General features: G+C 44.5%; 1 protein-coding gene, 1 non-coding gene and 1 pseudogene across 2 annotated transcripts; 1 reads left to right on the forward strand and 2 right to left on the reverse strand.

Annotated features, from left to right (window-relative positions):
- Positions 1 to 8,827: 8,827 nt before the first annotated feature.
- Positions 8,828 to 9,898, reverse strand: LOC103663855 (annotated as a pseudogene).
- Positions 9,899 to 17,893: 7,995 nt separating this feature from the next.
- Positions 17,894 to 99,806, forward strand: KLHL3 (kelch like family member 3). Its single transcript, XM_040622410.1, has 13 exons — positions 17,894 to 18,000; positions 26,615 to 26,736; positions 35,614 to 35,776; positions 48,873 to 48,982; positions 62,861 to 62,977; positions 66,866 to 67,015; positions 81,757 to 81,874; positions 82,287 to 82,484; positions 84,181 to 84,282; positions 87,322 to 87,450; positions 91,618 to 91,758; positions 93,975 to 94,118; positions 98,425 to 99,806. Exons 1-13 carry the CDS (start codon positions 17,916 to 17,918, stop codon positions 98,451 to 98,453), a joined length of 1,608 nt encoding a protein of 535 aa, XP_040478344.1. The 5' UTR covers positions 17,894 to 17,915; the 3' UTR covers positions 98,454 to 99,806.
- TRNAK-CUU lies at positions 61,454 to 61,526 on the reverse strand. Its single transcript has one exon. It is a non-coding gene; the product is annotated as a tRNA-Lys (tRNA).
- Positions 99,807 to 144,179: the final 44,373 nt, after the last annotated feature.

Here is a 144,179-nt window from a genome sequence, read left to right on the forward strand (position 1 = left end):
AACATATCATTTTAATCATCTGCTTTTGTGCGTCTCTTGATATTTATCTTCCTGTGCTCAGGTAACTTCCTTGCCCCCAGAATTCGAATAGTCGCAAAGTTCAGATGACCGTGGCCTTGCATTTGCATGCTGAACTGAAGGTGAGGAAGGAAGCCAAAGAAGGAGTCTGTTATGGTCTTACATGCTGGTTGTATTTGTTTTTTTTTTTTGTTTGTTTTTAAAGATTTTATTTGTGAGAGAGAGAGAGTAAGAGCACAAGTAGGGTCAGCAGCAGGCAGAGGGAGAAGCAGGCTCTCCGCTGAGCAGGGAGCCTTATGCGGGACTTGATCTCCGGAGTCCTGGGATCATGACCTGAGCTGAAGGCAGACACTTAACCAGCTGAGCCACCTAGATGTCTCTGATGGTTGTATCTGAATGTTCCAGTAGTTGCAAATTTCACTGTAAGATCTGTAGAGATTATCAGGTCTCTGGAACATTCTCTTAACCACAGAAGCCCCTTTCTTGATCCAGTTTGCAAGTCTGGGTGGTCGCCTGGAAGAGGCACACCAGGCAAAGGCAAAGCAAACTATCTAAACTAGAGTTTCAGTGAACTGCGAGTCCCCAAATCTGCACAAGTGGAGAAGGTTCTGTTAGCTCCAAGGTCCTGGACTTGATCTTGGAGCTGAATAGTTTCATTGGTTTGGGAAAAAACATCCTTTTTGTTGTTGTTGTTGTTGTTGATTCTTTTGTTATTTTTTTCCACCCCCCATAAAGCTGAGACACATTGCTCAAGAGTAGTTGGGCATCTAGTTTGTATCCCATAGGGATTTGAGTGTTTTGTCTTCAGTACAGAAGACTTTGAGGTTATGAATGACCTTTGCTAGTCCCCACCGGCTCGCTTAGCCTACACAGATAGCCCTTTTTTTCGTAACAGTGACAGTCCCTTGTCATTCTGTGGGGTTATGGTTTCCCAGAAGCTTTCACTCCTGTGCCATTGTTCTCCATACTACAGCCAGTGTGGTCTTTCTCAAGCACAGATGTGTTCACCTGCTTCCTTTCCCACTTCTCTCTCCTTTTGATGGCTTCTCATTGTCTCAGAAGTTGCTTGGAAATCCAAACGCCTTAGCTTTGCTAATATGATGCTTACAGGCCTGCTCCATCTTGTAGCCTTTGCTTCTGAGACTCTCCTAGTTTTACTGAGCTCCCTTGACTCTTTTCCTTCAGGTCTCTGGGTATCTCCTCTTTCCTCTGCCAGGATGTTCTCTATCTTCCTTTTTACCTGTCTTCGTTTTGCTCTTCCTTGAGATTTCTGCTCTCCCTCAGCTTCTGGGAAGTTTCCCCTCATCCTGCCAGCCCTGGAGTAGTTGCCTGTCCTCTGCACATCTGTACCTCCTGTCCAGTCATCATACTTAAGATAGGATGTTTAGGTTATGTAAGACTGATGAATCACAGACCTGTACTGTTGAAACAAATAATACATTGTATGTTAATTAATTGAATTTAAATTAAAAAATAAATATAAAAAAAGATAGGTTTAGGTGTTTTCTTGGCTTCCTCCTACACTGAGCTCTAAGCTTTGCGAGAGCAGCTGTCTATACCTTGTTTGTTGTTGTGTTTCCCTTAAATTTAAATACAGTGCCTGGCACATGGTAGGCTCCATTAAATGTTTGTTGAATGAACAAATTTCCCTGTGAAGTGAGTGGTATAGCACTTAATCTCCTCCCACGTCCCCACCCCTTTAGCGCATGGTGGGTGGAGGATAAGGACTTTGCACAAAGTCACACAAGTGCTGGTAGAAGCTGACTAGGGACCTGGCTTCCACCAGAGGAATGTGTGTTGCATTGGAAGATCCTGCAGAAGTGGCTGACCCAGGGCATTTCTTTCCCTGCTGGGTGTGTGATGAAGAAAACAAGCTGACAAAGATGCTTCTGGTGGGTGGGCAGTTGCACTGAGTTGTGGCAGCTGGGTGAATGGGTTTACCGACATGTGATCCTCTCTTCACCCTCCCACTCCCTTCCTGTTCACAGCATCAAGCCGAGCTCCCAGCCCCCGGTTCAGGCTGGGGATGATGAGAAGAACCAGAGGACGATCACTGTCAACTCTGCCCACATGGGGAAGGCGTTCAAGGTTATGAATGAACTGCGGAGGTACTTTTCCTCTTTTGCCTGTGCCCTTTGGGAAGAATTTGTTGGGTGAGCGTCATCAAAGACTGAGAGCAGAAGTCAGAACACCACTCACTCTTCCCCACCTACTCTCACTTGGCTTCCCCTTTACGCTGCAGGCAAGATAGAATGGCTTTCAGAAAGCGCCCTCTTTCCTTTCTATTTATTTAACACCTTTCATTTTACTCCTTAATCACAGGGGAATAATTTTTTTTTATGGTTGTAGCAGCTCTGTTCATAAACTTGGTTTCCAACCAAACCAGCTGCTCAAAGACCAATAATAGAATGATCGCAGTACCGTTACGTAGTTGCAGATTAAAGATTGTGGATGCTACACATTTTCTTTTGGCCTCCTCTCATTCCTTGGTCTGAATTTAGCTTGTTACGACAGCACGTAAGTGGAAGAATACCTAGCTTCTTCAGTGCAATTTAACTCTGCAAAGAAAGAAATGAAATGCGAATGGGCTCATGCTCTGTGAGCTCATAGTGGGGGGTGTGCAGGCTATTTATAAAAGGCCGATAAGTACATTTGGTGAGCTTGTTGCTAGGCAGATTCAGGACACTGAACATGTTTCTCTATACAAAGGCTGCACACCCAATCTCCTCCTTACTAGAGAACCCAGAAGCTTCCTTTGCCCACGGCATTATTTACAGCATACTTCACCCTGCTGTGAGCTATAATTGTTATTTTCCTCTTTTCTGTGTCATTTATGAGCTCTCCGAGGGCAGGGGCAACTTTTAAATCATTCTGATCTCTAGCACCTGGTAATTCATGGGAGCCTTAAGGCATTTACCAAAGATGCCCAGAGGCACTGATGAGGCTCTGGGATGGGCATGAGTAAAAAATGTAAAGAGTTCAATGAAAATGATCTTCCTGCACAACAGAATAGGTGTTATGAAGGAGAAATGCATCAGGTGCCTGTCAGGTGACAGATTTGCAATAATTATTTGTTTCTGAAAGGCTACTATGAAAGCAAGTATGTCATACTACAGCTTTGGAGAACACTTTCTAAAGGGGATGATGTTTGAGCTAAATCTTGGAAGACAAGTAAGAGTCAAAGAAATGACAAGTGGTGGGATTAGGGGGAAGTCTTCCAGGCAGAGAAAATAGCGTTAAGTAAAAGGTCATATAACTAAAGATGTGTTTGTTGAGTAGGGGGTTGAACTACTTTTCTTTTTTTTTTTTTTTAAGATTTTATTTATTTATTTGACAGAGAGACAGCCAGCGAGACAGGGAACACAAGCAGGGGGAGTGGGAGAGGAAGAAGCAGGCTCCCAGTAGAGGAGCCTGATGTGGGGCTCGATCCCAGAACTCCAGGATCACGCCCTGAGCCAAAGGCAGATGCTTAACGACTGTGCTACCCAGGCGCCCCTGAACTACTTTTAAACAAAAATTCTATCTGGTTCTGTATTTGTTTCCTCATTTCCCTTTTCTGCAGGGCCCAGTCTTTGGCATTAAAAACCAAGTTAAATTAAATTTGTCTTATGCACTACTGCTCAGTTTTTAGTAGGAGTTCTGCCAGATTTCCTAGAAGCTCTACCTGCAACTGTCTGAGGCAGTGGGCAGTGCTCATGTTCATGCTTATGAGTACAATTCTCTGGTCACTGAAGAATTTGTGTTGTGTTCCATAGGTACTAGTGACATTCCTCATTTAGTTCCTTCAGTATGGCTTGTGTCTTTTGTCTGATGTAAGATTCTGGGTCTCCACATAAACAACCTAAATTTACATTTCAAGGAACTAGAAAAAGAAGAACAAACTAAGCCCAAAGTTATCAGAAGAAAGGAAATATTAAAGATTAGAGCAGAGATGAATGAAATGAGACTGGAAAGACAATAGGAAAAAATCAGTGAAAGTAAGAATTGGTTTTTTGAAAAGATAAGTATAACTTTAGTCAGAATAACCAAGGAAAACAGAGAGAAGACTCAAAATTAGAAATGAAAGAGGAGACATTACAGCGGATACCATGGAAATACAAATGATCATGAGGCCACTATGAACAATTGTATGCCAACAAATTGGATAATCTAGAAGAAATGGTTAATATCCTTGAAATGCACAGCCCACCAAGACTGAATCATTAAGAAAAAGAAGATCTGAACAGACCACTAATGATTAAGAAGATTGAGTCAGTAATCAAAAATCTCCCAGTTAAAAAAAAAAAATCCCATGACCAGATGGTTTCACTGGTGAATTCTACCAAACATTCAAAGAATTAATGCCAGTCCTTCTCAGTTCTTCCAAAAAACTGAAGAGGAGGGAACACTCTCAAACTCATTTTAACAAGGCCAGCATTACCCTGATCCCAAAGCCAGATAAGGACACTACCAGATAAGAAAACTATAGGCCAGTATTCCTGATGGATATTGATGTAAAAATTCTCAACAGAATACTGGGAAACTGAATTCAACAGTACGTTAAAAGGATCATATACTGTGGTCAAGTAGCATGTATCTCTCTGGTACAAGGATGGTTCAACATATGCAAATCAGTAAATGTGATGCATCACATTAATAGAGTGAAGGAAAAAAATCGTATGATCCTCCCAATAGATGCAGAAAGTGTTTGACAAAATTCAGTACCCTTTTATGATGAAAACTCCCAAAAAATTGGATATAGAAGGGGCATACCTTAACATACTAAAGGCCATATGTGACAAATCTGCAGCTGCCATCATACTCAATAGTAAGGGTCGGAAGCTTTTCTTCTGAGGTCAGGAAAAGGCAAGGGTGCTTATTCTCACGGACTGGAAGTCCTACACAGAGCAGTTAGTCAAGAAAAAGGAATGAAGGGGTGCCTGGGTGGTTCAGTCGTTAAGTGTCTGCCTTTGGCTCAGGTCATGATCCCAGTGTTCTGGGATCGAGCCCCACGTCAGGCTCCTCTACTGGGAGCCTGCTTCTTCCTCTCCCACTCCCCCTGCTTGTGTTCCCTCTCTCGCTGACTGTCTCTCTGTCAACTACATAAATAAAATCTTTAAAAAAAAAAAAAGAAAGAAAAAGGAATAAAAGGTCTCATATCAGAAAGGAAGATGTAAGATTGTCTCTGCAGATAACGTGATCCTGTTTATTAAAAACCCTAAAGATGCCACCAAAACACTGTTAGAACTGAGAAACAGATTTGGTAAAGTTGCAGGATACAAAATCAACCTATAAAAATCACTTGCATTTCTCTACATTAACAATGAGCTATCTGAAAAGGAAAGAAAACAATTCCATTGACAGCAGCATCAAAAACAATAACATATTTAGGAATTTAACCAAGGAGGTGAGAGATCTGTACGCTGAAAACTAGTATACATTGTTGAAAGAGTTTGAAGAAGGCAAAAATAAATGGACAATATCCTAGTTTTATGGGTCAGAAGAATTAATATTATCAAAATGTCCATAATACCTGAAGTCATCTATAGATTCCGTGCAACCTCTATCAAAATTAGAATGCCATTTTTTTTTGCAGAAATAGAAAAAAATTCTAAAATTGTATGGAACAAGAAATGATTCTGAATAGCCAAAGCAGTCTTGTAAAGGCAGAGCAAAGCTGGAGATACCACATTTTCTGATTTCAAACTATATCATGAAGTGTAGCAATCAAAACAGTGTGGTACAAACACCGACCAAGGAATAGAACCGAGAGCCCAGAAATAAACCCACACATGTATGTCAACTAATATTTGACAAAGAAGCTAGAATACTTCATGGAGAAAGGTAGTCTCTTCAATCAATGGTTTTAGGAAAACTGGACAGGCACATGAAAAATAATTTAATTAGACCTGTATCTTATTCCACTCACAGAAGTTAGCTTGAAGAGGATTAAAGACTTAAATGTAACACCTAAAACCACACCACTCCTAGAAGAAAGCAGGAAAATCCCATTTTACATATGAAAACATTAGAGAGAGATCGTTTTTAAAAATCACAGATCCACAGAAATTATATTTTCCCAGGGATTTGGGCATCCCTTAGCTCAGTTAATTTGACACATAAAATTAACCATTACACTCTCGTTCTTCCTTTGTTCTTTTCTTTTTTTTTTTAAATGGAGCACAATCTGTGTGTGTTTTGCCAGGAAATCTCTAGTGCAGGTTTAGGCATAGATTTCCCTTTTATTTTTCTTTTAATTTAAAAAATTTCCATTTTTCTTTTTTCTTTTTTTTGAAAATGAATATATTATAGAACATTTAGAAAGTATGGATGAGCAAACAGTCATCTATAATTTTAATACCCAGTGGTTACCATTGTTAACACTTGGGAGAATATTTTTCTTTAAAACATGTCTCAACCAGGTTTTTTCTCTTAACACTATATTCAACAAGTTTTTCTATGTCACTAACTCTTCTACAATGTTATTTTAAGTGGATGAATGATTTTCTATATTTTTGGTTAATTTTTCAAAAACAGTTCCTTGTTGTTAGCTGTCTAGGTATTCCAAACCCTCATGTGAATAGTACCTGCAGGAATTGTGTTGGGTGCAATATAGCATAGTGGTCACAAGTATGGACCCCGGAGGCAGGCAGCCTGGTTTCAAATCTTGGCTTCAGGAGTCCAGTTCTGTGACCCTGTACAAGGTAATGAATGTCCCTGGCCTCACTTTTGTCACCCATAAAAATGAAGCTAATAATAGTTCCAGGGTTGCTGGCTTGTTAAGAAGATTAGTAAGTCAAGTGCTTAGAACAGTGATAGCACATATATTACTGTTGTTAAATACTGGTACACGTTCACAGTTATTTCTATAGAATTAATTCCTTAGAAGTAGAATTGCTGATTTCAACAGCATGTAGCCTAGTGATAGTAATACCTATTCCTTAGATATTGTCATGAAGCCCTGGCATGCAGTGAATGTTCTGTAACTGTTAGCTATTATTATAATGACGATGATGTCCTAAGCGCTGTGCTCATTTGCAGGAATATGGCAGTAGGTTAGAGAGTGAAAGTTTTGTTTTCAATGAGGCTTGCGTTCTTGTGGTGTTTAAAGATTTTATCAAATTCTGTATTTTATGGCTTTAAATTCTTTTTTTTATAATAATATATTTTTTAAATTATATTACGTTAGTCACCTTACGTACATCCCTGGTTTTTGATGTAAAGTTCAATGATTCATTAGTTGGGTGTAACACCCAGTGCACCATGCAATACGTACCCTCCTTACTACCCATCATTTCTAAGGTATTAAAGATATGGCTAATTTTTTAAAAAAAGATTTTATTTATTTATTTGACAGAGATAGAGACAGCCAGAGAGAGAGGGAACACAAGCAGGGGGAGTGGGAGAGGAAGAAGCAGGCTCATAGCAGAGGAGCCTGATGTGGGGCTCGATCCCAGAACGCTAGGATCACGCCCTGAGCCGAAGGCAGACGCTTAACCTCTGTGCCACCCAGGCGCCCCGATATGGCTAACTTTTAAAACTAGAGTGGAATGGGTGGGTGAGAGAGAGGAAGGGAGCCTGAGAAGACACTTTGTTGATCTGGGTGTGTTTAATGTGAATTGGAGGGAGGCGTACTTTGTTTGGATGAAGGCCTGGTAAAGCATCTTGCCATCTAGGGACTAAGCTAATGAAATGTTAAATGATATTCCAGGGACCTGGGGTTATTTCTTGCACTGTTTTCACATCTTCCTCCCTCGATTTTAAGCTATTTTAGTTCACGCACACATGTTCTATGCGATTTATGAATCACACAATTCACGAGTTTCCTATTCTTTTTACTTCCATGGTAGAGAATGGGCTGTTGGCATGGTAACCACCTAGTCTTCCTCTTCCTTTTGCATTTTATCTCTCTGCTCTCGTCAGACCAATAGCTGCTTCTGGGCAGCAGAGTCCTAATGGCTTTTTGGTTCCTGATTTATCATCCAGCCAGCAAGTGGGGATATGGTTCTTTTTGGAATAGCACCCTGGTTCACTCCTGAAAAGGAGAGACAGCCTCTTCTATCCCATTTTGACAGTTTTAACCATCACAAACAGTTCTCTGCCCTCATCCTTTTTTTTTTTTTTAAAGATGATCTGTCACTATGCCTGTATTATTAGTAATGAATCATCTTAGCACATTGCTTTCTGTTTTTCTTTTTTTTGGTAATGGCTTTATTAAGATGTAATTCATATGCCATACAATATGACCCATGTAAAGTGTCAATTTAATGGCTTTTAGTATATTCACAGAGTTGTGCAACTCACAGTTGATTTTAGAAGATTTTCATCATCCCCTCCCCAAAAATCTTGTATATTTTAGCAGTAATCCCTCTATTCCCCCACCATTAATCTACTTTCTGTCTTTACAGATTTGCTTATTTTGGAATTATGTAATATGTCTCTTGTGACTTCTTTCTCTCGTTTTCTTTTGGTGGTTCTCAAAATTCTGTGACAGATTTTTGGTCAGATTGTTTCCATTAAAAAAATACTGATTTTAAAAACTAATAGCTGATTTTTTTCTTATGTTCAGTCAGTCAGCATATAGTACATCAGTTTTTGTTGTACTGTTCAACACTTCATTAGTTGCGTATAACTTAAAGCTGACACACACACACACATACACACACAATAAATGGTCCACAAAACATTCTCCTTTCCTACTGAAGGTTTTACGATGCATTGTTATCATTAACCAGTCTTTTACTATTAAAAGGCCAATTGACACAAATGGTTCTGAGACCTTTCTTCCACCACTGATTAAGACTGACCTCGTGGGTCTTGGGGATAATATTCATTTAGGCTTCTGAGCTTTCTGGGCAGATGTCGTGACCTTGCCAGCTCCAGCTGCCTTCTTGTCCACTGCTTTGATGACACCCGCAGCAAGATGGTCCGGAGGAGGAGAGTCAGAGAAGCTCTCAACACACATAGGCTTGCCAGGAACCATATCAATGATGGCAGCATCACCAGCTTTCAAGTACTTGGGATCATCTTCCAGCTTTTTATCTAGAACAGTGATCTATTCCTTCAGCTCAGCAAACTTGTAAGCAATGTGAGCTGTGTGACAATCCCACACAGATATATATCCAGCACTGATCTGGCCTGGATGGTTCAGGATAATCACCTGAGCTGTGAAGCCAACTGCTTCCATTGGTGGGTCATTTTTGCTGTCACCAGCCACATTGCCATGATGAACATCTTTGATAGGTATGTTCTTGACGTTGAAGCCCACGTTGTTCCCAGGAAGAGCCTCACTCAAAGCTTTATGCTGCTTTTCAACAGACTTTACTTCATTTGTAACATTGACTGGAGCAAAGGTGACCATCACGCCAGGTTTAAGAACACCAGTCTCCACTCGGCCTACAGGAACAGTACCAATACCATCAGTTTTGTAGATGTCCTGAAGAGGCAGATGCAAGGGCTTGTCAGTTGGATGAGTTGGTGGCAGAATGCATTCCAGAACTTCAAGCAGTGTGGTTCCACTGACATTCCCATCTTTACTGGTGACTTTTCATCTCTTGAACCAAGGCATGTTAGCTCTTGGCTCCAGCATGCTGTCACCATTCCAACCAGAATTGGCACAAATGCTACTACTGTGTCAGGATTGTAGCCAATTTCTTAATGTAGGTGCTTCATTAACGATTTCCTTGTATCTTTTCTGGCTGTAGGGTGGCTCAGTGGAATCCATTTTGTTAACACCAACAATTAGTTCTTTTACACCCAGTGTGTAAGCCAGAAGAAGGGCATGCTCACGGGTCTGCCCATTCTTGGAGAAAACCGCTTCAAATTCACCAACAGTAGCAGCAGCAATTAGGGCAGCAATCAGCCTGAATTATGCCTCTAATCATGTTTTTCATAGTCTCTGTCCTGGGGCATCAGTGATGGTCACGTAACACTTGCTGGTCTTGAATTTCCACAGGAAGATACCAGTGGTGATACCACGTGTTCATGTTCAGCTTTCAGTTTATCCAAGAGCCAGGCATACTTGAAGGAGCCCTTTCCTATCTCAGCAGCCTTCTCTCAAATTTTTTGATAGTTGTTTTGTCCGTCCCACCACATTTGTATATCAGATGACCGACCAGTAGTGGTAGATTTGCCTGACTGCGTGTCCAATGATGATGATGTTGATAGGAGTCTTTTCCTTTCCCAATTTGATTTAGGGTTAGTGGTGGTTTTCATGACACCTGGGTTCTGGTGGCAGACCCATTGTGAAAAATCTCTATGACTTCTTTCTCAGGATAATGTTTTCCAGGCTCATCCACGTTGTAGCATGTCTCAGTATTTCATTTCTTTTTATTGTATGGGTATACCACATCTGAGGCCAGCCACCTGGCTGTAATGAATAATGCTCTATGAACATTCATGTACACATTTTTGTGTGGATGCATGTTTTCATTTCGTTTGGGTATATAGCTTTTGGTGGCGGGGTCATATGATAACTACATGTTTAACTTTTGGAGGAACTGCCAGGCTGTTTTCCAAAACACCGCACCACTTTATGTTTCTACCAGCAGTGTATGAAGGTTTCAATTTCTTTATATCCTTGTCAACACTTGTTATTTTTTGTGCTTTTGATTATAGCCATCCTAGTGTCTGAGGCGATATCTCATTGTGGTTTTGATTTGTATTTTTCTCTGCTCATTAATGATGTTGAGCATCTTTTCATATGCTCATTGGCCATTTCTATTTCTTATTTGGAGAAATGCCTAATTAGATCCTTTGCCCATTTTTCAATTGGGTTATATGTCCATTTTTGAATTAAAAGGGTTCAAGTTCTTTAGACTTTCCAGATACAAGCCTCTTAGCCGATATATGATATGCAAAGCTTTTTCTTTCATTGTTTGGGTTGTCTTTTCACTTTTTTGATATCCTGATGGAGTCTGTGGAAGCACAAAAGTTGTAAATTTTGATGTCTAATTTATCTGTTTTTTTCTTTTGTTGTTTGTGTTTTTGGTGTCCTGTGTAACAAACCATTGCCCGATCAGAAGTCATGAAGCTATTCCCCTATAAGTTTTCTTCTAAGAGTTTTATAGTTTAAGCTCTCATATTTAGGTCTTTGATGTATTCTGAGTTAATATTTGTATATCATGTGAAGTAGGGGTCCTTTATTTTTTGTATATGGATACCCAGTTGTCCCAGCACCATTTGTTGAAAAGACTATTTTTTCCCTGAATTGAATAGTCTTGACACTCTTGTCAAAAATCCACTGACTGGGGGCACCTGGGTGGCTCAGTCAGTTAAGTGTCTGCCTTTGGCTTGGATCATGATGTTAGGGTCCTGTGATCGAGTCCTGCATTGGACTCCCTGCTCAGTGGGGAGTCTGCTTCTCCCTCTCCCTCTCCCTCTCCCCCTGCTTATGCTCTTGCTCTGTCTCTCTTGCTCAAAAATAAATTAAAAATCTGAAAAAATAATCCACCGACTGTTTTGTGCAGCAAAGGAAATCATCAACAAATGAAAAGGCACCCTACTGAGTGGGAGAAGATACTTACAAATGATATATCTGACAAGAGGTTTATATCCAAAAGATATAAAGAACTTCTAAAACTCAGCACTAGAAGAATGGGACGCCTGGCTGGCTCAGTCAGTAAAGTGTCTGCCTTCGGCCCAGGTCATGATCCCAGCGTTCTGGGACCGGGTCCTGCATCAGACTCCTTGCTCAAGGAGGGGCCTGCTTCTCCCGCCGCCTGCTCTGCCTGCTTTGCTTACTCTGCCCACCGCTCCCCCTGCTTATGCTCTCTCTCTCTGACAAATAAAGTAATAAAATCTTAAAATTAAAAAAAAAACCCAGAAGAACAAATGATCTGATTAAAAAGGGGCAGGTGATCTGAATATATATTTTTGCAAGGCCAACAGACACATGAAAAGATGTGTCACTAATCTTCAGGAAGTGCAAATCAAAACCAGAATGAGATACCACCTTATACCAGGCAGAATGGCTCGTATCAAAAAGACAAGAAATAACAAATGTTGGTGAGGATGTGGAGAAAAGGAACCCTTGTGCACTGATGGTGGATATAGAAATTGGTGCAGCCACTGTGGAAAGCAGTGTGGAGGTTCCCCAAAGCATTAAAAATTAGAAATACCATTTAATCCAGTAATTCCACTACTGGGTACTTACCTATAGAAAATGAAAACACTAATTTGAAAAGATACATGCACCCCTGTGTTTATTCCAACATTATTTACAATAGCCAAGATATGGAAACAACCTAAGTGTCCACTGATAGATGAACAGATGAAGAAGATGTGGTGTGTGCGTGCATTCTGTTGTGTGTATGTATATAGAATGGAATATACTCAGCCATAAGAAAGAGATGCCATTTATGACAACATGGATAAAACTAGAAGGCATTAAGCTGAGTGAAATAAGTCAGACAGAGCAAGCCAAATGCCATATAACTTCACTTATATGTGGAATCTAAAAAAAAAAAAAATGAATGAAAAAAAAAACCCTCAAAAAACAGACACAGGCTTGCAAATACAGGGAATAAAATGGTGGTTGCCGGAGTAGAGGAGACTGGGGAAATGGATGAAATAGGTAAATGGAATTAAGAGGTACAAACTTCCATTTCTAAAGTAAATAAGTCATGGAGATGAAAGGTTCAGCATAGGGAATAAAGTGAGTAATACTATAGTAATGTGGTAATGGTGATAGGTGGTCGCTACAGCTATCATGGCGAGCATTGTGTAATGTGTAGAATTGTTGAATCCCTATGTTGTATTCCTGAAACTAATACAACATTGTGTCAATTATATGTCAATAATAAGCATTTAAGAAATAAATGATAAATTTGTTTTTAAATGAATTGACTGTAAATATGAGGGTTTATCTCTGGATTCTCAATTCTATTCTATTGATCTATATATCTATTGTTATTACTATGCTGTTTTTAACTTTGTAGTAGGTTTTGAAATTGGGAAGCATGAGTCCTTCACCATCTTGATTTGGCCATTCTAGGTCCCTTGCATTTCCACATAAATTTTAGGTTCAGCTTGCCAGTTTCTGCAAAGAAGCCAGCTGGGAGTTTGATAGAAATTGTGATGAATCTGTAGAACAATCAAAAAATGGGCAGAAGATGTGAACAGACACTTTTCCAATGAAGACATACAAATGGCTAAAAGACGCATGAAGAAATGTTCAATATCATTAGCCATCAGGGAAATTCAAATCAAAACCACATTGAGATACCTCCTTATGCCAGTTGGAATGGCAAAAATTGACAAGGCAGGAAATAACAAATGTTGGAGAGGATGTGGAGAAAGGGGATCCCTCCTACATTGTTGGTGGGAATGCAAGTTGGTACACCCACTCTGGAAAACAGCGTGGAGGTCCCTTAAAAAGTTAAAAATTGAGCTACCCTATGATCCAGCCATTGCACTACTGGGTATTTACCCCAAAGATACAGACGTAGTGAAGAGAAGGGCCATATGCACCCCAATGTTCATAGCAGCTCTGTCCAAAATAGCCAAATTATGGAAGGAGCCGAGATGCCCTTCAACAGATGACTGGATTAAGAAGATGTGGTCCATATATACAATGGAATATTACTCGGCCATCAAAAAGAATGATTTCACAACTTTTGCAGCAACATGGACGGGACTGGAGGAGATAATGCTAAGCGAAATAAGTCAAGCAGAGAAAGACAATTATCATATGTTTTCACTCATTTATGGAACATAAGAAGTAGGAAGATCGGTAGGAGAAGAAAGGGAAGAAGGAAGGGGGGGTAAACAGAAGGGGGAATGAACCACGAGAGACTATGGACTCTGGGAAACAAACTGAGGGCTTTAGAGGGGAGGGGCGTGGGGGAATGGGATAGTCCAGTGATGGGTATTAAGGAGGGCACGTATTGCATGGTGCACTGGGTGTTATACGCAACTAATGAATCATCGAACTTTACATCGGAAACCGGGGATGTACTGTATGGTGACTAACATAATATAATAAAAAAACATTAAAATAAATAAAATAAAATAAAAGAGTATAATATCAATATACAAAATCAACTGTATTTCTATACACATATAATGAACAAAAACATTATATTTAGAAAAATTCCACTTACAATAGCATCAAAAAGAATAAATACTTAAGAATAAACTTAACAAAAGAAGTGCAAAACCTATTCTCTAAAACTATTAAACACAGTTGAAAGAAATTAAAGAAGAGGGCAACCCTCTCAGGTCCCCTCCCTCTTCGGGAGCTTTGTACTATTGCTCAATAAACTTTGCTTTGCTGCCCACCAAAAAAAAAAAAGAAAAAAGAAAAAAGAAATTAAAGAAGATCTAGACCTCCAGTGTTAATGGATTGAAAGACTTAATATTATTAAGATGGCAATACTCCCCCAAATTGTTCTTTTTTTAAATTTTGTTTTTTTTCTTTAATAATAATTTTTTATTATGTTATGTTAGTCACCATACAGTACATCCCTAGTTTTTGATGTAAAGTTCCATGATTCATTAGTTGCGTATAACACCCAGTGCACCATGCAATACGTGCCCTCCTTACTACCCATCACCGGTCTATCCCATTCCCCCACCCCCCTCCCCTCTGAAGCCCTCAGTTTGTTTCTCAGAGTCCATAGTCTCTCATGCTTCATTCCCCCTTCTGATTACCCCCCTTTCTTTATCCCTTGATATTATACTCTTAAACTCATGTATTTGTTTTAATTTTTTTTAGTGGGTTTCTTGTAGGATTTTCTATATATGAGATCATGTCATCTATGAATAGAGATAGTTTTATTTCTTCCTTTTCAATTTGCATGTTTTTCATTTTCATGTTCTACTTCATTTTCTTGTTTACTTGCCCTGGCCAGCCACCCTGATCTCTAACTTAACAGCAGTATTTGGTATAGTTGATTATTCCTTGCTTTTTTTGTAGCCCTCTCTTCACTTGACTTAATGGACACCATACTTTTTTGGTTTTCCTCCTCTCACTCGTTACTTTCTTATTTCTTTAGCTGGTTCTTTCTCTTCCCTCTGAACTTCACTTAACCAGCTCCCACCTTTGAAATTAAGACTCATGTATTCACTTCCCTACATGATAAACCCTACTTAGGGGTTTAATATGCAGCTTAAATTTAACCTTAACAGGGTTAACTTAACTGCTAATCTTAAATGAAGTATTTTGTGGAAAAAAAAGAAAGAAATGTTAACATTTACTGAATGTTTACTATTAGCACTATTCATTATCTTGTTTACAACACATCTGAATTCTGATTCCTAGAGGACATGAACTCTGGTCACTTGGACTCCAGGGCCTGAGCTTCTTCCTAACAGCTATCACAAAGTGTATAGCCCTACTTTTCTCTTCTTGAGATTGTTCTTTGGAGTAGTGTGTGACAGCTCAGAAAAAAAAAATCCTATAGGACTTCTGATAAACGGCATTAGAAATGCTTCTGAGCCATGCAGTGCTTTAGAGCTGCTGCTTCTCTTTTCCATACAGAGTGGATACACTCCAGGGTGCAGACAGCCTTTACCATTTCCAGGGAGAGCCTACACTGAGTTCCTGGCGAGTCTGTCTTGGTCACTTTCCTAGGTTACAGTTTTTCTAGCCTTGAGATCCACTTCCAGTCCATCAGAACTGTTCTTGTTCATTTGCTTAACTGGATTCTCCGTCTTTATTCCTCATTCCTTCTTGTGTCTTTCCCATTTGTTCATGAACTATCACCTCCTCTGGGTTTGTGCAAGACATCCCACTCTGACATTTCCCTTTTCAGCACCTGGCTCAGCTTTTGCTCAGCATTTCTGACCCATCTGTTCTACTTTTCCTTATTAAAATACTGATTACAAGAACAACAACAACAACAACAACAAAGTTGTACTTTTTTTGGTCAGTCCATTTTTTTTTTTAATTGAAGTATAGTTGACAAGTTACTTGTACTTTTAAATAGTAGTGATAAGAGAACTCCATTGTCTCTCTAAAACCTTTAATGAAAGTGAAGTGAAAATGTTGGGAATACATTTCTACAATAAATTTTGGTCAGATTAAAAAGTAGCCTATTCTCAGTTGGCATTTGCAATCTTATTTGGTCCCCACAGTGGATGTCCCACTAAGAAAGATGAGAATACTGTGGTGAGATTGTCCATGTTCTCATAGCCGGTTAGGGGCAGAGCCAGTTCTCTTCCCAGTTGAGCTGGTTTATTCTGCTAAAATTTGTATGTGGGGTCTGCTGTCCACTGTAGGGTGAGGTCACATCCCCAGGGTTTGCCTCTTGCTGCTCAGAGGTCTCCCCCTTCCCAGAAGCCCCCTCATGGGGACTTTGTTCTATTCACCTTTCCCTATTGGGGCTAACTTATCTCCTGTTTTTTTCCCTTTCCAAGCATCAGCCAATCACGAGTCATTATGGTAGTATATCCAGAGTCAGAACTAGAGTCAAGACTCAGTCTTCTGTGGCTTTGGGCCACCTCTCTGAACTTCATAGATCATCTGGCATTTACAGCTCCAGTCTTTTCAGGCTTTGTGATTCCATTTCTCTGATAAGCAATCTTGGACTAATGTCTGAATAGTTGGCAAAGGCTTAATATGCGACACCAGGGATGACAAATATGTAGCTTCTCTTCCATCAGTTGATCCTGGCAGACTCATTATAATCATCTCATCGCTCTCACCTGGAATCCAGTCATGTCTCAAGACTTCTCAGTCCAGTATAGCACTAAGTAACCACTGCCACTGGATCGCAGTTGACATGTGTTTGTCCTGTCTTCTCTCCCACCTCTAGTGCTTCAGTCTGAAGGAGGGATTAGTGGTGAGGGGGTTACCATAGATGTCAGGAACATGGGTTCTGGGGTTTAGCTACCTGCATTCAAATCTTGTTTCCACTACTCCATTTTTGTATGACTTTGAGAAAGTTACTTAACTTCTCTGGGCCACAGTTTCCTTTTTTGTAATATGAAACATAATAATAACCCTAGCTCATGGGGTTTTAGAGAGGAATAAATGAAATATCAGGTACAAAAAAGTGCTTAGAACAGTGCCTAGCACATAGAACTTAATAAATGTTAAGTATTGGAAGGCTGGTGGAGGAAAAATTCTTGGGTTGAAATGGTCTTGTGGCACATTTTTAATCCTTCAAAGTAGTCTAATATTCATTCTGTCTATGAGTGTGGTTTGATCCCCTTTCAAAGTTTATTCATTTATTCATTTATTTAGTAAAAATTTAGGGCTTTTTATATGGTAGGCTTGTAGCCAGGTGTTTAGGATATAATAGGAAACAAGTCCCTTTCAGAGTGTATAGTGTAGTGGGGATGACAAGTAAAAAAGATAGTTACAGTATCCTTAATAATTGCAAAGACTGGAATTTACACAGGGTCTTCAGCAGTGGCCTTCTTGGTGGTAATGTTAAATCTGGGCGGGAAGATTAATACTTGGGGCCTCCAGACCTGGCTGGCCTCTTACTAGTATTTCATAGGTATTGGATCCCTTGGGGGATTGTTAATACTTGTTCTCACTGGTGGCACACCTCAGTGGCACGCTCATGCTCCTTGGCATTCAGCCAGTCACCCAACGCATAGCCCCAGACTTTCCCCATTGCTCTCTGAGCTGCTGTCCCCCCGTTTCAGTCAGAGCTGATGGAGTTGAGGAGCAGAGATGTGAAGACAAATGGAGGAAACCTGAATTGGCAGCTACAGGGTACTTGGATCTCTCTGTGTGCCTTAGGAAAGCATGAATGCCAGGCTTAGCAGGGACTTGGAAAAGTCGAAGAGTTCATCCCCCTGCCTAACTCAGTACGGCAAATGTCTCTGACAGCCTTGTGTGCTGGCAACATGGAATCTGGGTGGAAACAAGAAATATCCTTGTATGGCTGGGGGTGGGCGTTGGTGCTGTGACCCATGCTGTCCCCTCACTGGTGTTTTACAGTAAACAGCTGTTGTGTGATGTGATGATTGTGGCGGAAGATGTCGAGATAGAAGCCCACCGTGTGGTCCTGGCAGCCTGCAGCCCCTACTTCTGTGCGATGTTCACAGGTACGATGAGGGGCAAAAAATAACCCATAGTTATGGGGCCGCGGCCCCGTTGAGGGATTATTTCGGGTGGTGGCATGAGGGGAAGGCGGGAAGAGAATGCTGTGACACTCACCGTGACGCGCTTCTGTGTGCCAGAGACTATGTTTTGCACCACAGAGTACTGGGTGCAACCAGCCTAGTATGTAGCCCCTTGCCCACTAGGAGGAAAGAAGAGGTGGAATCAGAGGTTATTAGTTCTCAGACTTCACATGCATCATAATCGTGTAGAGGAGCTTTTAGACATTTAGGCTCTTGGGCTCATCCCCAGGCCTCTGGTCTTTCATTTTGCAGGTGGGAAACACTGAGGCTAAGAAAAAGGAAGGGACTTGCCCCAGGTCACACAGTAAATGAGTGGAACTTGGTTTCTTGATACCTGGCCCCATGCTGGACTAGCTTGTCCTTCCCTAGCCATTCCTACCAGGCAAGGTCTGCGAACCCCCTTGAGCCTTTACAGGGAGTGTGGAAGAGATTTGGGAGAAGTGATGGTGGGGCTTGGAGGGGAGAATAAGACAGGAATTTTCACCATCCGGCATTCAGTTTCAGCACCTTTGCCAGCATTCTAGAGAGTCCCTGCTTCCTGTACATGCCAAATAGCCCTGTCCAACTAGTTCACGTGTGAGATTGAATTCCTTGAAACCCGTGGGCAGAGCTTCCTGTTTGTAGTACCTCACAGCACCTCCCCTGCTCTATAAACCAGTGCTGACCGAAGGCCAGCTGGGTGGGCGAGCCCCTCGAACTGGGTCAGGTGTCCCTTCCCCACTTTTGCCAAGTACCCAGTGCTGCTTTTGAGTGTGGTCACCATCCCTCTGTGTTCTTGTCTGTTTCCTGGGGTCTGCTGTGCCCGTGCTCTGGCGTCTGGTGTATTGGCTGCTTCTCATCCTGCAGTTAACTTTTTTTTTAATTTTATTTTTTTAAAAGATTTTATTTATTTATTTGTCAGAGAGAGAGCGCACAAGCAGGGGGAGCGGCAGGCAGAGGAAGAAACAGGCTCCCTGTGGAGCAAGGAGCCCGATGTGGGACTCCATCCCAGGACCCTGGGATCATGACCTGAGCTGAAGGCAGATGCTTAACCAACTGAGCCACCCAGGCTCCCCTCATCCTGCAGTTTACAGCTCAGGTGTCTCCTTTGAGAGGCCTCCTCTGATGACCCTCTCCATAGTTCCCCACTACATATTTTTTCATAACATTTATCCCTGTCTGAAAATCCTGTTGTTGGCTGTCGATGTGTTCTTTATCTTTCTCTCCTCGCTAGACTGTAAGCTCCGTGAAGACAGAGGTGTTGTTTACTACCACATCCTAAGCACCTGGTACACAGGAGTCAGATGTTTTTCAAATGAATGAATGCAGTGTCTTCACCATGGTGAGCTTTGGGCATTTGAGGACCACGTCTTGTCAGTTGAATCCTCAGAGCCAACCACAGGGCGTGGTGTTTAGGAGACAGTAAATAAATGAAGTTTGAAAGAATAAATGTGGGCTTGCTAAGAATGGGTGAGTGCAAGCACCCAATTTTTGCTGAATATGCTCTTACTCTTTTCCTAATATATAGTACGTGGCCTCTCCTAGGCAAGAGTGGTTCTAGTTGGGGGTGACTTAGCCTTGTGTTTTGAGAGTTCCTCACCTGCGGCTCTCTGTTGGCTCATCGTGTAAAGGAGCTGGTCGCAACTTGGAGCTGTGCCTCCACCAAGCAGACCAAGACAGTCTTACCTCACTGTGAGCCTTGGGCTGGGAATTAGTAGCCTGGAAAATCTGGCTTAGAAAACCAGCTAATTTTACGACCTGGAAGTTCTGAGCTGCATTCTCTTTGGCATAATTTCATACTCTAGTAGTGAGGTTTTTATTTCTTTGTTCCCCTCTCTCCTTCATCCATCTCTCTGTCTTTAAAATAATTTGTTTTGTTTGCAATAGTTATTTAAGCTGCACCTTCAGTTAGTACCTCGGTCAGTCCTTCTTCTCTTGCCTGTGTGGTTTGGAAGGTCCAGTGTTGAGAGAGGAAATCTGTTTGGAATTGTAGTATTGGCTCCACTTGTGGCTAATGAACTTGCCTCTGGGGTAGTGGAAGTGCCTAACCAAACAAGGTAATTCTATTAACAGAAAAGATGCTTCTGAAGCAGATCTTGGATTCTATTTATTGAAGAGAGGAAAAAAATCAGTAAGAAAACAGTCTAATGTGAAGCCCAGCTCAAATCTTCCGTTGGATCTGGTTAGTGTCCATCCTTCCAGCCTTCCATATATCCAGCCAGCCAGCCAGCGAGCGAGCCACCTGCCTGTCTCTCCACCCACCCATCCATCTACCCATCTAAATACTACTCACAGATGTTCATTGCAGGAAAAAAATGAGAAAAATGTGGACAAGCCAAAAAACAAAAATAAAAAATTACATGTAATACAACATGTAGATAAAATTATAGTTTATATCCTTTCAGACTTTATAATTGTAAATATATACAGATACAAAATAATTTTTAAAAAAATATTTTATTTATTTGAGAGCAAGAGAGAGCGAGAGAAAGAGCATGAGCAGGGGGAGAGGGAGAAGCAGGCCCCCCACCGAGCAGGGAGCCCGATGCGGGACTCGATCCCAGGACCCTGGGTTTACGACCTGAGCTGAAGGCAGACGCTTAACCACCTAAGCCACCCAGGCACCCCCAAAATAAAATTTTAATATAAATTCATTTTGTATATACATAGGTGATGTAATATGTATACTTAAAAAAAATAGCTGTTCATCGCCCTGGAATGTTCTCCCTCCTGCGTCTTTGCCTGTCTAACTCCTATTCATCTTTCATTACCGCTGAAGCAGCGTTTCCTCAGGTCGGCTTTCCCATGATCCCCTTGGATTAGGTTAAATTCTTTTGATATTTACTCTTATGATACTTTATGCTTGTACTTAGTATTATTGCTTGTCTCATTACTTCCTCAGTATCTGATAGCTCTTGTCAGTCAGTTAAGAACTGTACCTGTCTTCACCGCTGTCTCCCCACTGCCTGGCATGATCTCCCATGTAGTAGGTGCTCAGTGAAAAGTTGCATAATTAAACCAGCAGTATATGGTCAATATATTTTCACATCAGTGAAACCATATCTACATCATCATTTTAATGGCTTCATAAGATTCCATCGTATATATCCTAATTGAAAATCCATTTCCTCTTTGGTTAGAAAATACAATTCTTTTTTTTTTTAAAGATTTTATTTAGAAAATACAATTCTTTTTAATATTTTGCTATTATAAATGATACTAGGATGCATATCTTTGCCTCTTAATCTTATTTTTTTTTAAAGATTTTATTTATTTATTTGACAGAGAGAGAGACAGCCAGCGAGAGAGGGAACACAAGCAGGGGGAGTGGGAGAGGAAGAAGCAGGCTCCCAGCTGAGGAGCCTGATGTGGGGCTTGATCCCAGAATGCCGGGATCACGCCCTGAGCCGAAGGCAGACGCTTAACCGCTGTGCCACCCAGGCGCCCCGCCTCTTAATCTTATTTACCTTTTGATTGTTTCCTTAGCATAGATCCCTAGAATAAGGGTGTGCACATTTTGAAGACTTGCGAGACACATGACAGAAATCCACAGTTCTTGGAACAGTTGTGCCAGCTTATACTTCCATCATCAATATATGAGACTTGTGTATTTTTTGAGGCCCCTTAGTTTGCTTAAACCTTGATAAACAGGTACAAACAAAAAGTTACATTGTAAAATTTTGTTCTGATGATCAGGTTCAGCTTCAAAATCCATAAACTTAGTCATGAAAAGGCCCAGCTGACTCTCGTTACGTCCATTTCTATCAGCATGTTTAAGGCCAAAATGAAAAGGAAATACTCGTGACATTCTTCTGACTTGAGTGGTGTGATTACGATCTTTTTACTCAGGCTTAACGTGTTTTTATTTTTTTGTCCTCTGAGTTCGTGTTGCCCAAGTGTCCCAGATATCAACCCTGTTCCTTGACCATATCCTGCCCAGAGTAACTTGGAATAAATGTGAAACAGGTCTGAGTGCTCTCAGGATCGTGTCAAGAGGCAACCAGCTTGTGAGAAGATCTGGGATGGGCCGTCACTCAAACAGTCCACCACTCCTTTAGCGCAGTCATTAGAGAGGCCAGCAATGCTGCGTTCTGCCCATCTTTGTCCTGTGAATTAGATTCCCCTGCTTCCTCCTTGGGTAGCACCTCCATCCCCAGGGAAGCTGATTTTACCCCAATAGCTGAGTCAGTTTTTGTCTTCTTTATCGTCATGCCCTTCACTATGGGTTCTGTATACTAGAATATTTGTACTCCATATGGGTCCCTACATGTCATCCAAGTACATTAAAACAACACCATCTTATGGTGTTAAAGGAACCAAGTTTTAAAGAATAGGTGGGCTCAGGGTATGAACCCCTGTCATCACTTGACCTGAGAGAAGTATGGGATTGCTTGCTGTCCTGGGCTTTCTGTGGGTTTTGGAGATGTCTAGGTACAAGGTCCTAAGGTATAGCCTGAGGATTTAAAGACATTTGAAGACCTAGTCCTTAGGTCCAGGCTACCATCGTCTCTCACCTAATTTCCTCCAGCAGCCTTTGAAACTGGTCAACCTGTCTCCTATTTTGTTCCCTCACCCCTAGCCCATTTTCTACACTATAGCTATCACATCCAAAATATCAATCTGATGTGTCCCTTAGCCTCTTAAAATCTGTCAGGGGCTTTCCATTGCTCTCAGGATGAAGTCTGAACTCCTTGACATGGCGCACAAGGCCTTCCAGTGGTCTAGACCCTGCTTATATCTCCAGCCTCGTCTCCCCGTTTCTGCCTTTGCATGCTGTACTTCTGCCAGACTCAACTTCTTAGGGGCCCAGAACAGGTCACGTTCTTTCTTACCTCTTTTTGCCTGGCATATATATTCTTCCCTCATACTCACCTCTTTTCTGAATAACTATGACTCCTTCTCCAGATCTCATTTTTGATCAGTGGTTCTTAACCATTATGAATCAATCTGTTGAAAACAATGGACTCTGCCCTCCAAAAAGCAAATATGGGCTCTGTGTGCTCATCATTTTGCATACAGTTCAAGGTACAGGAATCTCCACTTCAGAATCCTTTAAGCTGAGCCCTCTTTTCTAGTATTTAACATACTTTGTAATTGTTGATTTACTTGTCTCTCTCTCCACTGGACTGAGCTGTGTGAAGGTAGGGCCATCGCTTATTCGTCGTGGTGTCCTCTGGCCTAGCACAGTGCTTGGCACACAGGGACTATTTGATACATGTTCGTTGAATGAATGAATGAGTGGGTAAATGAATGAATGAACGAACAAATAACTGCCTTTGATTGGATCATGTTCTTTTTGGAGGAACAGCACATGCAAGGTACAGATGACAAGCAGACGTGGAAGGGGCTAAAAAGATGTGCAACTAACAGACATTTTCTGAAAGTTCAAGTCTGAGGTGTCTGGGCTGGGCCTCTTGGGAAAAACAGAGGAGGAGGACTCTTGGGTTGACCTTGAAGATGGAAGGACTTATAGGTTTCATGCTTTGTTTTCTAGAGTAGCAGAAGTAAGGAAAGGAGCAAGAATGGTGAAGCCTTTGTTGGTTTCCACCCCTCAGGAATTACTGGAGTCCATGGAATTGTGAGATATCAAGAGAAAGCCCCTTTCTTCCTTCTTTTTTTCCCCTTCTCTCCAACAAGTATTTTTTAAGTGCTTGCTATATACCAAGCACTTTGTTAGGTGTTGAGGATATTTTGGCAAATAAGCTTGACAAGATCTCATCCCTCTTGGTTCTTGCTTGTCTAGGTCTTATATACTAAGTTGTCCTCAGAATTTGGACCAAAGCCTTGTTTGGAAATACTTTTATCAAGGTCATTAGTTAGGGTGAGGTTTAAGTTACACAGGGATTTATGAGAAATGAAATGTAGTCTATAGTTAGGCCAAGGTGCAAATCCCAGCCCTGTCTCCCTCTAGCTATATGCAGATACCTTTTGAAATGCCAGTTCTTTAATTTGTGAAATGGAAATAATATCTATCTCCTGGAGTTGTTATAAGGATCGAATGAGATAATGTGTGTAAACCCTTAGCCGAGGTCCTGGCACACGTAGTAGCTATTATTGCTACCATTTTCAGAGTCTGTTTAAGCTGAAGCCTTAGTTTGTTGCAGTAATATCTGTTGGTCTGTAAGAAATACTCAAGATTGTATTTGACAAGTCTGTGTGACTTATACAGGTTTCCAGTTTCCTATAAGGGAACTTTCTTAAAACATAGATTTGGTTTTTGAGGCCATGGTTTTTCTTTCACATGTTCTTTCCCACTTACGTATTGAAGTTTTAAGTATTTAAGATAGAAAATTAGAAACTTCAAAGTCATGTTAAAGAAGCAGGAAGGAAATCTTCCAAAGTTCCACCATCTAGAAAACTGTGTATTAATGTTTGCTCTACATTTGACTAATAAGAGTGATCTTTCATCCCCCAGAAAAATAAAACTTTTGCCTATATCTACCAGTATTTTCACATAATTTCAGGAGTTTCCACTTGTTTACCCCACAGTTACAAGATTGACTGACTAATATGACTTCCAAGTACAGATTCCACAGAAAGAAAACAATCAAGCTGGGCTCTGTTTCCATACCCACATAAGGGCTTCTGAATCTCTTGGTTCTTGTGTTCAGGTGGTTCTTTTTTCAGTCTTTTTTCTAAGGCCCAAGTTCCAACAAAAGAATTGACTGTCTGTAATTATTGTTTGCATTATGATTATCAACTACACTCTTATTGATGAACTTCTTAATAGCTATTTAGAGAGATGAGTAAAACTTCTGATTTCCTTGGGTGTGTGTCTTTATTTATGTGTCTTGGAGTACTCAAGAGGGAGATTGTGAGAGCCTGTCTAATGGGTGCAGTAGAAACCCACTATCCTTTCCCCCACTATCCTTTCCCGTTTCCTCTTAGCATCTTTGTGCTGCCTCAGGGCCCTTTGTACTGAGGCCTTTTCGCTGGCTTTCGCCAGCAATCAGAGAGAAGACAGAACAGAGTGGAGGGTTTGTGGTCTACCTGATCTGGCAGTGGAGGGAGTGGGCAGGATTCGGAGTAGGTTTTCCTCCCTTTCCTCCCTGTTCCAGACTCATTCAAATCTCTAACTGTGTTAGGATGGGAATTGTGGATTGGTGGAAGAATAATGTGCAGCCCGTGCAGCTTGGAGGTGGGCGTCTGCAGCCCACACGCTGTACTGTACTTTATTTTCTTGGCTCCATTGCACAAATTCCACAGAGAGAAAACAACTACCCAGGCTCTGTTTTCGTATTCACACAAGGGCTTCTGAATCCCTGTTTCTTGCAGTCAAGTTGCCCTTTATTTCAGTTTACGAAGACACATGTCTTGGCTGTCTCTTCCTTCTGAAATCAGCAGCGTTTATTGAATGAGCCTGGCTATCGATAAACCCATGTGCTGTCTAGAGAGTGCAGGCTGCGCTAAGGGGCCTCAGGAGTGCAGATGTGGTGCCACTGCTGCCCTAGTTCACAGGCTCTGTCCTTCCTCTGTTGGATTATTATCAGGGCCTCCCAACTGCTTTCCCTGCCTCTGACCCAGCTTCCACCAGGCAACCAAAATTTCATTCAGAAATACCCATCTGTTGATGTCATTCTCCTGTTTATAACCTTTCAGTGGTGCTACACTTAGAATGAAAGTCCAATCTCATTTGCATGGCTTACAGGGCTCTGCAAGGTCTGGCCCCTGGCTACCTCTCTAGCTTCCTCTCGCTATCACCCCAGACCAGCCTCTCACTGTTCCTTAAATTTATCCTTTTGGCACTTTCTTCCCTTTACACCTAAGGTTCCTGCCTCCAGCTCATGCTTCCTCATCTTTGCTGCCTGTGGAAATACCCAGCTTCAATGTGACCTCCTGCTAGGATGGCTTCCCAGGGTTGGCTGCTCCATCTTCTGCATTCTTGGGATTTAGTATAGAGTAGTGAGTATGAGTGTGGGCTCTAGGTCCTACTCCCTGGTTTCAGTCCCAGCCTGGCCCCTTCCTAGATGTGTGACTGTGGGCAAAATGAATACCCATCCTCCTGTGCCTCAGTTTCTTCATCTGTAAAATGGGGGATAATATTAATGAAACTCATGAATGGTTGTGAAGATTGAAAGAAGCACCACTTCAAGTGCTTAGCATAGTGCTTAGTCACAGCCCTCAGTAAGTGTTACTTTGTACTGTTGTTGTTATACTGGTACTTTGTATATATCTAGTAAACGTATCATCTCATATATTTTTAGATATCAGCCCTGCTAGACCATGTGCTTCTTGAGGACAGGTGCATCTCTTCTTTACTTTTCCTGGCCCTGTGTATATAAGCTTACAGGAAATGGTGGTTGAATGAGTTACTGCACACAGATGTGGTTCAAAATGGAAATGGGCAACAGGTAGAGTGGGGAATGCTTCAGACTGGTTTGCAGATGATTACAGACCCAAAGTTGGTGTGACCCAGATGTTGGCTGTTTCATACTCCTCCGTGCCTGAATCCCTTCTGCTCCCTGCTGGTGCTTTTATGTTGCTAAGACAGGGCAACTTGCTCTGTGAAAGTTAAGCACCAAGTTTATGTCCCTTTTGGTTTTGTTTTGGACTGCAGGTGACATGTCTGAGAGTAAAGCCAAGAAGATAGAAATCAAGGACGTGGATGGGAGGACGCTGAATAAGCTGATTGACTACATCTATACGGCGGAAATTGAGGTGACCGAAGAGAACGTCCAGGTAAACTCAGCCGCAGCTCACAGCTCATCACGCGCTCACGGGCACCGTTTTACAGCACCGTTTCACTGAACCCTCGTAACAACTCATTTGGTAGCTGGAGAGGAAACTAAAGCTCCAAAGAGGTTAGGTACCTTGCCCCACATCACATAGCATGTGGGTGGGTGAACGACCCTCAAAGTCATGCCTGTCTGACTGTGGCACCCATGCCCTTACTGCTAAGTCATGATACCTCTGAATGAGCTTGGGCCCCGAGCACATAGTCTTTATCTCATGTTGGTTCAAACTCTGGGTGAAGGAAGAACTAAAAGCCTGGGTGACCCCAGTTCTCCTCCGTCATCATCTCATCTCAGGGATTTTCAATACAGATTGTGAAGCTGTTAAACATTTTTCCTGTTTCAACATTAGTCAACCGAGTTTCTCTGAGCGCTCAGGCTTAGAGGTGGAGGTGCCAAGCACCAGGTCTGAGCCTCAGCAGGGCTGTGCGGCTGTGAAGTGTGTGCCTTTTGCCGCCCCGCCCTCATCCTCGGCCATCTGGAGCCTTGAAAAGAGGAGCCAGTGAAGACACTGCTTCACCCAAAGGTGTGCGTCTTTATTGTGGGGACGCGATGCAGCAGTGACATGCTTCAGTAGGGGAGATGTTTGAGGGTGTACCCACTCTGGAGGCCTCCAAAGCCCGGGGCTAAACCCAGACACAGGGGACATACTATTTCTTGTCTTTAAGGCCTTACTATTTCAGTAAAGTGCTGGAAGTTGCAGGTCATAGGAAGGATTTTTCTTTTTTCATTTAAAAGCACAGTTCCACCTTATTTATTGTAAGGCGGTACCAGGAGATACCTCTGGAGAGGTATCTCCAGTGACCAAAATATCTGTTTCGCTTATCCAGAACATCACCTCCTTTACCAGGATCAAGGTATTTGGGAGGCTAAGTTGGTAATCATTTATTCTTTCAATTCAACCCAAATGTTCGAGTGCTGGTTATATGCCAGGCACTTTTTTGGGCACAGTGATTGTGACAGGAACAGTGGCAACTCCATTGCCTGCTGTCATGCGGTTTGTGGTCCAGGGGTGAAGACAGATGCTCATCAAATCAGCACACAAGTGATGTCTGTGCACAGATTGTGATGAGTCATTTGAAGGAAGGGAACATGATATACAATATCGGGGACTCATTCTGGATGGATGAGGGGATCTGGAAAGGGCTCTTTTGGGAGATAGGATTTAAGCTGTGGCCTGCACGTGAGTGGGAGTTAGTTTGGTGTGGTGCAGGGTACTGGTGAGGGTGAAGGGTACATGGTGCAGGCAGATTGGGGGTGCGAGGCGCCCTGCATTCGGTCCTGAGGAGCCTGCCTCTCGATAGAGTCTGCCTTTGTCTCTGGACAGACTCTTGGATTGGACAGTGATCTAATCTAATAATCCTCTGCCCTTTTAAAAATTGAGTTCTGTTTTATACACAGTAAAACACATAGCCATCCCATTTTGTTTCTGGTCTTTTTCATCCAGAATGGAGTGGGCATCCGAACGCTCACATCCAAGTCTAGGAGCAGAATTGAAACAGCAGAATGACTTTGGGCAGTGACAGTGAGTGCAGAATGAGTTGTAGAGCATGTGCTGAAAAACATATTAAATGGGTGATGGTTATATCATCATCACATTCATGTCCACTTGGATACTTTAAAAAGTGATGTAAATATTGAGATTTACAAGATGCAAAAAAGTACATCTTTTGCAACTCTATGAAAAATGCTAGATGTCAACCTAAAAATGTGCAGAGGGTAAATAATTTTTAAAAATCTTGCATTAGGGGCTAATCAACTTAATAAAAGATTTATTTATTTTAGAGAGGGTGGGGAGAAGGGCAAAGGGAAAGAGAATCTCAAGCAGACTCTGTGCTGAGTGCAGAGCCCGATGTGGGGCTCCATCTCACGACCCTGAGATCATGACCTGAACCAAAACCAAGAGTCGGGTGCTCAACCAACTGCACCACCCAGGCGCCCCTAATCAATAACTATTAATCCTATAGTGTGGTAGGCAGAGTAATGACCCCCCTCCAAAAGTTCATGTCCTAATTTCTGGAACCTGTGAGTATGTTAGGCTAACTGTCAAAGAGCAATTAACCTTGCAGATGGGATTGATGCTGCTGATCATCAGCAGAGTGTGTGATGGGGAGATTACCTCGGATTATCCAGAGGGGGCCCGTGTAGTCACAGGGGCTTTCTAAAGTGGAAGGGGGAGGGGGATAAGGAGAACCAGGGAGATATGACCCGAGAGAGGCTCAACCTGATGTTTCCATCTTTGAAGACAGGGGAGCCATGAACCAAGGAATGTGGGTGGCCTCTAGAAGCAGGAAAGGCAAGGAAACATATTCTCCCTTAGAGCCTTCAGAAGGAATGCAGCCCTGTTGACACCTTAATTTCAGTCCAGGGAGACCCATTTGGAACTTATGACTTCCAGAAGTGTCAGAAAATGAATTTGTGTTGTTTTAAGCCACTAAAACAAAACCAACCCCCCCCCAAAACCCCACAACACTGTAGGTGAGGTTGTAGATTGTATGATTGGAACCAGCTTTTTCTTCCCTTTTTATCATGTGTTTGCCAAGTAGTTCCTCCCCCCTCCCCCGTAAAGTACAAAATGTTTACAAACTTGGATAATTAGAAGATGTTCCACTCTGGATCCTTATCACCTGGCTGGGTGCTTATCTTTGCAGCTTTGGTCTCACCCAGTGGTAGTATGTACAGCACCGTGTTCTTAAGGCAGGTAGCAGCGGATAGACTCACCAGAGGAGCCTGTCAAACCTGGCTTCACCGTTGCCTCTTGTAGAACTACTTTGTAGGGGGAGGGCAGGGGGCCAGAGTGAGGATGGGCAGGTTCAGAGGAAGAAGTTCTATGGAAGCAGTGATGAGGCAGGAGTTGAGGACGGATGGAGGCCTGGCTGATGCCTTAGCCTCACCCCTGAGGCCCATAGTGCTCGTACTCAGACCCTCCCCCCATAGGGTGTCAGTTTTCCCAGCTGTAAAGTGGGGGCGGGGGACTCAGTGAGCTCTGGCCAGCGGAGACACGTACTGTGTCAGCCTCTGATCTGTGTTCTCTCCCTTCTACTGGAGCCTCTCTGACACCCCCACCAGCCGCTCGCCTCAAGGATCAGTCATAGTAGTACCCATTCTATTGGGTGGTCATGAGTCAGACTGTCTGCCTTCAAATCCTGGCTCCACCATTTTCTAGCTGTGAGACACTAAGCAAGTTACTTAACCTTTCTGTGCCTCAGTGTTTTCAGCTGTAATGTGGGCATAATACTAGCACTTAATCTCAGAGGGTTGGTGTGATGATTACATGAATTAATATAGGTAAAGCCTTAGAACATTGCTCCCCTGTGCCGGCAGAGGTATGGGCAGTGTGAGCACAGAGACCCTGTCACTAAGGAGCACATGGTCTGAGGGTGGAGACAGATGGCTCAGCACCTGGATCCTCACCGCTGTGGTGGGGTCAGGGTGGGGGTACCCAGGACACAGAAGGGCCATTGCTGCCTTGATGGGGATGGTCAGGGGGGCAGCCTCACTGAGGAGGTCTTGTGTGGGCCCCGTCTTGAAGGAAGACCAGGAGGTCACGCTTTCCTCCTTTGTTCGCATGTCTGTGAGCCCATTGATGTAGGAGCCCCTTGAGGGGCCAGCTGTGTTCATGTGTGTGTGTGGGGGGGCACATGCGGGGGCTCCACTGTGGGGCACCAGGCGCAACTGTCAGCAAACTGGGCATTACTTAGCATCAGTGAGATACACTATTTGTTTACCTGGTTCCTCCTCACTTTAAAATGTGGTTTGGTCAGACTGACCTGGGGGAAACGAAACTTAAAAGGGTGAGACGAGAAAGTTGGGATCAGGTTGTGGCTGCTGCTTCATGCTGCGTGCGATGTTACCTGCTGAGGCAGCTGCTCACGACCTCTGAAGACACGCTCTGTCGGGGATTTGGCACACCGAGGAGGTGAGCAGGGAGGCACCGGGGCTCCCCTGAAAGCCTGAGAAACAACAGTCAGAGGTTTGGGGCTGGGTTAAATGGCTCGCAGAGCTCCACCCTTCATTCCTTCCAAGCCACCTGTACCCCGGAGAGACTGCATCGCCTTTCCGTGGTGGAGGTAACTGCCGTCAGAGCTGACGCTTAGTAGTACTGGTTGTAAGCCAAGCGCGCGTTGATCACTTCATGTGCGTTATTTCACTTCATTTCATCACCACCAAATGAGTGGTGTCTTCTAATATGGGCCGCCTTTTACAGTTGAGGAAGCTAATGCTCCGAGTGGTCAAACAGGTAGTAGCATTGGAGTTTGAACCCTGCTCTCTCCGCCTCACTGGCTCTGTTGACGTGGTGAATTTGAGTGTCTTGTTAAATGAAGAATCAGAATCTTGACTCAAGCTCATAATAATAATAAAAACTAATTTAACTGAGCCCTCCCTGTGCACCAGGTGCTTTGTTCACTGCTTTAGATGTGTTATCTCATTTGATTCTTGCAACAAACCTCGAAGGTAGTACCATTATGGTCTTTATTTTATTGTCGAGACAGCAGGGCACAGAGAGGTTAAGTAATTTGCCTTTAGTCACATGGCCAGTAAGTGGAGAAGTTAGAATTCTAAGGGACACTTTTTATCACAGCAGTGCTAGTTTGCTAGCTCTCCTGCTCTTCTGCTTACTGCTCTTCCTCTCCCTCCTTTCTTCCTTCCCTCCTTCTCTTTCTCTTCTTCCCTCCCCAACTTCCCTGTTCCCTCCTCCACTTTTCTTTCTTTCTTTTTTTTTCAACAAAGTTTTATTTAACAATGTTTCTGTGCCAGGCTTCATGCCTGGTGTTGGCAGAGACAGACCTACTGTGTGGGGCCTTAGGCCTGTCACCTGGCCCTCTGGTTGGTGGTCTCCCTCCCTCTAGGCATGGCCCTGCCTCCCTGAAATTCCAGGAGTCGGTACCTTCTGAGGCAGGGCATTTCCTTTTGTTTTTGTTAGAGGAAACAAACTCAGTGACGGGATATCCTCTGCTGTGTTTTCATGTTATCCGAGGGAGAGAAAAAAACAAAACGGGGCCTGCTCCTGGAAAATGGAGGGGAGGCCATTTGCAAGCTGGTGGGAAACCTGTAAACTCTCTGCTGAGGGTCATAGTAGAGCCTGTTTTCCCAGAACTAAAACGCTGGGGTGGTAAGAGGCAAGCTGAAGGCTGCTGGACCTCGAGTCTTCTTGCATCCCCGGGGTGGTTCCAGCCAGCAGCTCCTCCCGTGTTGGCCCCCTCCTTCCAGGGGCCAAGCACTAGTGCCCTAGTGATTCCGCCAAGCTGAGGACCTGAGCGTGGCCTCTTGTTCACAGCCCGTTACTGCTGCCCCTCGAGGGAGTGGATTGCACGCAAGAGAAGAGAAGAGGAAATCCTCCAAAAGCCCTTGTTGATGTGGGAGAGGGAAGCGAGCACAGCCACCTTATGGATGTTTTGCTCTCTTTTCTTTCACAGCCTCTGGGGATTTGTGTCTGTTCGCATCGTGTGCAGCCCCAGAACCCCAGCAGATGGAGCCTCAGTTTATCCCTGAGATGCAGAGTTGGAGCAGTGATAAATCTTCCAGCCTCCAAATCTTGCCCTCAGTTTTCTGACTTGCTTTACTTTTCTTCACGCCTTCCTGTAGGAAGCAAGTAGTGGGAAGAAAAGGCCTTTTGAGTCATAGCTAATCACAGTGTAAGATCAAAGAGAGGAAAGAAGCAATGAGAGAAACCACAAGCCCCCGTTCACTTGAGGAAGTCATCTTGGGAATGCTTTTGGCCAGGAGTGGACCGAAACAGGATGGGGGCGGTGGTGTGGCAAGGTGGAAAACCTTGTAATTTTTGCCTGCTAAGTGTGTTGTGTGAACAGTGGGGAAAAGCTATGTGGGTAGCTCTATCCAGGGAAGCTTTAAAAACTGAAAGTATAACTTGTGGAATATGTTCGGGAAGTATTTATGATTTAATTTCTTTGGCTGAGTGTCACGAGCTTGAGAATTTAAGCACCAAACCGTGCCGCTGTCTTTGTGGGGAAAAAGGGCAAAGGGGAAGGGGCCGTGTGTCCCTGGCTTGGCTGGGAATGCAATCTGGGGGCAGACTGGACTCTCAGAAATCCTCCTCTGTGGGGCTCAAAGGGCTGCTGTCCCCTTCCTGCCTCTTCTCAGCCTGACGCTTTTGGGGCTCGTCCCACCACAGAGTAGTGTGTGCTGGACAGCATTTGGTTATTCCTGTCCACCAGGGATTCTTAGGGTAACTGCTTAGAAGTTCCTGATCCCTAGGGTGATCAACCGCCCCAGTTTGCCCGGAACTGAGGGGTCTCCTGGGACAGAGAACTTTCAGTGCTGAAACTGGCCAAGTTTCCGCAGACCAGGGTGACTGGTCAACCTGTGACCCTAACTGTAGAGTTTGTAGCTAGCGTTGGTCAAGAGGGTACCATAGAGGTCATTTGCGGATTTGAAACACAGCTTTCCTTTCCTGCTGTGTATTCAGCAAGAATGGTTAATGGTTATCTACTTAACTAGCAGGCTGAGACTAATCTGGTCCTAGAATCTGTTTGGCTAGGCTGAGCAAGCTCACAGGTTAATTGAGGTTCCCAGATTATGGCTGCTTAGTGGGGTTGGAGCTCAGGTGCTCAGATTTGGAACTACCTTATGGTCTAAAACTCCCCAAGAGTGAGTACTTTTATCTTTCTCCTTCTCTGGAATGAACCAGTGGCTCAAAAAATACTAAGGACATGTTAATTTACTGTTGGGGACATAGGAGAGTGGACGAGAGAAGGGAGAGGAGCATGCTTTAACTTCCTGGAACTCAGCTGTGTGAGGGAGGAGGAAGTTAAGCTCATAGGAAGGAAAAGCCTGCCTCATGAAGAGTAGGTGCTTAGCTTGGGAGTAGGACCACGGGTGGTGGAGGCGCTTGGTGGTTTCTGCAGGTGGGCAGGGATGAAGAAGGGTCACCAGCTGCTCACGTTTTAGCACTGCAAGTTCTGTGTCCTCGGTCCTAAGAAAATGGGCAGTGAAGCAGGGTTTTTGGCCTTACTGCACGGAGGTGTTCAGATATGTTTTGGGAGAACGTCAGGGTCTAGAATTTAAATCGCTTTAAAAAAAAAAAAAAGAAAGACTTTTGTCGTGCCCTGAATCAAGAAAACAAATGCATCTGTAGCCCATGTCTTCCCGGGTAAGCCCTTGTGGATGAGAACAGCTGGAGTCTAGCTGGCCCAGACACTCCCTCTGAGAGCCAGGGGAGCAGCTGAGAGCAAAGGCCTGGGATGTGAGGGTTGTTTTTATGGTAAAATGGATGCTGGGGGCCCCAGACTAAGCAGCCTCAAATGAAACTATAATGCTCTGTGATTTCTTTTTTTAATTTCTTTTTGGAAAGTCACTCTCAGACTCTCTACCCTTTCCCTAGGGCAGGGGTGGTGGGGAGCAGAGCTGGGGTCTAGTAGGACTATGCCATTTCTTCTGGATTTTTGACCCGGGGGCAGGCTCTGGCAGCTGTGGGAAGGTCCTCGGGAAACTAGAGTGGGGTTGGCGGTCTGAGCACCCTCTTTGGCCTGCTCAAGCCAGTCTTCCCTGGCTTTTAGGAAAAACACCTGAACAGAAACTATTTCTGTTTTCCAAGCTACAGTGTAAATACGCATGTGTTCTGTGACCTTTTAAAAGGAAACTTCTCTCCTTTCTCTGAGAATGTACCCGGAGATGTTCTTTACCATTTATCTGTTGGATGGGAGAATACAGTGTGATCGCCTGAGTCTTGAGGGATTTGAGGGTCACTCTTTTTTTTTCCAGTAGATTATAAACTCCGTAAGAGCCAGGGTCTGGCTTACTGCACTTACCACTAAACCCCAGAGCCTAGACCAATACCTGGCATACAGATGCTTAGTAATTAAGTGGTGAAGGCAGTAGTGAACAATTTACTCAGCAACTGAGTGAAAATGGTACGCTAAAGGCTGTAGGGAAGTGTTTTCTCAAACGTGGCTGTAGTTTGAAAACACCTGGGGAGCTTTAGAAACGTCTCACTGTCCAGGCCACACCTCATACCTATGAAGTTAAAATCTTTGGGGCCGAGACCCAGGCATCAGTGTTTTAAAAATTCTCCAGGTGATTCAATGTGTAGCCAGGTAAGAGAGCCAATCTACCTTGGTCAGCTTGGGCTGCCATAACAGAAGACCACAGAATGGGTGGCGTAAACAACAGACATTTGTTTTTCTCCTGGTTTTGAAGATTTGAAGTCCAGGATCAAAGTTCTAGTTGATTTGGTTGCTGGTGAGACTCTTCCTGGCTTTCAGAAGGTTGCTCTCTCCCTATGTCCTTACATTAGAGAGACAGAGAGAGAGAGAGAGAGCATGCTCTGGTGTCTCTCTTCACGTAGGGGCCCCATCTTTATGACCTCATTTATCACCTCTTCATAGATCCTATCTCCAGATACAGTCATATTGGGGTTAGAGTTTCAACAGACACATTTGGGGGAGGAGGGCACAAACATTCAGTCCATAAGGGGCTTGTTACTCAAGGTTTGGTTCTTGGGCCAGCAGCTGCAAGCATCACCTGGCTGTTTGTTAGAAATGTAGGCTCCCAGGCCCCGCCCTAGACCTCTTGAATCAGAGTTTCAGTAAGATCCCCAGAGATTTCGTATGTACATGAGTGATTGGGAGGCACTGCTGTGGATGTAGGGATACAGAGACTGTGCTGGTGCTTAGGGCTGTGAAGGGGACAGTCATGGGAAATAAGGCTCTGCTGCCCCGAAGGAAGTTTGGACTTAGTTGGACAAGCAGGGGAGGGCCATGCAAGGACCTTGAGTGTGGGAGTGCTGTGATTGGAACAGTGTGTCAGGATGATGAGGGCCTGTTGGAGGGGATCTGGTGTCTCAGCATGTCGCCTTCTCCTGCAGGTGCTGCTCCCAGCGGCCAGCTTGCTGCAGCTCATGGACGTTCGGCAGAACTGCTGTGACTTCCTGCAATCTCAGTTGCATCCCACCAATTGCTTGGGCATCCGAGCATTTGCAGATGTGCACACCTGCACCGACCTTCTGCAGCAGGCCAACGCTTACGCAGGTAACGGGGAGCCAGGGTGCCGCCCCCTCCAGAGCTCGTGGATTTAATCCCCTGGTCTGCGGTAGACTCCTCAGGTGTGGTGAGAAGCGCACTCTCCTGTGAAGCAGTAGTAATTTAGTCAGGGCGTCATTACGTGCAAAGAGAGAAGACAGAAGAGTTGCGTTCATTGCCAAGTGAAATAGGATTAGTTGCCAGACGGATGGTACAGACAGTCATTTTCACAGGAGAAGAGGAAGGGTTTCTGAGAAGACTTTGTGGAGGGAGAAGTCATTTGAGTGAGGTCTTGAAATAAATCTTTGTTGTTGTTGTTTAAGAAAATTTCTTTTTTGATCCAAGTGTTCTATGGGTTTGATTTTAGCAGTCAAATAGTACTGCGTGTCCTGTAATGGTAAGACAGAGGCCCCTGCTCTGCCTTTCCACAGCAGGTCTTAGGCGGTCCACTCACCTCCAGTTCTGAAAGAATTAAAGTACATCTTCTGATTCCACGGAAAGCTGCCTCATCTAGTCTTTACCTCCATTTATCTCAACAAAATGTTTGTATCACTATTTTGGGTTTATTAGTTTGAGATCTGTTGGCTTTACACGGAAGTACAAGGTTGAGCTTTCATGGACTTTCCCTTATGGATACACACTCTTCCCCATTTTATTCTCCTAATACCATTTCTACGGCCGAGCTGAGTTATAGATTATAGTTAGGTTTTTTTTAAATCAGAAGTTGTTTTTTTTTTTTAAATCAGAAAGGCAGTTAATAATTGCCTTATCCAGGCCAGGATTTTATTCAACTTGTACTCTCACAGATCTTAGAAAATATCTAAAGAGTGCTGGTTAAATTAAAGACAGCAGGGTCGGTACTAGGCATAGCCTGTGAGGTCACACTGTGCTCCTTCCTTGGGGAGTATATTGATTCAACAATGGCTTGAATGCCTACTGTTAGGCACTTTTTAGGTGGCAGAGAAATCATAGAAAAGTAAACATTTGAAGTCTCTCATGAAAAAGAAATTGCCCTTTTCTTTTTTATAGTGAGCCTTCCTACCACTAATTCTTGTAAGGCAGATTTTTGTAAGAACTGTTCATCAGATACTGTGCCGATTCCAGTTTGTTTCTCTGCTAAAGCTTGTCATCCTCTTATTTTTTTTTTAATTTAAATTCAATTAGCCAACATATAGTACATCATTAGTTTTTGGTGTAGTGTTCAGTGATTCATTAATTGCGTATAACACCCAGTGCTCATCACAACACGTGCCCTCCTTAAGGGCACGTATTGCATGGTGCACTGGGTGTTATACGCAACTAATGAATCATCGAGCCTTACATCGGAAACCGGGGATGTACTGTATGGTGACTAACATAATATAATAAAAAATCATTAAAAAAACAAAACAAAACAAAAACACGTGCCCTCCTTAATACCCATCACCCAGTTACCCCACCCCCCTACCCACCTCCCTTTCCACAATCCTCAGTTTGTTTCCCGGAGTCAAGTCTCTCATGGTTTGGCTCCCTCTCATTTCTTCCCATTCATTTTCCCCTCCTTTCCCCTATGGTCCTTTGCACTATTCCTTATCTTCCACATATGAGTGAAACCAATGATAATGGTCTTTCTCTGCTTGACTTATTTCACTTAGCATAATCCCCTCCAGTTCCATCCATGTCAGTGCAAATTGTGGGTATTCATCTTTTCTGATGGCTGAGTAATATTCCATTGTATATATGAACCACATCTTTATCCATTTGTCTGTTGAAGGACGTCTCAGCTCCTTCCACAGTTTGGCTATTGTGGACATTGGTGCTATGAACATTGGGGGGCATGTGCCCCTTCTTTTCACTATGTCTGTATCTTTGGGGTAAATACCCAGTAGAGCAATTGCTGGGTTGTAAGGTATCTCTATTTTTAACTTCCTGAGGAACCTCCATCCTGTTTTCCAGAATGGCTGTACCAGCTTGCATTCCCACCAGCAGTGTAAGAGGGTTCCCCTTTCTCCACATCCTCACCAACATTTGTTGTTTCCTGTCTTGTCAATTTTAGCCATTCTAACTGGTGTAATGTGGTATCGCATTATGGTTTTGATTTGTATTTCCCTGATGTCATCCTCTTGTTTTAATGAGGTTTGGGGAGGGAGTATAGAGATGGACATGAATGTTCAGTCCACCATATTTAGCAGGAAAGAGATTTTCACTTTTTTTTTTAAGATTTTATTTATTTATTTATTTTAGAGAGATTGAGCACAAGCAGGGGGAGGAGCAGAGGGAGAAGGGGAGGGAGAGAATCTCCAGCAGACTCCACACAGGATGCAGAGCCTGATGGAGGTCTTGATCCCACAACCCTGAGATTGGACCTGAGCCGAAACCAAGAGTCTGATGCTTAACCAGCTGAGCCACCCAGGCACCCCAGAAATCTTCATTGATACTTATTTTGACTTGACGACAGAGAAAGATCATGAGTGGCCCAGGTAGTGGGCCTAGTTATTTTAAACAATAGATTCAGGCATGGCCCCCTCCTTCCCTTGCAGTAAAGCACTTCATTCTTCCCACTGCCCATACAAACACCGTCGATCTTCTGTTCTGTGTCTCCTGTCCAGCCCATGTCTGGAAATGAGCCAAAGGCCTGCTGGTTGTCCACCTGCCACCTCCCTGTGCTGTGTTAGCCCTTTAGTCCACAAGGCACTGAGCATGTGCTCTATTTCTTAGAATCCTTGTATTCCTTTATCAACCCCCAGACCCCAGAAGCCCACATAGACTCTCATTTCTCTCTGAAGTCTGTTTTGGATCCGAATGGGGCCAGTTGTTAAGATGATGATTTTTGTGAAGGACATTCCCCAGTTGGCCCAAATCTGAATTCTGATGACTCTGAACCTCGACTCTTTTGTTTCTCTGCTGCCCCTCTGTGCCTCCCTTTTCATTCCTATCCCACATTTTCTTTCTACTTTTTTCTCAAGGAGCCCTTCCTCTCCCTGGACAGGGCTCCCCAGCCCAGCCTTTGAAGAGGTCACTTTCCTGAGGGACGTGCTCAGGCTTTGCTTCAGCAGGAGCCAAGAGCTTGGCCAAGGCCCAGGTCAGCTTGTGAACATCTGCTGGTGTGGGGGTAAAGGGAGAGTACTTAGATGCCAGGAATTCTCTCTCTTCCCTGTCCCGCCCCCAGCCTTCTCCTTCTGCATAGCATGTGCATGCTTGTAGGGTTTTGTGTTTTGTAGTTGGCTGATGCAATTTTCTGAGATTTGGGCTTTGTCCTGAAACCCCAACTTTGACAAGGCTCCCCGCTTCTTCTGGCCTGGCTTTCCCACACTTTCACAATCTGTGTTTTCTCCCTTTGGCCCTTTCACTGTCTGATGGTGACAGACACCAGTGCGAGAATGGGGAGGATGCAGTTGGAACGCACTGTGGGCTTGGTACTCCCTGGTCCTGATGCTGTCATGGGGATTGGGTGCTGTCAGTGTTGTGGGTGGGTGTGCACACAGGTGTGTATGCAGATATCCTGATAAATTATTTTTAGTTGGCATTTACTGAGCTGTCACTATGGGTCACCCACTGTGCTAAGCATTTTATGCACATCATCTCATTTAATGCATGCAGCAGCTAAGGAAACTAAGGCACAGAGAAGTGAAGTAATTGGTTGGGGTCACACAGCTGGTAGAGAAAGAGGCAGGGTTCAAACCCAGATAGTGTTGACTCCAGAGCCAGTGTTTATAACTACTACATTCTTTGGCTTCCAGGTTCCATTTGGACATAGGTGGCCCTGTGGATTGGTAACCAATGAGTGTTGGTACCTAGGGTTGACATTTTTCATTGGAAGTGTGAGCCTGGAAGAGCATACCATGTAGTCACCAAATCCCAGCAGCCAGACTATGTAGACAGATGACCAGCTTCTCTGCTAGACTTGGTGTGTTTAGTCATCTTGGGTGGGGAAGTGAGATGTAGATGTCTTCTCTTCCCTCTTGGCAGGCTGCCCTCTCATTGCACATCTGAGTCCTCCTACTTTCCCTGGCATGGTTAGCGTGACTTCAGACTGAGAGTCTCCTCCCTGTGGTGTAGGCCTTCTTTGGAGCCCGTGACCATCTCCTGCTCATAGCTTTCTTTGTAGCTCTCAGCCATGCACAGCGGAGAAGTCATGGTAATGCAGAGGTTGGTAAGACCTTGATGGAAAGATTTTAGGAGAAGCGGTGTGAAGGTGAGATTGTGAAGTGTTTAGAGAAGGATATATAAAATGATTATCCATACTTACTCCCTCATACCTACCCACTGATGTGAGTCTGCTTTGGTTGTTTTGGTCTTATACCTCCTGACTTTGGATGGAACCTGACATTCTCTGCCATCACTGCCTCTGGAGACAGAGCTGATGTCTTGTCTCAGTCCCATTATAAATGTAGGGATGTGGGCATTGACGAGGGTCACATACAAGGGTCAGGCAGTGTCAGCCCTTGTGGTCACAGGCTTCCCTGCCCCATGCCTTGCATTAGTAAGTGTTTTAAACCAAGAAACTACAAGGAGAGCTTCCACTTCAGAACTAGGGATCAGACCAGGCAACACTTGGAGCTGAGTGACCCTAGACCTTTTTTTCTTCTCTGTGATGGGGGTAGTACATCCATCATGCTGTGTTTCCAGGATGGCTTGGGAGATGGGAGGGCGGGGAGGAGAGCTGCTTGCAGAAGTAGGTGTCCCCAGGGGCTGTGTTTCAGAGCCTCCCTGCTGGTCTCGTGATCCGCAGTAAGAGGGCCTCCCATCTGGGTCCTGGTGGACAGATGAGGCTCCTCAGGACACCACTGCTGCTGCTACTTAAGGGAAGAGGACCATTTCCAGAGCTTCTCATTTGGGTTTCTCTTTATTCAGATGCGCAGGCAGGTATGTCCTGCTTCCCACACCCTCTCTGGTCTCCGGCTAGCTGGCCTCTGCCTGCGCTTTTCCACGATCCACAGCTCTACCTCTGAATTCTATTCTTTTTTCCTTCTCTAACACAAACTTTCTTTTGCTCTTGTTAATTGCTTTTGTTACTGCTGTCTTAATATTAAAATCACCCTTGATGATTACAGAAAAAGCAGACAAGAAGAAAGAGCAGGAAAAGCACCACAGTCCTACTCAGAGGAAACCAGCATCTTAATATAGAGCCGTGCCCATCCTTACCGTGGCATGTGTATGTTTTCCGGCTTAAACAACAATCTTTACATGGGGCGCCTGGGTGGCTCTATCGGTTAAGCATCTAATTCTTGATTTTGGCTCGGGTCATGATCTCTCGGTTCTGGGATAGAGCCCTGTGTTGGACTCCGTGCTCATGGGAGGTCTGCTTGAGATTCTCTCCCTTTTCCTCCTTCCCCCTTCCCCCTGCTCTCTTTTTCTCTCACTCAATTAATAAATAAATAAATCTTTAAAAAAAATCTTGCAGTATATTCTGAACACCCTTCTATGTTAGCAGATATGTTGCTGTACCATTATTATTGAAACAAATTTATTCAATAAAATTCAATGTATACTCATAATAAAAAAATTCAAACAGTACACAAAGTTATAAAATGCAAAGTTAATCTTCTCCCAGGCCTTCACTCTGAAGGGGACTGGGGGACTATCTTGGTTAGCCCTCTCGAATGAAAAAAAAAAAAAAAAAATATATATATATATATATATGTTTCATATATATATATAATGCTTTTTAACATACCTATATATATATATATTTCATATATATATATATAATGCTTTTTAACATACCTAAATAGAAGCATTCTGTATTTATTGTACTTTTTCTTAACTTAATAAAAAATCTTGGCATTCTTTCCAGACCCTTGCGCATGGCCATATCTTACTCTTTTTCTCTGCTGCATCAGACGGATGAACTATATAGTTGACTTAACCAGTCCTCAATTGATAGACGTTAATGTTACCAATTTTTTCCTTTATAGAAAATGCTTGAGTGAGAATTGTTATACATGAGTACATATTTTGGACACACTTGCCAGTAGGTAAGCAGAAGTACGATTGTACCTGTAGGGTACCAGCTTAGTGGCATAAAGCAGCTCAAAGAGAGTGTGCTTTAAAAAAAATGATAGATATTGCCAAATTGCTCTCCAAAAAATGAAACGGTATTTTTAAGGTGAGCTCTTGCCTTCTGCTAAGTCATCAGCCCTCTGGTGAAGGCGCTGAGGCAGACACAGTACAGCTCTGGGAGGACTGGAACACCGCCTCTCTCCACCCTGCTGCCTGTTTGCTTTCCTGTTTGGAACGGCCCCATCTCTTCCTGCTGTGGCAGTCCCCTTTGCTTCCTCTGGGTCCAGTTTCCCCCTCCAGGTTATGCCCACAGATTTTTTGCTGTGATATTTTATTCTCGGGTGGGGGAGGGTGGTCCCATGTTTAGAAGCTGACTGCTTAGACCCTTGCCCCCAGCTGACAGGTTGCTAGCAGCTGGGAAAGGGACCCCGGCCTTTTATGCAGCCTGTTTCTTATACCTCATTATTGTTTCCAGGACCGCTTAATCTTTAACCTCATCGGCCAGGGCCCCAGTTTATGGGGACTCTGTTGCTTGATAATTGGGCAGCCCTGTACTGGGCTATCAGCAGAGCTGATTGGGAGGGATGTTAATGGGACCCCATTAATGAAATGGCAATTAAAATTCTTTGGCCATGTTGTTTACATCAGTCTGCCAAAGCTGAGCTGAAACCCTTCAGCCATGGGATGGAAAAGCCATCGGATTTCACGTGTTCGTGGAGAGAAATAGCCTTCTTTTGACTGAGTCACTTGAGATCGTGGAATGAAGTGATTAAATTAAAGGCAACAAAAAACATTGACAAATCATTTAAAAAAACATGAGCCTCTGACTCAGTGAGGGTTGGCTTGTGAAATTGCTTCCTCCGACTTGGCATCATGAAATGACGATGACGGGTAATGATGATTGTAGGAGTTTTTTACCCTTTCTGAGCACTTGCTAGGTGCCAGGCATGGTGCTACACATTCCGTAGGTATTACTTCATTTTGGCCACATGACTATGAGAGGTAGTTACTATTTCTCCAATTTATAGATAAATAAACAGAAACGCCAGAAAGCTTTAGTAACTTGCCCAAGACCCCGCAGTTTGTGCGTGGCAGTGCAAGCATTCCCGGGGAGGCTGTGATATCAGAGCACAGGCTAGGACAGCTTCTCTATCCTCGGCGCTGGCCTCACTCCTGCCTCCCCCTGATTGACTGCTTCTACGCCAAAGATGTAGCTAGTTTTTGGAGAACAAGTTTCTTTTAGGAAACTTCCCTTATTCTTCTATTCTCTGGGTAACAGGGAGCTCTAGTGTCGAAGCAATAACACTGTGAACTGTGCAGTTTTGACGTAGCTCCTTGGTGTGTGTGTGCGTGAATGTGTGTTAGAAAAGGGGAGTTAAGTCACCTGGGAAAGAGAGCGCATACCCCACCATGCCCAGGGAAGGGAGAGATAGTAATATTTAGTCTGAGGCTGGTGGTCATGACGCTTGTGGGAAATGGTCAAGGTAAGAGCTCTGTTGCTTTCTGTGAGACTTTTCCCTGGAGCAGGGAAACAGTGGGCCCTGAAAGCCAAATCCTGACTCAGGAAAGCGTACTCTGCCCTCCAAAATAGGGCAGTAGGGGACAAAGAGATTTAAAGCAGTTCTGTTTTATTGTTTTACCTTACTAAAATGTTTTGATCCCGTTTGTGTGTCCACCTGTGTCAACCTGTCTTTCCTTGGTGGGCGGCTGGGGCTGGGGGTGGGGGCGGTGACCCGTGGTTCAAGTCAGAACTACTCATTCCTATTCCCTGGGGCTGTTGGCTCTGGAATCATGGGGCTCATTTCATCTGTGCGGGTCAGAGAAGTCATAGATGGGTTTAGTTCCATTTGTTCTGGGCTTGTAGTTCAGATGAACTTGATTAAAGGTCTAGTTTATTTCATCCATCAAGAGGGAGGAATGGGTTTGGGATTAACTGGGAGGTTGCCCAAGCCCTAGGCACTCCTGAAGAACAGGCAGGAAAGTGCAGGACATGCAGATGTGTGGACACTGGGAATTTAGCTTCGAGCAAGACAGACTCAAACAAGGTAGACCCTGCCGTCATGGGGTTCACAGCTCCAGTATGAAAGAAAGACCTCACATGATCAAACAGCCTGATTAGGGTGATAATAATTTTTATTTTCTGTTTTGGGTTCTTTGGAAACATAGCAATATCCCTTCCTCTAGCCTGGTGGGCAGGGGAATTAGGGAAGAATCTCAAATCAGGGGTTAGGTCTAAGATTTGAACCCCGGACTGATGCCAAAGTGTTTAGAACACTATTCTTCTAAGGTTTTGTTTTGTTTTTAAAGAAAGGTTTTTAGATTCATACCTTCTTTGTCTCTCTGCGATAATAACCCAAAGAGGAATTCTTAGGCTGCTCTGACACCTGTATTGAATTTTGCTACAATGGCCCACTTAGGACTAATGACTGTCATCGTGGGGACTAAGAAAGCTTGTTGTCATCATACAGTCTTGGTTTCAAAACCTGGCTCTACCGCTTGACTGATGTGTGATCCTAACCACGTGGCTGAATAAGTTGCCGAGCTTCCATTTCTTGGTTTGTGCAGTGGGGATATTGACGCTTCAATAGGACTGCGGGGAGAAGTAAGTGCCTAGCACAACGTTATCTACTATTAGGAAATGCCCTCAGCTTTGTCCAGGCCTGCCTCCTTGAAAAGATGCAGCTGTGCCCCCAGAGCAGGCCTGTTCTCATCCTTTCAGCTTTGGGAAGATGTGTGTGTGTGTTGCTTGGTGGGGAAAGGACGTCAGGTTATCTGGTGGTAATCCCCACCCCCAAAATTTCTCATCCAAATGGACAGGAACAGACATACAAAACTTAGAACTTAAACAGTGTTTGTTACTTATGGTAAAGGCTGGTTAATTAGGACTCTTAACCTAGTCTTCAGTGACTTTCCCCTGCCCCTGTTCCCTCTCCTCTTTAAAGAAAAAGAAGCAAAAAGACTAGAAGAGTTAGAGTTTATTATTGGAGAGCTCCCCTTCAAGGGGCGAGCTCATGGTTAGCAGATACTCTGCTCCTTGCACACCCCATCTGTCCCCCCCCCCCCAAGAACTAGCCTGCCTGCAGCTCCATTGTATCTCCTGGAGCCTGGCACAGTTTTTCAGTAAACATGTTTTCGATGAGTGAAGATAGAGCCTAGGCTCTAGCTAGACTGGGCCATTGTTTTTTCTAGACATGCTCTGCATTTTTCTGCGTCCATGCTGTCATTGATACCTGGAGTGCCTCTCCCAGTCGTGGCCCTGTGGACTTGGGGTTGGAGTTATTGGTGCCTTGTCTTACTCCTCTTCTAAGTCAGTAGGCTCCTTGTAGGCATCAGCTCCGCTTTCTTCTTTTTTTTTAAGATTTTTATTTATTTATTCGACAGAGATAGAGACAGCCAGCGAGAGAGGGAACACAAGCAGGGGGAGTGGGAGAGGAAGAAGCAGGCTCATAGTGGAGGAGCCTGATGTGGGGCTCGATCCCAGAACGCCGGGATCACGCCCTGAACCGAAGGCAGACGCTTAACCGCTGTGCCCCCAGGCGCCCCCGCTTTCTTTATTTTTGAAGAAACACTGCATCTGGCACATTATACATTAATGGTTATTGAACATTTGCAGTGATCTCAGTAAATGTGAGTTACTTCTGTTTGCTTCTTTAATGCCCATACACCTTTATGAAACAGGTTTGATTAGCCGCATTTAACAGATGAGAAAACTGTAGCTTTAAGAAGTTGAATATCATTATCACTAGAAAGTATGTTGAACCTGGTGGAATTCAAGTGGGTCTCTAAGGCCTTGGGGTTCCACAGCCTTACCCACAGGACCTGCAGTCCCAAGGGATGTCTCAGATGCAGTGGAAAAGCTTCTCTGTTGGAGGGCCATGCTGCCCACAGAACTGGACTTTGCGAGGCAGGAACATGGGCTGATGTAATTGTCATCCTTCATTTCTAAAGAGTTTCTTAAAAGATCTCAAAATGGCCTCATCAGTATACATATTACTGTCTCTGAGCTTCAAAACAACCTTGAGACCTGGGTCAGCTATTACAGTCCCACTTTATGGAAGATGAAGCCAAAGGCTGGAAAGAAGTGACTTTAAGAGGTAGAGTTAGGACTCAAACCCAGGCCTTCTCAGTCTTAGCCAAGGCTCCTGACTGCATTCTCCTTTAATGCAGCAAAGCAAACAAAGAATCCACAAACAAACAAGTGTTAGAGCTAGAAGATTCTCAGGGAGGTATCTTCTGGGAGCAGAGGTGTTGCTTTCTGGGAAGTGGCTGGGGAGAGGGCTGACTTGAATATAAAGTCTGCTGGAGAACTTGTGTCTCCTAGGAAATCAGGTTGGCCAGAGCATCCTGTTCCTGCTTGTCTATCTTGTTGAGTGTTGCTAGCAGAAAGGAGGCTCTGGGGGCTCAACCCTGTCTCCTCACACAGAAGGGAAGGAGTTTCCCTCTTTGCTCCCTTTCTGTGTTTCCCCGCTCGTGCCCTGCAAATCTCCTGGGTCCCAAGGTGCCAGTCCTGGGTGGGAAGCTGCTGCCTCTCCCTACCAGCTGCCCCCTCCTCACCAGCTGCAGCTTCCTGGGAAGATTTCTGGAGGGATTTCAGTGGGAGGTCCCAGATGGGCAGAGCGGCACCCCACTTCAGAAAGAAGGGACCTAGATTCAAATCCTGTAGTGCCCCAGAGGCTGAGAGATGGGGAGGTGTGGGGACTGTTTCCTGCCTTGACTAATCTTTGAGAATTTCTGGTTTGTTCACCAAGCTACCTAGAATACACACATCGCTGCATTTCATCTTCCTTCGCAAAATCCAAGCCCATTTACTTGTGGCTTTATGAGCGTTGAGGAAGTACTTTTCACAACCTGGATTTTAACTTCTTGCAGGCTCTTGTTCTCTTCATTCTTTTCCCTCCTCCAAATGTTAGGTTTTTGGTCAGCCAAAGAAAAGACAGGGAGGCTCCACGTGGCTGTGAGCCACGGGGATGTTGGTGCCGATTTGCCTGAGACTCCTGCTGAGCTCAGCTTGGCAGGTCCACAGAGTCTTGATGTCCTGCATTTTGTTTTGGTGTGATGACTCCACACCAAAATTTTCTCTCCACCATTTCTTGGTGTTGCCAACAGATGGAGGTCTCTGGTCCAAAGACTTCTTGAACAGAAAGGGCATGTACGGAGAATCCTGTTCTTTCCCCGGCTTCCAGACCAAGAATGCATTCCCATCACCCAATGGAGATTGTTCACTTGCTTTTATTTAAAAATTTTTAGGAATGGATGCTTTAAAAATAATATTATCCACTCTTAAATATTCCCTTAATTAGGGAAATCTTTTGAATGTCTAACCGAAAATCTAAGCTTTACCCAAAGGCGTTTTCCTGTTCACATATGGAGAAGCAACACCAGCTTTTTACTTTATGGCATTTGCTTCCCATTGTAAAGGATCTGCCTTTTAAATTTGTTTTTGTTATGTCCAAACATTCCTGAGCTTTGTGATGGACAAGGCTTAATTGTGGGCTCTGCGATATCAGTGGGCTGCTGGGGAGCAGGTGGGGAGCCCTTTCCGTCCAGTGAAAGACGGACAAGATTATTTATAGCCGGATCTCTGAGAGTACAATACTGACATTTGGAGGCTCTGGGTGAAGGGTATATGGGAATTCTTTGGGTCCAAAATTATTTCAAGGTAAAGTTTAAAATGAGTTTTATAAGAAATAATTGAGTCTTCTTTGTTTGGCTTTTAAGAAGCCAGTGAACGTGAGAGCAGATCCGAGCATGCTCTGATTTCCCTTTTCATTGTGCAGCTGCGGCAGACCCCGTATATCTGCAGCTTCCCGGGCACAGAGGGACTCTGACTCTCACCCGAGGGGCTGGCCAGACCATGTGGGGGTAGCCCTCACTGGGAACTGGGAGGTGTCGCCTCTAGAATTATCCAAGAAGCTGCAAGGCCAGAGAGGGGCCACCAAAGAAAGAAGAGGGGAGGCCTGGAGTCTGGAGGGCCAGGAGTATAGATGCTTCTGCATGCAGTGGGGCAGAACCATGAGAAGGCTGAGAAGGGAGCCCTTTCTGGGGCACAAGACAAAGGACCCTGTGAGCTCCAGAATCCGCTGCACCAGGAGTTGTCAGCTCTTGGCCACTTTACCTTGGCATAGCTTGTGCAAATACTTTCACACTTCCTTTCCTATCACAGCATGGGAGTGAAACAAGATGAGCTGTTGTATCCCCATTATACAGAGGGTTAGTGAGGCCTAGGGAGGTGATGCCATTGGCTCAGGAACACATCTTGCAAATGGCAAAGCCAGATTGAGTCTGGTTTCCTTCGTTCTGAAGTGTATACTCCTTCCCTGACATTTCACTGTCTCTGTAATAACAGGATGGTGGTCTGGGCAAATGTTGGGGTAGGAATTGTACTTGGCATTTCCCTTGCATGGACATCCGGCCTGTGTGTTTTGTCTGTCTAGATGTGCCCAAATTCCCCTCCATCTTAATGGTTCCCACTGGCCTGCCTGTCATGGACTGTTGCTAGCGGTGGTGGGGCCCGCTGTGTTGCCTCTGTGCGTGGACAGATGCTTAGTTGGGCCTCCTTGTGAATTAAGAGACCGTGGTAGGCTTGACTTTGGACACAAAAGGATGGTGCCTTCTGCCAGCCTTGAAATGTTGACTTCTTACCAGAACCCCCAGAGACTTCCAGCCACACAGCAGTTCTGACCCACTTTTGTTTGGCTGAGCTGCAGGGGGCACCGTCTGCAAATCTGCCAGCTTGCGCCTTGAGGGGAAATGAGCTCAATTAAGTAGGCAGGTCCCAGTGAGGCTTTTCTGCAACGCCATTAATAATCGCATGGAGCATGGAAAAAATATAACCTCACATCTCTCTGCCCCATTTTCATCTGTGTCGATGTTTAGGATGGAGGATCACACAGAGGGGTGCCTTTGCTGCCAGATGAAGAGGCTAGTTTCCCTTCAGCCAGGATGTGCTGTCTTTCTTTCTGCCTGTCTGTCCCTTTTCCTCATGCCCACCCCCAAAGTGCCCATGACTCCCCTGTGAATTTCACAGATTGCCAGGGCCATGGAAGGGCAGGAGTGTGTTGTAACTTTGTTTTCTGAACTTCTGCTTTTTCTTTTTCTTTTCTTTTTTTTTTTTTTGGAACAGAGCAGCACTTTCCAGAGGTGATGCTGGGGGAAGAATTTCTTAGCCTAAGTCTGGACCAGGTGTGCAGCTTGATATCCAGTGACAAGCTGACTGTTTCTTCAGAGGAGAAGGTATGGCACGGCCCCTTGGTGAAACAGGATCCTCGTGTATGAGGCGGTCATGGGAGGGACAGTGAGACCTTTTCTCTTTTTCAGTGGAAAAAAAAGGAGCTTATTTTTTGTCCCTTTAAATAATTAGAAAAGGGCCTTTTGGCCCTTGATCATTACATTTGCTGTCCAGACCCTTTGAGGAAGTAATAACGCTGGTGATGATGATGGTGACAAAACTGCCCCCATTAACTGGACATTTACAGTTTGCCAAGCACTCTGCAGTTCTCTTTAGTTCCCTCAGCCTTCACCACAGCCCTGTGAAGCAGGCATTGCCCTTGTCCCCACAATACAGATGAAGAAAGCTAACTTGGAAGAGTTCATTAGCTTGTCTGCAGTTACTCAGCTAGTCACTGCAGAGTTGTGGTCTTCCTGTCGCCTGGTCTTAGCCACTGTCTCACATGGCGTCTTGGGAACATCACTGGGCATTTAAGCCAGAGCTGACCTTTGGGGCAACATCTGTTCTAATAGGGGTTGGAACTTTTACTCTTGAGAAAACTGAGGCCCAGAGAAGGGATAGGATCTGTTGAAGGTCTCGTAGTGAGTGACCATGGCAAAACTAGAACCTCGGTCTCTAGACACCTAGTGCCCTATCTCACCGACCACACATCACTTCCTTGGTGCTGCAGGCTTGATTTCTGCCCACTGCTTTAGCTGACCCATGGAGGCTGATATGTTCTGCCTCTAGGTCTTTCTTCTCACTGATTCTCCACTTGGATTATTCCCCCCTTCCAACATCACCTGGTTGAATTCCAAACCATTTCCCATTTCACTTCTCCCAGGAAGAACTCCTTTACTCCAGGAGATGTAGTCTCCTATACTGAAAGTAACATACGCTTTGATGTTGGCCAGTAGGGTCCAAATCTTCTCTCTAGTATTTACAAATTAGTTGGTGAGCTTGGGTGAGCTAGTTTGCTTCTTCGTCTGTTTCCTCATGTATAAAGTGAGAATAGTAATAAGAAGTACTCCAACGGGGTGGTGTTGGGGATTGAATGGGATAAGGAGTGTCAAATGCCTGGTGTCATACCTGGTACTTGGTAGGTGCTCATTTGGTGGTAGCTGAGTCTATTATTGACCATTCGTCTCAAATTTATTCCTTTCTTCTCTGTGTTCCAGGATAACACTCACCTTGTTTTGCTTTTTACTGCAGTTCTGAGCCCATCTTACCTCGTCCCCTTGACTGTGAGTTCCCTGATGGTAGCAACCACATCTTACTCTTCTCTGCATCCTCAGAGATGCTCAATACATGTTTCTTGGCTTGTCTTAGTCCACTCATTGTGTCCAAGCTTGAGGCCCTTTTCTGAGAAAATATTTAAGGAAAGCCCTTAAAAGGGATCTTACCTTGGAGATGAGTGTCCAAAGCCACATATCCAGAGAATAGGGTGGAAGCACAAGCCCCCGCCTCTCGTCCTGCAAAAGTTTGATCAAGAAGGAAAGCAGTTGTGGATTGGAATCATCAGCTGCCCCAAGACCTCAGAGGAATTTTTTCAAGGTGACTAGCACAACTAGCTGGCCGGTCCCTTAGGCTCAGAGGCTTCTACTTCCATTAACTGATGTGAGATATCACCTGCAGAGTAAAGAATGCCTCTGGCCAGGCCAGGCCCCTTCCGGTCCCAGCCCCAGCAGCCAAGACTCCCTCACTTCTTGCCAAGCCTATGTAATGTCTTCTCTGGATCATGCTACTAAGTGGGCACAGTTTGAAAGAAGGAACTAGTTGATTGACCGTGTGGTTGTTGGTGCACTTGGCCAGTTTGGGGCCTGCTTGAGCGTGTTCTCAGGTGTAGTCTGAGAAAATGTCAACAGCCATATAAGCAGCAGGATTGGGATCACCCAGGAAGACCTGTTTCCATGCTCCAATTGATGCTTACTGGCTCTGTGATTTTCAGAAGTCACTGGTCTCTTTGAATCTTGATTTTCCTACATATAAAGTGGGACTACTATGAGTATCTCCCTTATGGAGTTAGGGGGATCACAGATACTGGGTGTAAAAAATCAAAGATAGTGTTCAGCAGATGCTAATAAATGGCGGCTGTCATTGTAATTACCACAGTCCTCTGTTTTGAGGCACCATTGACAATGGTAATGGTATCAGGTTTGCCACTGATAAAGGTCAAATAAGCCATGGAGTTAATTGCATCTTTCCAGAAGCAAAGAAGCATGACATTAAATTTACATGCCTAGAACATCGTCTATAGTGGCTTTCATTCATTCAAAAGCTTACATAGGAGTTGCTTGCTCTGTGTAATTAGAGTATAAAGTAGAGGTATTTTTTTAAAAAAGATTTTATTTGTTTGAGAGAGAGAGAGTACAAGCGGGATGGGGGGGAAGGCAGAGGGAGAAGCAGACTCCCCACTGAGCAGGGAGCCCGATGCGGGACTAGATCCCGGGACCCTGGGATCATGACCTGAGCCGAAAGCAGATGCTTAACCAACTGAGCCACCCAGGCACCCCAAGAGTAGAGGTATTTTTAACGTCAGTGAAGTTGTATATTATCTTTGGTTCTCAGAAATTATTTGTAACTTCAGAGTTATGTGATGCTTTTCATGAAGTAGATTACTGATGATCTTGATCCCTTTGGTAACTTTAAGATTGACAGTATAGTTTTTTTTTTTAAGTTTTTATTTTTTTATTTTTATTTTATTTTATTTTATTTTTTAAAGATTTTATTTATTTATTTGACAGAGATAGAGACAGCCAGCGAGAGGGAGCACAAGCAGGGGGAGTGGGAGAGGAAGAAGCAGGCTCATAGCGAAGGAGCCTGATATGGGGCTCGATCCCATAACGCCGGGATCACGCCCTGAGCCGAAGGCAGATGCTTAACCGCTGTGCCACCCACGCGCCCCTAAGTTTTTATTTTTAAGTGATCTCTGTACCCATGCTTGAACTCACAACCCTGAGGTCAAGAGTAACATGCTCTACCGCCTGAGCCAGCCAGGCGCCCCTAAGGTTGACAGTATAATTTTGAGGCTTATCAAAGAACAGTGGGGTTTGGCCTGTGCTTTCTGTTTCTAGTTTTATTTCCCCTTAATTGATTACATATTGCTAGAAGTTAAATAGCTGGAAGCTTTTGACAATTACATGTTTGTTGTTTGAATGCTAGCTCTTGAGGCTTTGAAAATTCTGTAATGTGTTCCAGGAGATTTTGTGATTTCTACTTCCTTTAGTTACATTTCATAATAGGTAATCTCTTGCATAAATCTCTTTTCTTTCACTATTGCATGGTAGTGAACTTAATGGAGTATATTTGAAGTAATATAAGGGATCTTAATTTAAGCTAAAATTCAGCTGCATTTGATGTTAATATCTGCTGGGGCACATCTGCATGGCTCAGTCGGTTAAGCGTCCAATTCCTGATCTCTGCTTGGGTCTCGATCTCAGACCCTGTTCAAATCCCGCCTTAGGCTCCATACTGGGTTTGCAGCCTACATTAAAAACAAAACAAAACAAAACAAAAAATAAAGGAAAAAACCCTCCAAAAAAACATTTGCAGAAAACTGAACTGCACTGGTAATCAAATAACCTGTATTGAGCTAAATCCATCTTTGAACAGCAAATCAGCTATATTATGATTTACTTCTTTGCCTACAGCCCACAGATTTCTTTCCACATAAATTAAAAAATGCAGCCAGATTTCAGATATTAAAATGTGAAAAAACTATGCATCTTAGAATAGTGGAAAAGTGGTATTTAAAAATGAGGATTATACGTGGCTGTGACTAGGCCCAGGAAGTTTGTATGTTGGGAGTTTGAAGAAGTAGAGGTTCTATGGTTGGGGTGGCTGAGTTCCAATCCTGCCTCCACTGCTTTAGCAGGCTGAGTAACTTTGAGCAAGTTATTTGTCTCCCACCAGAATGGATGCATCATATACAGTCAAGGATTTTCTCCGTCTTATGGTCACTGTCAGAGTGGAATTGGTATCAGGTTCACGGTAGACACATAAACAAAAACAATTTGTTAAATGAATGTGTAAGAGAACTTCTACATCTCTCAGTCTTCTCATCTGTAAAAGGGGGGGGCAATGATAGTAGAGTATATAATAGAGTTGTTCTGAGGATGCAATCAGATTACACATGACAAGTTCTTAGCCCACAGGATACTGCTGCTATTATTACTGCCACTGTCCCCCTCCTCCTCCTCCTGCTCACTGTTGACTGGGGGCATTTCTCAAGGGGGAGCTCTTCCCAGAGCTTGTGTTAGTCTGGGTGGTTGTGTGACCTGGGACTTGGTGCCTAGCAGGGACAGAGAGGGAAGTAGCCTCTTGCTCCCCAACCTTCCCAGCCCCCTTGGCCCCGTCTGGGCTTCTGCCAGGGCTCAGATACTGTTCTTCCTCCAACATCACTTGCTGTTACCCAAGTCTCTGTTCTCCACTAGCCTCAAGTTCCTTGAGGGCTATGAGGGTGCCTTAGCCATCTTTGTGTCCCATGCAGTGCATGCCTGACACAGAGCCCCCGGCCGGCTCTGTGGAGCCGCTAAGCAGATATGTCCTGAGGAGTGAAGGGGCCGGGGCCAGACGCCGGCCCGAGCCAGCTGAGGTTATGGGAATAATTTTCACATTTTTCCAGAGAATAAGGACAAATGTGGGAACTAGAGGTCAGAGGAGGCATGGATCCCTGCCATTTTCTCTCCTGTTTTTCCTTTATGTAGTTTTGGTTTTAAAATTCCTGTTATTTGAGGGAAGACAAAAAGACCTGGTAGGAGTTACAAAAATCACAAGTTCTTTGGGTGGGACCCCTCCCCGCTGCTGCCCCCCACCCTCTCCCCTACCCCAGGACAGAGCAAAGGCACACCGGAGTAAGCCCTTTACAGTCACCTGTTTCTTCCACAGGGAGGTGTCTGGGCTCACAGCTCAGCCTGTGAGCAGATAGGCTGTTTACTGTATTTGCCTTTGAGACCCAGAGTTCGTCCCTCACTGTGGACAGATTCTGGGACCCAGGGGTGGGCAGGGTAGACAACCCTCCAGGGCAGACGTACTCTAAGGAGAAGGGTGATGATTCTCAAGTTCTAGTGCAGGTTTGCCACCGAATTGCTGGTTCTGAACCTGAATCTTCACTTTCTTAGCTGGTATATATGTCTCTACTTCTCAGGAATTCTCTGCCTTCCTATGAAACACCACTGATGTTTTCAGAGTGAGTACTAGTGGGGTAATGGCCCACAATTTAGATACAGGTCAGGAAGATATTGGTTACATCTCTTAAAAAAATCTGTGTCATGTGTGTATTTTAATGAGAACTACCGCTTAGTTTATCTCTGCGAGATCACCTGTTTAATGTGCTGTTGTCTCCTAAACCTATAATCAGAAGCCAAATTCTGGTATCTTCTGAAAACGATCAGGCCCTTGTCTCCAGGATTATTGGTGTTGCATGGCCTCCCGTCTAAGCTCCTATCCTCTCCAGCCAGCAGTGGGTCGAGGATGCCGGCTGGAGCCCCTTGCCCAGGAGGTTAGACTTGAGTGCTTGCTGCCCAGGTATTATATCCAGTGATCGAGCAGGTGCATCCCGCTGCCTCGCCAGAGCTGTTGGAAGCCCCACCTTCCTGTGAGGTCAGTAGTTAGAGTTGCCAGCTTCTCAGCTTGCAAACAACCATCTGGCCTGGTCCCTGGTCACAGCGTTACTCCTTTTACTGTTCTCCTTTGGAAAGTGCAATTCAGTAAGCACCTATGAGCCAAACACCACCAAAAATCGACCTTGACTGCCCACTCTTCCCCGGGTGTATTTCACTCATCTTTTTTTTTTTTTTTCAAAGGGACATTTGTATTGAAGTAAGTTCACAGGGACGTGAACAAAGTGAAATACGCACTGGACTAGCACACAGATCCAGTAATAGAACCCCGGAAGGCCCTTCCCGGCACTGCCTCCCACCCCGAGAAGCATAATTACCATTCTGACTTCTCATGGGTCAATTTCGCCAGTTTTTGAACTTTGTGTAAATGTAATGCTGGTGTGTGTATGCTTTGCACGTGACTTCTTTGGCCCAGCATGCTGTTCAGCGCATCATTTCTACTTCTTGCACAAACTGCCAAGTCAGAGACTATTGTTCCCATTTTGCAGAGGAGGAAACCAAGGCATGTTGGCAGTAGGTAGCTTTATGATTTCAAGCTGACTTTGCCTGCCAGGCCTCTGCTCTCTATGAACGCATGCCCACCCTGGTGGGGAGATGGAGGTGAGTGGCACTTAGGACATTTTTAGAACTTGCAGTCTGGGTACAAAACATGTATCATGTGGCAGAGAGAAGTAGTTGCCTATAGTCAAAGTTCAAGGAAAGCGCCCTGGGGTGTTTTATTCCAAATTGTTAGGTGGGGAAGACCTCCCAAAGAGGGAATATTTGAGCTAAAATTTGGAGAATAAGAATGGGATTTTGGAAAGCCATTCAGGCCAAAGGGATTGTAGCAATACAGATGTGGAAGTTTGGGATACCTTATTCTACTTGGGGGAATGGTAACCGATGTGATGAGAGTCCAGGATCTTTGGGGGGGTTCATGGGAGATGAGGGTGAAAATGGAATAGGTTAGGGGGTGAGGCCTTTCTTCTCTAGGTCAGTATTTACCCCACTGTGTGCTGTAAAACTGCAATGTTTGTGCGATGGTCTCAGGTCCGACACATTTAGGAGACAGTGGCAAACACAGGAACCAGGTTAAGAAACTGAAGGACTTATCAGAGCTTTTACATATTAATGAGCTTTATGAATCTCTGAAGGAGATTTGGGGGTGTGTATGATGTGTTCTCCGGGCTCATTCAGTCCCAGAACCTCCTTTACTAGAGAATGTCTCCTGCCCCTAGTATTCTGAGGACTGCATTATGTGAAATAGTCTTGAGGCCGATTTTCTTTGGTTGTCCCAAATATTCTATGATTTAACTGTTGATTTTCCTTTTTTGCAGTTTTTTTCATTAGTATTATATAATTTTTGATTATGAGACCATCTCCAGAGGATGTTTTGTCCATGGGAGTCTGGGTTGCCCTGGCCTGTGGAAGTGCCCTTCAAGGGCAGGTTTACTGATTTAGAGACTGATTCTGTATTCCTTTTTGTTTGGAGTATCCCCTGTATTATCTGGATAAGGTCACTTCAGACCCCATATCTATACGTGGTGTGAGCCTAGGGCTCTGATTTCTTGAAGATACACGGTTTTTAACTTCCCAGCCTCCAGGAGATGGTGAGCTCCCTTCCCCCTTCCCAGAGCAGATGGATAGAGTTCATTTAGTCCCAGTACATGGGACCGCAGGTGGGCAACACTGTCCACGGAGAGCCTGTGGCATTCTGCCTGATAAGACACCACTTCGGAACCATTCAAGTCCATATCTGAATTGTATGGGCCTGTGACCCATTTTGGCCTCAGCTTCCATTCAGCTGCCAGACTTATATTCCTTTTTTAAAACACTCAGGCACTTCTCTCTTTCTTTTGACTATGGCTCAAAGCTTTATTTGTTGGTAATAGTCACTTTTACGTGTTTGGAGCTGTAGGGGAAGATTCCTTCCAACTCAGCTCCGTCCACCATCTTGACTGCAAGGCATTCTCCATCCCTGTGTCACGCTCCATTCATTTGTAGGATTGGTGCCATGAAATAGTCTTTCAGCTTGCAGGCATGCCTCTCAAAGCACTGTGCTCCAGTCCTCCTTCTTTGCAGAATCAGACTGCATGTCTTTATCTTGGCTATAGGCAGTAGTGGAAAGCTGAACAATTTCCAGGCAAGGCAATATCCCTGTTGTAGTTTTGTCATCATTTTTGTTGTTTAGATGAGGTCACATACTTGGCACTATGCTATCATAGGAAGAGAACCATACACCCAATCATTCCTCCTCTGACTAACTTATTCATTCTCTCAGTAAATATTTATTGAGTGCTTTCTATGTGGCAGATAGTGTGTTATTCACACGAGAGACATTGGTGAACAGATCAGTATAAGATCCCTGCCTTTGTGGAACTTAAAATCATATGAGACAGATAGATTTTATAAAAATATGTACAGAAATAAATGTATAGCTACAAACTATGAAATGTGCTATGGACGAAGTGTGGATTGAAATCCAGGGGTTCTCATTGCTGCCCCATTACCAATTAGCTGGGTAATGTTTGGGCAGACCGCTTCCCCACCGTCTGCCTCGATTTTCTCTTAGATGAGTGACTCTTGCTGTTCCCGGGGCCCTTGTGGGTCTGAGATGGACGGAAGACAAGAAGGAGCTGTTAAGTGCCCTATAAAACCTTAAGATGATGGGACTGTCAGAAAGATGAGTGCAGCTGAGTGGGTTTTCTAGAGTCTGAGGAGCCTTCAGACCAGGAAATCTCCCAGCCAGTGTTAATGCTGGTAAATGTTTAACAATGGGCTCTGCAAAAAAAATTCTGAAAGCCCTGTTTGTTTGCTGATTCATTTGCTAATTTCCACGGTGTAAATATTTCCACCAAGGCTGATTTCAAACTACCAGTGTAATGTCGCTAAACACCAAGATGGGAAGAAACATGGATGATGAGCTCCAGCTCCAGCATACCACTGCTCCGGACGGTCCCTGGTGTGGTGTGGGACAGCGAGGTGGGGGTCTGGTTCACAGAAGTCCTGTTAAGCTTCAGTTGAAGAAACAGCAGAAATCTGACAGAATCATTCCTGTGTCTAGTAGCGCAGTCTTTTTTTTTTTTTCAATTTTTAAAAAGTAAGCAGGGAGCCCGATTAGGACTCGATCCCAGGACGCTGGGATCTTGACCTGAGCTGAAGGCAAGCACATAACCAATGAGTGACCCAGGCACCCTAGTAGTGCTGTCTTCTTGATTGAAAATCATGGCAGTGAATTCAGCAAATGCTATTGGCTCAGTCCCTGGGAAACAAAAGAGTATCGGGGAGGGGGATGTCCTAAGAGCACATGGCGGGTATACTTACGATTATGGGTTTAGGAATGTAGTTCCCCAACTCAGTGTTCTGTGCAGGTTTTCTAACTAATTGTGCTGCTGAGATGCAATGTTGCACAATGTTAGAACTCTGGAGTTAGAGGTGAGTTCACATCCCAGATCCACTACTTCTTGGCAGTGTGACCTTGGACACTAACCTCTCTGAGGCTGTTTCCTCATCTGTAAAATGTGAACACTGATACCTACTTCACAGGATTTGGGGTGCATTAAAGGAGATCATGCTTGTAAAATGCGCAGCACGGTGTCTCTTGTTATTAAAATTAACCTTTCTCAAATCTTGAGTAACAAATTAAGTCCATGGGCAGAAACCTAGTTTTTTCCCCTGATTTTGTCAAAATTGGCTGCTTTTCCTCCATGCTCTGCTTTGCTGTGAATCACCCTCAACTGGACCTTTTTCCCTTGCCAACTCACCGCCCTGCCTATTTTTAACTTAAGTCCCCCTTCTTGATTTCCAGAACACATTTTGAAAGCAGGTGTCAGTGCCCCAGTGCTCGGCACTCTCCTCGCTGGGTGCAGGTACAGTGTGGCGTGGCTGCCTGCCGCACTGGAGGGGTAGTAGGGGTAGGGGGTCAGCTTCATCTGGTGTTCTGGCCAAGGCTTGTGCTTACATTGGAAGTGTGGGGAGCCAGAAACTATGAAATTCGATTTTCTCCATCCTTTCTCTGCCTAGCGACCTCGTAGCACTCAAGAGATTGGTTTTGGAATATGAAGCAGTGAGGAAATGATGCTCTTTCTTTGTTGAAAAGTAAAACGCTAAGCCTGCCTTGTGGCAGCTGCTTTCATTGTGGGATCCATAAAAAGTGTTTTCATCTGAGTAGACATCACCCTGTCCTGTGATCAGAGCCCCAGGGTTTCTGCTTAGATTTCATAGACCCGGAGTTGATAACCTTTTCCTCTAAAGCACCAGATAGTAAATATTTTAGGCTTTGTGGCCATAGAGTCTCTGTTCAGCTGCGCTGTTAGAATGTGAAAGCAGCCACAGACAGTATGGCTGTGTTCCAGTAAAATTTTATTTATGAAAACAGGTGGCAGGCTGAATGTGGCCTGTGGGCTGTAGTCGGCAGCCGCTGCTGTAGGCCTGTGACAGGCAGCTGAGATCAGTGGGTAAGAGCATGAGTGCTGACGTTGGGTCTGGGTGGACTCTAGCCATGCTGCTCTGTGGCTCTGGGTTTGGGCGAGTCACTTACTGCGGGTTCAGAGGATCTGCTCCCTGGGTTCTCATGGGAGTCCAGGCCGCCAGCGTCCACGAAGAGCATGGCACAGGGCTTGGCACATGGTAAATACTGGCCCCTGCTGCTGTTACCCGTTGCCCCCTGGTGTTGGTCAGTCCCTTAACAGGAGGCGGTCTTGAGAACAGTTTTAGGCACATTAAAGGCTAGAGCTAGTTGAAAGTTTATTGGCTTGTTTATTTTCTAAGCATGGAGCCTCGATGAAAAAAACGCGTGGCCTTCTCTAGCTGCTGAGAAGGTCACCGTCGTTGCCGAGCACTGTGGTTTTCACAGCTGAGTAGGTAAATAGTGCAACTGAGCGGAACCAGTCAGACAAGTCAAGCCAAAAATAAAGATAAGGTTAAATATCGACTTTATTAGACTCAGCTTGCTTTTTAGCTTTTTATAACGAAGACGAAGCTGGTTGATGGGGAAGGGCATGATCAGGAAGTCTCACCTCCTCAAGGACTTGTGGTTCATTCTTCAGCAGAGATTTGTCCCCAGACCGCCTGCTCTGTGCCCGGCATTGTGCTTAGGCGGCTTGCAAGAGCCCCCAGTCTAGTAAAGCAGGCAGAAGAAAGTTGCATAACCACATTGCAAGGCAGAACAGGACTGTGGCTGCCCACCACCTAATCCAGCACGGTCAGACTTCTCCAGCTTCTTTTGGTTTCTGCCCTGAGTCCAGTCCCAGACAGTTTCCACTGCCTCCATACATGCTTCTTCTGAACTCATGTGTCCATTCATTTATTAAAAGAATATTCGAGTCTGTATTATCTGCCATTAAATAAAACAAGGTCCTTGTTCTTATGGATCTGAAAGGCTGGCTGAAGCAACACACAGTGATTCACTGTTATGAGGGATAAAGCTCTATATGAGTGCATAATTTAAAAACAATAAACTGGACAAGGAGGATTTCCATGGTATGTGTATGTTTATGTTTGTGCACATAGAGGTTATTTTTTACAGAACTGAGAGCAAACTGTCCAGAGATAGTGCTCCTTTCTTTCTATTCCATTCCACTCTTTTCTCTTCCCTTTCTGATTGATTCTTTGCCTATTTTGAGTACACCCAGCCTGACTTAAGTTTATATTTAGGAAATAGGGCTGGAGCATCATTAACATATCAATACACACCAAACTATTATTAGGGTTAGAAAAATTAGAGATTTTTTCCACCCCTGAGAGTTAGTTTTCATTCCAGCTTTACACCACATAAATTTTGTTGTCATATTTTCCTTTTTTCTTACAATTTCTTTTCCCTCTGCTTTTCATTTTGAAAAATTTCCAATGTATATTAAAGTTTGAAAGCATGCACATTCATATACTCTTAACCTAGATTCACCAGTTAACATTTTGCTTCATTTGCCTTACTTCTCTCTCCACATATTTCAACTTCTCTTTGCTGAACCATTTGACAATAAATTGGAGACATGGTAACATTTCATCCCTAGTGTTGGAGTATGCACCTCCTAAGAACAAAGAAATTATCTTTTTTGAGCCAAAAAGCCATTATCATACTAAAGAAATTTAACACTAATACAATGATGTTAGCTAATACATAGCATTCAAATTTCCTAACGGTCTCAAAACAGTCCTTTATGGCTGTTTCTTTTAAATCCATGATCCAGTCAAGGATCATGCATTGCATTTAGTTCTCATGTCTCTAAATCCTCTTAATCTAGAACTATCTCTCTGCCTTTTTTTTTTTTTTTTGTCTTTCATAATATTAATGGTTTTGAAGAATTCAGGCCAGCTGTCTTGTAGAACTGCAGAATGTTCCAAACGTGGAGTTGTCTGTTTCCTTACTGTAAGATTCAGGTTAAACATTTTAGGAAGAAACTACTTTAGGGGATGCTGTGTCCTTCCCATTAAGTCACAATCAGGAAGATGTTTGTCCTGTTATTGGTGGTGCTAATTTAGGTCATTGTTCAAGGTGGTATCTATCAGATTTCCCCATTTGAGGCTGCCGCCGCCCCTGCCACCATGTAATTAGTAAGTCGTCTACGAGGTGATACTTGGAAAACTGTATCCTGTTCCCCGACAATTTTTCATGCAGTGATTTGAGCATCCACTGATGAATTTTGCTGAATCAGTTATTACATTGGTGGTTGCAAAATATTTGTTTCTGTTATTCCTTCTACCTTTTATAGCTGGCATTTCTCTGTGAAGAAGAGCCCTTCCCACATTTTTGAAAGTATCCTTATGGATTCGTGGATTCTTTTTAGTTCATTGTGTTATGATCCATTACTATGTTTTCTTTCATTCTGAGAATGTTTTATTTATTTATTTATTTATTTATTTATTTATTTATTTATTTATTTATTTAAGTAGGCTCCATGTCCAGTGTGGGGCTTGAACTCACAACCTTGAGATCAAGAGTCTCATGCTCTGCCAACTGAGCCAGCCAGGCGCCCCTCTGAGAATGTTTTTTACTGAGTTATAACTGAGGCGCCGTGAAATGTACAGATGCTACATGTACAGCCTAATTAGTTTTCACAAGTGCATATGTACTTGTAACTCCCACCTTGTCAAGATACAGAACATATCCATTCCCCCCAGAACTTTCCTTTGTCACCTTGCCAGTCATTCCCCCATCCCGCTTCCCCAAGAAGCCTGAATCTAATTTCTTCGTTATTCTCTTTGATGTTTTGTCCCAGACGTTGGCAACGAAAGCCCCGTTTATTGGTTCTGTGTCCGTTTGACGTGTCCATCTTAATCTTCGAGCACTTTCTTCGTTTCTGGCACAAGAAGTTGTTTTATTCTTTTTACCAGCTGAAAATGTCCCATAGTATGTATAGTAGTTAAATAATTTTTCCATTAGTGAGATTTAGGTTGTTTCCCTTTTTATTTTGTTAGAAAAATGACCTAGCAAACATCCTGGAAAAACATATTCTTTTGTGAGCACCACCTTTGTATTTTTGTAGGCTAGATCCTAGAAGTGGTACTTCTAGGTCAAAGAGTATGCACATTGAAATATTTGATTGGTATTGCCAAAGTCTTCCGTCCCCTCTTAAAAGCTGTGTTAATTAAATTTCTAGAAATAGTGCCCGTTTCCCTGCAGCCTTATCAACATTGAATTTTATCCGTCTGTGTATATATGGTGGCGGTGAGTGTGGTTTTGGACATTTTCTTGAGCACGGTGAGCATCCAAACCAGAGAGCCTCCTTTTTGTTTCTGAGCCCGATTTCCCTTTGTGAAGAAATGAAATCTCTCCTCAAGGGAGAGGTTAAACCAAGGAGAACTTTTTGACAGAGAAATTCTCTGTCATTTGCTGACACACTATTTTACAGCCAGCTTTTGGGCAGGTGATATCCTGATTGTCTTGATTCTGCATTAACCGCACCTGGGAGGTGAACGAGGAGAGGGGTGTGTGTGAGGGGCGTGGTGGCCTTGCCCCCAAGGCTCTGGTCTTCCTGCACAGTCTTTATAAAATTTGGTTGAGAGTTCCTGCTTTCTATTTCTATCTTTAAGTAACCTTGAGACCTGATCTTTATTTTGCAGTGAACCTTGGTGCTGCTGCGTTTGGGGTAGCAGGTTTATTATGACCCGTGGGTGTGATATCACTCTGACGTCAGCTAGCAGACAAAATCTTTCCATTTTTCTTTTATTATAAATATTGAACCTTAAGTTAACCACCTTCGTGGATGATTTGGACGTTGGACATTTTTTTTTTTTTTCAGATTGAGGAAATTGTTTAGAAGCTCTTCTCTCTGCCACAGTTACCTGTGTTGATTTTCTTGATAGGTATTTGAAGCTGTGATTTCATGGATCAATTACGAGAAAGAAACCCGTTTAGAGCACATGGCAAAACTGATGGAACATGTCCGACTCCCTCTCTTACCGAGGGATTACCTGGTCCAGGTGAGTGCTGTGTGAAGAACCAAGGGCTTTCCTGCTCCCGCAGGCCTGTCGGAATAGCAGCGAGCAGCCCTGGTTGTATGGGGTGGTTGAGGAATTTTATGGGTCTTTTTAAGTGTGAAGCATGGTTATGTAAGGGTCTTTTTTTTTTTTTTTTAACATTTTTATTATAGAAGTATAGTTGACATACAATGTTCTGGTAGATGGTAGTGTGAGGTTTTAAGAGTGTAGATTTGAGAATAAAACACTTAGAGTTTAGTTCATGCTCCGCTGCTTGTTAGCTTTGAGTTTTTATTTGACCTCTTCAAGCCTTAGTTTCTTCTTTGACAGAAAGGATATTATAGTAGAGCCCCACAGGATTGCTATGAGGACCGAAGGAGTTGTAAATATGCAAGTCAGGTGTTTAGAATGGAGCTGGGGATAAGAAATGTTCCCTGGAAGTTAGCTGCTTTTATTGTAGGGAACCTAAGCAAGGAAGGTCATTCCTATATTGCTATGTTCTCTTTACCTTCATGTGAGGCAACTTGGAGCCCAATTCAGAACTGTAAAAACCAGCTTCTCACAGGTGCCTGGGATCCTTATTGCCTGTACTTCCTCTGAGGAAGGAAAGAAAATTAAGAATTATGGGGTACCCCTGTGGTGCCACATATTTAATCCTTATTACAACCCTGTGAGGCAAAGATAACCCTCTTTTTACAAGTCTGGGCCTTGAGGTTTATGGAGGCTGAGGATTATTTGGCAGTAGAAGGCAGGGTCATGATTCAAATCCAAGTCTGATGACCTGAAGCACCTTTCACTAAGCAAGTTGTCACCTTTAATCCTCTCTGTTCTGTTGATCCATTTGCTTTAGATACTCTTGTAAGTGGGCAGAGGGTAAAACTTAAATATATGCACAAAACTAAACACCAAGGTAGTAGGCCAACCCTCATCTGATTCCAAGAAGTTTCTGGAAGGAATGGAAGTTGTGAAGCAAGGATAAGAGAGAAGGTTTAGCAAGCCAGTGGCCTAGCTCTGTCACTTCCCAGCCATCTCACACTGGGCAAGCGCTCAACCTTTCTCAACCTCAGTCTTCTCATCTGGTAAAAAGACTATCTGCCTTTATAGGATTGTTTGGGGATAGAATTATTACAGAATTGTTTGGGGATACAGAAATTATTACAGAATTGTTTGGGGATAGAGTATTACAGATAATCCACATAAAAGCTGCAACACTGTGAGTGAATGCTAGCTGATATTACTACTGACTTGATCATGGATGCTACTGGGAGTAGCGGGACAATATTGTATCCTCACAAACACTTGTAAAATCATCAGCTTGTGACCCTGTTGACCATAGGTCTAATGGATCAGTGAGATGTTCTCTGAATTTCTGAACCTCAGTCCTATTCTCAGGTACCGAGGCATACACTTGCGAGCCCTTCTGTGTGTCTTGCGTTTTACAGTTTGGATGGTACCACTGCCCCCTGGTGGCAGCATATCCTTCCTGTAGGAAAGGTTCCCTAAGCAGTGGGACTGAACTGGCCTGAGCTCCCAGTGGCGGAATCAAACCTCCTTCTGTCCTGTGGGAAACTGACCAAAGGTAGATGTGGACGTCTGGCCTCCAGCACAGCATCACTTCCACAGGAAGGGTGATCTGTGGGCCTGGGTTCCAGGGAAAACTAAAGAGACCTTAGAAACCCTTGGTCATGACCTCAATCAGCTGTCCACAACTGAAACTACTAGAAAATAGTTCTTAGGTTATTATGGCAAAGTAGGGTTTAGATCTGGAGAAGAAGCGGGGTCAGAGGCAATGGGCATGAGCACTGTTGTGTGGGATCCCCCTGACCCACCTTTTCAAAGGACTCTTTTCAGAACACCCCTGGAAGAGGATGTTTCATTAACACTAATTCGACCTTGAAACTTCAGACTAGTATAACCTGCTGCCATGTGGCCGATCTTGGTGGGTGAGGACACAGGGAAAGCCCTGAGCAGGCCCGCATGAATGCTGATTTCCGGGGAAGGTGTTTTTATTTGTTTTTTAACCACTAACATTTATTAGGCTTTATTAAATATTTTGAAATGTTGTAGAAGTGTGTAATATGCTATATCTTTAAAATTTTTAAAATTGTGATTATATATATAAATATATATAACATAAACTTCATCATTTTGACCATTTTTAAGTGTGCAGTTCAATGTACTAATTGTATTCATGATGCTGCACAACCATCTCTATATCCATTCTTAAAACTTTCTTGTCACCCCAAATTGAAACTCTGTATGGTGAAGCAATAACTCTCTGGAGGAACTTTTCATTCAAGTTGAATTTATTCTTTGGGAGAGGTAGCTGTTTATGCATTTCACCTTCCATCCAGGCTTTTGAAGATATCTTCTCTTGGGGCACCTGGGTGGCTCAGTCAGTTGAGTGTCTGACTCTTGGTTTCAGCTCAGGTCATGATCTCAGGGTTGTGAGATCGAGCCCTGTGTCAGGCTCTGCCCTCAGGGCAGAGTCTGCTTGTCCCTCTCCCTCTCCCTCTGCTCTTCCCCTTGTTTGTGCTTTCTTTCTCTCTCTCCATCTCTCTCAAATAAATAAAATCTTTTTTTTAAAAAAAAAGATACTCTCTCACCCTTTTTAGTTTTTTTAACTGACCCTAAAAGCTTACAATTTGTCCCAACCTGGGTCAGTCCCTCAGTGAGGGTGGGGTGAGTGGGGAAACCTTCCCCTAAAATGGAGTGTTCCTGGGGATCACCTCTGGGGAAGGAGGTGCTCAGTGATGACAGAGGCCCTGTCATGCCAATCCTTTTCCTGCCAGCTCCAGTGCTGCCCGGCGGGTGATGGCCTGGCCACATTTCCATTCCTAGCTACAGGTGAGGCTCAGTCAGGCCTTGTGCATGACCAGCTTGAGGGCTGAGGTGGGGAGGCCCTTCTCCTTCTCTGACTGGACTTAAGTGTCTCAGAGTCAGAACCCTTGTCTTTTTCACCTTTTTCTTCCCAGAGTGTAGCACTGGGCTGCCCAACCATGAGACATTCGATCTTTGTTAGCTGTTGAATGAAATGGATCTCTCCTGCTAGCTCCTAAACACTCCAGCAAAGAAAATGTGAGGTGGCCTCTGAAGACCACACTACCCCTTACAGATATGCCACGGGGCAGTCTGACGTAGGCCGAAGGACAGAGATTTGAGAGTCAGAGCACCGGCATGGTTTCCTCCTTGTTCTTGCTCATGAGATATTTCGGCGATTACTTGCTGAGCATCTGCTTAGGTCCACAGCTCTGCAGTATGTGAAGAAGCCATAGTCCCAGCTTAGATAGGGTCCGAGATGAAGTCAGTAGGTGGGACTTTTGTGCAGGACATTCTTTCTGCTCTGATATCGCCGCTCTGTTATAGAGCACCTTACTGGTCAGTTTTGTCCCCGAGGCTTTCACTGTAAGAAAATGGATATGAATTCTTCTTGACTGTCACCTTTTTTGACTCCATGCCTCCAAAGTTTGGCTGATGGATCCTGCTCTCTTCCTCTTTCCCTCCCTCTCTTCTCAAATGTCTGACCATTTGCCCTAAACATTGTAAGGCACTCAAACCAGGAGGAATGTGGGATGAAGCCTTCAAGACAGCTAATTGTCTTTGTTTTGCACAATTCCATTTAAGCCTACAAACTAACATAACAGACACAGCCAGTGAGGTTATATCTCTGTCTGTTTGATGCCAAAACTTAACCACTTACTCCACTGGTGTTCTTGAAATGCAGGAGGTAGGCACTCAGTTGTAAGTCTGTGGTCTTTCTTTTGGAGTCTGAGATGATGTGGTGGGGGTTTAAAAGAATGTGGGAATACAAGGATGACTCAGCCTGGGGAGGCAGATTGGGAAATGCAGCTAAGCTCTGCTCCTGGATTACCTGTGGGTTGTTACCTCCAGACGGTTGAAGAAGAAGCTTTGATAAAGAATAACAACACCTGTAAGGACTTCCTCATCGAGGCCATGAAATACCATCTGCTCCCTCTGGATCAGAGGCTCTTGATTAAGAACCCGAGGACCAAGCCCAGGACTCCAGTCAGCCTGCCCAAGGTAAGCCCCAGCCCAGTCAGTGCCGGCAGCCGGGACTGTGTTCTGGGCAAGTGGCCTTCCACTCCTGCCTCCCAAGTCTTTCCTCACCCATGGCTGCCCTGCTTCTTGGTTGCATTTATGACCTAGGAGATGGAGTCTGCTGGTGCCTTTTGAATCTGCTGGTACCTCTCTCTTCCAGGGTCTTCCTTTCCTAAGAATTTCCAGGTAACCTCCAGAGTCACCAGGGAGTTTTGAGAATAACTCAGAACTCTTCTCTCTCTCTCCTCCTTTTTTGGTCTGGGTTCTATTTCTTTTGGAAGCAGAGGAATGGCTGGGTGGCCCTTGACTTAGTGATGGTCCTACCAGTCCTCTTTCTAGGCCATTATTTGAATCAGAATAGTTCTAGTCTGGTTCTTTCTCTCACTGCAGAGCTCTACAGAACAATTAGGGCCTCCAGATGTGTACTGGCTGCTTGGTTCCTTGCAAGGTCCTTCCCCTGTCTGGTTCTCCTGTCTTTCATCTGCAGAATGAAAGCTCTGGCACTAGCTGGTCTCTATAGTCCTTCCCAGTTTGGCATTCCAGTAGGCTCTCTAGGAGCCTAACATACTGACATCTCAGGAAGGGTCCCAGTCACCCCAGGAGGAAAGGTGAGCAGATTGGAGTGAGTTGGGTTGACTCATTGACTGCACAGCAGGCAGCACCAGGGAAATAGTTAGTTAGGCCTTTGCTTTGTCCTCCCCCTCCTCCTCCCCCTCCCCCTCCTCTTCCTCTTCTTCCTTCTCTTTGTGGCTGGCTGCCATACTCCTTGCCTGCCGCTTCCAGGAAGGTTTTCAAAGTGCTAGAGGAGCATGTTGTCCGAGACCAGATGTTTGGATTCCCTGAGGTCTGTGGTTTCTCTCTGCTCTGTGCCTCTGGGTCATGGAGAATTTAGTGAGTGCAATGTGAACAAAGGTTATACATACCCCAGATAAGAATACAGGCCGCTGACATTTCCTGAGTGCTGCTTCTGTGTCACACAGTAAGCTGAGGTCTCACACGTACGTCTCTCTTTCGTAATCCTGTCAACAGCCCTGTATGGGGGATCAGGGATCCTAGCTCTACACAGAGGAGACTGGAGGTCAGAGACATGAAGTGACTTGCCCAAGGACAACACAGCCAATGTTGCAGAACCAGGGTTTGAACTGTGTCTCTCCCCCCTCCAAACCTGTTCTGTGAACCCACACCATCCTGCACCTGGCTTCATCTTTGTAAACCTGAGCCTGTATACCCACCTGTCTGCTTCCCGTTGCCTCGTGCAGGTTGGGAGGGGCAGCCGCAGGGCAAGGGCCTGGGTCCGGCTGGCCGTGCGCCTTGCTGTGTGCTGACACTCAGGTTTTACTTTATTGAAGTATTGCATTGAAACTACTCCATATTTTTCAAAATGAAAATAACTTCACTTCAATTATAGAAATATATGCTCATTGTAGACTATTAAAAGGTACTGCATTTTTGACATACAGTGAAAATCACCCGAAACTCCTCCACCCAGGGGCAATCACTGCTGCTCCCTTGGTGAATTTTCTTCCAGACATATCTCTGTGCCCCTATTCATAAATAGACAAAAATGTACCCTTTTAGATAAGTGGAATCTTGCTCCACAAATTGAAATCATTTTTTATCTCTTACTCAACAGACTGCTTTCATCGTTATCAGGATGGGTGAAATCAGCATTTAAATTATAATAGGTACATGATATTTAATTATATTTATTTAACTGTCCTCTGTGGATGGGCCTTCTAATAATCTCCCTTTTTTATATTATAAACATTTCTGTGTCAAATATCCTTTGAAAGATGGCATCTTGTTTGAGTTTGCATTTCTTTCGTTGTGGGTGAGACTGATCTTGGTTTCCTATGATTATGGCCTCTGTATTTCTTTTTTGGGAATTTTCTATAATGTCCTTTGACTATTTTTCTATTGGACTGTATGTTTTTTATTAATGGTTTTTAAGGGCTCTTTTTATTTTAAAGGGGTTAAGCCTTTGTATGTATTTCCAATATTTTTTTTCTTAGTTTGCATTTTGCCTCTAAACGTATTTATAACATTTTTTTGAATCCCCCAAAACAATTATAAGTAGTCAAATTAATCTGTCTTTTGCTTTAGAGCTTAGCTTTTACATTCTGCTTAGAAATGTTTTCTCTGCTCCGAGATTTAAAAAAAAAAAAAGAAAAAAGACTCCCGTGTTTTCTACAAGTACTTTAATGATTTCTGTTTTACATTCAAATCTTTGATGCACTTAGAATTTATTTTAGTGTAGGGAGTGAGGATAACAATCTAGCTTTATTTGTATGACACATGATGAGCCAGTTGCCCCAAAATTATTTTATTGTATAATCTCCATTCCACTCCCCCTCCATTAATCTGAATACCACGTTTATTAGGACCTCAATTTCCACAAGCTTGAATATTGAGGTCTGGAGAATGCTGATTCTGAGGTGTGGTGCTGTTCTCTGTGGAGGAGGCTTCTCCCATGCCAGGTTCTCAGCTGGCATTGATGCACGTCTTTGTGACTTTCTTCTTTGGGAAAGGAGGTGCTTCTCTTACATCGGGTTACTGACATCTTCTCCTGGGGAGTGTGTTCTGGGGCTAAGGAAATGGTGCAGAGCTGGTCCAGTTTCTCTGTGTGGAGACCATACCCAGCGACCTTTCCTTTTCTAGATTTCACATCTAGCTTTTACGACATATACCTGTAAGAAGACAGTTTTAAAAATCAAAGCCAGGTTTGTGCCTGAGTCCCCACTCCACCTGCGGAGACCACCCCTCCCTTTCCAGATGATGAATCTGTGGTTGAAAAAACATCCACCCTTCTTTCAGGAGGCCAGAGTTGTCCCTCTGTCATCTCTACTCCTTAGGAACCACTCTTTCCAGAATGAAAATGTTTAGTTTCTTGGACACATAGACTTCTGCAGGCAACCGGGACCAAGACTTCTTGTGAATGAATCTTTTGAAGGGATTTTACAAAAAGACATCAGTGCTCTTTGCCTCATTGTGCCCCTCACTTTAATCCTTGAATGATTTAGGGTTATCTTGTCCAACCTGCTTCTCAGACTCTACTCTGTCACCATTGTTGGGGCACTTAAATTAGTGAGGGGTCCCCACTGTGCGTGTGAGGAGTGGGGTATGCTGAGGAAAACTACCACTTTGAGGATTATCAGGTGGCACATTATCTCATTAAATCATCACAATATTAGGGCATTACTATTCATATCCCTACTTTACTAAGCTTACTCAGAGAGGTTAAGTAACTTACCCAGTTACACAGCTAGTAAGTTCAAAGTTGGGGTTTAAGCCAAGGTCTGTGATTTTTCTCTGAGACCAGATTGCCTTAGGGACAGGTTTTCAGGTTTTGATGGCAGATGAAAAAAATCCTTTTCTTTTCTTTATTATTTTTTTAATATCAAGATTTCCTTTAATTGAACCCTATAACACCCCATTCATCTCCTGAACAGATGCATTTCCAATACATTTACTACTTTTTATTTTAGAATTAAGACTTTATGTTTTTAGAGCAGTTTTAGGTTCACACCAAAATTGAGGGTCAGGTAGAGAGATTTCCCATATACCTTCTGTCCCCATACATGCATAGTTTTCCCCATTATCAACATCCCAGAATATTTTCTTTTAAATTCAGTTTTATTGAGGTATAATTTATACACAATAAAATTCAATCTTTTTAGGGAAAACAATTTGATGAATTTTGGCAAATGTATACAGTTGTTTAATTACTGTCCTAATCAAAATACAGAATATTTTAAGTCCTCCAAAAAGTTCCCTGTGCTGCTCTATAGTCAAGCCCCTTCTTCTACCCCTAGGCCTTGGCAACTACTGATCTGATTTCTGTCCTTACAGCTTTGTCTTTTCTAGAATGTTATATAAATGAAATCATGCCAAATGTAGCCTTTTGAGCTTGCCTTCTTTCTTTTAGCATAATGCTTTTGAGATTCATCCATGTTGTTGCATGTATAAAGAGTTCATTCCTTTAATTGCTGAGTAATATTCCATTGTATGGACGTACCATAATTTGTTTATCATTCATCTGTTGATGGACATTTGGGTATCCATTTTTGGCTATTAAGATAAAGCTGTTTGAACATTCACTTACAGATCCCTGTGTGGACTTATATTTTAATTTCTCTTGGGTAAATAGGATTGCTGGGTTGTATGGTAAGTATATGTTTAACTTTATAAGAAATTGCTAAACTGTTTTTCAAGACAGCTGTACCATTATGTATTCCCATCAGCAGCGTATGAGAGTTCCAGTTAATCCACAGCCTTACTACTACTTGTATTATGTATTTTTAAAAATTTTCACCACCGCAGTAGGGATGTGGTGATATCTCGCTATGGTTTTAATTTACAGTTCTCTAATGACTAATGATGTTGAGCATCTTTTCATATGCTTATTTGCCATCTCTATATCTTCTCTGATGAAGTCTGTTCAAAATTTTTTTCCTTTAAAAAAACTGGGTTATTTTATTCTTACTGATTTCTAAGAGTCCTTTGTATGTTGTGGATGTAGGTCTGTTATCAAAATTGTATTTTACAAATATTTTCTCCCAACCTGTATCTTGTCTTTTTATTTTCTTGAAAGTATCTTTGGGAGAACAGAAGTTTTAAATTTTGTCAATTTTTTCTGTTATGATTTATGTATTTTGTGTTTTATAAAAAAAAATCTTTGCATAATCTAAGGTCACAAAGATTTTTTCCTATGCGTTTTTTTCCCCTAGAAACCTTTAAGTTTTAGGTTTTAAGTTTTAGGTTTTACATTTGGATCTATGATCCATTTTGTGATTTCTTTTTAATATGGTGTGTGAAGTAAGGGTCAAGGTTCATTTACTTAATTTTTAACTGTCCAGTTTTTCCACAGCATTTCCTAGAAAGATTCTCCTTTCTCCATCGAATAGGTTTGGTACCTTTGTTGTAAATAATTGACTACATATGTGTTGGTCTATATCTGGATACTATTCTGTTCCTCTTATCTATTTGCGTATCTTTACACCAATACCATGTTGCTTTGATCACTAGCTTTATAGTAAGTCTTGAAATCAGGTAGTATGCGTCCTCCAGTTTTGTTCTTCAGAGTTGTTTTGCCTTTTCTAGGTACTTTGCATGTTCATTTATCTCTTAGAATCAGCTTGCCTATTTCTGCAAAAAAGCCTTTGATAGGGATTGTGTTAAATTTTTAGGATCAATTAGGGGGAATTCACATATTAACAATACACTAGTCCCCTCTTATCCTTCGAGGGTACCCTTATCCTCTTATCCAAGACCCCCCATGGGTGGCTGAAACTGTGGATAGTACTGAACTCTATATATTCCATTTTCTTCCTATACATAAATACTTCAGATAAGATTTAACTTATAAATTGGCACAGTAAGAGATTAATAGCAATAATTAGTGATAAAATAGAACAATTATAACAATACACTGTAATAAAAGTGATGTATATATGTGGTTTCTTTCTCTCAAAATATCTTATTGTACTGACTCACCCTTTTTCTTGTGATGATGAGAGATGATAAAATGCCTACGAGATGAGATGAAGTGAGGTGACTGACGTAGGCTACTATTGACCTTCTGACCTTACGTCTGAAGGAGGATCATCTGCTTCTGGATCAAGGTTGTTCATGGGTAACTGAAACTGTACGAAACAAAGCTGTGAATAAGTGGGTGGGGGGTTGGGTTCTGCTGTTCTAATCTTCTGATCACAATCACGGTGTGTATCTCCATTTATTTTTGTCGTCTTTAATTTCTCTTAGCCACATTTTACAGTTCTCAGTGTATGGAGCTTACGGATCCTTTGTTAGATTTATTCCAGGTATTTCATAGTTTTTGACACTCTTATGTTTTCTTTTAAGGTCTTGTTTCTAATAGTTTATTGCTACTATGTAGAAGTACAATGATGAGAAAGACATTTAAGGGGAGGTCGGGTTGGTGATGGCTTCATTGGTTTCTGCAAAGCAGGGGCAGTAGTTCCAGAAGGTGACTATATGCCCTGGACTGACACCTCAGGGAGGTATTCAGGGTTCTCGTCTAGAGGGTTACCTCCTGCACTAAACTATAGGTTCCATGATGGCAGATGTTACTCATCTCCGTCCTTGGTACATAGCCTGGAGTCTGGCACAGGGTGGGCAATAGTAAAAGTTTTCATGAATGAGAGATATGTGTGTGTGTGTGTATCTTAAAATGTATGTGTGTGTGTGTGTATATATATATATATATATATATATACACATATATTTTTTTAGATTTTAGAATTTTTTTAAGATTTTATTTTTAAGATTTAAGATTTTTTAAGATTTTTTAAAAGATTTTATTTTAAAGTAATCTCTACACCCAATGTGGGGCTCAGACTTGCAACCCTGAGATTAAGAGTTGCATGCTCTACCAACTGAGCCAGCCAGGAGCCCTGAAAGAGATATATTTTTATTTATTTTTATTTTTATTGTAAGATTTTATTTACTTATTTGAGAGAGGGGGAAGGAGAGAGAGAGAGAATGAGCAGGGGAGGGGCAGAGGGAAAGGGAAAGAATCTCAAGCAGACTCCCCACTGAGCACAGAGCCCAACACGGGACTCGATCCCATGACCCTGAGATCATGACCTGAGCCAAAACCAAGAGTTAGATGCTTAACCAACTCAGCCACCCATGTGCCTCAAGAGATATATTTTTAAAGAAGAAATAACCTCATAGAGATTTAGTACCGACCATTTCTTTCACCCCTAGTTGTTTTCTAATCCTGTCTGTATTCATACATGTTTTTGCATGGATGTAGGGAGGATTTATGCCCTACTTTGTATTCTCCTTTGATCACTAATGTAGATTGATCCTAGGACATTCAGCTCATCCTACAGGTCCAATATCGAATGAATCCGGTTGTTATTCCTGGGGAGTTAGATAGGTGGTGAAGCATTTAGATGAAAAAAATAGTACCCTCAGTAAAGTAATAAACCATCATGCATGCATTAACTCATTAATTTATTAATCCACTCATTCACCATACTTCCATTGGGAAGTCACCGATTGCCAGGCACTAGGCTTGGTGCTAGAGCCACAGAACCTCATGTGAACTGGCCCCTTCCCCACAGTGCTCCAGACTCAGGCGAAGGAAGACAGACAATTACAGTGGACCATGTATGTGCCACAATGGAGGTACAGGGAGGACACTCTGGGAGCGTGGAGAGGGGAGAGGGCTTGGAGAAAGCTTTCTGCAGGAGCTGACGCCCGAGCTATCTCCAAGGCCAAAGCGATGTTGTCTATGAGAGTGAACTTCGAGAAACTGGTTTCCATGACTGCAGGAAGGAGGGCTAGCTCACCACCTCAGATGGCCACTTAGAGTAAGTTGTCCTTGGTGCTGTGTTCCTTTGCTGGGTTACTGTCCTTATCACCCACAGATAGTTTTAGGATCATTTAAATACGACTTCCTTGTATTTTTAGACCAAGTACTTTATATACATAATTTTATCCTCATAGCAACTCTGTAAGTTCTAATGTTGGAAGAAACTCCATGTTGGAGATTGAATGGGATGGAATGATGTGCCCAGGGCTCCACAGCTAAGTGGCAGCATGAAGACTCGGATACAGGTCTGGCCAACTCAAAGGCTGTACTTTTTGACCACTACACAATCCTAACTCCACAAGGATGATAACAGCAGATAATAATGATAACCCCTCAAATGTGAGCTCTCAGAATGTGCCAATCCCTGGGCTAAGTGATATACATTTATTATCTCATAGGATTTACGTAATTATAATTGTCCCCATTCTACACATGTGGAAATTGAATCTTGGGTTCTCTCACCTACTCATTATGTATTTCCGCATTACAAATTACCCAAACCTTGGTGACTTAACACAGTAAATGTTTATTATCTCACAGTTCCCTTGGACAGGAGTTCTGGATTGGCTCCGCTGGGACTGGCTCTGCTCATCCTGACTCAGGGCCCCTTATAAAGTAGTTGAGCTCTTGGTTAGGACTGCAGTCATCTTGTTTGGGGTTGTGGGCTGGGGGAGATCTGATTCTAAGCTCACCATTGGGGTTGCTTATAGCCCTCAGTTCCTTACCCTCTCGGCCTCTCCATAAGCTGCCTGAGTGTCCTCACAACATGGAAGCTGGTTTCCCTCAGGGTGAGAGATTCTACAGGAGGGCAGTGAGAGCATGCCCAAGGCAGAAGCTGTAGTCTTTTTATAACCTGTTCTCCAAGTGATGGGACATTTTATCTGCTGTATTTTGTCTGCTGGGTGCAAGTCTGTAAGTCCAGCCCACACTCAAGGGAAGGGGGAATAAGTTCCATGTCCTGAGTGGAGGAGTGTCAGTTAATTTGTTACGTATCTTTAAAACGTAAGTAAGTAGTAAGTAGCTGAGCTGAGATTCAAACTCAGGAGGACCGACTCCAGACCTTGTAGTTTGAGCTGTTCTATTATATTGCCTCCGTATTTCACAAAAGCGTATTTGCTGGGTACTGTGTGGAAAGAAACTCGGTTCCTGCCCTCTGGGGACTTTAAAGAAGTCCTCTGAGAAAGTAAGGTAGAAATACACAAGTGGATGGGGTGCCTGGGTGGCTTCGTTGATTAAGCGTCCAACTTTTGATATCAGCTCAGGTCTTGATCTCAAGGTCATGAGTTCAAGCCACATGAGTTCAAGCTCCATGCTGGGTGTGGAGCCTACTTAAAAAAAAAAAAAACACCAAACTCTCTCTCTATATATCCATATATATATATATGTGTGTGTGTGTGTGTGTGTATATATATATAGTATATATATATATAGTGTATATATATATATATATATATATATATAGTGTATATATATACATATATATATGTAGCCAAATAAGTAGAGGAAGAGAAGTAAAGAGATAATTGGACTAGTTGAAGGTTCACAGCCACAGGAATTGCAAGGCAGGCTAGTAGTTTGGGCTTTCATGAATTCAATCCAGATAGGCTTTCTGACAGAGCACACTTTGAGAAACACAGCAGTGGAGAGAGATTTGCCCTGTCTTCAGCAGTTCTCAGCAGCAAACCTGTTTGCCAGCCAAACCCCCTCCCCGAAAGAAATAGGACTCTGCCTGGAGATAGCTGTGGAGGCTAATGAGAGTATTTTTTCTGAGCCATATATGCACAGATCATACTGACATATTCAAGCCGGAACAGCTAATAGCATCATCTGAGCTCCCACACATCCACCACCCAGCACTTCCCTGAGCCTGGGTTGCCATGGACAACCAGAGGCTGTCTCCCAGTCTCTCAAAACACTCCTACGTTACCCTGTTCCACAGATGGCTGCAGAGAAATGAGATCCCAGCAAGATGCAAATGAACCTTTGGAAATGTACTGAGCCTGGCACTTTTCACTGTCATTTCAGTTCAAGTGACATCTCTATTCAACTCTTTAAGAATGACACTGAAAAGCCATTTGGGCCAGAAGTAGGCAGCTTCCCCCCGAGTTGGGCCGTCCTGCTTTCAATAGATGGCATTGGAAACAAGGCTACCAGCAGCGTGGGTAGGATGACTTCTCAGCTGGGCCAGGCCCCTGGGTGGGGCCTCTTCCATCATGATCGTTCAGATGGACCCAGGCCACGCCTAGAAAACACCCTGGAGTCCTGAAAAAGCCCATCATCACCCTGGAATTAGTGGTGCTCACTCTGCTGGTTATAGATCATAAGTGTCCTTTTCTACCATTTATGGGGAGTCTGTTTTTTAACAACTGCTTAAAACAATAGTGATGATGCTGGTGTCGATTGAATAGTAGAAGCTAACATTTAGCGTGTATGATGCACCGAGCTCTGGGCTATGTGCTTTGTATCCTTTAAGGCTCCTGACACCCATGATAGAAACATCCTATTATCCTGATAATACAGGTAATGGAAGTGAGTTTGGCAAGGTTAAATGTCTGGCCCATGGTCATACAGCTGTTTAGTGACTCGGCTGATACCTGAGCCCAGACGTGTCTGACTCCAAAGTCCATATATTCCCACTCCTTTTCCCTTCCCCGGGTCTCGCTGTCACATTGCTGGTTCTCCACCTCCCCCTGTCTCTGCACTTGGGCTGTCGGCTCTTGCCTCGAGCACCTGTTGCTCAGGAACCTGCTGGGACAAGTCTTCTGCCTCGACCTCGACATGCTCCTTCGGATGAATTGGTGTTAGCCCTGCGGCCCCACGCACCAGGGTAAGAGAGACTCTCGCTTCCTGCCCTGGCCCGAGGGACCGACTGGCTGGGCCTGCCTTCTGCCCAGCTCACCGGTCATGGAAGAGAGTTTGGACACACACTCCACTCTTGCCTGATGAAAAAAGTTTACAGAGCCCAGGTCATTCCTCTCACCATAGTGGAGAGTCTAATGACTTAGAGGTTAGGGTCATGACTGACAGGTGAGCCAGAAAGCTCTGCTATGTTCCCCTACTGCACCTGTCCCTGGCTAGTCTTGGGTACCGGCTACCTCATGGCTCTCACAAAGAATGGTCTTCGCTTCCCAGGTCACAGTGCTGGAGTTTAAATCCTCCGTGGAAGGATATAGCCTTATATACTTATTTAAAAACCATCTTGTTAGGCCGGGAGTGAAATTTCCTTCCTAAGGAATCAGGTAATTTTTCCATGGTCTCACTCATCTCCCTAAAACAAATGGACATTTGACTTTCCAAAATGAGAGTGTTTTCCTTGGGAGTTGTCCAACAGCCTTGCTGTCCACAGTTGAGTCTGGCTCACCTGTATTCTGTCAGCCAGAATTCTCCATCCACCAGAACTTCTGCAGCCTTCAACACCATGGCTCTTGAGGCTTGGGGTTAGGACCCTGAAGTGTGCTGCCAGACTCCCAAGAACACTGCAGTTCTTGAATATGAGTAAATTATGTTTGGTCTAGCATAATTGTTAGTCCAGAACCAGTTCTTTATTGTGATGCCCGTATGACCCCTGGTAGTTCTTTCTCAGGTTTACCTTAAAGGATACATGTTAAAAATAGCAATCATTTAGCTGATCGGACTCAGTAATTTCTATTATTGGTATTACAAGTCTTTAGTAAATTGGGACTCAGGGGTGTGGGGGGAAGAAGGAAATGTGCCTGTGAAACCTCCTGGGCCTGAGTTTTTCTGGAAATGTACAATGAGGGCTTGCAGGAGAGAACTGTTTAAGTGTCTTCATGCCCTGACATCTTACAGTCTTCCTAAGTAGCGAGAGGTTTATAATTTTAGAGATGTCATGCATGTAGACTTGGGGTACTACTCATTTTTGTCTAATTGGTTGCTAAGATCAGGTATCTATGGAAACAGCCATCCGTTAGTATTCAAGATAGGAAATGTATTTCTTTTACTCCGCACGATTACTTAGCGAGTGTAGTGTTCCTTGTGCGATGGCTTCTTGCAAGACCTGCCATAGAAATTGGATTTCTCAGGCTTGTGAAAGAAACAGAAAGTATACCTTCTCCTCCCCCTGCCTTGAGCTACCTCTGTTTCTTCAGAAACCAAGGGTCCTACTGCACAAAACCTCATAGTTCCTCTTCCCAGATTATTGTACAAGTTGAATATTAAAAGTCGTGTCTCAACAGTGGCTTTATGAGCTCCAAGGCAAGTTTATTTTCAAAACCTTGTTCTGTATTACTTTTGTGTTTCTACTCAGGTTTTACCTTACCATTGGAATTTTTGCATTTGTATAATACTGTTTCTATGTAACACTGAAAATTCTCAGAGATGAGTACTAGATTTTCTCTCCTATGAATATACCTCCCTTCCCCTGGCATAAGATGGTTTCTGGGCTATGGTGAGGTTCCTTGAAAGCTTTGCCTTTTATTTCTATTTTATTTTATTTTTATTTTATTTTTTATTTACAGAAGAAGTCTGAAAACTTGTACAAAGAATAAGTGGTTGAGTGAAAAGATGGGAAGAGTTCTCTTTTTCTCTTTTTGTTTATTTTTTTCCTGTCAGATTCTGTCTCCCGAATTGTAGTGTCCAACATATCTTAACCCCAGAAATTGACTCTCTGGACTGTGTGTTTTCTTCCATTTAACTCTGTTTTTTTGTTTTGTTTTGTTTTGTTTGGCTTTTTGCATATGCTACTAACCATTCATTCATTCCTTATTCCAAATATCTTGAGTCCTACTTTTACCTGGCACTGTTAGGCCCTAAGATTATCTTGGTGACTGAGGCAGATACATTTTCTGTCCTGGCCAAGCTCACCATCTCACCAGGGAGACAAGGTAGCCAGGCAGTTACAGTGCAATGTGGGGCAGTTTTAATGAGAGAACACAGGGTATGTGTGATCTCAGAGAAGAGACAGTAACTCAGATGTGAGATCAGAGAGGTCCTCTTGGAGGAGGTGACCCTTGGTCAACTGAGACCTGAAAGATGAGCATGTGTTAGAGCAGAAGGATTAGAAAGGAGGAAGAATGTTTCACAGAGAGGGGACAGAGGGTGTTGAGTGCCTGAGGTCATTGCAGAAAGAAAACTAAAACCTGGTTTTATTTTTACTTACTGCCCAAAATCAGATTTCATGGAAAATTGTTACAGTATTGTGCCTTCATTTTAGCTTTACCAACTCAAAACCAGAAGGACCGTGCATGTACTAGGCATGTTTAAGAATGCGCGGCAAGTCACTGGGGCCCAGAGGAGTAAGGTGGGCATGGCGTGAGTTTGCCAAGAGGCTGTGTTCATTACCATCCCCCTTAAACTGTTCATGGATGCCTGTCTAAGCAAAGGATTACAGAAGGGAAGTAATGTCAAATTCAGCTTTTCTTTTAAAAGGTCCACTCTTGACACAGGGCAGCAGACCCTCTGAGCTGGATCAAGGAGAGTCAGATGTAGAATGTTTATTTCCAGAAGCAGTCACAGTAGCTCTAAGCTTGGACTGTTTGTCCTGGGTTCCTTTGGAATGTTCCAAAAGTCAGTTCTGAGTTTTTGAACATTAGATACCCACATTTGATCACAGATGGCTGTGACCACCCAGGTGGGCAGTGGGTGAGCTTGGATTTGGAATCTTGGGGCATAAATGATGGACGAGCAGTTGTTGTCGTCCCCAGTTCTACTTCCTGGGGTAGATGCTGTTCACCTGAGGCATGTACTCCTATGAGCTCACAGAGATGTTGATCATCCCTCCTCTCCCCAAATATGTGTTGTGGAGAAGTAAAAGTACTATGGTAATCCATAGTGGCAGAAATTGTTAATGGAACATTGTCAGCAAATCCCTGTGGTCCAACGGTGAAAACTGGTTATCAAAGTATGAATCTTGGAAGAGCAGCATCAACCTCAACCAGGAACTTGCTAGAAATGCCCATTCTCTGTCCCACTCCAGACCTGCTCAATCAGCACCTCTGGCAGGGGCCCAATAATTTGTGTCTCAACAACCCTCGAGGTGATTCTGATGCACACTGAAGCTTGAGGACCATTGGAGGAAATAATACAAGCTATAGGTAATGAGAACATCCCGAGACTCCAAGTGCCTGTGACTTCCACCCCTTTCTCGCCACAGAAGAAGGCATCTTGGAATGCCAGTGAGCGTGATGTCCTTTTGGGGATGACCATGAATTTGCACAAGTTTATTAAAATGCATACACTGTTGTTAACTTGACTACTTTATTTTTTACTGATGACTAATGCATGACAAAAGTCACAGCAACAGGGATACCGCAGTTAAATGCCGCGGTTCTACTATAGCTGGAACAGTGGCTCTCATTCTTTCTTTTTTTTTTCCAACTGTACCCTACGCTAAGAAATATGTTTAAATTGTTATCCAGGAGACACCTACGTGTGTGTAACCACAACAAATGTTTCATGAAATAACACCCTTCCTGTATTTTCTGTGCTGCTCTATTAAAAGTATGCTGGTTCAATGCATAAATTTCATCTTGTGACCCGCTCATGAAATGGGACCTGCAGTTTGAAAAACATGGATGTGGGGAACTGTCTTTGTGTGGACCCTGTCTCAGGAGCAGGAGAGGGGCGGGGCTGCCTTTACCTCCAAGTCAGGTAGACCTGGTTTTTGGTCTCTGTTCTGCCGCTCTCAGCTGTGTGATCTTGGGCAATTTACTTGTGTTCTCTGAGCTCTAATTTCCTCATCTGTCAATATGGGTAATATCTGTCTCACAGGGTTATGGTGACACGTAAATGACAGCACATTTCACACGGCGACTGGCGGTGGTAGCTACTACCATACTTGTGGGAACAGTATCGTTAGTGCTATTTTTCAGAGCATCATCAGTTACATACATTTTTGTGGCCACTCCCCCAGAGCAGTCTTTCACAGTTTTGCCCCAGACTGCAATGAATAAGTGTTCCCTGTAGTCTGTGTATTCAGAAATATTTTTGAAGTAATTTTCTCCTAAACATGCATCCAAGTTCTACATGCTATTCCAAAATAGATTCAGGTTTTGATATATATTTTGGAATATTTTGTTTTGATACAAAATTTCGTCCTCCTATCCCAAATCCTTGAGGTCAGTGAGATTGTAGAGCATGCCTTGAGCGGCTGCATGTACCCCCGGCTTAGCCCTGAGCAGAAGTATTTGGGAAGTGTAGACCTTGTGATGGTGTTTCTGTGGCAAGATGTCCCTGTTAGACTTTTCTTGAATTGTCCTGTTTGTTGGTGATTCAGGGTAGCATCTCCATGTATGTAACTCTGTAAACTGGCATGTCAGGTCACTCACAGACCCTGGGCAATTGGCGTGTGCAAGAACCAGGGATTGGTCACGCACACATCCATTAGCTGGGGAGACCCAGCTAATGTCTGTTTGTCTTTCTGGAGGTCATGATTGTGGTTGGTGGCCAGGCCCCCAAGGCGATCCGCAGCGTGGAGTGCTATGATTTCGAAGAGGAGCGGTGGGACCAGATTGCTGAGCTCCCCTCCAGGAGATGCAGGGCAGGTGAGCGGCACCATCTGTCATTTTGCAGCCTGCCTTTCCCCAGTTTGTCTCTGCTCACAGCCGGAAACCCTCCCCTGCTCCTTGTTTCCGCAAACATCTGTGCATTACAGACTCTCTTGCTCTTCCTTCCCCACTTGCCCAATTTCTGGCTGCCCCTTCTGGGGTTGGTTCTTATGTGCTTAGGGACTTCACGCTAGGACGAATATTTGCTTGAATCAAACAACATTGGAAAAGCATATATGAATAGAAATCCTTGAGCCCCATGATGACTTCCAGTTCTGTAAAGTTGGGGATCACTGTCTGTGGTGAATTATTCATGTGACTGCCTGGCTCCCCCATTGTCACTCTTCGTCACCGCATGAGTGATCAGCCACCTGAGATGACCTCGATGCCTTGGTTTCCTGTGCCTCAGGTGTGGTGTTCATGGCTGGTCACGTGTATGCTGTGGGCGGGTTTAACGGCTCACTGCGCGTGCGGACAGTGGATGTATATGATGGTGTGAAGGACCAGTGGACGTCCATCGCCAGCATGCAGGAGCGCCGGAGCACTCTGGGTGCGGCCGTGCTCAATGACCTGCTCTACGCCGTGGGGGGCTTTGATGGCAGTACTGGTAGGTCTGGGATGTGGTCCCCACTCCTCCCAGCCTGGGACATGCCCTCAGTGCAACCCTGGTTTGCTCAGCCAGTTCTTGGGCCAACCTTCTGTCCATCCATAGCTCCTTCCTCAACAGCATACTCATCCTGCCTCATCTCCTACCTTGCTTGCCAGAGCCAGGCCTTCCTACACACAGGATATATAACTGCCCACATGCTATCATTTTTAGGACTCTAGGAAGGATCCTGCACTCAGAAGAGGTCCTTTTCTCCTTTCCATTGTTTGGAAACCCATTTTTTCAAAAGACGAGACTTAGAGAGCATGCTCAGCTGCAGGGCATCTCAGGACTGTCCGAACCCTCTGCTGAACGGACAAGGGAGCTGGGGTTCAGCCATGGGATAGACCTGGCTCGGGCCCTACATCTTTGTCCATTGCCCTTTTACTGCCCCATAAAGCTTTGCCCAGCTGCGCCACTGCAGGAGCATCGCCTTGCTCCTGGCTTCTATGTCATTTTAGAGTTCAAATCAGAAGCTATGAATAGATGTGGACTTGGAGAGATTATCTCCTCTCTCCTATACTTCCAAGTGAAAGTCTCTGTAGACAGTAACTCTGTTACACTGAAATGCTCCCAGGGATGTGGAAAACAATATTTTTTACTTCCCTGAATTTTCATTTATGTCTTTATCTCTTGGTAACCTTTCCCAGTCCTCTCTTTGCCTCTCTCATAAAATTCCAGGGTCTGTAGCCACTCCAGGGGCTGCTTCTAGTGGGCAGAACCTGAGTAATAAAGAGAAGAAAGGGGAGTGGAGCATTGTTTCTTTTAGAAATTGCTCTCAGCTGCAAGTAGAAAACCTCACTCAACTGTGGCTGAAACAATTGAGAGGTACTGTTTTACCCATGAAATAAGGAGTCTGGAAGTTGGCAGTTGCTCACTTCATCCACTTGCTCAAGAATATTGGGGCCAACCTCTTTAAACATCTCTTGGCTGTATCCTCCTGATCATAAGATGGCTGTTACAGCTCCAGCCAGCACGTTTGTATTCCAGGTTGGTGTTGGCACTTGTATCAGAAAAAGAAAGCCTATTTCACAAATGCCCATCAGACTTCTACTTGGGCTTCATTGACTGGGTCACCCCTAGGGAGTCTGGGAAGGTAAGTGTTGAGTTTTCTAGCTTCTAATGTAGAGGAAGAGAAGGGAAAAGAAGGTGTTTGGTGAGGCAACCTAGGTTTTCCCTCCATTCTGTTAGGATAACAGTTTACGTTTGCAGGGCAGTTCCGTTATACCCCCGTGTCCTCTCTCTCTTTTTAAGATTTATTTATTTGACAGAGAGAGAGAGACAACCAGCAAGAGAGGGAACACAAGCAAGGGAGTGGGAGAGGAAGAAGCAGGCTCCCAGCAGAGCAGGGAGCCCGATGTGGGGCTGAATCCCAGGACCCTGGGATCACGCCCTGAGCCGAAGGCAGACGCTTAACAACTGAGCCACCCAGGTGCCCCAGCCCCGTGTCCTCTCTTGATCCACCCTGAGTCAGGCCTCAGTGGACCTCTCAGGTAGACTCACTGTAGATGTGCTTCAGGGAGGTGCCCCAGACGGCACTGCGAGGGAGAGGTGGTGCTCAGCCACACACGCGGGTTTCTCACCCTCCCCAGCCTCCCTTCGGCACACTGGGTGAGGCCTCGCACCATAGAAATCTCATGAGTCTCTTGTCTCCCAGGGCTAGCGTCCGTGGAAGCCTACAGCTACAAGACCAACGAGTGGTTCTTCGTGGCCCCAATGAACACGCGGCGGAGCAGCGTGGGTGTGGGTGTCGTGGAGGGTAAGGAATGGCAGGGGGTGGCGGCCCATCCGTGCCCCAGCCCATGGGTCTTGTCCTAGTGCCCCAGCTCTGTTCCTCCCATCACAGCTGTGAGTCAGGTGCTAGCATCCTGACAGAACAGGTGAGGAAAGTTGAGGTGCAGAGAGGTGCAGCTACTGGCTCAAGGCTAGCGGGTGGCCAGCTGTGTTGGGAGGAGTAAGAGGAGCCTAAGCGGAAACACCGGCCTATCCCTTTGGCCCCTTGTCAACAGTTCTGTTATAGGTTGAGGAATCTAGAGTCAGCATATAACCTAGGAGTATAGTGTGGTGGGGGTAAGAGTTCATTTTGTTTCATTAATTTTGTCCTCCTGTTCCTATGTTGACCATTAACACATTTACAGAGCCTTGACTGAGGTGGGTGTTTCTTCCCAGGTCTGATTACTGTCACTGAAGGACAGGTGGGTGTTAGAGTTCTATTCTCATCAGGAAGGGTGTGTGGGGTCAGGTGGGTGGGAGGGATGACGTCTGGGGCACAGTTAGACAGGGCTTTGTAGTTTATAAAGGGATCTTTTATATACAAATTTTGTTCCCCAATTCCTTTTGAAGGAGATAGGCAGGGCTTTGATTTTCTCCATTCTCCAGATGGGGAAATGGAGTGCCAGAGGGGCACGTGATGTGCCCATTAGTCAACGGCACAGGCAGTCCTTGAGTGCAGGTCTTCTGACTCCCAACTCAGTGCTTTTTTCCATTATGCTATACTCTTTCAGACCATTAGCAAATGCTAATAGGGAGTTTTATAAATACGTATGAATTCAGTGTTTTAAAGTATAGAATATGATTTGGACTAAAATGTTATCCTTTGTAGGACAACACTGATTCATTAGCCTGTCCTAAAAGAGGGAATTTAGCTGGAATACCTGTGCATTTGGACTTGTATGCAGACATTCTCTCTCTCTCTCTCATGTGCACCCCCCGAGAACACACGTACTTGCTCTGGGGAGAGTGTAATGTGCAGTGATTAGACATTAACAGAAATATTCTTTTCTCTCACTGCCTTTCTTGGTTTGTACCAGTATTACATAAATTTCCATTTAAAAGTACATCGTTCTAACAGACTAAATAAGTCATCCTGGTGAGTGCAAGGATTTTGTCCTCCTATCAAGATAAATTGTTTTTTGCAATCTCATCCTCCTGGTGGAACAGAAATTGATTTGTCTGCCAAATGTAAGTGCTTTGTCTAGCCACCTTCCCATTTCCCCCCTTGTTCCTCAGCCAGGAATATCAAACAATAGAGTAGGGGTTAAAAATAGCAAGGCCCTGTTAAGAGACTCAAGGAGAAACCTTGAGTGGGTATTTTTTCAGCTGACGCAAGGTCAATATGGTTGGTGGGGGTTAGAGAAGTTACTTCCATGATGATGCTTTGAAATCGTCCCCTTGACAAGGACTCCTGGGAGCACGTTGTGTGTGTGGGAGGAATGCTGTCTTGTAGTGTGCTGTTGACAGACGACAGCCTGGCAAGGTGTTGATCTTGTGCACCCTGACTGTGAAGCTCTCTGGCTGTGGGTCACCCTCAGCAGCAGAGGGGCCTCCTCACAGCTCTGATGAGAATGTTTCAGGAGGATCTTAGGGGTCTCTGCTTCCCTGTGGCCTTATAGGTATGGTTCTCCATGTCATCATGGTGCTCTCCTCCCTCTCCCCATCTCCTGCCATGGCTGCCTGGTCTCAGTGACCCTGCGGGGACCCTCGGGAGCTTCTCATCTCCTCCACACGCCAGGCCTTCCTCCTATCTGAGTGACTTAGGCTTTGGTGAGCGGTGGGCAGCTGGGTGGGTAGGCGGTTGTGTCCTGGCGAGCACACGTCACAGGAGCAGCCTGGACTCTGGAAGAGCTTCTGGATCAGGCATTTTTCTTCTGGCTTAGGTGAGGGCAGAACTGGGGACGAGGTATCCCTTTCTTTTAGCAAGTCCACTGGAAAGGACTCTGGGGCAGAAAACAAAACCAGCCTCCATGATAGAGGAAGAAACAATTTTACATTTGATAGGGCAATAGTCGTGATGATATGGCACCGTTTTGAGCCTCTTTCTAACTTAAAAGAATTACAGACTTCCAAATAATAGTTGTACTTTTGTTATCTCTCCCTTAGTAAAGCACACAGTGACAAACATCTTTTAATTAGTAACTCTGTTAAGTGGATTGGCGGTGGGTGGTGTTTATTTAGTCTACAGCTAGTGTTTAAGATCTTTGTTATAACTCTTTTGTTCTCCATCAATCTGTGGCCCACAGGTGAAGTAGGACTTCCCCGCGCCCCCCCCCCACAAGGGGGGGGGGAGGGTAGAGAGAGGAGACCCTCCATATTGGAATCTCTGCTCTTTGGGAGCACTCTAATGCCCATTTCCTGCCCCATGTCCAGCCTCACACTCAGCCCCAGGCAGAAATGATGCTTTTGGGGAGCAGCTTACGGTATTTTTATTTTAAAAATGGGTAGTGGTGTTTCGGGGATCTTGTGCATGGCTCAAAGGTCACAAGGGAGCTGAGAGATGGCTTCCAGCCAGCCCGGCCCAGAGCACAGGCAGAGAACTCCACCCACATGCTCCATTTGCTGGCATTGTGGTTGGAGCGCACGACTGATGGTGAACGCAGGGTTTGAGTTCTCACTGAATATTTTCCTGTATTTGTTTTGTCTGCTCTTGTGAGCCTTTAGCCAGAAAGTCACCCTGCCTGCCTGTAGCTGGGGCCCTCTAGCTTTTCGTGTCTTTGTCGCCTTATTCTGGAGAAGATCTCATGTTGTGCACTAGCAAGAGTAGGCTGAGCCCCTTCGGGCGGTGCCAGGCCATAGCTCTGCTTGGGGTATATAAGGTGCTTATTTAGAAAGATGCTCAGTACTGCTTCAGGGAGCCTCATGGCTCACGAGGAAGTAGAAGGGATGTGAAGAATGCTTAGTCTGGTTTGTGGTCTCTGGAGAGAGGAAAGGGGCCCTGAACTCTGATGGAGGTGAAGGTGCCCCCGTGGGTTAAAGATGGGGTTTCAGCCGGCACCACCCTCAGCCACCGCGTCTGTTCCAGGGAAGCTGTACGCTGTCGGAGGTTACGACGGGGCTTCTCGCCAGTGCCTGAGCACCGTGGAGCAGTACAACCCGGCAACCAATGAGTGGACATACGTGGCGGACATGAGCACCCGCCGCAGCGGAGCAGGTACGGGGAGCCTCAGGGTGCAGGCTGTGTCTGATCTGCTCTCAGGGGGGTCTGGAGACCAGCAGGTGCATGTTCTACCTGATTTTACCTTCCCGTTCTTTCCTATTTATTTATTTATTTTTTAAAAAAATTTTAGATTGATTTATTTATTTGAGAGAGAGAGAGCTCACAGAGGGAAAGGGAGAAGCAGACTCCCTGATGAGCAGAGAGCCTGATGTGGGACTCGATCCCAGGACTGTGGGATCATGACCTGAGCCGAAGGCAGATGCTTAACCGACTGAGCCACCCGGGCACCCCCCTGTTCTTTCCTTTTAAAGTCTGTGATGCCACTGGCACCTTCGTAACTCAACGCAAGCCCCTCGCAGGAGATATTCTCTTCACCATCATCCCTTCCATTTCTGTGGAGATGTCCACATCCCTGGGAAGTGAAGGCTCGCTATGTGCCACGTGCTGTCCTAATAAGTACCTTCTGTACTTGAATTTATTTAATCCTCACCACTGCCCTAAGAGGTGGACACAACATCAGTGCCACTCAACAGAAAGTAAGTTGCCCAGGGGGCAAGTCCTTTGCCCAAGGTCGTATACCTGGTAGAATAGGATTCCCACTCAGCTTTGTGTCCAAAGTTAGCGTTTTTGACCCCTAAATGATTACAGTCTCATTCTTAGAAAGTAGCAGGGTGAGCACAGCTGTCCCTGTGTGGTGGATGAAACGGAAGTCTGCCTGTCTGGAGTCTCTGTCTTGGGGGTTGAAATTGTTCCTATTTGGAGATAAACTTCTCTCTCTCTCCCTGCTTGCCCTCCCCCACTCCACCTCCTCCCCACATGGAAAGGGAAGGCCTTCGCAAGTGTGGCTCACTTCTGAATCCTGTGGGAAGACTAGGAGCCGTGGGCTCCTTGGAGATTTTCCAGGAAGTGGAACCATCATCTTAGAGGCCCAAAGAAAGGGTCTGAGAGGACAAACAGAGACACTGGACACTGGGCCCTGGCTCTCCGTTCTGGTTCTGTCGGGGGGTGGTGGGTGTTGACCAGCCTGGGACTGGTGGTAAGGTTGTCTGCCTTTTGCCAAGGGAAGCCACCATTGGGAGTTTTCATCCACAATGCTCTTTTTCTTTTTTGTGTTTTTTAAAATTGAGGTGTAACTGACATTCAACACTGTATGAGTTTCAGGTCTACCACATCAGTACTTGGTATTTGTATATATTATGAATTGATCACCACATACACTTAACAACGGCCACCACACATAGTCTTAAATTTTTTTTTTCTTGTGATGAGAATTTGTAAGACCTACTTTCTTAGCAACTTTCAGATGTGAAATACAGTATTATTAATTATAGTTGCCATGCAGTACAGGACATTCCCATGACTTTTTAATTTTGTAACTGGAAGTTTGTACCTTTTGACCAGCTTCGCCCTTTTGGCCCACCCTCTAACCCCTGCCCTTGGCTACCATCAGTCTGTTCTCTACACTGTGAGTTTTGATTTTTTTTTTAAGACTCCACATATACGTGGAGATCATATGATATTTCCTCTGTTTGACTTATTTTACTTGGTATAATGCCTTCAAGGTCTTTCTTTTTTTATATCTTTTCTTTTTTGTATTTTTGAAGATCGAATTGTGATCTCACTTTATAGTACCGAACACATGACCACTTCCTCAGCATTCCTTAAAAATTATGCTTTCTTAATATTATTCAAAAAGCTTTGTGTGCTCACTGGTTAGAAGAGAAAAAAGGTGTATGGTCCCATTTAAGAAGCGTTTGTGTTTGGAATGCTATTTTTAGTGGGCTTGTTTCTGGTGCTTCTGACCAGTTGGCCCTTCCTGAACAGAACATAGAGCAAATGTCTGGAAGTCAGGATACCCGTGCTTTAGTGCTGGGTCTGCTCGAACTTGCCACGCGACCTTGGGCACGTCTCTTCCCCCTTTCTGGCTTCTGATTTGTCAGGCATGAAATGAGCGGGTTGTAGTAGATGTTCCTTAGAGGGCAGGGTAATTCCCACATCCTTTGGCTCCTCTCCCTTCATAGAGCTCTTTTAGTAATTGTGGTTTATGGAGTCTTTGTAGAGTTGTCTCTGAACCTCCTAGGAATCCTCTGTGACTTGAGGTGTGAGAGCAAGTTCAAAGCTCAAGGATATAGGGCCAGCTCAGGAGGAGTGGGGCAGCCCTGAGATACAGGGCTGCTTCTAGAATGTCTCAAGCAGAAAGTGTGGAGGGGCAGCCCTGAGTGGAGCCACTAGCTCAGACCTGCCTCACCTGCCTTAGAGCTGCCTCTGGGGGCGAACAGCTCTGTCTCTGCCTGGCTTCCCAGGGATTGTTGCTGTGTGGAGTTCACTTGAGCTGCCCTTACCTTTACCTGGGCTAGCAGCCCTTTACAGTGGCATCTCTCCTGCCTGTGTCCCTGGGTTAACTCAATTTAGGGGATGCTCTGTCGGCCAGAGGCAGACTCTTTACTCACCTTCCTGTCAGAGCCGTGGTGCCAGGCTCCCAGGTCCGCTTTCATTTTGTGCTTCACGTCCCTAAGATTTGGGAAAACCACATCTCCAGAGTGGAGAACCCACATACTTGGATGATGAGTGTTCTTTGGTGGCTGAAGACTCAAAGACTCTGGTGTCTGGCTGCCTCTGGGCCCTTTAAAGTGCCAGCAGCCCCCGTGGCTCTGGGTCTGGGAGACCTCTGCATGAACGTTTGTGGAAGAGGCTACAGAAGGACGGGCGGGACCCCAAGGGTCTGGAATGCTGCTTGCTTCTTCAGTAGGGCATGAGTTATGCTAGCAAACGGTTGGGGGGTAAAGAGTCCAACTCTGGGACCAGGCTGAGCTGGGTCCTGCTGAGCTTGGAAGAGGGGTGGGCAGATGAGGCTGCTTTGGAACACGCTGAATTGTCTTAAACCCAAGTCTGTTAGCTAGCCGTTGTTGATACAACACCACCATCTGCTGTTAGTTTCGGGCAACTGTGAGAACCCACTAGCATAGCAGCATAATTGCTAGATGGGATTTTACATATTTCGTCATTCAAACAATAAACCCAGTACCGCCAGGCACAGGGAAACAGATGAGATAAGATAGACAGGGTCCTTGTCCATGGGAAGCTTATGTCCTAGAAATCGAGGGCTCAGGTCCAACACGTGGCTGCACATCCCCAAATCACCTGAGGTCCTTGTTCTCATTCCCAGCCAGGGTCTCCAGGAATGAGTCCCTGGAATCTCTCTTTGCAAAATCTCCCCACCCGATTGAGAGGCAGCCTGTCGTGGGGCAGAGTAGTCCGTGGTCCCCTGGAGCTACCCATGCAGTCCCGCTCCCTCGCTTTGCAGATGGGAGAACTGAGGCCTAGAAGGGGCAAGTTAGAGATCCAGGTCCAGACCCCACGTATCCTGGCCACCAGGTCATTTGCTCTTTCGGGGGTCCTGGGCCACCCTCCTTCCTGCTGGCTTTTATTCCCATGACTTGCATGAAAGGATTTTAAAAGGTTCTTCTAAATCCTGCCTGCGATGCCATTCTAGGAGTCGGCTCAGGCCTCTCAACATGGGGAGTGATGGAATGCCTCTCTCCTCTGCAAGCTGAGAGGAGAGCATGGGCAGAAGGAATGGGTTCTGCTTCCCGGGCAGGGCCATCTGCGTGGTAATGACGTCAGCATAGCTGCTGTGCAGCTCGTTTCCAGTTTGCACTCTTTCTGCACAACCAGTGTGATAGAAGGCTGAGGAATACGAGTAATACAACATTGTAGAAAAACTTGGCAACACAGCCCAAAGGGAGGCCAGATTTGACCCTCTGGAAATAACTACTCCTAAAGTTTTGGAGGGTGTCTTTCAGCCTTTTTTTTTCTTTTCTTTTCTCTTTTTTCTTTGCACATGAACTCTCTTTCCCCCATGTTATACCCACATACATACACACACACGTATGTATGTATATATGTATATTTATGTTTCTTTAAATAGACACGGGGTCATTTTTGCTTTATCTGTAGGGGATTCTCAGGTTGACAGTCTTAGGAGGCAGGCAGGCTGTCATTCTGTGTGTTCTACAGATGAGGGCACCGAGGTCCAGGGGAACAAACCAGCACTCCCCAGGTCGCCCTGCTGGTGACGCTGCCCAGGACCAGACACCAGGCCTCCTGGTTTCTGGTGGTGGTTGCCAGCCTGAGGTTGGGATGCTGTGCTCTGCGTTTCAGGGGTCGGGGTGCTCAGTGGCCAGCTGTATGCCACAGGTGGGCACGACGGGCCCCTGGTGAGGAAGAGCGTTGAAGTTTACGATCCCGGAACAAACACCTGGAAGCAGGTGGCAGACATGAATATGTGCCGGCGTAATGCAGGTAATGTGACTGCTCTCTCCTTCTGCCCTTGGGGGGGTGTGGGTGCAAACACCAGCTGTAAGACGAAGGCAGAGTGGAGAGACTCCCAGAACCTGGGCCCGAGCTTGTACCTCAAACAGGAGTAGCCGTTCGCTAGGTAGGTGCTGGGCTAGGAGAGGGGAGAGCTGAGGAACGCAAACGCTAGCCACAGAGTCCCCCACTTAGATGCAAGGGGCTGATGACTTTGTACACATGTGGGCACACACCCAGAAAAGCCCTCTGACTGCCATCAAAACCCCCTGCCCACTGGCTCTGTTGGGTAGCTAAGCACAGGGCTATGTGGACGTGGCCAGTCAGTGATGCTTGGTTCTGTGTTTTTTTTTTAAGATTTTACTTATTTATTTGACAGAGAGAGAGGCAGTGAGAGAGGAAACACAGCAGAGGGAGTGGGAGAGGGAGAAGCAGGCTTCTTGCTGAGCAGGGAGCCCGAGGCAGGGCTTGATTCCAGAATGCTGGGATCATGACCTGAGCCGAAGGCAGACGCTTAACGACTGAGCCACCCAGGCGCCCCAGTTCTGTGTTTTCTTTGCCAGTACCTGACTCTGAGAGCCTCTCACTTCTCACCTGAAACCCATCTTCTTCCTTTTAGGGGTAACAGGGCCCTAATTCATTCTCCAGTAGGAGCACTTCCCATATTCTTCGTTTTGTACCTCCTGTTTCTCTCTCCCCTCCCTCTTTTCCTTCCTGTGGGAATGATTTATCTTAGAGTGTTTAGATTTTTATTCTGGGAGCCCGATATCCCTATTCAGCTCTTTGCCTTAACAACTTTGCCCTATGGATCGTGTCCTATGTTGGTATATCTTGTTTTATGCCTCTTTGCTCTAGGAAAGTGTGGGCTTCGCTTAGCTTCCCAGGCTGGAAAGACAAGCAGGTGACCTTCAGGCAGATTTATTTCCTTTATACTCAAATTACGTATTTGCTAAACTCATTTGTAGCTCATATGTTGAAAGTGTAAACAGAGGGGAGTTTATTAGTTTGCCCATTGCCTGAGCCTGCTGTGATAACTTGGTATTTGGCCTTAAGACCCATGAGCGAGGGATTACAGAACCCCTGAGACAGCTAGTGTATCAAGAATCTGAGAATTAAGTTTAGATGTCAGTGTGTATATATGTACACATTCACGTAGAGATATTTCTTTTTTTTTATAGCAAAAGTAGAATCCTACTTAATGCTGTTTTATAACCTGCTTTTCTAATCCACTTTACAATCTTTTGTGACTATCTTTTTATAACACGAAATAGATTTACATGATATTTTAAATAGCTGTATCACAATTTAAAAATCTCATCTACTATTGGACATTTAGGTTATTTCCATTTTTTCTGTCAGTAATGCTTTTGTTACTATAAATGGTCCTATGGCTAATCAGTGCACACATCTCGAATTATTTCTTTAGAATATGAGTCCAGGAGTGAAATTTTTGAGCCAGAGGGAGCATATTTGCTTTTAGTACCATCCAGGAAACTGGTACATTTTATCCTCTCACCAGTATTTGAGATTATCTTCATCAGTACTTACAATTACTGCTTCTTGAACATCACCAACCCCTTCATGTAGTTGAAAGAAGACATAGTGTACTAGACCACGGCCTCGTAAACTCTTGATGAGCAAAACAGCATTTTCCTACTGTCGGCTCCCTGCAGCATGAGACTTTGCCCTCAAACCAGCTGTCTGGGAGATCAGGGTGGGAGGAACGCCTTGTCCCTGGGAATTGCGTGTGGGTTTAGATCTAAGTCATGTGGAGCCATCACAGACACAATCATTAGCCACACAGTATGTGTATAACAGCGTTTATCAGGGCAAACTTACAAGCAGAGCACGAGTAGCGTGTGTGAGATTCCCTGATCATAGCTCAGTCTGCACGTGGGAGGCTGCATGCTCCGGTAGAGAGGGGCCCGGACTGATAATGCTCTCTAAGTATTTATAGGGTCCGGGGCCAGGAATGTCCACGGGAGCATGTAGCAGTGAGAGCTCCCTGGTTGGAGAAGTGACCTTCTTAGAAAGGGGGGGATCCTTGGGGCCCAGTGGTTGTCGTCGGGCAAAATCAGACCTATGAGCTGGTTCATTGGGCTACCTTGAAGGGGACGAGGGGCGCCTCCAGGGCCGTCCACATTTGTTTCCCATCCATTCCATTTGTGGCTCCTGCTGTAATGTCTCCTATGGCCTCTGCTTCCCAGGAGTCTGTGCAGTGAACGGGCTCCTGTATGTGGTCGGAGGGGATGATGGATCCTGCAACTTGGCTTCGGTGGAGTACTACAATCCTGTCACCGACAAATGGACGCTGCTGCCGACCAACATGAGCACGGGGCGGAGCTACGCAGGTCAGTGTGCTGCACCCCAACCACACCTTCACCCACGCCCCACCCCTGCACAGCTGGAGGTGAGCTTGCCTAACGTGGGACCGAGTGCCTCCTCCAGGGATGGCGGGTAATTGTCACATGTCACCACTCCATCATTCTGTACCCACGACAGGTACCCTTTTTAAAAATTTTATTATGTTATGTTAGTGACCATACGGTACATCATCAGTTTTTGATGTAGTGTTCCAGGATTCATTGTTTGCGTATAACACTCGGTGCACCCTCCTTCATCCCCTTCACCGGACTAGCCCATCCCCCCACCCCCCTCCCCTCTGAAGCCCTCAGTTTGTTTCCCAGAGTCCATAGTCTCTCACGGTTTGCAAGACAGTTACCCTTAATGAGCACGGGTTTCCCCAACGAACCTGAACGTAGGCCCAGAATTCTTTTTAATACCTGTGTTGCCGGGAGCCACTTCCAACTGCTCTGATTTGTCATAAGAGGTTTTAGAATTTCATTGCCATTTCTGGGCTCCTAGGTGGAATAAGATACAGTTCTTGCTTTCCAGAAATTTAATTGGAACGATAAGATCTGTCTACATGAAATAGGACTTTCAAGGCAATGTATACATGACTTCTCAATGGAATGTGTTATGCTGTCTGCATTTTAAGGCATGACCAGTGAGAACTTACGGGAGGAAATGAGGCTTGATCAGCTCTGAAGGTGGGACCTGCCCTTTGCCAGGGACTCCCTCCCTGTGCCAGAGGGCGGTGTGTTAGGTCCACTGTGTGCATTCGCTGTCATCTTTTCAAGAACCCTCTGGGTGAATGGGACCATATCCTTCCATTTTACAGGTGATGAAACAGGTTTGGAGAGTCTAAGTCACCCGCCCACGACCACCTGGCTAAAAAATGACAAAGTCAGAATTCAGACTCAGGTCTGACTCCTGAGCCCCTGCCCTTTGTACCACCTCAGCTGAGGGGGTAAAGCACTCCTGGCAAGAGGCGGAGGCAGGAGTAAGGAATGACGTTGCTGTAGAGGCTTATTCCTGGGGAGTGTGTGTGATGGGTTCAGTGAGGTTTGGGAAGTCGGACCGAAGTTGGTGCTGCTGACGCCAGGGGTCCGTAGGGAGACAAGCAGACTCCTTTACCTATGGTATAGCTCAGTGACCTGTACCTCGTCTTCCAGAAACTGCGATAGAGCTAACAGTTATTTACTGAGCACGTAACGTGTGCCAGGCATGACCCAAAGGATTTGACAACCACGATCTCCTTCAGCGTACGTCATGACTCCATGGGTATTCTGATTCCCTTTTTGCAGTAGAACGTCAATCATTCTGTCTTGTTTGGATTTCAATGCAAAGGAAGGTTGTGCTTTGCAGGCTTGAAGGGCTTGTATCCCATGTTGTCAACACAGGCCCTCAGTTGCAGTGAATTTATTTTAATTTTTTCCCTTGTTTAGGATTTTTGTCAACTAACTATGAAAGATTTTAGAGGCGTGTTGGTCTTTGGGTGATTCTTTTCTCAAGATTAATTATTAGAACTATTAGTACTTTCATTCTCTTTTCAAAGCTGTCATGGGAAGAGCAGGGCATTTTCTAGTACGAAACAGCGAGGCCAGTGAGGGGTCCTCCCTTGGCTCCTAGTGGACCTTAATGAGAGGGGGAGATTTAGGTGTAAGTGGTTAGAATTTCACATATGTACTGAATATTTCATGTCTACCTCTTTATTGTCTGTCTACTCTAGAAGTAGGGGGGAAGAGACAAGCAAACGTGCAATTTGTCTTCAACTCCATTAACTGAGTGAATCCTTTTTTTTTTTTTTTTTTTTAGAATCTGAAGAAATTTGCCTGAAATGCAGAGATAGGTTGATAGTTATTCATTTGAAGTATTTTTTATGATAGCAAAGAACCGAGAACTACTTAATGTCTGACATCAGGGAAATAGTTAAACTGTGGAATATTTGTACAGTGGGAGTGTTTTTAATGTCATGAGAACCTGTTCGTGACAGGCTGTGGGCTTAAAAGGGAGGACGCACAAGGTATGTACCACGTGAGCTCAGTCAAGTTAGTCCTGCATCACGGACGTTTGAGTAGCGACTGCTTAAAGAAGGGGATATTGGAGTCAGATCTCAGCTTGAGTTCCAGCTCGGCCACTTGGCCTGGGACTCTGGGCAAGGTAAATGGTCTGACTGAACTTCTCGTTTTCTCATTTGTAAAATGAGAATAAAATCATATCAAGTCTCTTATAGCTGTTATGCAGTAATATGGGGAATGGTTAGCACAGCGTCTCCCTGGCATGTAGCAGCCACTTGGTAGATGATCACGATTATTTTTAGAAGCCAGGAAATAGTCCAAAAAAGTAATGGTGATTCTCTTTGTATGAAGGGATTCAAAAATTTTTTTTCCTTTTGTTCTTCTGTGTTTTCCAGATTTCCGAAATGAGAATATTTTACTTTTTTGAAAGATTTTATTTATTTGGAGAGAGAGACAGACAGAGAGCGTGCAGGTGGCAGGGAGGGGTAGAGGCAGGGGGAGAGCGAGAATCTCAAGCAGACTCCACCCTGAGCATGGAGCCCCACACCCGGCTCAATCCTGGGACCCTGGGATCATGACGAAAATCAAGAATCGGCCACTTAACTGACTGAATGATCCAGGCGCCCCAAGAATATTTTACTTTTATAATTAGAAGAGGAGGTTTATTTTATTTTAAAGCAGGCTCCCTGCTGAGCAGGGAGCCCAATTCAAGGCCTGATCCCAAGGACTCTGAGCCCATGACTCAAGCCTAAGGCAGACACTCAACTGACTGAGCTAACCCAGGTGCCCCCCAAAGAGGAGGTTTATATAAAAAAGCAATACAAGACCCTGCTTTTTATTTTTATTTTATTTTATTTTATTTTATATTATTATTACTATTTTTAATGCTACCTTACGTAAGAATCCTGAGGTGCAGGTGAGATGTTGTCAAAGTCAGGCAGCACATCTGGGTCTGGGGACTGTGGAGCTGCCCACCTCTGAGCTTTCCTATCTGCATCTTATCCAGAACTCACGTGCAGTCAGTGTCTTAGCAGAATCTGACCACTGGGGTATCCTGGCATTTCTTTTAGCAAAGTTCTCTCAATCTCATCTGCAGCCAGAAGATTTTATAATTGTGGGAATATGTTAAAGTAAGGCTCCAGTCAGTTACGCCGTGCCAGTAGGCCTTACCTGTAAATTAGGATTTTGTTTAGTTGCAGAAACCAGAAGAGCAGGTAGGTACTTGCTTAAGTAAGGAGTGAGGGTATCTGTCTCAGGGAGAAAGAAGTCCAGAAGTCCAGGGCTGGTCTAGGGCTCAGGCTGTCGTGGAAAAACCAGGTTTGCCCTGCCTTTCCTATTTTGCCAGCTTTACCAATAGCTGCCACCACCGCCTTGTGCCGTGTGTAAGAATTCTTCCGGGCAGGGCAGCGGACAGAGCCAAAGCTGCAGCTGTGGCAGACGTGCATTTACAATGGTCTCGGCCAGCCCTGGGGCACGCCGCGCTGCCAGCTGCAAGGCAGTCTGGGAAGCTGAGTTGATCACATGCTGGTCTCTGCCGTTGCGGACAGCAAGTAGAAGGGAGGTCAGCTGAATCCACCTACAGTATTTGCCACATTGCAGAGACATTCTAGGGTCATCTGTGGATTCACGAAGTTAGCCATGGCATATGGTTCACTTTGTCTAAAACCATAACGCAGACAGACATGTCTGGACTGTTTTTCTGAGCATAGCATTTAGCACAGGAGTGGTCTTTCCGTCAAGTGACATCAAACGGTATGGGAGCTGAGCCTCAAGAGGTCCGCGGACTTGCCTCAGGCCGCACTGTAGCTCGACTGGTGGCAGAGCTAGGACTGGCATGCAGTTTTTCTTACTTGCATGAAGTCGGTTCACTGTTCTTTTCAGTTCACTTCAGTGTCTTGTCAAAGTAGGCATGAATCACTGTCACTTGTCTTACAGTGATGGAGAGGTAGAGCCATGGAGCTGCCTCCGGGCATCTGGTGACGGCGAGGAGTGTTATGACGACGCTGAGTTCTGGGGTTGGAAAAGGAGTCCTTGAGATAGGAACCATGTCCATGTGATGATGCGAGGGGAGCCCACTAAGCTGTGGTGCTGAAGGACTGTGCTTGTGGGTTCAAATGTCTTGCCAGGACTTGGCCGTTAGGTTAGAGTTCTCAGGCCCTGTGGTGTTTGGATACAGATGTGCCCCTTTCCCTTGACTGGGGCTTTAGGATGTCTTGGACTCATGACATGAACTCCTTGGGACTCTGAATACCTTTGAAGAAGCTGAGTTGCTAACTTTCTCTCCCTTTCGTCTTAGGTGTTGCTGTGATTCACAAGCCCTTGTGACCTCCATGCCCACTGCCAGGAGGTGGAGGAGGGGAGGGGTGCTGCCGTGACTCAGAACGGTGGCACCGTGACTGCCGGCTGCCACTCACTGCCAGTCTGCAGTGGAGCAAGAAGTGGCCTCCAACGTGGCTAAGTGGCATCCTGCGTGGAGACTGGTGACCTGCCTCCTGCTCCCCTGAAGTGTTCGGGCCTCCCCCCTGAGCAGTGGGTTTCTGATAGCTCCCAGCAGCACCTTGGGGCTTTTTTGTGTGTTTCTAGGGAACACCTGAGAACCTGAGTGTGTGTGTGTGTGTGTGTGTGTGTAGAACATGGTATTTTACTAAGTTGGGGGATGTGTGACAATCTACTGGATTTCTTTACTACTGATACTTCTGTGCTAAAAATCAAATCACAGAAACCTCTCTTCTGGATTTGCCCCATGGGAACCCCAAGATTACTAAAGCTGCTGTCTTCTGGAGGTCTGGTTGGACAGGCCAGGAATGTCCAGAAGTGACTGGTGATGGGGGCGTGGCTTTGACCATGCCCCCAGACTGGCTCTGACTCCTGGCACAGTCGGCAGAAGGGCTGGGCATTCTTGAGCCTGCACTGTGTCTTCTATGTGCTAGGACTGGGAACAGATGGGGTCCCTCGCCCCTCCCCTGGGTGCTCTTCCTTGGGCTCTCCTCTAGGAAGCAGCTGAGAATCGCCTAGTCCTTGGGCCACTGGCCTTTGAGGTTGTGGATTCCAGGCTTGGGAGATTTTGTATCTCTTCAGTTGGGAAAACTAGATCTTTGGAGAAGCCCTGAGTATCACACTGGAGAAAAAAAATACATATATAAACATGAAAAACAAAAACAAAACAACAAACCGAAGTGGTAAGGCAGTTCCTGCCTAAAATGGTCTCAGAGAGGATCCTACTACTGGGTTTTCCTGAGATGGGACAGTCCCCATCTATACTTATTATCCAGGCTTAATTCTTCACAGCATCCCATTTTACTCCCAGAAGTGTTCTGGTTTGGAGGATAAATTAAAGGTCACCCTACCTCCAAACCCAAAGATATTTTTGCCCCTGCCTTGGGGGTCATATGTGATCTAGATGGACACGGATGACTTCAGAGGGGTGTACCAGCTGGGGCTGGCCCTCAGCACTTGATGGCAACGGTCAAGTCCATCTGAGGACCTAGTCTTCCTTTTCTTGTGCTCTCCCCCTGTTGCAGGGCCTGTACTCTCTCTCTAACCCTCAGAATACTGGCTTCCTCCTTGTGTTACCTGAGAGGGAGGAGACCTTGGTAAATGCCCTGGATGTGTCATCTCTCTCAGGGTTACTTGCATTTTAAAAGAGGAGCTTGGTGAGAGCTTTGCTAATTCACAGGTAAAAATTACTAATGACAGAACTTCAAGCATCTGGAGGGGGAGGTGGGTATTTGAGGGCACGTGGAATCATTTTCATTAAAAAAAAAGAAAGAAGCGTGAAACCATTCCTCAGCTTGCAAGTCACTTATGTTGGAATTTGTGGCATAAGGAGGGAAGGTCTTGCATCTGGAGAGTACTCTCACATCATGGGGGCTGGGCTTTAACGCTCCCCAATTTTGGGGTCCACTTACAGGAGTCGGGGGCTTTATGAAACCTGATGTGGGACTTCTGATCTAACTGGGCTACTTCCAAGCAGATACTGCAGGAGACTGGCAGCCCCCCTCAGCTCACCCCTGCAGTTAGAAAGCCAGTAGCCTCCCTAGCTAGTTGGCTGATTTGTGTATTTACTGTATATTTTTTGTGCACTAAACACTCAACTCTCTTGAAGAAGAAATGTCTTCCTATGTTGAGCAGATGTTATTTCAGTGAGACATTTGGAGGGCAGCACCAAGGCACCCGGAATTCTTAGCGGCTTTGGGAAGAGACTGAAATATCCAGCTTTGTTGGGCCTGGAGGAGATGTCGCCAAAGGAATCAAGGCATGTCTTCATTTCGGTGCTGTGTTCTCACCTGGCACTGGAGATGACCATGGTTTCAGACCTCTGCCTTGGCTTGGAGGCTGATGGAATGAGCTTTTTGTTGCCAGTGTTCTTCCTCACGGCCTGAGGAGGGTTTGGGACTTTGTTTTGGTTTCTGGTGGGGATGAGACTGCGGGGTGGGGTCCCATATGTGCTGTTCACGCAGCTCTTGATTTCAGACTGCAGGTGAACTTCCCACCCCCTTTCCCAACACCTAGGAGCTGGACTTTGATGCATATGTGGGAGAGGTTCTTGTTTTTCATCTGCTCAAAGTGGGTCCCTTCCCTGAGAGCTCGCCAGCCCTGTTTTCTGCTTTTGGAGTTTTGCTATTGGTTCCACCTCATGTCTCCCTTCCTGGGAAATACTGCCCCCTGCTGGTAGTACTTCTGAGGCCAAGTTCATCTCATCCTCAGGAGTCCTTTCTCACAGGGACTCCAACACTGACTGGTACGTCACCACCAAAAAGCCATTCGGCTCTAGCTGCCCACAGATGCCATTTGAAACCTGCTGTTTCTCTATCACTAGGTACGATTCTCTCTCCACAGTGAACACAGGCGACTTGATTTCTGTGCTGGTCACGTGGTAGGCAAACCCCTGGCCCCCCCATTCGGGTGGCCACAGCTGCTTGTGAATGCAGCTTTGCGGGTGGTATATCTGAAAGCTGATCACAGTGATGAAATGGAATTACGGCCCAAGGTTAGAAGCCGCTTAGATGCCGCTTGGATACTAATTTGGACAACACAGAAGTCAGACTCTGAATTCCAAAGTTCCTTCTCCTAAGTACCTAATGGCATCTCTCCTTCTAAAAAGTTGCAGTATTATGCAAATGAAACTGACCTCATTTTCTGCTATGCAATAAGAATACTTAATTCTGTTTCATGACAAACCAGTGGCAATATCCCCTAACATGCTTTTTGAGCTGCGTTACTTTGATATCTGCTGTGTAATGTTTGTATATTCCTGAGCCAGAGCCTTTCAAAGATTGCCTTTTTATAAAACTGAAGCGATAGCGTTCAGGCTAAACTTTTAATGTAGATATTTTTATAAGATAATTTTTTAGGATATTTGAATTGATTTTTATTATCCATGATAATGAAATATTCTGTTCTATAAGTCATTCACTCTCCTAGTTCATGCCTGTAGCTATTTTCCCTTTGCTTGTCACCCTCCAAAGACTGATTTTTCAGTAGTTCCAGATAGATGAGTCTTTTTGACTTTGAGTCCTTTTTCTTATTCCATATTCGAGGGAGATTGTTGGAAAACACAGTCCCTGGTGTTTCTGGAATTGCTTAGGGACTAACGTTTAGCCTGACACAGCAATTACCTTACTATATTGCCTGGCCACTTTTTTTTTTTTTGGCGTCCGCTCTTTGCAAGGGGGAGGCTGGTTGGCCTGTCTCCTGGTGGCTCTCACTGCCTGGTGCTGAGCCTTGCACGCTGTGGCGTGGAGAAGCTCCAGAGAAAGGCCTGCCCTGCAGTGCATACTCCCAGGAGTTTCCTAGATCCAGCAAACCAATCCTCATTCTTTTCTGCCCTTTGTTCTTCTGAAGTTCCCACCAGCTAAAGGCCTTTGCTGCTGGATGATGTCCCTTTCAGAAGCATCTTCTCTGTGAACTTTGAAAGAGGGGTCATTCCTCATGATCATTAAGAATGTGTTAGGCATGTGCTTTACAAATGTTCACACTACACCTAAAACTTAATTGTTTCTTGAGCTGCGTCTACACTCCAGGCTCTATTTTATGTATTTATCGGCCATTAGCCTCATTAAAACAGTCTCTTATTTTTATTATTATTGGGGCAGGCGCCATTGAATTGCCTCCATGCTCCCCATTTGCACCTTGTTGGATAAGGTCAGAAGGTTGAGCAAACTCCTACTCCAGTAGGCTGGAGTTTTTAGGGCTTTGTTTGCCTGGAGAAGCAAGGAGGTTGGAATGTATTTTTTTTTTTTAAGTGTTTGCACTATTTAGAGTCCTAAGCCCCTCACGTTTGGCTGTGCCGTGTGTGCTATGTGACGGAGCAGGTGAGCCGGCCGCACTTTTGACATTTGGGAATTGAAAAGACTTCTAGAGTGGATAATCACCACCTCATAGCCCCTGCACAGCCTTTGTCATGGGGCTGAGTGACTCGTGGGTATGGCATCCACCAAGGCAGGAGTGCATGTGACCGTGGCATTTGGAGAAACAAATTGCCCTAGTACTACGTTCTTGCCTTTGGTTATGAGATTGAAAAATATTTCCCCCCAATTTCAGTGGCAATAAAGGACCGCTGTTGGACTTTTTCTTCAATTTGTATATGATGTATAAAATACTTTGAAAGAAGACTCAAGACACTGAATGTGTATGTCTGTGTGGGTGCTCTGTCCACGCGGTTGTCCACAGGCAACCTGACTTGATCACTGATGCCCTGTGAACACATTGCATCGGTAAGGTCCTTGATCTCCTATCGTCTGCTTGGATGTTAGAGCCCATCTATCTTGTAAAAGTCAACTTGTCATAGTCTCCATCAGTTTCAGTGATAGCCGAAGAAACCATTCTTCAAATGGATTATTTCAATAGGAATCAAGTTCTAGTTTCCCATATTTTATGTTAATTTTAATAAAAGCTGAACTGTGAAAACCTTTCTCAGTATTTTATTTCCGTATTCCAGGTTCTCCACTATGTCTTATTCCCATGTTATCTTCAGATTAAAATTTTTTTTCTTTAAGATCCGCTGGACAGGGTCTGTGTACCAGGTTCTATGTTCTCTGGCCTCAGCAGAGTGCCAGACCCACCAAGACCTTCTTCAGTGAGGCCCAGAGAGGCCAGTCCCTCCAGTAGGTGTTCGGTGGTGTGGGCATCTGTCCAGTGATCATCGTCAGGTGGGTGTGCTGGTCTTAGATACGGAGAAGAGGAAACCGAGATCTGGCCAAAAATAAACATCGATTTTTAGAAGTTTTTTTTAACAATATCTAGAGGTTTTTTAGGTGTCCTGTTATGTTTTTATTACATATACAAATATATTTTATTAAATATGTACCACTTTTAAAGTCTGTTTATAAAATATCAATATATATTTTATATATATATTGACATATATATACATATATACTATATATATGTTTTTATTACATATACAAATATTTTATTAAATATGTACCACTTTTAAAGTCTGTTTATAAAATATCAATATAATATATATATATATATATATATATAATACTAGGTAACATTTAGTGAGTATGTACTGTGTGGCAGGCACTTTTCGAAGTGCTTTACTTCTGTCCACGCATTTAATGCTCATCATGGGCTTCTGAATTACTATTATCTTTTACAGATGAAAGTATGAAATGCAGAGGTTAAATACCTTGCGTGAGGTAGCAGAGCTGCAGAGGGATGGAGCCAGGTGGTTGCACTCCGGAGTTGTGTCCTTGGTCATCTGTTGCTGCATCCTCGAGGAGGTCATGATGGGAGGAGGGGGTGCTAAGAAGCACCTAAGAGTCCCTGGGAAGAGCAAACATGGCTCAAGAAAAATACCGAAGCCCAACTTTCCTGGCCATTTGGACCAACAATATCCCCATCTTATATCAATGGTAAATAATCCTATTTGTCGCTGTGGTGATGACAGCAGTAGCCACATTTGATTAGGTACTTATTTTGTACCACACACCCTGCTAAGTGCTTTAGAACTTGATCTTTAATCCCCGTGACAACCTCCGAGGGAGGTGGCATTGCCTTTTGGAGGCTGGATGTTTCCTGTCAGCTGCTCCGCCTTGCCCCTTTCGCGACTCCTCCTCTTGGGTAATTGTGGTCGCCAGGAGTCGGATCCAGAGAGTAAAATGGGCAGCTCAGCTGGGCTTTGCCATACAGCAGGTGAGCCTCCTGTTCAGTGGGCCTGGGGACTTGGCTTGGCTGCAATTCTCAAATCTACCTGCTCAGGGATATGGGTTCCCCTCCAGTGAACAAACTGGACCATCCCAGGATCCTTTAGGATGTCATTGGTTCTGCCCTCTCCCAGGTGACAGGTGGACAGCTCACAGGGATCAGGCTCCTCTCCAGGCTAAAGAGACCCAAGGGACAAGTGGGAGCCTCTTGGCCAGATCCCTCCCCACACTTGGAGAAGTGGATTTTGAGCTCCCAGCGGACGCAGCCTGCTTGACTTTATCTGTATGTCCTGTGCCTAGCACTCGGTTAGCACTGAGGAAATATTTACAGAAGGAGAAAAAAGGCATGTGAGGAGGGTTCAAGTGGTGGTAACCAGCAGGTTCAGTCTGGGGTGTTCATGAGTGCTGGGGGAGGGGAGAGACACATGTGCACCCAGAGAGTGGGGGACCAACTCACAGAGACCTGGGGAAAGGGGTGTGAGGATCACACCAAGCAAGAGGAAGACCAAGAGAAAGAATGAGGCACAGGAAGACGGAAACAGAGGGAGACAAACATAATGGGAAGGATGCTCGCACGTGCACACGTACACAGCCAGATAAGAGACGCCACTCCTACAGAAATACGGACACAGAGACCAAGAGGGAGGCAGAGAGGGAAGGAATCAGTTCTTAAAGTGGCTGAAGACTGGTCAGCCCAGTGGCTCAGATCAGAAGCATTTGGCAGGAGACGCGGGTTCGCACACCTGGCCTCTGGTAAGCTGATGCCATGGCCTTGAGCCAGGCTCTAGCTTTCAGTGTCCGTGCCTCCACCTGTAAAACATGGATGCTAACACCACTTTTGCAAGCTTGTGGAGATTACTTGACAAGACCATAAAATCTGGAATGCAGACATTCTCGGCCCCGGGGAGGCGGGGCCTGGTGGAGGAGCTTGAATAAGAGACGGTCTCAGTGCAGTGACATCGCTGAGAGCATCCTGACTGCACACAGGCCCTCCTGAGCCAGGATTGTGACTGCAGGGAGGGGAGACACAAGAAGAGAGACGAGCTGTTTAATTTCGGAAGGAGGCCTAGCCGTGCAACGATGCAGAAGGGCTGGCTTTTATCCCCCAGACACTTACTCGACTTCTTTCTCTTTGGTACAACTGTGTTCAACTCCCTTTTATTTCTTTTTTGGGCGAGATGGGGCATGTCTCCTGAGTTGGCTTTCTGCTCCAAGAGTGCAGAATCTTCCTACCTTTGACCCCATTGACTCCCGGGAATGGGGAATTAATAACACATGTGTAGCTGTTTCAATTACTAAGAAATTTCAAGGAATTTTTGTTTCTCAAAAAAGCCCAGTGAGGTAGCCAAGGCAGGCATTATTTTGTGCAGTGTGCTTCTCTCTGGGATATACTTTGGGCACTGTCTCAGTGCAGGGGCGAGTGCACGTGGAACACTCAGTAGTGAGTTCTTAGCGGTAGTGGTTCTTATTCTCATCATTCCCATTACACAGATGGGGGAACAAGCTAGATAGAGGTCAAGCAACTTGCTCGGGTTCCCAGAATCAGAGCTTGGACTCTATCACCCAAGATTGTTTGGCTGAACAGGACAGCAGAATGACAGCAGTAGTTTAACCAAAGAGCGGGTTATGGTGCTCCCATAGCCACGAGGCCAGAGGTAAACAATCCGAGGCTGGCACAGCAGATCCATGCTGTCATTGGGACCCTAGGTCCTCCTATCTTTCTGATCTCCCATCCCTTACATGTTGTAAGAGAGATGCTCCATAGCTATTGCCGATTCTGCAGAAAGAAGGAAGGGGATGGTACAAGGGGCAGTGCCTGCAACAGGAAAGAAAACCGTTTCCAGAAATCCCTAGTAGAACACTACTTAGATTTCTTGCAGGGCCCTCAGTTGCAGGGGAGTCAGAGGAGGTGAAGGCTTTTAAGTGGGCACATTGCTCCTCCAAACGAACTCAAGAGTTGCACCTGGGAGAAGGAAGGGGGGGCATGGACATTGGGTAGGCAATGAGCAATGTTGGCTACAAAGCTCCTATTAGCCTCCTGTCTCTGAATGCCACGGGGTTCCCTCTCCACCAGTTTGTCTATCCTCCCACTTCTGCTCCTGAAATGACCTTGGCTGAGCACTAAGCCTATGTACGGTTCCTTATCATGGAGGGCTAATGGTAATTCCTCTGCACCTGGCACCCTTTGAGGGGATTGTGTGGGGGCCCTGGGCCAGGAAGGCTCCCCTTGGAGCCTCACTCAACTGTCTCCCTTGCTATACTGGCATCAGGGGCGGATGGCTCTCCTGCAGGATGAATGAGAAATCCTAAGCAATGCAGACCTTTAGGAGCCTGTCAGGGAGGCTTTAGAGACAGCTCATTTGTCAGCTGTGGAAGTTTCCCTGAAGTGCTGATTGAGGAGGCCTGTCAGCTGCAAGATCTATGACCTTTATCTTGAGAGTGACCCACGTACGCAGCACCATAAATCTTTCTGAGCCACAAACTGGGAGTCAGGGAGGGTGAGATTTGGTGTTGGTCTCTTAGAGGCAATTTCCCCAAATCCCTTGTCCTTTTGTCCTCCAAGATGTCCTCACTTTTCATGGTGGCCCACAGGGTGGTGTCCAGGGCTGTACTGAGTCACAAGAGGTCATGAAAATGATGCGGACAATCTGGCTGCCAAGCGGCTGTCCTAGGTCTGTTCTTGCTGGGGACAGCTGCAGCCCGAGTCCTGGCCACAGCACAGGAGGAGGGCATATCTGAGCTGCAGAGGCCTGGGGCCTCCCTGTACCTGGCTAAGAGGCTATGTGGCCTCATAGAGAGGGTGCAGGGAGAGCCTGGAGACCTGGTCTCAAAGGATCATTTGACAACATAGTGCGCCCGTTAAGAGCTTTGAATCTGAGTTAGCGTGCATTTAAACCCCTGTCCACCCATGACCAGGCCCTCTTCCAGACGCTCTGAGGACAGACAGGAAGGTGCAGGCATCACACTCCAGCCACGAGGGAGCCCACACTCTGGGGAGCTAACAGCCCCCTCAAGGGCCTTCCTCTGGATCCGGACCTCCACCTTTAAACAGCAGCCTGGATATGAGGTGAGGGGATCAAGGCGGGAAAGGCTGGGGCTACAGAGGGCATCCAAATGTATTTTTTCAGCCCCAGATCCATCATTTTAATGTTACCTGGCCTCCTATTTCAATGATTAACTAAGGAACTGTCTGTCTTGGCGCCTGCGGTTTCTGCACAGCCCTGATAAGAAAGCCCATAAAATCATCTTCAGGCTCCCAGAGGAGATTTTATGTATGTCCCAGAAAGGGTGGTTTGATTTCTAGCAGCTTCTGACAGAGACTTCCTGCCTGGATTTGGGAGGCTGCCAGATACCAGGATCCTGTGAAGGCAAGAGGGCTGACCCCAGGTGGATTCAAGGAGACCCGGGTGGACATGGTGGGAGGAGTTATCAGAGCCGGGCTTTGCTGTGGTGCTGACTCCCTGAGCTGGAGGTGCTGAAGTGGGCTCCAGACCCTGGGACTGCATCACGGGAGCCCTCCCACTGTTGGCCGGGGGGGCCCTTGTGCACGCCTTCCTGAGGCAGTCTCTGCTTAGTCACTGCCTTCTCTGGCCGCTTCTGTACTTCGTGTGTATTCCATATATATGAACTCATTCAATACATATTTATCCTGCTTTTCCTGGATGTCAGGCTCTGAGCCACCTCTACAGATATGATGCGCATGAGAGGGTCCCTGTCCTGCTAGGGTTCCTGTAGAGTCTTGCAGACAGGAATCACCACACGCTCTGGTAAGTAAAGAGGCTTTTGGACACATACAGAAGGGTCAGGAAAAGTGTTCTGGTGGAAGTGGTAGTAAGCTAAGACCTTACTTTGGATGGATGATGGGTGTTGGCCTGTGAAGGGATGGATAGGTGGAGGTGTTGGGAAGAGAGGAAGAAGGGGTAGCAAGTGCAGAGTCCCAGAGGCTAGAAACATGACCTTTTGGAGAAAGCACCAGTACTTCAGTGTGGCTGGATCCTAGAGCATAAGGGAAGCACAGAGAGGGATGAGGCTGGAGTGTTGGGTGGGAGCCATGTCACAGAAGGGCTTGAAACCATGGAGTGGAGGTAAGTCTCTTTCTTGAGATCATTGGGAAAACATCACAAGTGCCTCAAGTTGGGTTTCTAAGGAACAGACTCTGGGGCTCTGAGATACGCATACTGAATGTTACTGGTGAGTGTTCCTAGCAGTAATGCCTGTGAAGGAGCGAGGGAAGCAGAATGAAGCAGGGGGAGAAGTTAGATTACCATGCACTTTAACAGAGGCCTCCACCAGTCTCCTGGAAGCTCTGGAGCTGGGGTGGCCTTTCAGTGTTGTCCTGAGTTGACAAAAGGGGGACAAATTTTGTATCTCTGCAAAAATCAGTTGTTGACACAATAATAGGTAGATTGGACTTCATCAAAATTAAAAACTTCTGCACTACTATTAAGAGAGTGAAAAGACAATCCACAGATGGAAGAGAGTGTTTGCAAACCATGTATCTGATAAGGATCTAGGATCCAGAATATATAAAGAGTTCTTACAACTCAACAATAAGAAGATAACCCAATTAAAAAATGGGCAAGTTGTGGAGAAATTGGAACTTGTACCTTGAGGTGGGGGGTGGGGGATGGGGAATGTAAAGTGGTGCAGCCTCTTTGGAAAACAGGCAGTTTCTCAAGTAGTTAAACACAGGTTTACCATATGCCCTAGCTGACTCCACTCCTTTATACACACCCAAGAGAAATGAAAACATATGTCTACACAAAAATTTGTATGTGAATGTTCATAGTAGCATTATTCCTACTAGCCAGACAGTGGAACCTGAACAGTCATCTGCTGATGCTCCCACAGGGATAAACCTCGAAGGCATTACGCTAAGTGAAAGAAGCCAGAGACCTAAGGCCGCCTGTTGTCTGGTTCCATTTCTGTGAAATATGCACAACGGCAGATGAGCAGAGACAGAAGGTAGAGGAACGGTTGCAAGGGCATGAGAGGAGGTGGGGAAAGGGAGTGACTGCTCATGGCACTGGGTATCTGAGGTATTTTGGGGCGGGTGATGAAAGAAATGTTCTGATATTAGAGAGTGACAGTGGTTTTATAATTTTGTGAATATACTAAACTCCACTGAATTGTACTTTCCAAGGGTGCATTTTTATGGCATGTGAATTAGAACTCCATAAAAAGGGCCATTTTGGATGCAGACCCCCAACCCTCCCAGGTCATATGACCTTGAATGAGACAGCTCCCTCGGGCAGAGAGCCTTGTCTGGGGAGAGGCTCAGCTGTGAGCAATTAGCAGGCCACACTCCCGAGAGGCCAAGGGAATTCGAACCTCCAGGTCCGAGTTACCTCCCACAGCATCCACTACAGAAGGCTTCCAGGGTGGAAGTGTAGAGTTAGTTTTCCTTTAGCATGTAACCTTCGTGACAGCTCTAAGAGGCAGGTGTCATTCTCCCCCTTTTTAGATGAGCGAACTGAAGCTTAGAAAGTTTAAGTGACTTGCGTGGGGTCTCCGTGGCCGGTGGGAATTTGAACAGGAGTGTGAACTCATGTCCACCCGGGGCCCAAAGTCAGGTTCTAAGCAACGATTCTGTGCTGTTTTGTGCTCAGTCATTCACAGATTGATTGCCCCTGAAAAATTAATTGGTTTGAAAGCAGGGACCATGTCTGAATGTATCTTCAGCACCCAGCACAGAGCATAGAAATGTGCACTGAACTGAAGGAAGGAGCTCCCTTCCCAACTACTGCAGACACCTCGCCGCTGCTAATATTCAGCAAAGGTTGTTTTCTCTTAGTCACAGGAAAACATTAGTGGAATGAGCAGATTGTCCTCATGTTTAATCCTTTTTTTGGGGGTTGCAAATTCTTGCTTATACTTAGGCAACTTGTTTGTACTAAAACTAGTATCAGAAGTCATCTTATTTATCAAAAAATTTGTAGACTTATCTTCATCAATATTTCAGTTTCCTGTCCAAGGCTCCCCGCACCTAAACACGTTCCCTTGAAGACATGAGGAGAGTTATGGATTTCAATAAATTGAAGTCAGGGCTGACGGAGGTACAATTTGACTGCCGTTTTCCCCTAGGATTTCCCGGGAAGCTGTTTCCTTGTGGCTGATGCAGGATCAGGGCATTTATCCTCACATACGTGCCACCTACCCCCCTGTGAGACCTGCTATTTCCAAGGCCCCAAGCTGCTGCCTCTTGGATACACCCTGGCTAGGGGTGGGGTGGGCGTGCATAGGCACACCTGGGTTACCTTTGGTGGATTTTCCTCCCTGTGGGGGAGACTGGGAGGAGGTGCAGGGATGGGGGGTGGCTTAGCTGGAAGACAGTACCTGCAAAGGCACTTTTCAGACTAGGAACTGTGGGATGATTCTGTAGATCTCAGGGAGGACCACACATGTCACTTTGCTTGCTTTGGTCTGAAGTTTTATCCTTGGAACTCAGTCAAAGGGGACCTTGATGCTATTAAAGTGATAACATCCCTGCCTGTCAATGAAGTTGACAGTCTCAACAGTTGCTCCTGTCTGAGCGTGAATGTCTAAACAAGCTTGCAAGGAGAGGAAACAAAGGGCTCTGGGGACCTGAGTGGGGGCCAAGAGGGTGGCGGGTTGGGGGGGAGCTGGGAGCAGAATAGCATAATGGTGAAAAACGAGGCTCCTGGGACCTGCTGTGTCACTTGATCTCCTGGCTCTACTGTTACACACTCTTTCCAGGTTGTTACCTCATTTTTGAAACGGGGTAATAATAGTCCTCAATGGGTAGGGTTGTTGGAGGGATAAGATGAGATAGAACATGTATGGCAGACATAAATGGAAATGCAGTCACAGAAACAGAGAATGCACTGTCGTTTTCTCATAGTGCTCTGATTTTCCTCACGGGTCTTCCACCCGCGGGCTAGTGTGGAGGGAAAACCCTTCCATTTTAATCTAATCTGGTAAATTTAGTCTTATTCAAAAATGTGAACGATCCCTATAGGTAGTTCTCAGCGTCTCACAGGTGTGTTTGGTTCCCTTTTTTCTTACCCTGGCTGGAGTCCATGAACGTGAAGGGTTAGGTCCTTGTGCTAGTGGAGGAGAATTGCTTCTTATCTAGTCAGGGTTCAGTTGCAAGTGAGGGACATACCTCGGGATATTTAATGGCTTGAGAAATTGTTGGGAGAGGTAAAGAAACAGACTCGAGGCTACTGTGGCTCTTTCCTTGCTGCCCTGCAGAGCAAGTGCTGCCTCTGCCCCAGGTGGGAAGCTGCAGAATCAGAAAGAGCCGTCACAGCTCCTGGCCCGATGTATACTGCGTGGGCCACAATCGACGCCAGGAACATGGACACCCCACTTCTCTCCCCATGTCCTTAGAGCCCGATCCCTGTTTTGCTTCAGTGTTCCTTATTAGCAGAACCTAAATGACATCCAGAAACCCTAGCTGCACATCAGTCTGGGAAACGTGGCTTTTGGCTTCCCAGCCTCTACATGTATAAAAGGGGTTGGAAGGCCTTTCATGCTCTCAGTCCTCATTAACTGCTACATTTCTTCCATCCGGCCACTTGACATCTATACGTGGCCTTTTCCCCAAATGTCTAAACAACTGTGGCAACAAAGTTGCCTCTTTTTTTTTTTTTTTTTTTGAAGTAGGCTCCACGCCCAATCTGGGGCTTGAACTCACAACCCTGAGATCAAGAGTCACATGCTCTACACACTGAGCCAGCCAGGTGCTCCACAAGTTGTTCCCTTATAACCTAATGCAACTATCCTCTGCAAAAATTAAAATGCATTTACCCCTTTTCCCTCAAAGGGATGACCCAAATTTCATCAGTCACTGCGTCTCTAGGTGACATGATTCCTCTTCTAGTTGAGTGACGATTCTGCCTTTATATCATCTAACCTGAAGCCTCAATATGGACTGAACAACCACAAAATATACTAGAGCCTCTAAAAGTAGAGAAAAGGAGAGGAAAGGGGTGATTGGGGCCTGTGTGCTTATGCACATGTGTATGTGTATATAGTGTGTGTATATAATATGCATGTACACACATGTCAGTGTTTGCCGCATAGCAATCCCCTTTAACACTGAGTGGCTTCAAACAATCACCATTTATTATTTGTAAGCATTCTGTGGATTGGCTGGGAAGTTCTGCTCTGATATGATTTGGCTGATCTTTGCTGGGGTGACAGGTGTGCTAGTGGCTGGATGATCCAGAATGGCCTCACTCAACCATCTAGTGGTTGGTAGGTTAATGGATGGGGTCTCATTTTCCAGCAGGCTGGCTCAGGTTTGTCCACATGGTAGTTCCAGAGTTTTAGGCTCAGCAAGAGATCAAGCTGCAAGGGGCGGAAGTTCTCCAGTCTTAGCTTATGTCACATCTATTAATGTCCCATGGCCACATGGCCAACCCTGAATCAAGCGATGGAGAAACAGACTCCCCTTTTGTTTGTAGGAGTAGAATCTTACGGCCATTTTTTGCCGCCTGTCATGATATATACGTACACCAAGACTGACCAAAAGTCTCAGTACATTTAAAAGGACTGGAATCATACAGGTTCATTTTCTGAACACAATTGAATTAAACTGGAAATCAGTAACAATAGGATATTGGTGGGAAAAAAACCCCAAATATGTGGAAATTAAACCACAGCACTTATCACGTTTGGAGGAGGCTGACAGGAACCTGTCTTTACTTTTCTTCATCCCTTTTCTAGTCCTAATTTTTTACACGGGTGGCAGAGCTTTGGGAAGTTTGTCAGCTAATGGTTCTTTATTCTCTTGGGCACAACCTGTCGCTCCCCCCAGATGTTCTAAGGATCACTACTGGTGTTAAGTGACAATTCATTAAAATGTGTATTAGGATTCTCCAGAGAAAGAGAACCAAAAGAATATATAATATATATAATATATATATAATTTCATAGGAATTGGCTCATGTGTTTATGGAGGCCTAATGGTCCCACAGTTTGCCATCTGCAAGCTGGAGTGCCAGGAAAAGTGATGGTCTTCAGTTTTAATCTGAAGGTGTGAGCCCTGGGGGCCACTGGCGTAAGCCCAGGTCTGAACCTGAAAGTCTGAAAACCAAGTCCAAGGGCAGAAGACAGATGTCTCGGTTTAAGCAAAGAGAGCGAATTCTCCTTTTTGGTTCTATTCAGGCCTCCAAAGAATTGGAGGACACCTATCCACATCTGTGAATGTAATCTTCTTTCCTCATTCCACCAATTCAAATGCTAATCGCTTCCAGAGACACCCTCACAGATGCCGCCAGAAATAATGTTTCACCAGCTCTCTGGGCATCCCTTAGCCCCCTGCCAAGTTGGCGCATAAAACTAACCATCACAAATGCCTCTCATCATGTGCCACTTGTCCGAGTTCAGATCTTCCATTGCCTCCAAAATGGTGCATTTTCATCAGGCCCTAAGCTCTGGACACTTTCCCTCCTGCCAGCAGTGCCTCTCCTCCCTGCTTTAGCAACTGCTGAACAGTATCTGGTCCTTATCACTAGTCTTCCCCAGGAGCTGGAGGATTAGCACAGAATCTGTTGATATCAAAAACCTATCATGAGAGCCCTAGGTACCTTACTCTGAGCCCAAGGTGGGCATCACTAATCAATTATGACACTGTCTCACTGATCTCTGGAAGGCAAGGCACAGGCAGCTCCTGCCAGTCAACTTGGAGTTGACCAGAGACGAACCTGATTTGTCATCTCAGTTTTAAGTACTTGCCCTTGTGTTCCCTTGTCCACTGTAACCCTAATACGTTGTTCTGATGTTCTGGGTATGGGCGGGAAGGGGCAGAGAGTCACATAGCTCAGAAATATGCTCTGTCAAAAGTGCAGGAAATTGGCTACACAAAATAGTGAAACAAGTCATGGCGTCCCCCTCACCCCCTGTAATAATGTAAAATTTACAGTATTTTTCAAGTTGTAAGCAATTTTTAAATCCTGTAAGGTGTGCTGTGTGGGGAGACTTAACATCAGGCTGTCTGCTCTTCTCCAAGCATATTTCTCTTAAAGAACTGTCTTATGCCCTTACTTCCAGAGATTCTAGAAGCTTTTCCCCTTGTGTATGAAGAGGGTCTGTAGATTTTTTAAGAGTCATTGCTGTCCTACAACTTAAGAAAATAACTTATTTGCACACCAGAGGCCCCTCTTTGATTTAGAAATACAAATAGTGTACCAGCTGCCAGCTCTTGAATTTCTTCTGTGTGCCGGGCACTCCCGTCAATGATTTATCTACCTCAGCTCCTTTATTCCTCACCACAGATCTGGGAGCCTCGTCCTGGCATCTTCTTTCTTCCGATAATGAAATGGCCCCAATTTGTCAATTATTCATCCGAAATCGCACAGCTAGAAAGTGGCCAGGTTGGAATTCGAATCCAGGTCTGTGTGGCATCAAAGCCTTAACTAACACTCTTCCTCACCTCTCCCTCACCTCCCTCGTAGGGGTCATAGCACTCTTGCTTTTCGGGGTCTTATAGGCTTCTCTGCCTTTTTTCTTGCTTTCCTCTTACCTTCTTTAGCTTGGACTAAGTCAAACACTTTTCAATCTCTCTCTCTCTCTCTCTCTCTCTCTCTCCCCTTCCTACCCTCTCTCCTGTTAGTCTGTAGAAGCTTGGATATTCCTCAAATAGGAACACCTTTCATCCCAGGGACCCTGCTTAAAATGCAGGAATCCCAGGACAGAGAAAATGGCCTGAGACCTAAAGAAACAGTGGCATTAGGTCCTGTTGGGAGAGCAGGATTTGAGGGAGGCAGGAGGAAGCTCAGGAGGGGAGGAGAAGGATGGGAAGGTAGGAGGTGGAGATGCTAAGTCAAGTTGCTCTTAACCTCACAGACCTCAGGCCCTAGACCTCCAGAGTTATTCTTTGTTTATCTTTTTCCCAAACCCTCCCATGAGCACCCATCCTATGCTAAGCTCTGTGCTGGACTTTGGCCGTCCTCAGATAGCTAAGCTGTGTATCCCTCGGAAGTCCGAGTAGGGAGTGGGACAGGTGTACCTGGATGCCAGCCGCTGCTGGAGAGGTGCTTTCAGGGTAGGAAGAGTGGAGAGGGGGCGCGGGAGGAAAGAACCTCTGTTTGGAACTGGCTACTCTCGGCACTGGTCACACGGGAGATCCAGGCCACACTCTGCATGTTTCCTCTCTGCTCTCCGGCTGGTCGTGAAGCCCAGTGAACCTCTTGAAGCCCAGGTCAGTCATTAAACATCATGACATAAGTACTTTCCTGGAGCTCCTCACTGCCTGGGAAGGAGCTGCTCTGTCACAGGCCCCATTCTGCAGGCCAGGCGTCTGTGTGGGGGATTTCAGGTTTAGGACCCACTCTAAACACCCATTTGTTTTCTCTGCCCGTAGGGTCTAAATATGTGACCCGAGAGGCTGGTCCTTGGACGTGAATCGTTGCACTTCATTTTCCAGCTGGTTTGGGGGAGCAGGTGCCACTTCTGGGTGCTTCCAGAATGTCTCGTGTGTGTCCCTGTGTTTTGAGTCAGACTGTCTCAGACATACCCTGAAAGAGAAGGAAAAATGCCTCTGGGCTTTTAGGTGTGCTGTGCTTCAACAGGAAGTTCATTTTCTTTCTGTAGATACTTAAAGACATTCTCTGCCCAGTTTCTTTCATACCGGCCTTTGGAGGGGCCTTGCACGTGGTTTGCTCGAATCCCTGGTCTGGACGAACTCGCTTCTAGAGGAACCCGGTGGGCTGCCTTTCCCCTTCTCCTGCAAACCTCATCCCCTGCTTCCTCTGCTTCCAGCCGGCTGGAGTCCAATCACACATAGATGTGGCTCTGAGCCCACTCCCAGTTTAGCCCCGAAACAAAATGGGAAAGCCTCGGCCCATCAAACTGGACCCGACCGGACAGACAAATGCAGTGGCTGCCATTCTTCTGATGTTGGTCGCTCTGATTTCCTTGAGACCTGACCGAGCTTGCTTGGGACTTCTTGGGGCTAGCCGCACTTTCTCTGTTCTCCGGTTCTACGCTCAGTTGCTCGACATTTAATGTTAGACCTGGTTTCCGTTGTCCCTTGGAGAAAACTGATGGCATGGCCAGACAGCGTGGGCATCTGCCTTCCCTCGGCCTCGGCCTCTGGTCCTAGCCCTGCGCTGACAATTCCAGCACCGGTTTTTGCAGAAGCGCTGTTTCGAAATGGCAGGAGAAGAGGCAGAGTGCTCCCAAGGTTTCAGCATAATTTGGTTTTATTACAAGGGTTTTCATTTTGATGGCAACATTATTCTTTTCATGGAAGAAATTATCTTCAAATTATTTAATCTTACTCTTTTCTCTCTGGGGATACTTTGGGGTATATTGCTGCAGTCTTTACAGATTGCTGGAGAATAGCGGGCCTCTCATTTTAATCATGTGCACAGGTCCACATTTGGAGGGGGAGAAAGGACCTTGTTATCACAGAGACATTTGGTCCCTGAAATAATCCTAAAATATCTGTGCTTTCCAGAGTAGAAGCACTCAGGTTCTTTTGTCACTCCAAAGGAAAATATTATCAGCCTACAAAGAGCTGAAGGTTCCTGTCAAGGAAGGTTCTGGAAGAGATAGACTCGAGTATCTTTCTTGGAGTAGCATGTGTTACCATGAATTTCAGATCCTGGGCAGAATATTCATTTTATTTAAAAAAAAGTTTTTTGGGCCTGAAATATAGTAAGCATTAAAAAAAATAGTAGTTTTTGACAATAACAAAGCAGCTGCATAAGCCAGCTCAGGGAAGCCTGGGGAGGACCCTGGGGCTGGGAGCAGGAGGAGGCTCGACTCAGCCTGGCATCACCGGCACAGGTGGCACTGTGGTCCCCAGCTCCTGGCCCAGAAGCAGCCCTGGAGGAAGGTACAGGTGAGGTTTCCCCAGGCATCTGTGGCTGAAGCTGCCTGGGGGTCGTTGGTTTCTCCAACCATGGTCAGGAGCCAAGTGCACCTGGACCGCTGCGGCCTCCTAGAGGACAGCACTTGAGGGATATGGTGCCTAGGGGTTGGGTAAGTATTAAATGGTCTGAGGAAGGAGCTGGGCAGCTGCTGGGGATCCGTCGGGGGGATGCTAGGAGAGCGGACTAAGGCACCATGCTGACAGGAAGAGACAGGAACACAGTGTAGATGCCCCCCCCCTCCCCCGCCCCTGGGCCCTTGAAGTACCTCTCAGGAGCCTGGGTCTGGATCCCCTTCCCTAGCCCTGTGTGTCTACCTGGCTGTGCTGTCTCTGCTCCCGGCGACTCTGCTCTCCTCTCTCCCCTCTTACGTGTCCATGAGGGAACTTGGCAGACGCTTCAGGCCCCCCCCACCTGGAACTGCCATCGTCTGTTTACATCGGCATGTTCATCTTTGAGGACAGAGCCTAGCACAGTTTCTGGCCCAGAATATGGTCTCGATAAATAAATGGTAAAATACTTCTTGGCATGTTTTAGATGGAAAGGCATGAAGGGAGGGTGTGAAATAATGGTGCCCACGCTTGAGCAGGGTTCGCTTCTTCCCAGGGCAGTCCTCTCTGGCTGTGTAGCCTCGGCTAAGTCACTTTGCCCCACTGAGTCCCTGTTTCCACACCCGTTGGGCAGAGAAGGTGATTGCAGAGGTGTCTGGGGAGGCTCCCATGGGTTCCTGATTGTGGTTCCAGCCCTGTTCTCCTGCCTGTGGACGCGAGCACACCCACATCCCAAAAGTCTCAGCAGGGCTCACAGGGTCAGTGTTGTTCTTGCCAGATGCGTGGACCCTTTTCCAGGGTGGAAGGTGTGGTGACAGCCAACACGGGCTGTCACATGCTACCTTGACCTGCGAGGTCTCATCCAGTCCTCGCAGCAACCCTGCGCACTGAGTGTTACTATTGTCATTCCCATTTTGCAGATGGGGAAATTCTGGTTCAGAAAGCGGAAGTGATTTTCTCAGGCTTCCCAAGGTTGGAATCCCAGTGGTCTGCCTCCAGGGCCTCAACCATTTCTGGGTGCATTAGAGGAACCTGCAGGCAGTGGGACAGTCAGTTTAGACCTCCCCACCCAAGGCCCAGGGGGATAATGCTGTCATCCCTGGAGACAGGTGTGTGTGGGGGGTCATCCTCAGCCTTGGATTTGGGCTGTTGGGCCATCCCTTTCTGAGAGCTGTGCTCTGGTGCCCAGGCCCTTGACTTTGAGCTCTGTTGTGTCACTCCTTATTTCAGCCCAGTAGGCAACAGGGGGCTTGCTGTCAGGCAGGAGTCAGAATAAAGACTGTCATTCTCATTCTCCCTGCAGAACAGGGTACTGCCAACCCTTCCTCCACTCCCTAGGTCACAGCTGACTTAGGCAAAGTACTTTGAGGAATGGTCAAGGGGGTCCAGTGGGAGGTTTAGCAAAATGGTGAAGGCTGGCTCAGATGTCAGGTCTGGGATTTGAGTCCTAGTTAAGTTGCTTATAAGTTGCTTAACCTTTCTGAGTTTATGATTTATCATCCATCTAACTGGGATGACCCACCTTATTGGAATTGCTGGTCTGGCTCCCAGTGGATGCTCTGTAAACTGTAGCTATTGTCAACATTAGTAGGGTTATGATGGAAGCAACAGCCCTGGGGCAGGTGCGGGGGGGCAAGAGAACAGGGAGCTGCTCTGTGGCATGTTAGTGGAAGTGGGCTTGTGGAGGGCTTGGGGCTGCCCAGAGGGGCTGGTCAGAAAGTGGAGAGCATTCTGGCCCCTGGCTGTTGACTCTGCCAGGCATGGTGCCTCCCTGGGCAGAGTCATCCCCTCTCTGTTTTCTGGATTCAGCCACGTGATTAGAGCCAGTGTAGCTACTGAAACTGCCTAGAAAAGTTGGTTTGAAGTTGAGATCAAGGATGGCATTTAGAAATGACAGCATATATTTCTGATGGTATTGGGATTTGTCTTCAAGTAGAAAGCATTTATTTGGAATTTGGGCTGGGTTTGAGTTGAGTTTCCCTGCCTCTTTTTTTTTTTTTTTTTAAAGATTTTATGTATTTACTTGAGAGAAAGAGAGTAAGTGAGGGGAGGAGCCGAGGGAGAGGGACAAGCAGACTGCACAGAGCACGGAGCCTGACTCCAAGCTTGATTCCACAACCCCGAGATCATGACCTGAGCCAAAACCAAGAGTCGGACTCTTAACCTACTGAACCACCCAAGTGCCCTTCCCTGCCTCTTGATATCTTGTTTCTCCCTTTGGTGGGGCATATTGACCACAGACTTCCCCTCTGCAAAAGGAGGAAGTTTGCTTTTCATCTGTTTTCTTCTCAGTAGATCCCCCTCTCCCCCTGTGCCAGGGAGCACTGGTTGGGGATGGCTACAGAGCTTTCAGTGGGGAGGGGTCCCACATGAGGGAGTAAGCTGGGGGACCAGGTACCCAGAGCTGCCTTTGGCTTTCTCCAAATGGGAAGAGGGGTGTTTGGAAAGGTTGAGACCTCAGAGAACCCCATTTCTGGTGCTCGTATCATCTCTTCTGGAGCTGCTGCAAAGTCTGGGTGGAAGATATTGACTGGGCTCTGGCTCTTCCCAGTCCTATTTTAATGCCGCCATCCTAATCCCTGCCACAAATGTCACCTGACTCAGCGTACATCTCACCACCTCCATCTGCTGCCCTCCCTGGGCCACCTTTTGTGCTTACTTGGGTGAAGCATTAACCTCGTCACTACTCTCTCTGCTTCCAGCTTCCCTAAGCCCCCACCCATTCTCTGCACAACAGCTTAGTGACTTCCCATGGTGCTGACAACATGCAGCGCCAGAGCTCTCCAGGCCCGTCTGTCTTCCACACCAGCCTCCTTCAGCACCCAGACCACAGGACTTTGCATATGCCATTCCCTCACCCTGTAATGCTTTTCCCACTGCCACCCCCCTTTGCCTTGACAAATGCCTTTTCATCTTTTATGCTTCTGCTTAAATGTCTTCACTTAGGCCTTCCATGACCTCATCAAACTAAATCAAATTGCAGTGATAAATACTCTCATAATCGACTTTTCCTTCTTGAATCCATCATGGTGGTTAGCACTATATCTTTTCAAGTTGCTTTATTCAGGTCTCTCCCCTTTGGTCTCTGTGAGGATAGAGACTGGTGCACAGTATGTTTGCTGAGTGAATGAATGGAAGTTTCTCCCTTGTCTCTAAGTTAGGTCTCCTGCATCCCTTTCCCCATCAAGACCTCCTGTGGAGATGATTCCACTTTTTTGAAACTTGTGAATTTTGACTGTGCAGTGAATCAGCCCTCAAGAAAAAAGAAACTCACGTAACTGTAAACACCTACATCTGTATTCACTTCCGGCCTTCAGTGCGGGCTGAGGCTCGTTTTCCTGGAGCTGTGTACACAGCGTCCCTGCTGTTTGGGGCACTGCTTTTTCGGTAGCATCTTTGTAGCCATGTGTGAGCTTCCTCCCAGATCTCAGGCACTCTTCCCTTGAAGGGCTCCCTGTCCTTTTACCATATGGACAGGCTTGCTTTTCAACACGCACTTGGTGAGCACAGGCATGGTGCCAGGCCCTGGGGGGAGGCTGCTAAGAGTGCAAGCTGTCAGGTCAGAAGACCTACATTTGACTCCCGAGTCCTTCCCTTCCTAGTGGTGTGACTGTAGGCCAATTATTTAACCTCTGACCCTCCTTTTCCTCACCTGTAAAACAGGGGTAAGCTCAGTGCCCACAGCAGAGAGTTGTGGCAAGGACTGAATGCTGCCTGCTGTGGAAGAGCTTGGGGCTGAGCTTGGCACATGGTAAGGGTGCACAGATGACAGCAGCTGCTGCTGTTATTAATACCAGGAAGGGGAAGTCAACCTTGGTTGGGCTGGACAGTTGGACTAATCCCCTCCCCAGTGTGTCTTGGTCTCTGGGCTGTGGGTTCCTGCTCTAAGGAGGGAGGGCCAAGGCAGGTGGGCTATGGAGAGGTGTACAGAAGCCTGGGGGCTCCATGGGGCTTTCAGGATGTTCTTTCTGGTTGTGTGTATGGGGGCCTCCCAGTCAGCATATGAGGCTGCCTGGCCAGAAGCTGCATTTCCTGGGGAATCCTCAGGCTATTGCCTCTGAGTTGTGCACCGAGAACCATGGGGATCTTTTACCTGGAGACGGACTAAAGAAAATTCTACTGGGTTTCTTGTTTCTCAAAGGACAGCTCTTCCTCTTTGGCCTGCGATGGTTTCAGAGAGTGGAGGTTGGCCCCTGTACACCAGGGAAAGAGTCGGTGAGTGTGAAAGAAAGACCCAAGTGTTCCCCTGCACTGTTTGGCAGAGCAACTTCTTTGTTTTTCTTGGAATCACAGATTCTTAGAGATGGAGAGAACTTAGAGATCGTCAAGTTCAACCCTTCAGTTTCATAGATGAGGGAACTGAATCCCCAGCAAGTCATTTTAATTTCCTGAGACTCAGTTTCCTCATTTGTAAAATGAGGATAGTAACACTTGCTAAAATGAGTGCAACTGGCCCAGCAGAGTGGTTAGTTTATAGGAGGTACTTTGCATTAAGTACTTTCCTGTGTGTATGCTACTCCCATGTTCTGGTAGATTTCTCTTACTGAATTGAGGTGATAGGGGATTTTCTGGGGGGTATTTTGAATAGATTTTGTGTGTGTGTGTGTGTGCGCGCATGTGTGTGTGTGATGAAGAGTATTAGTACTGGAACCACTAAAACCTGAATTTGAATCCTTGCCTGGTTACTATTGGGAGAAAAAAACCCCATAACCCAAACTTTGGGCAAGTCACAGAACTTCTTAGAAACTCAGCTTCCTCTTGTGTAACATGGAAATGTCTGCCTGCTGACCTCACAAAGCTGGTACAAAGCTTGAGCAGAATCATGTACACAACAGGGCTTCACAATGTACAAAATGTGCAGCAAGTGGCAGGCACCACCTCTCCCTCTTATCCGTGTAGTGGATTTTTCTGCTAGAGGAATGAGTTCTTAGGGAATGAGTGACAAGTGGAAATATGAATTAGAGTTTGATCTGGTCCTTTGAGTGAGTCTTAAGAGTGTGCAGAGGCCATGAGCTGGTCTAATTGAAACCTGCAAGTTTTCTCTCCCTTTCTCTTTCCTCTCCCCTGATTTGTGTGACAGCTGGGCCTTCTTTCCTATATTTTAATTCTGGTAATGATCTATATAACCAAGAGTGAACAACTTCTGAATTAGATAGAAGTAATTCCAGTCTTATCAGGCAAGAATGTTACAATCTGATCCTGATTCATAAGAGCCAAGGGTTGAATTCCATTAAAGAGGAGACAAGTCTCTGGTTTATTTGCAGGAAAAAGGGGCAATTTAATCTGACGCATGTGATGAGGTTCTTTCTGAAAACAGCAATGCTAATTGCATCTCTCTCATGTACACTTAATCACATCTTTTAATATTTTCCCTCTAACGGCTTTCATTCTTTTATCTTCCAGCCATCCTTGGTAAATTCCTCTCTTCTTTCTTATTAACATGTTCATTAATTCTGAAACATTTATTGTGCTTCATTAATCAGGTTGGAAGATTAACAAAAATTGGGATTTTGAACAATTTAAGATATAGGCAGGTCAGAATCCAAAAAGAATTTCAGTCTGCTGATGGCTTCATTGACCAGCCTGGGTTTTGTGGATAAGGAAGCTGAAAGTGAAGGGCAATTTGAGTTCAGTTTTCTTCCTGGGTTTTGGGGCTCTCCTCTGAGCCCCTGAGGCATTATGGGTGTGCAAGGTGCAATCTTGCTGGTTCAAAACATATTTGTCCTAAGAGGCAGGTTCTTAAGAGTAATCATCTTAAGGTCCGTAATACATTAGGGTTTACAGTTGAAAGCAATTATTTTAAAATATTGTTCTTTTGTCAAGTCTTTTTGGGGCTCTAATATTTAGTTTCTTCATATTTAAGATGGAAATATTAATGACACTAGTAATAATGAGAGTTGTCATTTCTAGAATATTTATGAGCCAGACACAATGCTAGGCACTTCACTTGAATTAACTCATTCAGTCCTCATATGAACCCAAAGACAAAGGTTCATATCCTGTCCCCTTTCAACAGATAAGAAATTAGAGCACAGAGGAGGTGATGAGCTTACTCATGGACACATAGATAGTGAGTGGTAGAGCCGGAGCGACCACAGCATAATAAAATAGGCACTGGATTGGAATCAGAGCCTTGGGTTCCAGCCTTGATTATCTCACTAATTCTGTGACCGTAGAAGTCATCCAGCCTCTGGTTTTCAGGGTTTTATTGTCTGCTTATAAATGGAAATGATGGAAAACATGGACTTTATTTAAGCCCTTTCTATCTCTGACATTCTGGAATACAAGAAATTTGTGGAGTATTAAAAGGGCCACCAAAGTGGACTGAATAGAATTATCTCCCATGTGGAACACTCCAGCTGGCCCTGATTTCTAGCTGTGACCGCTCTGTGCTGGTGCCCATGATTACTCTACAGAGAAGTCCATACCAGGCTCAGAGCCATTCTCAGCCATCTCTACATTCCAACCCTCTTGAACATTGCCCTCAATTTTGCAGTTTCTCCTCATGTGCCCTGAAGCCCAGACGGCATGTAAACACCAAGACCAAGAACAATAATTCTGCTTCTTGGTATTGAGGAGTGTATTAATTTTCTGTAATTCCTTGTAGCAGAGTGAGCATACATTATAGAGTTCAAGTGCTTTGAAAATAAGCTATGAAGAATTGCTATCTGCTGAAAGAACTGGCAATTTGTCAGCTTTCAGTGGCTGAGCAGCTCAGTGTACTCTCTGTGGGGTGTGCTGTCAGTGCTGGTCTCAGAGAGGTGTGGGCAAAGGAGGAAGAGGATGGAGAGGGGAATGGTCCCCAACCTCTCAGGAAGAAAAATAATTTAGCTGTTGGAGATGTGATAGGATTTTTACAAGAACTTGAAAGAAGCTATGTATATTACAACACATGGGTCTCAGTTTACTTCAAGATATAAAGGAAAAGCAAGGAAAAATCATGGGCACTTTGGTATAACATAACTCAATCATACCATCTCTAATACCTGCTATTCTCATCCAGCCCCAAGAACTTCTTTACTTGTGTCAACACCAGCAAATGTCAGCATCGCTTGGTACCCTTGAAACATTTCCTATTTCCTCTCAGTAATTTTGTAATTCATATTTCTGTTATTGTTGGTTATGGCTTCTTGGTAACTACAAGTGTTTGAAAGATAGAATAACAGTCTTCTTTTTTCCTTGGTTAATTAATCTTTCAGAGGTGTCTGCTTTTGCAATTGTTTTTTTTTCTCCTCTCTATTTCCCCCATCCCATTTTCCCTCCTTTACCTTCTCTCGCACCACTGCCTTTCCCTTTATTTTTAAAGAATTCTTGGAAGATGTTGATCAGTGATCACCACTATCCCAGGATGGAAAAAACTGTATCTCAGCAAGCAAGGTCAGAACCACGGACAGCATCACCATCATGTGCATGCGTCTCCAAATTCATTATTCTTTTTAATTAAAATGATTAAACAGTATCAGCTTGGGGCATGATTGAAATTTGTAGAAAAAATTATGTATTTATTTAGAAGCTACAAAGCTGAAAGTGGACTACTATCTTCTTTATTGTTCTAGGAAACAAAATGTTTTATTCCTAGGATCCTGATAGCTTCAGCCAGAATATGTGGAAGATAGTTGACTGTGGCTAGCTTTGTGTAGGGAGGGAGGATATGACTCTTGGTAAGATTGAAAAAGAAGCCAGAGCTGACTGACCAGAGGTGGTGGGGCTGGAGTTTGGCTGTGTGTTCCTTAGTGGAGAATAGTGAGTGGTTTGTCAAGGGATCTTGGTCACATGGGCATTTATAGGAGTCATGGGTGAGAAACTGGTATATATTTTATTCTCATAGGAATAGAGCATCAAATGACGTGCAAATTGCCTGGTGCTATTGTGCTGCCATGAGCTCATGTAGTTTACAGAATGTCACAGAGCTAGGAGAGTAATAATGTAAATATAAAAAAGTTACCCAGAAGTATGGGAGAATCTGATAGGATAGACAACATTTTCCCAATAGTCATGATTAGGGGAAGCCCTCTGTTGAGGAGGCAAAAGTTGAGATGCCTTACTGCCCCAGAGGAACTGGTCCTAGAATGGATGGTAAGGTAGAGGGAGGGTGGGAATATTAGGAGGACTATGTGGTATCAGAGATTCAAAAACATTTAAATATTAATTATATTATGTATTATTTGAATAGGAAGGACATCCAGAAATTGTGATGTTTTTATTGTCATGCAGGATCATTTCACTTTTGGATATTTGAATTTGTCAATCTGTTCCTTTATGGCATCTGGATTTTATGTCATATTTTGAAAAGCCTTTGGGTTTAAAATGGTAAAAATATATATTGCTATATATTTTGTGAAACACTTTAATGGTTTTATTTTTTTTAAATGTTATTTTGAAAATTTTCCGGCATATCTCTGTTTTTCCTGTCTCCCAGCCATCTACTTCTACCCAGAGGCAGTTTATTGCTATCAATTTCTTATGAATCTTTTATAAGATATTCTATGCATATGGAAGTATAGACCTAACATACTTTCTCCTTCTTTAAATAGTAGTTAACTTACTGTACACACTATAACATATCTTGCTTTTTTTTTTGGTTAACAGAATGTCTTAGAGGTGGTTCCATATCAGTACACATCAAGTTGCCGCCTTCTTTATAGGTTTTACAGATCTTTAGGAGGTGTGATTGTACTCAAGCTTCGTATCAGCTCTGTGAGGTAAATGGGCAGACATTCCTGTGATACGGTTGGAGAAACTGAGTTATCACAAGGTTCTGTGACTTGTACAAGTTTTATTCTCCTTAGTAGTGCAGGACTTTGCATCACATTTAGGTCTTGTGATTCCAGTGCTAAAGTTCTTCTTCGAATACATGCAAAAATCATACCAGAGATTCCCTAGAAAGTTTCCTGTCAGCTTATTCTTTTACAGTTGTATTCTCTCTGTTTTTATTTGTCTTTATTTTATGTAAATCTAGATTGATAGTAATTTTCTTTTGGTACATTTTACATATAATTCCTCCATCTTCAGACTTCCATTGTTGCTATTGATAAGTCAGCTGTCAATCTAACTCATTCCGCTGACATTTTCCTCTGAGCGCCTTCTGGGTTTTTTTTTTTTTTTCTTTCCTCTTTGGTGTTCTGTGGTTTCACAGTACCGCGTATCAGGTAACTAACTAACTAACTTCCTTCCTTCCTTCCTTCCTTTCTTCCTTCCTTCCTTCCTTCCTTCCTTCCTTCCTTCTTTTTTCTTTTCACTTATCCTTTTTGGGATTTGTTGGGTTTCTTGAATCTGTGGATTGGTATCTTTTATATATTCTGGAAAATCCTCTCCAAATTTTCCCTCTCACCCATTATCTCCTCTCTCCTACTTTTGGGACTCTGATTAAATTTGTTAGATCCTTTCATTCTATACTCCTTGCCTCTTTGTTTTTATAACTCTTTTATTGAAATGTAATTTACATTCCACACAATTTACCAGTTTAAAATATATAATTAGATGGTTTCCTAATATATTCACAGAATTGTGAAACCATCATTAAATGTATTTTAGAACTTTTAGACACTGCAAGGAGGAAGAAAGTCCGTGCCCTTTAGCTGTTATCTCCCAATTTTCTACCCCGTAAGTTATGGACTAAATGTTTGAGTCTCCTCCAAATTCATATGTTGAAATCTAATCCTCAGTGTGATGGTATTTGGAGGGGAGTCTTTGAGAGATAATTAGGTCATAGAGTGGAGCCCTCATGAGTGGGATGACTACCCTTATAATAAGAGGCCAGAGAACTAGCTCGGTCTTTTTCAGACAAATGAGTTTACAGTGAGAAGTTAACAGTCTACATCCTGGAAAAGGGCCTTCACCAGAACATGGCAGCGCTGGCACCCGATCTCAGACTCCCAGCCTTCAGAACTGTGAGAAATAAATTTCTGTTATTGATAAGCCACGTAGTCTATGGTACTTTGTTATGACAGCCTTGACTGCTGAAGATATCACCCAATCCTAAGCAACCCACTAATCTACTTCCTGTTTCTATATATTTGTCTGTTCTGACATTTCATATAAATAAAGTCATATGCTATGTGACATTTTGTGAGAGGCTTTTCTCACTTAGCCTAATGTCTTCAAGATCCATTCATGTTGTAACACGTATCTGTACCTCGTTCTTTTTTATGGCTGAATAATATCCCATTGTACAGATATACAACATTTTGCTTACACATTCATCAGTTGATGGACATGTAGATTTCCACCTTTTGACTATTATGAAAAATACTGCTATAAACATTCATGTAAAGTTTTTGGGTAGACATGTATTTTCATTTCTCCTGGGTATTCACTTAAGAGTGGAACTGCTGAGTCAAATGTTAAATCTATGTATAACTTCTTTGAGAAACTTCTAGACTATTTTTCAAAGTGACTGTGCCATTTTATATTCCCACCAACAGTGTATGAGAGTTCCAGTTTCTTCATATCCTTACCAACACCTCTTATTATCTGACTTTTTTTATAGCCATTCTACAGGATGTGAAGTGGTTTCAATTTGCATTTCCCTGAAGCTAATGATGTTAAACATCTTTTAATGTGCTTACTGGCCATTTCTATATCTCTCTTGGAGAAATGTCTTTTCAGATTTTTGGATCATTTTAAAATTGGGTTATCTGTATTTTTATTATTGCGTATACATGTGTTTATGTATTTTAGATACAAGTCCTAATAAGATATTTTCTACCATTCTGTGGATTGTCTTTCACTTTCTGGGTAGTGTCTTTTAAAGCAAAATAGTTTTTAATTTTGAGAAAGTTCAATTTATCTATTTTTTCTTTTTTTGCTTATGCTTTTGTGTCATACCTAAGAATCCGTTGCCAAATCCAAGGTCATGAAGATTTAATCTTATATTTTCATCTACGAGTTTTATAGTTTTTGCTTTTACATTTAGGTCTTTGCTCCATTTTGTGTTCATTTTTGTATGTGGTCTGAGGTAGGAATCTAACTCCATTCTTTTGCTTTGGCTACCCAGTTGTCCCAGTAGCATTTGTTGAAAAGAGTATTATTAGATTCTTGTTGAAAATCAATTGACCGTAAATGTATGGATTTACTTTTGGACTCTCAGTTCTAATCCATTAATCTATATGTCCATCCTTATGTCAGTACTACATGAGCTTGATTACTGTAGCTTTGTAGTAAGTTTTGTTACTCTTATTCCTAAGTAGTTTTACTCTTTTTGATGTTGTTGTAAATGGAATTGTGTTCTTAATTTCATTTTCAGATTGTTTATTTTTAGTGTTTAAAAATACAACTGAGTTTTTTGTATATTGATCTTGTACTCTGCAATCTTGTTGAACTTATTTATTAGTTCTAGTAGTTTTTTAGTGGATTCCTTAGGATTTTCTATATACAAGATCATGTCATCTGTGAATAGAGATAGTTTTACTTCTACCTTTCCAACCTAGGTGTCTTCTATTTATTTCATTTTCTCGCCTAATTGCAATGGCTAGAACATATGGTACAATGTTCAGTAAAAGTGGTAGAGTGGACATCCTTTTGTTGTTTCTGACCTTAGGGGGAAAACATCTAATTTTTGTATCATTTAGTATGATGTTAACTGTGGGTTTTTGTAAATGCCTTTTATCTTGTTGAAGAGATTTCCTTCTATTCCTAGTTTATTGAGGTTTTTACCATGAAGTGGTATTGGATTTTATCAAATGCTTTTCTGCATCTACTGAGATAATTGTGTGGCTTTTGTTTTTTTCTATTGATATAGTGTAACATTAATTTATTTTCAAATATTAACTATCTTCTTTGTCTCTTTTGCATATTTTCCACCTTATTATGGCACTTACACTTTATTGTAGTCTGTGTCTCCCCACTAGAATATGAGGCTGTTGAAGGTTGAGACTGCATTGTAGAATAGATTCTTGACTTTATGAGGGAGATCTTTGTGGATCCTGAAATATGTGAATCCCCTCCCTTCAAAATGCCCCTGACGAAAAAGGAGAGAAAAACTAAGTTGAATTGAAGTGTATGTTCTGGATAGTCACTGGGGCTTGGGAAGTGCCTTTTTCTTATATATCAGTCTTCAAGCAAAAAATTCAGTTTTCAGCCTCAGCAAAACAATAAACCATGAGACTTTTAGGATCACTCTTGAATTCAAGATCACTCTTGAATAACATAACCATCCAATTCCCTAGGGCCACGGACCAGTAGTGTTCATCCCTATAGTACCTGACATGTAGTGGGAGGGAAAAAAAATGTTAGTTCATTTTATTAGGATTGTGTACCATGTACTAGATGTTAGATTAGGAGCTGAGATTATAGAAATACATGAAACTCAGTCCTTTACCTCAAGGAATTCAGAGTCAATGGAGATGGAGATTATTAAAATACAGGGTGAAAGTGCTATAGTGGTGTAAGTACAGGGGAGGAGAGAGGATGAGGCTTCCAGTAGCAGGTAAGGTCTGAGCTTTCTCTTCACTTCCACTGCCATCTTCAGGTCCACATTTCATCACCTATCTCCTAGAATAATGTAGTAGCCACCACTAACTGACCTCTCTGTTGCTACCTTGCTACACATGTAGTCCATTTTTAGTAGAGCACCCAGAGAGATCCTTTAAAAGCTTAAGTGTACTTATGTCTCTCTTCTACTCAAAGACCACACTGACTGCCAGTCTTTCCGGAGTTAAAGCCCAAGTTGCTGCCACAGTACACAGGTTTCTACCTACTTTGGCCTTCCACTATCTCTCTGATCTCTTCTCCTCTCTTCACTCTTGATAACACAATTACACACACTCTGATCTCCCTCTAGGTCTTCTGACACATCAGACTCATGATGCGTCCACTTGGGGTTTTTGTATTTGTGGTTTGCTCTTCCTGGAATGCTCTTCCCAGGTATTACTCCCTCACTTTCTTCAAGCCTCTGCTCAAAGCTCTTGGTAGCAAGTTTTTCTCTGACTATTGTACATAAACTGGGAGACTCCATTTTCACATTCCCTTTCCACCTGAACCTGCTTTGCTTTTCTCTATACCACTCATTCATTTATTTGTTTATTGTCTATCTTTCCCAACTAGAACATGACTTCCATTGAGTCAGATATTTTTTGCCCATTTTGTTCATTCTTGTTACCTCCATTGCCTGACATGCTTCCTGGAATATAGTAGGTACTCATTAAGTGATTGTGGAACCAATTAATGAAGAGTGACTAGGAGAGACTTGGAAGAAGAAATGATCTGGTATATGATGTAGATGGGGGGTTTATTGAATTGAATGATTGAATTTCCCCATGTATGGGGTTTGGGTTTTGGACTAGATGGTTGCTCATGCCCATTTTTGTTCAATCATCTCTAAAATAGCATAACAAAATGGAAATTTTGAAGCCAAAGTGGACCAATGATCCGTGTGAATGATACTGACAATTTTTAGCAATCTGAGGGTGGAGGGATGCCTGAGGGTTGGTGACACCAAAACATATTGCCAGGCAGTGAATATGGTTCCTGAGACCACAGCTGAATCATGGTTGCTACCCAGCATAGTTTTGGAAGACACCTGGTTCTCTCATCCCAAGAACAGCCCCTGCACCAAACCTCAAAGCTCAAAGTTAATAAGAGTCATCCCCAGCATAATGTATTATTAATAACTATTGTTTATTGAGTGTTTCCCCTGTGCCATGCTCAATGCTGGGAACTTTATAATGTTCTCTCTTAAAATCCCCTGAAGTAAGTACTGTTGTCATCTCCATTTTACGTATAGAAAACCAGGTGCTCAAAAAAAGTTGATAACTTGCCTAGGGCCATGTGGCTGTTAAGTGGCTGAGTAAATTTTCACTCCACTCTACTAAAACCCATGTTCTTGCCCACATTGTATTTCCCCCAGATCAGCCACCTGCAACAAATATTTTACCTCTTAGGGCAAGAACATATCTTTCCAGTTTATCTACTTTTCTGCCTTTGGAAATGAGGTTTGGGATGTTCCAAAAGCAGGTGTGTGTTTACCCACAGCTCTGACAGGGCTATGCAGGCCTGGACACTGTTCCAACTGTATTAGTTGTGATTTAACATATAATATCATCATAACTCAATTAGGGAAGTTATTAGCAGTGCAAAGGACAGGGAAGATAGAGAAGATTGCTTCTAAGAATAAATACATTCTTGCCTAGGAAAGTATTTTCTTGAATAATTTTGGGACTCCAGTTTCCATACACTTTATTGAAAGGAGCCTAATACATATTGGGAAGAGAGTTTGGAGTAGCCCAAGTTGTCTTGGGGAAGGAGCAGGGAGATATAATAAAGTGTTATGGTGAGTTTCCTGTAATTCTCTTGTAGAGAACCAGCAGGCTAGACAGGAGGGTGTGGGCTTCATGAAAAGTAAAGCAGGCCACAGGTTGTAGGTTTTCCAGAGGGTTTTCAGACATTGTTTGCAGTTCAGATGATAATGGATTCTTCCTTTTGGGGGCTGATGTTTCATTTTATGGGCAGCTGGGGTTAGGAGCTCAGACCACAGAAACTGTTATTGGGATTAAGAAATCAGGTATTTTCAGAAGAAATACCAGTGCATCTTTTGGCTGGATTACATCATGGGCAATGTTGCAACATCCCCAGATTATGTCAATGGACAGTGTGTGCCACCTGTAGATTATGTCATGGGTGGCGCTCTGAGACCCCTTGGTGTGCAGCACTTGATTCTGGAGAGTCATGGCATCTGAAGTTAGAGGAACCGTGCAAGGGGGACCTAGCATCTTACGCCTGGTGTAAATCCCTCCACGTGTGTCATCCCATGATAACATCTGCTTCATGGGGTGGTCCTCAGGGTCTCTGCTGAGACTGGAGGGGAACCCTGAGAATATTAGGAGAGTTATAACATTGTCTAGCCTTCTTGGAGTTGCCTAGAAGCCTCTTTAAGGCAAGAAAAATGCTCGGAATTGTCATGAGGCAAAAATGAATTTATGTAGTCTATTAAGTCAACTGTCAACAAGTTTAACAAAGTCAGGTTTGTGAAGAAAGGCATGACATTTTGGTTTCTGATTCAGGTTCTTACTCTTGTGTCTTGTGCTGGGGCTGTCTTCTACTGGTCATGCAAGTTCCAAGGTGAGTCTGGCCAGCTCAGGCTCCTTAACTTTATTAGACAATGTGTTACAGGATGTGTGTGTGTGTGTGTGTGTGTGTGTGTGTGTGTGTGTGTGTGTGTGTGTGTACACGCTCATTTAGAAGGCACTTGGAGGGAATCAAGGCCCTTGAGTTACAGGGTGTGTGTGTGTGTGTGTTTGTGTGTGTGTGCATGCTTGTTTAGAAGGCACTTGGAGGGAATCAAGGCCCTTGAGATTCTCTGAGACTACCGTACTGCCTCTACATGGCATAGGCACCCCACAACAAGGGGAACTCTGTCTTAATTCTGAGCCACTCACCTTCACAACCTCCCACCCCATACCCCAGACCTTGCTGTCCACTCTCCAGGTTCATCCTTACCTTTCCCTTAATATGGACTAGAGTTTGGTTCCTCCAAACTCTTAATGAGTTTGTCTTAAATGAGTTTCCCCTATGAATGAGTTTCCTTAATCCATTGGAATTTGTTAACTCTTTAAAAAAAATCTGTTCATTTGCTTTTATTGATTTAATTTATTTTAATTTTTAATTTCCTCCCAAATCAATATACAGCTTTTATTACAACTTTAGATAAGCCTGAAAAATCATCCAACATCTTGCTGTTTCTGAAGCCGGACACCTTAGATCTTATTCATCAGCCTGTTGAAGTGTTCCTTTTTCAGAAACTTATATGCCATCCCCCAATTTTCTGATATTCTTATTTTTAACTGTTGTGGCTTACTGAGTCAAAGCTGCTGAGTTTGATACAAGTTCACTGTCATTTTCTTCAAGAACTAACTCATTTTGATGCACATGCGTAGTGCAGTCAGTTGAGTGTCTGATTCTTGGTTTCAGCTCAGGTCGTGATCTCAGGGTCGTGAGATCAAGTCCTGTGTGAGGCTCTGTGCTCAGTGCAGAGTCTGCTTCAGACTCTCTTTCCTTCTCCCTCTGCCCCTCCCCACCACTCTCTTTCTCTCTCTCTAAAATAAATAAACAAATCTTAAAAAAGGAAAGAAGTAACTCATCTTTCTGGGCTTGAGATACTGACTGAACAAAATGCCTGGCCTCATCCGAACTCTGCCGATGTATTTTTCACCCAAGAAATTTCAGATTTCATGAAGAGAACCATTCTCCTGAATAACGACATTGCTGAGAAAGTGAGCATATAGAGATCTCGTCCTGTAAGAGAAGCCCTTGTAATGCTCTTGATCACGTTCTGTATGCGACTACAGATGGCACACCTAGTAGCCCATTCTTTTCCATCTCCCCACCATTTGCCCACTCTTGTTTTTCTTTTGTAGGAGACTCAGTTCTACATTGACGTGATGGAAGGCCCTTTGCCGGTTCCTCTGGGCCCCTTCACAATAACAGTGTACCCCTTCAGAGGAATGTTGACATTTTCTGGAATGTTGACAGTTTGCGGAGAATGGTCTTCATTCCTGCAGTAGATGCAGCAAGGAGTATTTTTAAATTTTTAATTGTAGTATAGTTGACATATATTAAATTAGCTTTAGGTGTACAACATCGTGGTTCAACAATTATACATACTATGAAATGCTCACCATGATAAGTGTATTACAATATTATTGACTGTATTCCATGTGCTGTACTTTTCTTGAAGAAAGGTGATCTGACAAACCATTAATACTGCATAGTAGCTGCTTACTTCTCATGGTGTGTTCTAATAGGGGCTTTATGGAGACAATGTCTCAATTCATGGAATGACTCTAAAGATGGCTACTGCAGTCACTCGGCAGGCCAGTGGTCCAGGTCCATGGTCTCCCAAATGTGGACAGAAAGGTCTGGCTGGAGGAGCCGTGGTAACAGGAGGGAAGAAAGAGGGATGTGGGAAGGGGGAAAACTCCATTCTATGGGGGAGCCATGGTGATCATGGAGAGAGTACTATTGGGCAGGAGATGTTGGACTCTGTGTATGTATCACAAGTTAATTAGGAGAACAGATTAAGCTGCTTTGGTGTCAAAATAGCTGGGGGGAAAACAACCTTAATAGCTGGTTGCAGATGAAAGAAAATGAAATGGGAAAGAAATGAGGAGCATTTAAAAGAAGACAGTCGGGCTGGAGGGAATGGGTAGAGGAGGATAGAACAGAGCATTTAAAAATTAAAGAAGTTGGCATGGGATAGCATATGCAATTCTGATGAGCAGGAGGGGAAGAGAGCCCAGCCTCATGTTTGCTCAGCCTCAGTGTTTGTCATGTTCGAGGCCTGAAAGTTGCTAGGAGACAGGAGAGAGGAGACAAGAGAAGGGTGTGGTAAGCAACTTTTTTTGGGGGAATCACCCAGGAAGAACAGTTACAGGAGATCAGGTGGGGCTCTGTCCCTGCTCAGTCTCAGCTCTGCTATCCCAGTGGTTCTGCCCCCGTTCCCCTCTTCTCATTCCTTGTGATGAGACAGACATCTGGTCTTCCCATTGCTCTCAGGACTTTTGTGCCCACCCCTTAGTGGAAGGCTCACACAAGCAAGTTTCTAGCACACTTGCATCTCCTGAGTTCTCTAGCTGCTACCTGCCCCGTGCTGCACGATCTCAACCGCCACATCTAAAAGAGACTCCCTCCTCTCCCCAGCCCCCAGCATGCTTCCCTTCTGGTCTCCCCCATCTCAGCACATGGTACCACCATCCACCCAGTCACCCAAGCCAGAAGAGTGAGACTCTTTTTGATCCTTTCTCTAGTCACTCATTGCATTCTTTTGACTCTGCCTTCTACATATTTCTCAGATCAGCTTGGCATTTCTCTTCACCTCCCACTACTGTCTTGGTTGCCACTTACCTGTACAACTGCAGTGGCCCAGTGCTTATTCTGCTCCATTCCCCTTCCTGTCAATCCATTCCCCACACAGCAGCCTGAGTGCTCCTGCCAGAGCAAAACTAATCATGTTGCTCTCCTTCCTAAACACTCTCAAGGCTCCTTTGCTGTCCTGGTTATCTCCTGCTGCATAAAAATGCAACTCCAGAGCTTAGGGGCTTAAAATAACAGCCACTTTATTATAGCTCATAAATTGTCAGGCGGAATTCAGTCAGGGCTCCGCTGAGGCATTCTTCTGTTCCGTGGGACATCATCAGAGGTCTCTTGGTGGTGTTCAGCTAGTAGTAGGTTGGTCTAAAGTCCAAGATGGCTTCACTCACACATGTGGCACTTTGGGAGGGCCAGCAGGCTGGGCTTAGCTGGGGCTGTCTGGGGGAGCACCTACATGTAGCCCCTCCAGTGTGCTGGCTTTAGGATGGGTATTAGTAATGTCTATCACATAAGTGAAATAATATAGGGAGAACCTTTTCAGTTGTTTCTAGAACACAATGAGGGCTCTATATGTTAACTGTAATTAGTAGTACTGTTAATATTTTGACCATCTGTACTATTGCCACAAGGCTCTTACCTGGCTTACTCCTTGGAACTAGCACAGAGGCCTGAGCAGTGTGGGGTGCATGGTACGGGGCATAGGTTCTCTGAATTCTCAGGGTTGACTTGAGACTTTGTTAAGGAAAATCTGAAGAGTCCCATTTTCCCAAGCCAGAAAGCTTTGAAAGTGAACTCCGTGACAAATTGTGGCTTGTGCCAGGGAAATGTCTCTAGACCACTTTGGAATAGTGACGTTTTCAATCAGGATTTCTGTAAGGAAGAAAAGGACGCTCATCTAACAGGCCAGATGCTTTATCAGATCTAAATAGTTTTGTCTTCTGGGAAGAGAGGGAAGAAATGGTAAAAGTCAATGGAAAGCAACTGACTTCAGTTTATATGTTTATAACACACATATATATGCACAGATTTTATATATATGTACACATATGTATACAAACACACACATGCACACACACATATATATACACACACACACTTCAGACTATATGTGGATATGTATATCCACATATACATGTGTGTATATATGGATAGTCTGAAGTATATATATATGTACACACACATATATATGGATAGTATTCTGTGTGTGTATATATATATGTGTTGTGTGTATGTATATATATATATATATTTATATATGTCTATACATTTTTTTTAGCTTAATAGGATCAGAGTCCTCTAGGGTTTGGGACTATTTCCCTAAATGTTGAACAGTAGTGAATTAAGGTAAGCTGATTATGAAATTAAAAAAAATAAATACAATTTGGGGAAAAAGCCAGTAGCAGGTGATTATCACAAAGGCCTGCACCATGGTAAGGACCTGGGGAGTGGCAGGGTTGGTTAGGTGTTGATCTAATTTCCAGAGGGCTAATGCATGAGGCTCTCCAGGCAACAATGACAAATGCACTTCTAATCATCTCCATATTAAATTTATTATCAAGGAGAGGGGCACTTCTCTCCAATTTCATAGGAATGTGATTAACATAGATATGAAAAAAGTTAAAGGAAACAGAATTTGATTTGAACTTCAGAGTCTATTTCAGAATGAAAATTAAGATGTTTTTATAAGGTTTTCAGGGATAAGTTTCGAGGGATTCTAAATTACGATTGAACCAATTCCATCTTGTACTTTGCCTCCTCCCTCCCTTTCCCCTTTCCTGGGGGCTCACGTCTATTGAGAATGGAGCAAAAGGAGGAAAGAGATAAACCAGCAGAGTGCAAGGAGGATGCTATGCTGGGGATGGGGAAGAAAACTGTGTTGCCAGCATTGCAGAGTGAAGGATTTCTGGCTCGTGTAGATGAGAAATGAACCCCTTGGTTGGCAGTGAGTCCTTTATCACTATGAGATTGGGGCTCTTTGTATTTGGGACAAGAGAATTGGACACAATCAATGAGGAGGATCTCTAGAAAAATTACAAAGCTGGTGGTCAGCAGTTGGCTTTAGTGTTGACATGCAATAAGCTCTAATTCCTTGGAGAGTCATCAGGGCTGGGGCACCTCCGAATCCTCTGCTTTCCCCCATCCCTCTCCTTCACCTTCTGATTAAAACATTTGAGATTCAAAGACTGAGAACTTGGATAGCCCTCTATGGACATCTGTACCTGGAACGGTCCCCTGTCTCCTAAGATTGGCACTCTCATTTTAATGATTTTGGGGGATAGTGAAGAAAAAAAAGGGGGAGAGAAACTGGGGGCTCTCCCCTGACTTTGAGAGTGAAGGCACCTGTAGATTTCAAGTTACATCTTGAAAACAGGCTGTGCTTTGTAGCTCTCAGTCCATGGTGTTTTGGATTTATTTTTTATAACAGAGATGATTTAGTTGAGTATGCTTACAAATTTATCTCCTTCTTTAGGGAAGGGCTTTCTTTGAACTTGCTCTACTGTTAGTAAGTAATGTAAGAAACAGAGCCTTGGTTTGGCCGTAAACAGTAGAAAACAGTGTAATTAAAGGGATGTGTTTAATTGGGAAATTGACCCAGAGCCCAATTTAGCATCATCATCTAGCCCAGACAAGGCCGGGCTGACAACGGCAGCAGTCTGGCTGCTTCAGGAGTTGGGGACAGAGCTTGCTTGATTAAGATGTTTCCCGGGAAATGGAATTAAGCCTAATGATTTCCAATGGAAGGGACTGCTAATTGGGAAGGCAATGCTGCTTAATTGGGACACCTGCAGGTAATTAAAGGCTCCTTCCCGATAGCCCTCTCTGTACTTATGATTCTAGGAGGTTAAGAGGATGTGGAGAATACAGGTATTCTCAGCCCCTATATTGTATCTCTCCCTTGACCGTCTGCCAAAGGTCATGCAACTAGGTCATGTTTCTACTCCTTGGCAAACAGTGCTTTGAGTGAGGTCTTCCAGGGACCTCAGGAGCTTGGGTGAGTTTAGGTATCTGGAGTTAAACTGCTGCCTGGGAGTCTTCTGAGCTCCCTGGAATTGGGAGAAGGCTCTGAGGGAACATGGAAGTGCCCAGAAGATGTCCAGACTCCAGAGACCTCTGTATCATGTTACTCTGGCTGAATCGGACTTAAGGTTGAAGATGTCAACTTCCATGGAGACGGGCAGCCTAGCCCCATGTGGGCGGGGAACCCTGGTAGAAAATACTCTGGATTAGGAGTTGGGTAAACTGAAAGTGATGTCTAGATCCAAGTCTACTGCCAACTGGCATTGTGACTCTTACCTCTTTAGACCTCAGTTTGCTCAACCATAAAATGGGAATGATTTTACCTAATTCTGGACGATGCAAAGATCCTTTCATTCTACACGTTGGAGAGCTGCCTGGAGAATGATGAAATTTTAGTCTATGTTCTAAGTAACTCATTCTAGTGGAGTAGACCAACACTTGCCGTTTGGTGTTACATGTCCTACTGGTCAATGGAGGAGGGGATCAGTTTCAGAGAAGATCAGGGAAGCCTTCAGAGGGAGCTAACATTTTTTTAAAAAGGTTTATTTATTTATTTATGTGTGTGTGTGTGTGTGTGTGTGAGAGAGAGAGAGAGAGAGAGAGAGACAGAGAGAGACAGAGAGTGGGGGAAGGGGCAGAGGGAGAAGGAGAGAATCTCCAGCAAACTCCCCACTGAGGTGGAGCCCGACGTGAGGCTTGATCTCACAACCCTGAGGTCATGACCCGAGCTGAAACCAAGAGTCCGACGCTCAAGTGACTGAGCCACCCAGGCGCCCCAGAGCGAGCTAACATTTAAGTGAGTATTTTGAGAGAAGTTTTCTGAGTGGATAAGACAGAGAAAGAAAGCATTCCAGGCAGGGAGAATAGTGTATGCAAACGCACAGGCATGCAAACCCTGTGGCACATCCTGGGAGTTGTCGCTGGTTGTGTATTTCTGCTGAGTGGGAAGGAGGAGCGATGTGGGGGAAGACAAGAGTAGGGCAGAGGGGAAAGTGGGACAGTGGAGGTCACGGGAGACAGATCACAAAAGGCCATGCACATTACTTTAGGCAGCTTGGTTAGACTTCCTTTAATAGGCAGTGGTTGGTTGTTGAAGAGTGTTCACTGTGGGAGAGACACAGCCACAGCTGAGTTTGAGAAAAGCCACTCTAACGGATGTGCAGTCCCAATCTGGGAGCTGGATAGGAGAGGCAAGGCTTAAGGTGGGCACTGCTCTGATAGCCCAGAACACAAGTGGCCGGTCCCTACCTTCAGCAAAGGCAACGGGAAGTGAGAAGATGGAACAATTTGAGTTTGTGTCATGGGTTGCTTTGTTTGCTGGTGTTTAAATTTGTAAGCTTCGGAGAGCTCTGCAATCACAAGCCTCATCTAGCCCTTGCTTCCCTTTCAGCCAAAGGCCCTTTGTTCACACTTCTTTACCTGCTCTAACCCCTTGCTGTGCTCCTGGGACCCACCTTTTTACAGGTAACTTTGGCAAGGCCTGGGACTCCCTACCCAGTATCCTCAGACAAGAGGAGTGAGATAGGGCACGAACTGGGGTCTCTGGCTTCCCCAGGAGGCTTAGGCAAGAGAGCTCTGGCAACACATGGAACCCAGCTCAGCGCTTGAGTTGCAGTGGGTTTGGAAAAAAAAAAAAACCTGAGAGAAAGGCAGTTGAAATGGGGGAGCACAAAGTTGAGCCGGAGCTGGTGGTAATTGCAGCTTTCACTGTGACCGCCATCCCACATTCTCCTCTTTCATACCTGGCAGTTTGGGTAATGGGCACGGTATTCATGCCTCAATGGGTAAGGCAGGGGCCCATTTCCAATTTTTCTGAAAAGCTCTTCCCAAGGGTTGGGTCACCTTACAGGCTCAGAACGGGCTGTTGGTGCCAATGCGGACTCTCGAGACCAAAGCTATTACCTTCTCTGCCCCGTCAAAAAGCATCTTCAGTGTTAAAATTTTTTGAAGTGTTCAGCTATGATTCTCTGAAAAGTGCTTCTGTGAATAGTCCACGTAGAGTCTGAGTTAATGGGGATGAGGTAAGCTAGATGGGGGATTTTCTTGCTTTTCTGTCTGAAAAAGTAGAGAGATCCATCCCTCCTTCTCTTTGACAACCCTGACTCCTGGATCACCCGCTTAGCAGGGAATTCCTTCGAAGGAATCAAATATGGTATCAAAATATGGCAAAAGTATGCGTGGTACATTTTCATGATTCTCATTCTAATGTGAAGTTCACTTCCTTTCAAGTCATTTGCTTCCTTCTTTAGTCCTGAGTCCATTAGAACAGGAGTCTGAAAGGGGCTTTTCCTGTCTGGGGAATCACAGGTTGACCTGCCTTTTCTCTCCAGCCTCCTGAGAGCAGGGCCTGTGTTTTTTCCCCAGGAAAATGGAGACAGGCCATGGAGATGTCCCCAGGCAGACTGAAGCCCCCAGCAGTCTTTTAGGACAAACTCTACTTTTGACCACATGAGACTGATCTCAACTGGTTTCGTGGGAGAGTTAGTTTTATTATGTGGTATATACTCGATAGATGACTGAATCAACTTGTTTTATTCTAGGGAAGTGTTCCTCCAAAGCAAAAAGAAGGGACTGTGCTGTAAAGTTTATGCCCAGACATCTTCCTCAGACCATAGAAAGAGGTGTCTTGCATTAGTAAGTAACTTCCCGCTATGCTCAAGATGAAATCCAACCCTTTTTCTGTGGCCCACCTGGTCTGGCGTAATCCAGCCTCTGGGGTTGTGTGGCCTCATCTTGTTCTGCTGTCCGTTTTGGCTGGCTGCGTCAGCTGGACTAACCTCTTCTTCTTCTTCCTTTTTTTTTTTTTTTAAAGATTTTTATTTATTTGACAGAGAGACACACAGCGAGAGAGGGGACATAAGCAGGGGGAAAGGGAGAGGGAGAAGCAGACTTCCCGCTGATCAGGGAGCCCGATGCGGGGCTCGATCCCAGGACCCTGGGGTCATGACCTGAGCCGAGGGCAGATGCTTAACGACTGAGCCACCCAGGCGCCCCTGGACTAACCACTTCTTACAGTCTTCTACGTGCCCTGGCACAGAGGAGGTGCTTAACAATTATCTTTTAAGGAAATGAATGACTGATGTTTCCTTTTAGTCCAGTGTGGCAGCCCAGGTAGGCAGAGCTGGGAAGCACTAGCCACAATGCAGACAGCCTAAAAATGATGGTCACAATGCTTATAGAACATGGCAAAGAGGCTCATGCCAGGGCTTTAATTCTTCTGACTCAGTAGTAATTCTGCTTTTGCTTTTCCCATCCTCTTTGGGTCCTGAAAGTGTCCTTGGTGTTTTCTTTTGTTCCTGTAGGGTTGGGTGGTCTGATAGGCTGGGAGTCAGGGTGGGAAGGAAAGGGGGAAATTTTTTGGTTAGAATGGAGGCCTGCAGAGCAGTTTTCTTAGCAGGATGTCTTTGATGAAACACCTGGAGCCAGCTGCGAGAGGTTATTAATCTCAATTAAACCTGATGAGGACATGATTGGATTTGGGCTGAGACTGTCCAAGTCAAGCTGGTCCACTTGATAGTCTTCTCAGCAGCAGGCTTGTATCATACCAGCTGGTGTCCACATCAGTACAGAAGGAGAACCTCTGTCATCTCTGGGTAGGAGGGTCCAGGTGCCATGAATATTCAGATCCCCAGTCCCAGGGGGCTTCACAGATTGTTGGGGCCTAACTGCTGCTGGCTTCTTGGGGAGATGTGACTTTCACTATGGGGAGATTATTAATTTTCATAAGCGTGGGATTATTACCTTGAAAAAAGCCACTTTTATCATCTTCCTAGTGAGGGTGTATTGAAGGAGGACTTGATGCTCGGTGTTGAGCCAGGGGAGCAAGCTGGCATCAGTAGCTCCCTGGCTCCTGCTCAGGAGGCAGGTGGATTCTGGAACAGACAGAAGTATTGGCCTGGCCTGATGGGAGTCTTCGGGCTCCTGCTGTTGAAAATCAGGGCTCAGCCCATTGTTATCAAAGGGAATAATGAATGAGGTCATGAGGGTGTGGCACAGACAGGATGGGCTAACCATGAAACTGTTAGTGAAAGCCGGGACTCAGAACTGCAGATGGAGATCCATTAGCTACTGAGTGCTAGAAGCATGGTAACTGTCAAAACGCTGCTTTTGCACATAATATGTGCCTTAAAGTATGGGGGGGGGGAAATCAAATCAAATAGGTAGAAGTTGAACGTTAGACTTAATATGTTATAAAGGTGTCTCTGCTTAGCGAAATGAAAACAGCAAAATCTTTAAATGCTCTTACCACTTAAATATAATCTTAAACAATATGGTAATGTTTCATGTGTGTTTTTTAAATAAATAAAATGTACTTTTATTAAAGTAATATATGCTCACTCATTAAAAAACTTATAATAAAAAGTAGCAGTCACTCCCCCCCCAACCCTTTTCATTTCTGTCTTCCAGAGTTAACTACTTGCAACACCCTTAATATTTTAATATTTCTTTGGGAATTTACCTCCATATTTATAAGTAATAAGTGAATACTGCATTTCTTGATTTACGCATTTGGACATTATTGAATTCTTATTGCAGGATGGGTAGGTTTAGAATGCTCACACACATTCTTCTACCCACTTTCCATTTCCCACCTCATACCCATTTCCCCATTCTTCTGGTATAATTGCATAATGTATTTTGGTTGAATTAAAAGTCAATGGTTACATTATTATAATTATGTAAATGTAGTTCAGTGATTAGCCAAGTATAGTGTTATGGTTTTTTTTCTTTCATTGGGAATTTCTACTTTATTTTTCCTAGAGTTAATGTCTTTTTTTTCCTCCTATTTTTCCTTGTGGAGTTAAAAAAAAAAAAAAATATATACATATATATATATATATATATATATGTATCTTAATTTCTTTTTCACTAGCAGTCTGTACACTTCCATAAATTTTTTTTCCTAAATACTCATAACACATAGCTATTCTATCAATTCTGTGTTGTTTTCCTCCTAGAATGCTCCTTCCTGGAAACTTCTATTTTTCTGCTTCTGATTTAGACTAATTGTTCTCTAGACCTGTGGCACAGCATCTCCCAGGGATAGTACTGCTTTTCCGCTTCAGATTGCCTGCTTAAGTTTTGAGTTCAAGTCTGAAAAGGAATCTGATCATTCTCATATGAATGATAGTTTAGCTGGTTATAAAATCTCAGGTTAAAAACTCACTTGAAAGCATTGCTCCATTATCTTCTGCATCCCATATTTAATTTATCCTTTCTGTAGTCTTTCTTTCTAGGAAAGTGGAAAATAGGTGAAAACTCAACTTTTGGGGTAAATTCTTTGCCTTTCTCATCTTCCATTGGCTTTTAAATTTGGGCAATTTTATTTTTAATTGTAAAGTTCTTTCTTGAACTCTGTTCCCTTAAAAAATATTGACTCCTCCTACTTTGTTTCTTAGATGCAGTATCTTACTTTTTATTAAAAATTTGACATTCATTTCTCTTTATTAGCTCAATTTTCCTGGTTCTTTCCTTTTTCTGTTTGTTTTGTTTTCATATTAGGAATTCCTCAAATGTTAAATAATCCTTGGTTGACTGTTAATGTTTAATGGTAGGATTCTAAAAAGCTGTTTGGGGTGTGTGTTTGTGTGTGTGTGTGTGTGTGTGTGTGTGTGTGTGTGTGTTTGGCCAATTAGTACACTTCACTGTATCCTGTAGTGATACCTGGCAAATGTAAGTATCTGGCCATCTTTTCTCTGTGTATGAATCCTCTAGTCTCCAGCCTGGGAGGAGAATGCCTTCTTTCCAGCTTTCCGGGAATAGGGTAGAAGAATGGAGACTGAAGACTCTAAGTTAACCTACCTTTATCTCTAATAGGCATGATGTTCCTGAGTCCAGAGCCTATCTAGATTAACTTCTCCAGAAAATAAACCTTTGATTTCCTTGGGGATAGGGTGGGTAGAATTAGTTAACTGGTTGTTTGGGGTTGTGGAGGGACTCGTAGAGCACAATACTTCAGTATTCTGACTTTCAATAAATCCTCCCATTTTCAGCTTTGTGCCTTCATGCTCTCTACTTTCTGCCTTTTGTGGTACTTAGAACCTTGAGTCCTGAAACCGTTCTGGGATTCTGTGTTGGGGTAAGGGAGAAAGGGATTAGTTTATGTATCATAGATATCTCCATTTTGTGGGCACATGGGCGATAGCTTTTTTGGCCCTGTTGTGCAGGTTACCAATCCTC

This window comes from Ursus maritimus, unplaced genomic scaffold, assembly GCF_017311325.1.
Source record: "Ursus maritimus isolate PB19 unplaced genomic scaffold, ASM1731132v1 scaffold_5, whole genome shotgun sequence".
NCBI classification, from domain to species: domain Eukaryota; kingdom Metazoa; phylum Chordata; class Mammalia; order Carnivora; family Ursidae; genus Ursus; species Ursus maritimus.

Excerpts from the sequence above, each read along its gene's own strand:
- KLHL3 (XM_040622410.1), top strand. The coding sequence starts at position 17,916 with ATGATTGTGGCGGAAGATGTCGAGATAGAAGCCCACCGTGTGGTCCTG. Across the intron at positions 26,737-35,613 it reads TGACCGAAGAGAACGTCCAG|GTGCTGCTCCCAGCGGCCAG; the intron begins GTAAACTCAGCC and ends CTTCTCCTGCAG. Across the intron at positions 62,978-66,865 it reads CGAGGGATTACCTGGTCCAG|ACGGTTGAAGAAGAAGCTTT; the intron begins GTGAGTGCTGTG and ends TGTTACCTCCAG.